The sequence below is a fragment of the Peromyscus californicus genome, unplaced genomic scaffold (assembly GCF_007827085.1).
Source record: "Peromyscus californicus insignis strain IS unplaced genomic scaffold, ASM782708v3 Scaffold_20__1_contigs__length_68692818, whole genome shotgun sequence".
Taxonomy (NCBI): Eukaryota; Metazoa; Chordata; class Mammalia; order Rodentia; family Cricetidae; genus Peromyscus; species Peromyscus californicus.
Window position 1 is genome coordinate 41,030,944 of NW_026294503.1, and position 121,896 is coordinate 41,152,839.

General features: G+C 53.0%; 3 protein-coding genes and 1 non-coding gene across 6 annotated transcripts; 1 reads left to right on the forward strand and 3 right to left on the reverse strand.

The window, feature by feature from the left end:
- Window positions 1-36,684: 36,684 nt before the first annotated feature.
- Window positions 36,685-72,962, reverse strand: Plec (plectin). Its single transcript, XM_052748090.1, is given in 35 exon segments — window positions 36,685-44,087; window positions 44,235-47,615; window positions 48,624-48,722; window positions 48,817-48,921; window positions 49,111-49,194; window positions 49,266-49,622; window positions 49,710-49,848; window positions 51,168-51,346; window positions 51,467-51,624; window positions 51,714-51,897; window positions 52,001-52,127; window positions 52,223-52,377; window positions 52,477-52,629; window positions 53,475-53,600; window positions 53,804-53,899; window positions 54,000-54,104; window positions 54,311-54,472; window positions 54,559-54,636; window positions 54,718-55,036; window positions 55,117-55,271; window positions 55,936-56,029; window positions 56,321-56,448; window positions 56,702-56,797; window positions 56,871-56,894; window positions 56,896-56,991; window positions 57,081-57,187; window positions 57,264-57,379; window positions 58,061-58,227; window positions 59,197-59,289; window positions 59,392-59,469; window positions 59,995-60,030; window positions 60,337-60,426; window positions 60,547-60,561; window positions 60,738-60,799; window positions 72,180-72,962. Coding segments are annotated over 35 exon segments (14,124 nt in total). The 5' UTR covers window positions 72,721-72,962; the 3' UTR covers window positions 36,685-37,868.
- Window positions 72,963-80,836: 7,874 nt separating this feature from the next.
- LOC128117288 (U6 spliceosomal RNA) lies at window positions 80,837-80,940 on the reverse strand. Its single transcript, XR_008220770.1, has one exon. It is a non-coding gene; the product is annotated as a U6 spliceosomal RNA (small nuclear RNA).
- An 18,813-nt stretch (window positions 80,941-99,753) lies between these two features.
- On the reverse strand, window positions 99,754-109,549 carry Parp10 (poly(ADP-ribose) polymerase family member 10). 3 transcript variants are annotated; one of them, XM_052748092.1, is made up of 12 exons: window positions 109,418-109,549; window positions 108,894-108,944; window positions 108,615-108,793; window positions 108,281-108,535; window positions 107,961-108,197; window positions 107,135-107,874; window positions 106,808-107,029; window positions 106,631-106,703; window positions 105,770-106,414; window positions 105,538-105,671; window positions 100,431-100,605; window positions 99,754-100,345 (listed from the first exon to the last, which is right to left on the reverse strand). In XM_052748092.1, the coding sequence occupies exons 3-12, from the start codon at window positions 108,784-108,786 to the stop codon at window positions 100,041-100,043; spliced, it is 2,958 nt and encodes a 985-aa protein (XP_052604052.1). In that variant the 5' UTR covers window positions 108,787-108,793; window positions 108,894-108,944; window positions 109,418-109,549; the 3' UTR covers window positions 99,754-100,040. The 3 variants fall into 3 exon arrangements, with proteins under 3 accessions (XP_052604052.1, XP_052604053.1, XP_052604051.1); XM_052748093.1 differs by lacking the exon at window positions 109,418-109,549 and having other exon boundaries at window positions 108,894-109,036; XM_052748091.1 differs by lacking the exons at window positions 108,894-108,944; window positions 109,418-109,549 and having other exon boundaries at window positions 108,615-108,886.
- A 3,099-nt stretch (window positions 109,550-112,648) lies between these two features.
- Window positions 112,649-115,816, forward strand: Grina (glutamate ionotropic receptor NMDA type subunit associated protein 1). The gene is made up of 7 exons (XM_052747455.1): window positions 112,649-112,784; window positions 113,745-114,080; window positions 114,165-114,274; window positions 114,356-114,556; window positions 114,683-114,811; window positions 114,891-115,034; window positions 115,120-115,816. Exons 2-7 carry the CDS (start codon window positions 113,768-113,770, stop codon window positions 115,267-115,269), a joined length of 1,047 nt encoding a protein of 348 aa, XP_052603415.1. The 5' UTR covers window positions 112,649-112,784; window positions 113,745-113,767; the 3' UTR covers window positions 115,270-115,816.
- The last annotated feature ends 6,080 nt before the right edge of the window (window positions 115,817-121,896 follow it).

Here is a 121,896-nt window from a genome sequence, read left to right on the forward strand (position 1 = left end):
GCCATGCATATGTTTTATATTAGAAAAGCGTGGGGAACTGAGTCCCAGGGGGTTACATCCAGCCTGGGCAGCAGAGGCTCCTTAGCTCTTCAAGTTGGGGGACAAATGGCTGGCTGCATGGTAAGTCTTAAGTGTTGTGGTCTCATGAGGGGTTGGCAGAACATAGGCTTTGACAGGTCATAGAAACAAACAAGGCCGGGCGGTGGTGGCACATCCCTTTAATCCCAGCACTCAGGAGGCAGAGCCAGGAGGATCTTTGTGAGTTCGAGGCCAGCCTGGGCTACAGAGCGAGATCCAGGAAAGGCGCAAAGCTACACAGAGAAACCCTGTCTCAAAAAAAAAAAAAGAAAGAAACAAACAAACAAGGCTAAAAGACAAAGGCAGATGGATAGACAGACAGATAGATAAAAATAAAAGAAAGAGAAAAGAAAAAGGCAGCTTAGAATGTCCAGTCCTAAGGGAAAGGGAGGCATGAGTACCCAGGGGCCTTGAGTTAGCCTCCAGTCTGGTGAGCTAGAAACAGAGTGATCCCCAGGACCAGGAGACCAAGATACAGGATACCCATCAACCTTTTACCCAGAAGTTCTAGAAAAATCTCATGGTCTCCCGGTAGCTTTGGCTGGGGCACCTGCTGTCACAAGCTGAACTCTGTCCTAAAAGCTATCTATGTTCAACTCCCAATCCTGGGAGTCTGACCTTATTTGGAAATGGAGTTTTTGCATTTGTCATCAAGCTGAGGTCATTAGAATGGGCTGCCATCCAATATGAATGTGACCTTGTGAGAGAATGCTGTGTGACTATGAGACACACGGGTAAGAAATGACTCCACGAGGAAGCAGAGATGGAAGGACCTGCAGCCTCCAGCAAGGTGCCTCAGGCTTGGAAGTGACCACCGGAGGAAAGAGTTCACCCTGAAGTTCAGGGGGAATCACACACTAACCCCCAGAACTGAGGGAAAAGAGCTTTGCTGTTTGCTTTGAGCCCCCATCTTGTGGTCCTTGGTTATGGTGGCCTCAAGACAACCTGACTGCATAGCTGTGAGCCAGTCTTGATGACCAGGCAGGTGGCATCCCGTTGACTTAGTCCAAGGCAGGCTCTCTCTGGGGCTGCTGTGGCACCACTCCACCTCATCCAGCTCATCTCCAGATAGAAGGGAGAGGTCTCCAGAAGAGTCCAAGCAAAAACAGTACCCAGGGACACAGACACCTGGCAGGTCAGGGCTCAAGACTCCAAACCAGGCTCCAGGATCAGCACACAAACTTCCGACAATGAAGTGTTAGAACATAGAAGGTGAGTGTGTTATCAATGCCTGGACCATCTGCAGCTCTGTGGCTGTAGCATGTCTCAGCAGCCCCATTTCCACCCCATCCCCCTGACACCCCCATGCTTACAAGTCTATTTTACTTGTCTAGAAATCACAGTAGCCACAGTTCTGAAGAATCAGTGACCCGTAGGTAGATCTGAGCATACTGCATAAACTCCTGCAAATATTGCCAAGACACCACTTCAGTCCGTCCCCCCGCCCCCGGGGACCTTGGTGCACACTGTCTCCTGGTACACCTGCCCCCATAACACCCTCAGGCCCTGGAGATTTGTTTGGCAGGTGAACACAGATGTAACAAAGTGTGCATAAATTTAAGTCCCTGAGGGAGGACGGAGCTTAATGGCCGAGTGCTTTCCAAACAAGTACAAGGTCTTGAGTTCAATCCCAGCACCCTCCTTCTCTCCTACCCTTACAGTCCTGAAAACAAAATTTAAGTAAAAAAAAAATCCAGCACTGGGGAGGCAGAGGCAGAAGGATCCTGGGTCTCTTGATGGCCAGTCAATCTAGATGAACTGATGAGCTTCAGGTTTAATAAAAGATCTTGTCTCAAAAACTAAGGTAGAGCTGGGTGGTGATGGTGCACGTCTTTTTTTTTTTTTTTTTTTGAGACAGGGTTTTTCTGTGGTGTTTTGGTGCCTGTCCTGGATCTCGCTCTGTAGACCAGGTTGGCCTCTAACTCACAGAGATCCGCCTGGCTCTGTCTCCCAAGTGCTGGGATTAAAGGCATGCACCACCACCGCCTGGCAATGGCGCACGTCTTTAATCCCACCACTCAGGAGGCAGAGGTAGGCAGATCACTGTGAATTAGAGGCCAGCCTGGTCTACGGAGAAACTTCCAGGACAGCCAGAGCTGCACAGAGAAACCCTGTCTCAATAATAATAATAATATAAATAAATAATTTAAAAAATTTTAAATTAAAAAGAAAAAAGATGGTGTGGTGGCATGCACCTTCAATCCCAGTACTGGAAAGCAGAGGTAGGTGGATCTCTATAAGTTTGAGGGCAGCCTGGTCTATGTAGGGAGTTCCAAGTCAGTCAGGGCTACGTAGTGAGACTCTGTTTCAAAATAATAATAATAATAATAATAATAATAATAATAATAATTGGGGCTGGAGAAAAAGAACACTGGTGGCTCTTTCAGAGGCCCTGGGTTCGATTCTCAGCACCTACATGGTGGCTCACAACCATCTATAACTTCAGTTCCAAGAGATCTTCTGGCCTCTGCGGGCACCAGGCATGCACATGGTACACAGACATCCATGCAGGCAAAAACACTGACACATAAAATCATAAAGATAGTGATTAAACATTTAAAATTATTTAATTAATTTTTTTTAAAAAAAGGAAGTCCCCTGGGGCAGTTGGCGAAGAGCTGATGAGCGTGAGGTTTACCAGCCCCGCCCGGCCCTGGACGGAGGCTGATTCAACCAACAGGTGCTTCAAGCTGCCCTCCCTGCACCTCCCTGCCCTTGCCCCCACCCTGACACTGCTTTTCTGGTTTCACTTCCTAAGAGCTTTCACTGAGATCCAGACCTTCCCGTCACCTCCACTCTGGAGGCGGCGGCACCAGATGCTCAGGAGCTGCTTGCTTTGGGGGAGGCGCCTTTACCTCAATTGTCCAGCACTTTGGCTAAAACCAGTCTCCCCACTCCAGGGGCTCCGTTGAGACAGAGACATCTAGGTGTATTGACACAGACCTGTAATCCCAACTACTCAAGAGGCAGAGGCAGGTAGATTGCCAAGTTCAAGGCCAGCCTGGACAATTTATGGAGAGCCTAACTCAAAACAAAAAGTTTTTTTTTTCTCTCTCTCTCTTTCAGGCCTGGGGCTGTAGCTCAATGGTAGAACACTTGTCAAGCATTCACCGGCCCTAGGTTCGGTCCTTAGCACAGCAAAAGAAGGGAAAGAGACCTTGAGCTAATTGTAGGGGTGCATGCTTGTAACCCCAATAACTGGGAGACTAAGGCAGGAAGAAAGCATCCTGGGTGACATAGGAAGTTCCAGACTGGCTTGGACGCTATCTCAAAACAAACAAACTACCAAGATTCAGGCTTTGGAGAGGTTCCCATCACAGCTTCAGCTTCCTGTCTGTTGAGGTGTGGGTTCAGCCTTTCTGGGGATACCCACTAGACATGGGGTTCCTGCACCGCCCCCACCTATCCCACAGCAGGACCAAGTCCCACATACCTGGTGAGCCTCCCCGCCAAGGTGAGGCTGCTGAGCCCAAAGGCAGGGAGAATCTCCCCCAGGACAAGGCTCCAAGATGCCCCTGGGCTCCGAGAGTCTTCATGGGCCTCAGAACAGCACTAGAGATCTAGAGAAGGCTGGAGCTGCTGTGGACCATGCCAGACAGGTCCACAGAGGGAGAGAACGGCACATCTCCAAACCCTCGGCTAGAGCTGACACAGGGAGCTGAGAAAAATCACCAGACAGACAAACCCAGTAGTGAGCTAGATCTTGTGAGCAGTGACGGTCATCTTAACTCCAGTCAGCAAATGCCCAGAGAGCAGGGGACATGCTTCCTCTGCCATTCCTGTGTCCTTCTCAGACCAGCAAGCCATGAGGAGAGCTGAGCTGCCCAGAAGGCCAAGGATTTTCTTGCTTTTTCTTCTGTTCCCCTAGATGCCCCCTGAGGACCAGAGCCCAAGTCAGGTAGGGAGCCTGATGCCCTTCCACACCCAAAGAACTGCTCCATTTTCAGGTGAATCTGAGGAGACTCGGGTTGCTTGAGAAGTAAGATTCAAGGGCCTGAACAAGCAAGGCCCAGCTTTGGGTCTATTCACCTGATTCTACCAGAATGAGACCAGGAACTTGGAATTCTGGACTAGGGTTTGCAGTCAATGGCAGAAATCTAGTCAGTATAGGTCAGGCTGTAGCCTCCTGTAGACCCACCTCAGCCCCAACGCTGCCCCAGATACAGATCATGGGGTGAGGGCTGAGGAGTCATCAGGGCTCCTGAGGCTTCCAAAGTCAATACAGCAGACAGGCAGTACTTGGGCTTAGAGCCTCTGAAACAGCAGCCTCCCTGCAGGCCTCCACCCTGCATGTCACGGGAGGGTGCTACTTGGTCCTGATAGGGTGCTGTATGGGGCAGGTTTTCAGTTTCTGCCAGGGCACTCAGAAGCGGGCTCAATCAGACTCCATGACAGCTCCCTGGGTTTATGCACAAACAGGGCCTGGATCCTCACCACCACAGCTACCTGTTTCATGACCTCAGAAGCAACCCCTGGGTGACATCCTGTCATGGAAAGATGTCCCCAGCTCCTTGGAAGCCCCTCAGCATAGGGACCTTCTTCATACCTGTATCCACCAAAGTGTTCGCTATCACAAGCCTCTTGCTCTCCCAATCCCTGCATACTTGTCCAGTCCTCTCTGTTCTCTAACCTGAGCACAGGCTGCTGCCCATGGTGGACATCCAGACACACTGCTTCAAATGCTGCTGGCTGCTTGGGTGAATGTGCCTGGTGGCCTCTGTTGGGATAATGGGGGACATCCTTCCAGCTGGGGGTAATGTGTTAGGATTAGGCATCTTGAATTGCCATCTCCATCACCTGGGAGGTGTGTCTATGCCCTGAGACTCCAGAGAGGAGTCAGAACGGACAGTAAAAGCATTGTACAAGGAGGTGGCCACTACTCATCTAAACGGGCAAGCTCCCTGGGACCTGCTGGCGCCTGCAGTGCTGATTTCTCTATATACTGGAGTTCTGGTGCCTGTCCCCACCCAACTTTATAAACCCAACATGGTATGACAGGTGGCTTGAGAGGCCTGGCCTAGCTGCCCAGCTGTCTAGCTCATCTCTACTGAGACCCAGGAGCAGGAAAAGGATGTGCTAGGCTCCTACCTGAAACATGATAGGGACGCCACACATACCCTTTTTTACAGGACACCTGAGCACTGTAAGAGCTGTTCATCTGGACTTTGCTCAGAGGCCTCAGCCTGAGAGCCCTTACGGGATAGTGATACCTCTGAAGACACTCCCCATGCATGACTGAAGGGCTCCGTAGAAGGTTTATTCCCTACCTTTAGATGAACGCGGCGGGGGAGGGGGGCATAGCTTATGAGTTTCCCCTGTCTGTGTTCCTCATCTCCCATTCTTAGTTCAGCTTCAATCCTATAGGTCAAAAGAAGGCTCCTGAGGATTACTTGTCATGTCTACACGCCAGACAGGAAGAAAAAGAAACCTCCCTCCAGCTGTGTGGGGTAAGGGAACCCCCCAGTGTATAACTTGGCAGGGCTGATGAAAAGTCAGTGAGTTCAGAGGTCAGTATTCAGATGGAACTGGTCCTGGGGATCCCCAGACCACTACATTGCTAGCAAAGGTCCTGCATGGCTTATCAGGGCAGCCTGGCTGGTAAAGGAGACCGGAAACAACCCACACAGACACCAGCAGGACCTGTTAGAAGCCATGCTTCTCCAGGCAGTGGTTGGCACACACCTTTATTCCCAGCGTTTGGGAAGTAGAAGCAGGCGGATCTCTGAGTTCGAGGCCAGCCTGGTCTATAGAGTGAGTTCCAGGACAGCCAGGGCCACACAGAGAAACCCTGTCTCAAAAAAAGGAGGAGGAGGAGGAGGAAGAGGAAGGAAGGAGGAGGAGGAGGAAGAGGAAGAGGAAGAAGAAGAAGAGGAAGAGGAAGAGGAAGAGGAAGAGGAAGAGGAAGAGGAAGAGGAAGAGGAAGAGGAAGAGGAAGAGGAAGAGGAAGAGGAAGAGGAAGAGGAAGAGGAAGAGGAAGAGGAAGAGGAAGAGGAAGAGGAGGAAGAGCAGCGGCCACGGTTCATCCACATAGCCAAACTCTAGGCAGCTGCCGAGGGAGAAAGGGCTTTTAAAAACAGCTTAAGAAGGGTGGCCAGGTTCTGGAACCTTAAAGAAAAAGAGGACAGAACTGTCATGGTGTACTACATTTATGGGGAAGGAAATGTACTGTGGATGCTAAAAAGCCATAATCTTGGTGCCTAAAATAACAGAAATACATTCCTTCATGGCTCTGGAAGTCAGAAGCTCAAAATCAAGATGTCCTTGTCTATATTCCCTTCAAATCTCTGAGTGGGGGACAGTTCTTTGCCTTTTTCTGGCTCCTAGTGGATTCAAAAGTTCCTCGGCTATGGGATCCCTCCAGTCCCTGCTCCACATCCTCAGGACAATTCTCTTCCACCAGTGTCCTTGAGTAAGCCATGGTTTTCCACACGGTATCTAATTACTGCTGAACCTGCACCACTTAGGCATTGACCGGATCGGGTATGGGGAATGAAGAGAGGACAGACAGACACACATACAGAAAAGCTGGGATCAGGTGGGCTGGGAGGCTCTGATAGAGATGTGCCAGCCAACTCAGTGTATTGATTATAGACAGCGTCAACAAGGAGGAGCTGGGTTAGCTCACCGCAGTAGGGGGTCTGTGTAGGGGTGCGGTCTCAGGATGCTGTTCTCTAGGAGGAGGAAGCTGCAGTTAGTTGATAGTTCCTGTGCACACTGTCAACATTCACAGTCAGACCAGCGGAAGGCCTTGTTCCCATGGGTCTGAGGTACTGGGGTCCTCAACATGGCTTCAGTCATGTCAATAACACACATTCACTCAGGACTTCATCTGCTCCCTGGAGTCAACATTCAGACCACTGCAAAGAGGAAATACAGACAAGTGTTCATTTAAAAAGTTCCAGAAGGTATATATGTGTCATTTTCATTTGGACTCAACACTCAGGGTTGCTGAAGACGAGGTAACTGAATGTTGATTGTTCAGTGAAGTCACTGGGCTCAGCTGCAGTACCCTGGCCCAGCTGCAGTGCCCTGGCCCAGCTGCAGTGCCCTGGCACAGCTGCAGTGCCCTGGCACAGCTGCAGTGCCCTGGCACAGCTGCAGTGTGCTGGCTCACTTACAGTGCCCTGGTTGACCAGCTGCAGTGCCCTGGTCCAGCCCCAGTGTCTGGGATCACCTCCAGTGCCCTGGCCTAGCTGCAGTGCCCTGGTCCAGCCCCAGTGTCTGGGATCACCTCCAGTGCCCTGGCCCAGCTGCAGTGCCCTGGTCCAGCCCCAGTGTCTGGGATCACCTCCACTGCCCTGGCCCAGCTGCAGTGCCTAGGCTCATTGTCAGTGCCTGGGTTTCACCTGCAGTGCCCTGGCTCACCTGTAATGCTCCTGGTTAGACCTCCGACAGTCTCTGATCACTCTCCACAACTACTGTGCCTCTGCCACACTGCGTTGGTAAAGACGGTTGTCACAGCTCAGGTCAATAGTATGGCACGGACATTATACCCATGCTGAGACCAGAGACATAGCCCAGTTTGGCTCATAACCCCCCCAGGGCCACTAAAGGTGGGGGATCTGAACTAAACTCCATTTGTCACCTGTTGGTGATAAACGGGTTAGATTTAGAAACCACCACCCCCCAAAGATATGCAGTCCCTAACTTTCAGGCACCTCAGAATGTGACCTTATTTGGAAACAGGGTCATTGTAACGAGCTGAAATGAGGTCACGGTCATGAAGGACATGTCACTGATCCAACATGACCAGTGTCCTTATAAAAATACTGCTGTGTGCAGGTGATGACCCAGAGGTGAAGGCATCATGTGACAGCATCCCAAGCCAAAGGCTGCCCAGGATCACAGCACCACCAGAAGCTGGAGAGGCTGGGGACAGATTCCCTCTCAGCCTCACCATGGCCAGGCACGCCTGACCTCCATTTAGATGCGGTTCAGGTGTGTGAGATCATGTTTCCGCTGTGTGAAGCCTCCTAGCTTTGGGTGTTGGAGGCATCTCCCGGCTCTACTGTACCACCAGCTCCAGCCCCTGACAGGTGCCTATGCCATGTGATCAGCCGAGGAGTTTGGGTGGGACTCTCCAGAGTGCCCCGGGAAGATGAACAAAAGAAACATTGGAGGACCTGTGTGGCACCTCCTCCTCTTAACACAGAGCCGGGACTGTGTCTGACACAGTCTGAGTATGTGACCCATGTCTAGCAAGTCCTCAGCTCTTATAGAAATTCCCTCAGGCCCCCAGGGATGCTCATTTGTTTTGGCTGTTGGACCCATAGCTAATGAGCTGTGCTGACCACAGGTACCCATGGGTCCCGATGCCCCTAACAGCCCCATCCTCTCCTGGTGGTCACTGCTGTCATTCAAGTCTGTAACATCCAGGCTGGTGGGCGGAGCCTCCCACCGAGATCCCTCAGTAAAGATGGCTGTGCACCTGACCCTGTAGAGTTTCCGCTGCCTGGTGTTGTGCTCTCGACTCCCTCCACTTTGTCCCCAGGCCATCCACTCCGCAAAGCCCGAGGAAGCCGTCAGTGTTTCCAGATGTGGCACCAAGTCGCCCCCGGAGCACTTATCCTGAGCACCTCATCCTCCATCACACACCTGAGCCCACGTGACCACCCACCAATGCAACCACCAAGCAACTCTAGCAGCCAGAGGGGCCTGTGGATCCAGGGACCCCCTAATGGGACCCAGGGAAGTAGTGTCGGGGAGGTAAGTGGTTAAGGAGATGAGCAGCTCGAAAAGCCTTCGCCTCTGTGCTCACCGTCCCCTTGTCTGGCCTGAGGACTGTCCTTGAGGCATGTTGCTGCCACGGTCTGCGGTGACTTTGAAGAAGATCATGACCATAGAACACTCATGTGGGTGCCCAACTGTGACAACAGGCATGGAATGACTGTCCACCCCAGCCCCTACCCTCTAAATTCCAGGGCACCCCTTTATTTCTGTCTGAGTATGCCCACAAGGGATCTAGGAGCCCTGATTGTCTGTGCTCACCTCTTTGACCCAGGCACCCTCAGGCCATGCGTGGCCAGCAGTGTTCCCTGCTCTGCCACACACAGGGCAGAGAGGTCCCACAGAGAGAAAGGAACTTGCTACTGTGAGCAACACAGACCTAACGCCAAGGCACCGGCACAGACAGACAACTTCAAAGAACAGAACATGGGAGAAAGAACTGATGCATGAGATGTAGAGAGGCCGGGCACAAGGGCCTCGGGGACCTAGTGAGCCTGGAGATCAGACCAGACAGAAGAGACAAAGCAGAGAACAGCCAGAGCCATCGAGACGGCCCAGCAGGTAAAAGCATTTGTCCTGCAAGCCTGACAATGCAAATTCCATTCCTGGAGCCAACTTGTGCTATAGGACACGTGTGCACACGCATGCGTGTGCGTGTGCACACACACACACACACACACACACACACACACACACCAGCAACAACAATAACACAAAATTTAAAAAAGATAGATATAAGTTTTTAAAAAGAAGAGCAGAGTAAGAAGCCCAAGTCCAGGAGAGAGGAGTCTCAGAGGCGAGGATACATCGCCCCAGGGAGTAGCGGAGGATGGAATCCTGCTTCCCAGCCCTGTAGGAAGGAGAGATCACAGGACAAGGTTTGGGGGGGGGGTGCGGGTCAGGGAAGATGGAGCTGCACCCTGAGCCCATGGTGAAGCTGAAAAGCATCGGAGACAAGAGGGAAATTGTATGGGCACTGACGGCGAAGGCAGAAAGCCGGGTCGGGCTCCATGGAGGTTTCACAGCAGCGGTATCGAGCGTGGGAGACAATAGAGCGCTGTTCTGAGGCACAGACAGGAAAGAACTCCAGCCTTGGCCGGCTACACACAGCCATTCAGACATCATTCAATGCAAGGTCAGGATAATGACAATACCCCCAGACTCCAAGCCCTCCCAGGGTGCGAGCATTGTGGGGGTGACAGGAGGAGAAAAAGGCAGGCATGGGGGACTCTGGGGGTGGGTCCCCGTGAGACTGGAGGGAAAAGAGACAGGGGGACTGAACAGCAGAGAAGAGTGTTCACACAGACGAGCCTCGGAGGAGCCCTGGGTTTGGCGGCCATCTTCCTCTCTAGGGGAACATGAGATGTTAACACCGGTGAACAGGGAAGGTGGAGAACTAGACAGGAACATGCGTGAGCCTTAGGGGCAGCCAAGCTACAAACAGAAGGCTAGCCATTGCTAAATGAGCAAGAGAAAATACGATAAATCCACGGGGAAGGAAAGGGCGGGGAAGTAAGATCGCACAGTGAGGTTGCAGAGTCGAGTCACAGAGCAGACACTCAGGGCATTAGACTGAAGTCACCCAAGGAAAATGACTTATCGTATCCACCAACATGTCGCCTACTTCTTTTTATTTGTTTATTTTGAGACAATGTCACTTGTAGCCCAGACTGGCTTCAAGGATGACCTTAATACCTTAATTTTTATTCTCCATCCTCTGCTTCCCAAGTGCTGGTTTAGTGTGTGTGTGTGTGTGTGTGTGTGTGTGTGTGTGTGTGTGTGTGTGTAAAAGATGTGCAGGTATGTGCCTGTGACAGTCCACATGTGGAGGTTTTGTCCTCACCTTCTACCTTATCTGACACAGGGTCCTTTGCTGTTTTGGTGCTGCGCACACCTGGCTAGCGGGTACCAAACTTCCCCCTGGCACTGCTTCCCATCTTGCTGGAGGACCACTGGGGCTCTAGAGACCCTCCAGCAGCCTGCTTGGTGTTGGTTCCGGGGATGTGAACTCAGGTGTGTGTGGCAAGAGCTTTACACTTGTACCACCTCCCTAACCGCATGCGTGCATGATGTGGTGCTGGGAATCCAGCTCAGGCCTGTGTGTAGTAAGCAAGTGCTCTTCCAACTGAGCTGCATCTCCATCCCCAAGAACACTTTCAAATGAAAAATAAAAAGGCATATGAACAGAAAGGAATGGTCTTACTTCTTTTTTAATGTATTTTTAAAGATTTATTTATTTATTTATTTAGTCTTCGAGACAAGGTTTCACTTGGCTGTCCTGGTACTTGCTCTGTAGACCAGGCTGGCCTCGAACTCACAGAGATCTGCCTGCCTCTGCCTCCCAAGTGCTGGGATTAAAGGTGTGCGCCACTGCCACCCGGCGATTTATTTATTTTGTATGTATGAGTATTTTGCTCACATGTATGTATGTGTACCATGTGCATGCCTAGTACTCATGGAGGTCAGAAGAGAGCCCCAGACCCCTTGAGCTGGAGTTACAAATAATTGTGAACCACCATGTGGGTGCTGGGAACTGAACCCAGGTCCTCTGGAAGAGCAACAAGTGCTCTTAACTGCTGAGCCATCTCTCCAGCCCCCTTGGTTAATTTTGATCAATTAGATTAGAGAGTTGTTGGAATCAAACTTAAAAAATGGTCATGGTGGTTCACACATTTAACCACAGCTCTCAAGAGGCAGAAGCAGAGGGATCTCTGTAAGTTCTGGGCCAGCCTAGACCATATAATGAGTTCTAGTGAGACCCTGACTCGAAATAAATAAAAAGGTAAACAAAGAAAAATAACAGGGTTGGAGAGATGGCTCACTCAACAAACTCCCTGCAGTGTAAGCAAGAGTTTTGATCCTCAGCTCCCACAGAGAAAGCCAGGGGTGGGAGTATGCAGCCATAAGTCCGGCTCTGGGAGGCAGGGACAGAGGATCCCAGGATGGGAGAAGGGCTTGCTGGGCAGAGAGAGAGAGAGAGAGAGAGACAGACAGAGACAGACAGACAGACAGACAGAGAGACAGAGACACAGAGAGAGAGACAGAGAGACAGAGAGAGACAGAGACAGAGAGAGACAGAGAGAGACACAGAGAGAGAGACAGACAGAGAGACAGAGACAGAGAGAGAGAGAGAGAGAGAGAGAGAGAGAGAGAGAACAGCTATCCAAAGTTGACCTCTGGCCTTCAAGGGTACATATACAGGTCTGTTCACCCACACACATGCATGTACCTACACATGCATAAGAGAGAGGTGGGGGGAATCCACAAGACCAAGAGAGGAGGCTCACACTTTTGGCCGCTGACAAGACAATCACAGATTCTGAGTCCTGAGGCATCTGTGCTCTGCTGAGAACTACTACACAAATTGAAAACATGAGAAATTCCAGCCCGGCGGCTCCCTGGAGACAGCTCCCGGCAACAGGCTGCCGGTGAGGAGTGGCCACGGGGTCCTGCAATGGACTAAGGAGCTTTGTTTCAAAGCTGTGACTTTAAACGCGTCTCCTTGCCCCAGCCTCCTTCTATACTCTGCGATCCGTCATGGGGCTCATCCTGGATGTGCAGGTACTGCCCTCCAACTACCCTCCTTTTCTCCAGAGACTCTGCTACGTAGTTGATGCAGGGGTCTAAAAGGGAAGGAGAGGTGTCACGCTGCTGACAAAGAGCAGTTCTCCCAGCCCTGCCCTCCTCTCCTTCCCGGTCTCCCAGGAAAAGCGAACAGCACACAACCCAGGATGTAAAAGCAGAGCTATGCTGAGCACCTGAGCTTTGGGGAAGTCATGTGATTTCCCAGATGCTGATGGACCAACGAGACACGCCACATGCTGCTGCCTCTGCGCATTTATCAGGCCACAAGGACATTTCAGTCACAATAGGTCAATATCAACTGGGGGGGGGGCAGGGGGACGACATACATCTAATCCTAGCACTTAGACAGATTTCTGTGAGTTTGAGGCCAGCCTGCTTTACACAGTGAGTTCCAGGCCAGCCAGAACTGCACGGTGAGGCCCTCACACACACACACACACACACACACACACACACACACACACACACACACCCCATTGACTGACCTCTGTCAAAAAGGCAATTAATATTAGTATTTTAATAACCTCTCACAAGGAAACCTGTAGAGCAATGGCTGTAACTTGCATCCACATCTCCCTCTTCCCCCATTAGCAGGAATGCCAGCCTGAGTGTGTGGGCACACACTTCCCATGGTAAGCTGGAGAAACACAACTAGGTGTGAGTCAGAGTGGTTTACCACCCACCACCTCAGACTCCTTCTCACCAGCCCATTAGTTAAGACTCTAGCCCAACAGTGGCCAACGCTTTGACTGTGGCAGGAGGAAAGCAGCTCAGTGAGGGAGGGCGACAGAACTGAGGCCTGGTTTTGAGGCACTCCAGGGGCAGCCCCACTTCCCTGCACACCTCTGTTGGAGGCGTCGTGACAGAGGAGTAGACGTTCTTCTTTTTAAGCTCCTACACTCAGGGGTCTCTTTGTAGCGTCAGTCCAGCCCAGCCCCCACTTGACATATCACACACTAGACACCATCAGAGTGGTGGCATACACCTTTAATCCCACCATTCCGGAGGCAGGCAGATGAATCTCTGTGAGTTCAAGGACAGCCTGGTCTATACATCAAGTTCCGGGTCAGCCAGGGCTACACAGCGAAACCCTGTCTAAAAAATAAAAAATAAATAAAATAATAAAATAAACGTTTTTATGGTGTGAGTGTGGGAGAGAAAGGCAGAGAGACAGGGACAGAGACACAGAGAGACAAAGACAGACAGACAGACAGACAGACAGAGCCTGTTACAAAAAACAAGGTAAAGTGAAGAAGGCAGTGAAAGTTGACTTCCTCAGACACCCACACACATCCACCAACACATTCGCACACCTGTCTCTCTGCCTCTCTCTGCTAAGCTACCCCTAACCCCCCAGCCAGAAGTTTAACACAGTCGAGATTCCTGCAAGGTCACATGTCTAATAAGCTTTACAATAAATAGGATGTAGAACCCAGAGATGATGGACCGGAGGGATGGGTCAGAGGTTAAAAGCACATACAGCCAGCCCTTGGGGGTGGGGGAGAAACCTGAGTTTTTCTACATGGGCAACTCACAACCACTTGTAGCTCTAGATCCAGGGGAACTGATACCTCTGGTCTCTGCAGGTACCTGCCATCATGTGCACATACCCATAAGCAGATATACAGATATATGTAATTAAAAATAAAATAAATCTTAAAACATGAAGGTGCCTGGAGGGATGGATCAGAGGTTAAGAGCACTGGCTGCTCTTGCAAAGGACCTGGGTTCGATTCCCAACACCCACATGGTGGCTATTAACTGTCTGTCACTCCAGTCCCAGAGGACCCAACACCCCCTTCTGGCTTCTATGGGCACCATGAACACAAGTGGTACCCAGACACACATGCAGACAGAATACTCATACACATAAACTTAGCACACAGAGGAGAATCCATGCATGGTTTTTACTGAGAAAAGGACAAACACATCTAGACCTAGATGGCATGTAAGACTATACCCTCCTGACTGCACAGAAAAGAGAGGAAGGGCCGTGTGCTCAGGGCTTATAGGGATGGCTCTCTGCTCAACCAGCAAACCTGCCCTTCTAGGCTGGTGCCTGGCTTTGCAAGCCTAGAAGACAGACGGCCTCAGTTTCACTTCTTTGGGTCTTCAGTGCTTTTACAAAGTGAGAACTGTTTATTATTGGGGATAAGTCATGACCTAGACAAGACAGGTCTGAGATTTCAACCTGTTATTCAGAATACCGTACAATTTAAAACCTATGAGATTTTCATTTCTGGAATTTCCCACTAAATATTTTCGGTCTACAGTAGAATATAAGCGACAGAAACCCCCAATCATGAAGCTGCTGGCCAGGGAGAATTCTGTATTCATTTCTTAAATTCTCACTTATTTATTTCTATTTTCCCTTATTTATTTCTATTTTATTTGTATGAATGCTTTGCCTGCATGTATGTGCACCACATAGACGCAGTGTTCAGGCGGAAACCCTGGAACTGGAGTTACAGATGATTGTGAGCGAGTCCTGGGAACTGAACTCCAGTCCTCTGGGGGAGCAGCCAGTGCTCTTAACTGCTGAGCCGTCTCTCCAGCCCCGACGGTCTTTGCTTCTGTCGGTGTTTCAGTTTTCCACTAGAAAACCTCCAAAGAAATAACAAAATACTTGGCTTCTTATCCATCTGTTCCAATAGAGCTCAGTGTGCCAAGAGCCATGCCTCAGCTCTTTTTGAGAGAGAATTTACAGATTTGGTCTTAGCACAGTCACGGCTCTTTTTCTTGACTTAATCCTAAGTACTTCAGTCACTTGGAGACCTTTGGTCTCCTTTGCTTGAACCATTTTGGTTCTTGGAAGGATTAACCAGGTGCCTCCCTAATCCACCAGAGAAAGCCTGCGGAGACTTAGGCATGGGTGTGCTGCCCGCTCTGGCTTGATCTTCATTTAGGGCTAGGACACAACAGGCTGCTGTCACTCAACACATTCGTGCCTGGGAATGAGACGCGGTTGTCTCTTCCAAGTTTATGCCACTGACGTTAAGTACCGGCTCCCTTCCTGTGTCAGCATCCAACCAGCCCATTCTCGCCTGAGGGCCCTCAGGCTTTCTCTTTTTCCCTCCCCCGCTCTCCATATATCATGCAATTCACCCTTTTAAAGTGCACTGCTCCATGGTTTTCTGTACAATCACAAGGTTGTGCAACCACCACCACTATCTAATTTCAAAACATTTCCATTGCCCCAAAAAGAAACCCTATACCTTTGTTTTTTGAAATGGATCTTGCTAAGCTGCCCAGGCTGGCCTCAACTGAGCCTCCCATCTCAGCCACCAGAGACTATCAGTGGGGCCACTGTGACCAGCACCACTATACCTTTTAACAATAATCCTCTACCCCTGAAAAGCAGAGATCTATGTCCGGTTCCCACAGCTCTGCCTTCTCTGAGCATTCCATATTAATGGCATCATATAACACAGGCCATTTATGTTTGGTTTCTTGTTTGTTTGGTTGGTTGGTTGGGTGGTTGGGTGGGTGGGCAGGGGTTAGTTTTTTGAGACAGGGTCTCATGTAGCCCAGGCTGACCTCAAGCTCATTATATATCCAAGAATAACCCTGGACTCTTGACCTTCTTGCCTCTACCTCCAAGTGTTTGGATTACAGGCATGTGCTACCAAGCTTAGTGTGTGCATGTACATGCCTCTCTCTCTCTCTCTCTCTCTCTCTCTCTCTCTCTCTCTCTCTCTCTCTCTCTCTCTCTCTGTGTGTGTGTGTGTGTGTGTGTGTGTGTGTGTGTGTGTGTGTGTGTGGTCTGGAGGATGGGTCCCAGGGCTTTGCATGGTCTCGGCAAGAGCTCTAACATCAAGCTACAGCCCAGCCCTCCTTTTTTAATAGTTATTTTCTTATTAGTTGCCATGGGATTTACAATTAGCATCTTAACTGATAACAGTTTACTTCAGATTATTAGTTGAACCAACTGTACTTAAATAATAAACAAAACTTTCACTCATATGCAGCTCCATTTCTACCTCTTCTGTGTTAGTATCGTCACAAATCCTACGCACGTTGTATTACCAGCAACATAGTTTTATAATTACTGTTTATGCAATTGTCTTTTCAATCAAATAGGCAGTAGACACCTTGACCTCAGCTAGGTAAGCATCATGATTATGCAAAGATATGATACTGTAGATAAAGTGTCAAAGCATGGTGGCTCATTCCTGTAATCCCAGCACTCAGAGGGTAGGGGCAGGACAAACAGAAATTCAAGACAATCTGGGCTACAATACCAGTTTGTGTCCAGCCTAGGAGACATAGGAGTTCATTTTAGAATAACAACAGGGTTGAGGAGATGGTTCAGCAGGTAAAGGCATTTACCACAAAAGTCTGAGGACCTGAATTCAGTCCCCAGAACTCACAAAGCCGTCCTCTGACCCCCACACACATGGAATGGCTCATGTGGACCTCCCCACAATAATAATTAACATTTTTGGTTTTTGTTTGTTTGTTTGAGATAGTTTGTTTGTTTCTGTGGTGATTTTTGTGTACCCTAATAAACTTGCATTAGAATCAGAGGACAGAGCCAGCCACTAGATTAGATATAGAGGTCAGGCAGTGGTGGCACACACCTTTAATCCCAGCACTTGAAATCTCATGCCTTTACTTGGGAAGCACACACGGCCTTTAATCCCAGGAAGTAATATGGCAGGGCAGAGGAAGGTATATAAGGCATGAGGAAACGGGAACTCACTCTCTGGAGGCTGAGGATTTTGTAGAGGTAAGAACTAGTGGCTGGCTGCTCTGCTTCTCTGATCTTTCGGCTTTCACCCTGATATCTGGCTCTGGGGTTTTGTTTTTTGTTCTTTGTTTTTTATTAAAAGACCATCTAAGATTTGAACAACAGGTTTCTCTGTGTAGCTTTGGCAATCCTTGAACTTGCTCTGTAGGTCAGGCTGTCCTTAAATTCAGAGATCTGCTTGTCTCTGCTTCCTGAGTGCTGGGGTTAAAGGCGTGCAACACGACCACCACCCAGCTATAATTAACATTTTTAAATAGCAAAAGCAAACAAAAAAGGATGAGCTATTTTATTTTATTTTATTTCTGTTTGTTTGTTTGTTTACTTTGTGTTTAAGTCAGGGTCTCACTATGTTACTCAGGCTGACCTGACCTGGATGGAACTCACTATGTAGAGCAGGCTGGCCTGGAACTCACAAATGAGCTCTGCTTACCTCTGTCTCCCCAGTACCAGGATTAAAGATGTGTGCCACATGTCCAACCTATTTTCTTAAATCAAGTAGGGAAAGGGGAGGTTATAAGAAAAAAGAAAAAAACTCACACTTTTTAGTGTTTTTAAGATTTATTTTTATTTGTGTGTGTATGTGCATGTGTATGTGTGTGCACACACCCATGCATGTCTGTGAATGCCACATGTGTGTGGGTGCCTTCGGAAGCCAGAAGAGTGCACAGCAGATGTTGGATTCCTTGGAGCTGGAGTTACAAATGGTTGTGAGACACCAGACATGGACGCTGGGAACCAAACTCAGGTCCTCTGGTAGAGCAGCAGGTACTCTTAGCCATCAGTCATCTCTCTAGTCCCGCTGTCTGATATTCACTTATATACTTTACTGGGAAGTATGTAAGTCAACATAAAAGGCAACTCTCTATTTCCTCATGTGCATTTGAATTGTTTTCTAATATTCTTCTACTCAGTCTGAAAGATTCCTTTTAGCATTTCTTATAGGTCAGAAGCAAATCCTAAAGTGCTGTCCTAGCTAGGGTTATTACCTGCTGTGATGAAACCACAACCAAAACCAAGCTGGGGAGGAAAGGTATTTGGCTCACACTTCCAGATCATAGTCCGTCATCAAAGGAAGTCAGGGCAGGAACTCAAGTAGGGCAGAAACCTGGAGGCAGGAGCTCATACAGAGGCCATGGAGGGGAGCTGCTTCTGGCTCGTCCCCCATGGCTTGCTCAGCCTGCTTTCTTTTAGAAACCAGGACCACCAGCTCAGGGATGGCACCACCACACTGGGCTGGGCCCTCTCCCATCAATCACTCAACCTGTGGGTCAAGACTCCCTTGAGGGCCAAACAACCCTTTCACAGGGGTCGCTAAAGACCATCAGAAAACACAGATATTCACATTACGATTCATAACAGTGACAAAATTACAGTTATGAAGTAGCAATGAAAATAATTGCATGGTTGGGGGTCACCACAATGTAAGGAACTCTATTAAAGTGTCACAGCATTAGGAAGGTTGAGAACCACTGATAGATACAGAGGTATTTTTTCTCAACTGATGTTCCCTCCTCTCAGATGACTCTAACTTGTGTCAAGTTGACATAAAACTAGCCTGCACACATATTTTTATCAAGAAACTCTTCATTTTCACTATCTAAGAATAACTGAATTTTTTCTTTGTTTTTTTTGGAAGATAATTTTTGCTGCATACAGAATTCTTGGCTGCCTATTTTTCCCCCCTTTCCATATTTTAAGAATGTTACCTCATGCTGCCTCTGGCCAATTTGGTGTATGAGGGGAAACCAGCTGCTAACCTCATTGATGACTCCTTGCATTGGAGTAGCTTCTAGTTGACTGCCTTTAAGACAGAATCTAGCCTTCATCTGTGTGATTAAGATGTATTTACTGATGATTATCTTCATTGCAACCATCTTTGAATTTATCCTATTTGGAGCTGAGTTTCTTGGATGTGTGGATTAACGCAGTATATCAAATTTGAGATTTTTCTGTCTATTACCTCATCCAGTACCTTTCCTATCCTTGTCTTTCTTCTTCTATGACACCCACTATGAACACATTGTACTTACAGGTGCATCACAGGTTTTCGAGGCTCTGTTCACTTAAATTTTTCTTTTCCTCATATTGAACATTTCAGTATTTTTCTTGCCAATACTGGGTGTGGGATTTTCCCAAAAGGTGCAAGAGGTGGTCCCCAAATCAAGCTAAAATGGGGCCAAGCGGGATTCAAAGCGATGAGTCCAAGCATATACTGGAAGCGCTCGCACAGTTCAGCAGCTTTCCCTTGTAATGATGGACACAAGGGTAAAGATCTCCTACCAGGTACGTGCCCAGCGAGAGATGGGGCAGGGATGGCATTTATAGAAAGGCTTAAGAACCTGACTCGGGACAGAGCTGGTTCTTTCAGTGCCCTGGGCAATGGCTTAGATAATTTTGTTAGTGCCTAGAAATGTTCAAGGCCCGGGCTCAGCCCCAAACCTGCTAAGAAAAGCCTGCAGCTGCCCATTCACAGAAGGCTCAAGGCACTGTGATTTTCAGTCAGGTCACAGAGAGCTGGAGGGTGGGGAACAGGGAGAAGGGGAAGGGTTTATTTCGCTTACACTTGCACAGCACAGTCCATCATCAAAGGAAGTCAGGGCATGAATTTAAGCATTCCGAGAATCTGGAGGCAGGAACTGATGCAGAGGCCATGGAGGAGTGCTGCTTACTGGCTTGCCCCTCATGACTTGCTCAGTCTGCTTCCTTATAACACCCAGGACCATCAGCCAATTGGTGACACTACCCACAGAGAGCTGGACCCTTCTACATCAATCATCAATCAAGAAAATGCCCTCCAGGCTTACCTACAAGCCAATTCTATGGAGGCATTTTTCTCAATTAAGGGTCTTTCTACCCCTATGATCCTAGCTTAAGTCAAGTTGACATAAAAACTGAGCAGCATGCTAGGTAATCACATAGTAAGACCCTGTCCCAAAAAACAATAAAGGAAACCTAGGTATTTTTTATGTGTATGTTTGTGGTATGCATGTATGTGTGTATGCCTGTATGTGTGTATATATGTGTGTACGTGTGCTCCCATGCATGTGGGTACATGTGTACGTGTGGAGGCCAGACAATGATGGTGGGTATCTTCCTGATGCTCTTCCTTATATATCTTATACACTTACATCTCTCACCAGAACTCACAGATATGGCTAGTCAATCCAGCCAGCTTGTTCTGGGGATCCCCACGTCTACCTCCTAAGCAACTGGGATGGCAGGTGAGCTGATACACCATCCTGGTGTTTACACAGGGGCCAGGGTCCCAACGCAAGTCATAATGCAAGTGCTCTGCCCAGTGAGCCGTCTCCCTAGACCCAAACCTAGATATTTCAGATAATAGGCCCGGCGGTGGTGGCGCACGCCTTTAATCCCAGCACTCGGGAGGCAGAGGCAGGCGGATGTCTGTGAGTTCGAGGCCAGCCTGGTCTAAGAGTGAGATCCAGGAAAGGCGCAAAGCTACACAGAGAAACCCTGTCTCAAAAAAGAAAAAAAGAACAAAAAAAGATAATATAACACACTTTAACAATGACACTGCGCTGTCCCGAGGCATGTCCCTGCTGGTACGTCTGCAGCTGAGCACAGCTCTCCCTGAAAGTGCCCAGCAAATAAACACAAACTCTTTTTGTGCCCTCCTTCCTGGGTCACAAGGTCACGAGATATGCAGTCTGCTTCCTTGCTATCTTGCCAAGTGTTTTGCATAACACGAATCCCTTCCTTCTAACCTCTGGAGACAGGTGCCTGGCTGTGAGTCCTGATGCCAAAGTCACGTGGGGCTGCTTGCTGTGGTGCTGCACGTCTGGCACCAATCTCCATCACACTGGGACAGGCTTGACTGCGCCATACTTGCCAACAACCCCAGTATTGTGGTTTCATCTCTGTTGCCATTATAAAATACCCTGACCAAAAAAAAATCACCTTAGGGGAGAGCAGGTTAACTTTTAGCTCCCGGTTCCAGGTCACAAAATCCATGACTGCGGGGAAATCAAGATGGCAGGCGCTCGGAGCAGGTAGTCCCATTACATTCATAGTCGAAAGCAGAGAGAAACGAACACACGCATGCTTGTTAGCGCTTGGGTCACTGTACTTTGTACAGTTCAGGATCCCCTGCCTAAGGAATAGTGCCGCTCGCAGTGGGCTGGGTCTTCCCACACCAACTATGAATCCAGACAATTTTCCACAGGCATGCTCCCAGGCCAACCGGATAGAGACAATCCCCTCATTGAGGCTTTCTTTCCAGGTGATTCTACAATGTGTCAAGTTGACAGGACTAACTAACCATCATGCTCAGCTTCCCAGAGACTGAAGAGTTACACCTTCTCACTCGTGTTGCCTGCAGGGGTTGGCTGAAGCTCAGCTCTGCCATTTTTACTCCAGGACCTAGCCAACCATCTAGGACATCGTGGTTCTTCCTGGCTGAGTGTGGGGTGGGGGAGCTTAGCCTGTCAATGACATTCTGGCACTAAATGCCACTTCCTTTGCACCTCACTAGATAATACTGGTTACACAGCATAGTGGATCACGAGAGGACAAGGCGATGTTTCCCTCTGCCATGGGCCTGGGGATGCAGGGGCATTGGTGAGTAGTCCCAGTGACTGCCCCTCACCTCATGCCAGGTCAAGGGTCAATTATCGGTCTTGTGAGGTGCTCTCTAAGTAGGAAGAATAAGATGTGGTGTGGACAGGGGTTCTGCTTATGTGACATGGTAGCATGTTGTTGAATTGTACTATATTTCTGCCAAGTAAAAAGTACCGCCCCCCCCCCACACACACACCATGACTTTGGTTGTGTGGGTAGTCTTCTGGGTCCCGGATATCCACCCTCTGAAAGCTGATGCAGGCACCAGCCACAGAGCACCTTCAGGAGAGTTTTCCTGAACTGAAACTTCAGGAAATGTGTGCATCTCTCAGTGCATGTCTTAGCAGAATTTCCATAGGGACATTTTATTTCTATATTCCCACAGATCAATAAAATAATTTTAGCCGGGCGGTGGTGGCGCACGCCTTTAATCCCAGCACTCGGGAGGCAGAGCCAGGCGGATCTCTGTGAGTTCGAGGCCAGCCTGGGCTACCAAGTGAGTTCCAGGAAAGGCGCAAAGCTACACAGAGAAACCCTGTCTCGAAAAACCAAAAAAAAAAAATAATAATTTTAATAAGACCACGTGGGACCTTCTGTTTCCTTCAAAAAACAATGAATACACTATCTTAACAGCACGAGGCAGCTTTGCATAGCTAGATGACAAGAAAGAAGTGCTTGGGTGAGCAGGACAGGGACTGAGGCCAGGTGCTCAGAGGCGGCACACGTACAGTTTTACAATTCACAGTCAAGCATTCTTCCCGGCCTCAGTCCCATGAATTCTCTCATTGAAATATTCTCACCAGATGATGGCATACGGCAGCGGTTCTCAACCTGTGGATCGAGACCTCTTTGGGAACTGAACGACCCTTTCACAGGAATCACCTAAGACCATCAGAAAACACAGTGGTTTACATTACAATTCATAAGAGTAACAAAATTACAGTTATGAAGTGACAACAAAATAATTTTTTTTTTGTTTTGTTTTTTGAGACAGGGTTTCTCTGCGTAGTTTTGGTGCCTGTCCTGGATCTCATTCTGTAGACCAGGCTGGCCTCGAACTCACAGAGATCCTCCTGGCTCTGCCTCCCGAGTGCTGGGCAACAAAATAATTTTATGGTTGAGGGTCACCACAACATGAGGAACTGTATTAAAGGGCCGCAAGATTAGGAAGGTTGAGAACCACTGGCCTAGGGAAACATCTGATTCTTAAGAGGCAGCAGTTCCTGGCACTAAGGGGTCAGGCGTGAGAAGGATGCAGAGCAGCAAGGCACCAACCCAGCTTTCGAGTGTGGTCTACACTGCAGGCTGCCATCCTCTCCCTCATGTTTTTCCACTTGCTGTTCAATCTTGCTGTGACGTGCAAATCTGGCCTGCAGGTTCATTGGCCGAGACTTGGCCGAGACCCATTGATGCTGCGGGGGGGTGGGGTGGGGGGGCGGGGATTTTCACTCATCTTCTCTCACCATTTGGTTCCCCACTCCCACCCCACTCCCGTGTCCAAAGAGACTGGAACAAAAACAAAATCCATAATCCTTTCTTCTATATATTACATAAAGTAACCAGGATCTACGTTTTAAAAAATCCTCAGTGTGGGAGCAATGGCTCAGTGGTTAAGAGCACCAGCTGCTCTTCCAGAGGACCCAGGCTTGATTCCTAGCACCCACCTGGAGGCTTACACCATCAGAAACTCCAAGAGGACCCAACAACCCTCCTCTGGCCTCCATGGGCACCGGGTGCACATTGATGCACATACATGCAGGCAAAACACTCACACACAGAAAATGAAAATAAATCTAAAAAATTATTTTAAAAGCGAGTGTCTGTGGCAGCGGGGTGTTGGTGGCGCATGCCTTTGATCCCAGCACTGAAGAGGCAGAGTGAATTGGAGGCCAGTCTGGTCTCCATAGTGAGATCCTGTTTTAAAAAAGGAAAATCTTCAGCTAGAAGAACTCATATTCAATGAGTTTCCTAAAGCTTTCTCTCTGCAGCCCCAGTTTTGGAGATTAGGAATCTCTATTTGAGGGGTGTAAGTTCCAGGATCCACTGTCTGTGTGTTGTCCACAGATAGTGCTATCTCTTCAGAGGCCCTGGTCAGCTGTGTGCTCAAGTGTCAAGGGCACGGGTTGTTTCAGATGATGTCAGGCTGCCCAGGCCTTTGATCCCGCAGCGGGTGAGGTGGCTCCTCTCGGATCCAACACAATACCCCCTTTCTTCCTTCACAACAGGAATGAGCGCCGATTTTTGTCGGAACAAGACCCTCTGCTGCCATCTGCTGGCAGTATCTCCTAGCAGCTCATTACTGCTGCGGAACATAAGGAACAACTGTCTGAGAGAGAAGGCTAAGAGAGAACTCGGTAGCACAGTAGCACCTCTTAGAAGTGGCTCTGCAGCCCAGCGCCCCTTGCTGGAGTGGCTGGCCTCCGAGGCAGAAGAAAATTGGATGGGGGTAAAATTTGAAGAGCTTTGAGCACAGCTCCCGGTCTGCCCCATGCAGCCCTGTCCTCAGGAAGGGCCAGGGAGTGCCTCAGCTGGGGGAAAGTGAGGGTGAAGACACAGGGGTACAGCCAGCAGCCCTGGTCATCTACTGTCTCCCAGTGCCCATGGCCCAGCATCCTCTGATTACGTCTGAAAGAGGAGCCCAGAGAGGGGAAGAAGGGCCTAGGATCCGTAATGACTCCCATCCATTATTCTCTGACCATGCCTGGCTAATGCCCTCTCTGGATGCTGCTCCACCCTCCTGGACATTCTACTGACTCTTGTCATGGTGGGGCGGGGTTCAGACTTTCCCCCCCGACAGCCTTTGGAATGTGTGAGAATCAGGGTTGGTGAATTCAGCAGGCAGGGATCCCATGCGGGCAGGGGTCATCCACTGGATCTGCAGTATATGCCTGACGTTTCCAATCTGTTACCTTCTCACGGACAGAAACGTCTTGTCAGAGCATTTGGGTACCTAGAGGCCCAGTTAGTGGAGGGAAAATGGAGTATGAACCGGGCATGGTGACAAACGCCTATCATCCCAGCCCCTGGAAAGCTGACGCAGGAGGATCAAGTTCAAAGCCAGCCTGGGCTGCACAGTGAGTTCGAGGCCAGCTCATATGTACTAAAACCTTCTCAGAAAGAAAGAAGAGAAGAAAAGGAGGATAAATGATTCACTCTTTCCCTGTTTATCAGCTTGCAGGTTCAGGTTGGCTCCGGAAGATGAGCAGTCATCTCGGTAACTCACTGATGTAAGCGGCTGGGTTGAGGGACCGTTCAAGTCCCATCCTGCAGGAGCATTTCCACACTATAAAGCTTCCATTCTAAAGGAATACGGGAACAAGAAACCCCATCCTCCTGAGGAGATGTCCATGGAAACTAGCCCCCGGCTGGACATGATGCATGCCTTTAATTCTGGCACTCCAGATGCAGAGGCGGGCAGATCTCCATGGGTTCGAAGCCAGCCTGGTCTACATAGTGAGTTCCAGGACAGCCAGCGCTGTATAGTGAGAGAGACCGGGTCTCAAAAAGGAAAAAAAAAAAAAAAGTAGAAATTAGCTATTGATTGACACTCCAATGAGGCTCTAGATATACCTTGAATTGGGGAGCTCCCTGAGTCACACTGGGTCCTTTTCACTCCAGGAGCTGGGGGACCTTCAGGACTCCCTGCTGTGTCAGACCCTGAGACATGTTGAGGCCGAGAGGCTCCATTACCTCAGAACTTTCTCTAGTGGATGGCCTGACATCTCCCAGCCTCACCCTGGCAGGCCAGCTCTTCTTTACTCCGTCCCTCTGTCTGTCTGCTTGCTCTTCTTTACTCCGTCCCTCTGTCTGAGGCCTACAACTGCAGCTGATTGTGGAGAAGCATGGCTCCAGTAAGGCTTCCAGAGCTGTGGGATGGGCAGCCAGGGTCCAACAAGGCACCAGGAGATCAAGGTCACGTCATCCATGTGGAGCCCGAGGAGGGACTGTGAGCTTGCTCGCCTACGTGTGAACAAGCAGAGCTGTAGTGTCGTGTGCTAAGCCAATCCTCCAAGGGCAGGGCTGGTGCTCAGCAGACAAGGAAGCTGCCTCCTACCCACGGTAGACATGAAACGGAATAGGCCTCACACCAGGACAGAAGGGCTCAGTCGCACACCAGAGGACTGTCCCTGAACATGGACCCTTGCCTACCCCGGAGCACGGTATGTCTGTCTGCAACACTGAACATCACCTTCCTCCACAGCCCAGATAGTGCAAAATCCCTGGAGCTGTGACATGAGGAAGACAGCCAAGGGCCTCCAGAACTTCAGCCACCACACGTTCCCAGGTTGGGGCTCGTCGTTCGGGCGATCAAGTTTAAAATATTAAGTTGTCACCTGAGGCCTTTATAGAAGCAGAAAAATAAACAGCAGATAAAACACCCTTGGAAACAGAGAAAAGAGAAGGGTGCCCCACCCTGGCAGGGATGGCATTTCCCACTCCATCTGCCTGATGTAACAATTACAAGTGCTGGCAGGTCTGTCCGCCACCCTCCCCAGAGCTTGCCTTCCCTGCCCACGGCTTTATAATGCTGCCTTTGTTTGAGCTCAGCTAGTTGCCTCCTGGCTTGACGGGCAGAATGTCCCTTCCTTCTTTTAAAGGTTACTTTCATATTTTTCACATGAATGTTTCACAAAGTCCAGAGTCCAACCAGAAACTTTCTGTCCCTGAAAAAAAAAAAAATACACAAGCATCCGTGTCTTCCGCTCAGAGGTTTCCCTCTCCGGTGTCTTGCCTCAGAACTTCGGCCTAGTCCTGTAGGAACAGCTCACCTGCTGGAAACCACCGGGCTGCATCGGTTCTAGCAGTCCATTCCAGCTTTACTCCACCTCCCAGGAATGCGGCAAGTGCAGACACATCTCACGGGTCTCTGTAAGGCTTCTCTGAAGGAGCCACAGCTGTGCAAAAAGCCAGCGCACAGGGTTGTGTTTAAATACGGGCTTGTTGGGGATTTTCTTCAGTAAGTTTTGTCTCTTCACAAAATGTCACTTCAAACAAATAAATCTCAAATGGTATAAGGCATACGTAGCAAAGGTCAAATATACAGTTTCTCGGTATTATCCACAGGAACAAGGACATTTTCAGAAGCATTTCCATCCTACCCACCTTAAAAATAAATCACCCTTTTATGCTCTACAATTTTTAGCACTAGATTCTCAAAATACGTACGTAATCTAATGTAATCCAAGCAATTCAGGGTCTGTGACATCTAAATCAGTATGTATAAATATGTATAAAATTCTCTGTCCCGTTAAACTAAGGTATATTTAATATACAATGATCATGCCATGTGTTTTTTTCCTTTCTCTCTTTCTTTTTAAACTTTTTTATTTATTTTTATTTTCATTGGTTGCTGTCCATTGTTATTATTTTCAAACCAAGTCTCATGTGACCTAGGCTGCTCTCAAACTCCCTATGTAGCCGGGGATGACCTTGAACGTACTTGTTTATTTCTGCTCCCACCTTCCAAGTGGTAGGACTACAGGTATCTTTCACCATGCATGGCTTGTACCTTACTAGGGTCAAACCCGGGGCTTCCTGGATGTTAGGCAAGTCCCCTACCAACTGAGCTACATCTCCAGACCCATGAGTTTTCTTTTTCTTTTTTTTCTGGGGGTGGGAATGGGGGTGTTTCAAGACAGGGTCTCACTATGTACCCCTGGCTGTCCTGGAACTCACTATGTAGACCAAGCTGGCCTCAAACTCAAAGAGACCTGCCAGCCTCACCCTCCCAGGGGCTAGGATTAAAGGTGTGTGCTACCACACATGGCCTCCATGAACTTTCTTTTTTTCTTTTTTTCTTTTTTTTTTTTTTTTTTTTTTTTTTTGGTTTTTTGAGACACGGTTTCTCTGTGTAGCTTTGCGCCTTTTCCTGGATCTTGCTCTGTAGACCAGGCTGGCCTCGAACTCACAAAGATCCACCTGCCTCTGCCTCCCGAGTGCTGGGATTACAGGCGTGCGCCACCACCGCCCGGCTCATGAACTTTCTTAAAAGACAACAAAGCTCTAATATCTTGACAATGTTACAAAAGAGAGATCCATGTCAAGCTACTAGTGACCAAATTCAGCTAATTTACACCTACTTGTTTCACAACAGCAATGTCTGAGCAATAAAGGCAATTCAAGTATATTTGTTTTACTAAAATTAACCTCCAGGGTGATGCCTAAAGAGCTTTACAAATACTTTCTTTCCTGTGCTAGAGATTGAACCAGGGCTTTGTACATGTGAGGTAATTTCTCGACCACTGAACTGCATCCCTAATATTTCTTTCATTTTTTTTTTTTTGAGACAGGATCTTGCTAGGTTGCCCAGGTTGGCCTTGAACTTGAGATCTTGCCTCAGCCTCTCAGTTAGCTGGGATTATAGGCCTGAACCACCATGACTGGGTCAGTTAAATATTTTTTCCTTAATATTTATTTATGAGTGTACATATGGATGAGCACACACAGGCCACATCTACAAATAGATACATATCTATCACCTCAAGTCCAAGTGGATCAAAGCCCTCAACGTAAAACCAGTTACACTGAACCTGATAGAAGAGAAAGTGGGGAACAGCCTTGAACACACTGGCACAGGAGACAACTTCCTGGATAGAACAACACCAGCAGCACAGACACAGATTGACAATTAATAAACGAGACCTCATGAAACTGAAAAGCTTCTGTAAGGCAAAGAGCATGGTCAATAAGACCTACGGAATGAGAAAAGATCTTCACCAATCCCACATCTGATAGAAGGCCAATCTCCAAAATATATAAAGAACTCAAGAAACTAGATATCAAAAAAATCCAATTAAAAAATGGGGAGCAAGCTGGACAGTGGTGGTGCATACCTTTAATCCCAGCACTCAGGAGGCAGAGGCAGGTGGATCTCTGTGAGTTCAAGGCCAGCCTGGTCTACAGAGTGAGTTCTAGGACAACCAGAACTACACAGAGAAACCCTGTCTCAAAAAAAAAAATTGAGGTATAGATTTAAATAGAGAATTTTCAACAGAAGAATCTCAAATGGCCAAGATGCACTTAGAGAAACGTTCAACATCCTTAGCCATCAGGGAAATGCAAATCAAAATGATCCTGAGATTCCATCTTACATCAATCAGAATGGCTAAGATTAAAAAACACAAATGACAGCTTATGTTGGAGAGGATGTGGAGTAAGGGGAACACTCCTCCACCGCTGGCGGGAGTGCAAACTTGTACAGCCATTTTGGAAATCAATATGGTGGTTTCTCAAGAAATTGGAATCAATCTACCTCAAGACCCAGCTATACCACTCTTGGGCATATACCCAAAGGAAGCTGAATCATACTACAAGGACACTTGTTCATAGCAGCATTATTCATAATAGCCAGAACCTGGAAACAACCTTGATGCCTTTCAACCAAAGAATGGATAAAGAAAATGTGATACATTTACACAGTGAAGTATTACTTAGCTGTTAAGAACGACATCATTTGAAGGCAAATGGATGGAACTAGGAAAAAAATCATTCTGAGTGAGGTTACCCAGACCCAGAAAGATAAACATGGTATGTACTCACTCAAAAGTGGATATTAGCTGTAAAGTAAAGGATAACCATGCTACAATCCACAGCCCTGGAGAGACTAGGTAACAATGAAGGCCCAAAGAAGGATGTATGGATTTCCCTGGGTAGGGGAATAGAAGAGATCTCCTGGATATACTAGGGGCAGGTGGGGATGAGAATATGAGGGACTGGGTTGAAGGTAGATAGAGGGAGAGAATAATGAAAGAGATGTTTTGATGGGGGGGGGCACTTCAGGGTCAGGTAGAAACTTGATGCAAGGGAATCTCCCATGAATCTACAAGGATGACCCCAGCTAAGACTCCTAGCAATAGTGGATAGGTAGCCTGAATTGGCCATCTTCTGTAACTACCCCAATTGTCATCGGAGAACCTTTGTCCAGTAACTGATGGAAACAGATGCAGAGATCCACAGCCAAGCACTAGGTGGAGCCCAGGGAATCCTGTTGAGGAAGGATTGTACAAGCCAGGGAGGTCAGAGTCATCACAAAGGAACCCACAGAAGCAACTGGCCTGCTCATGGGAGCTCACAGACTATAGACTGATGGCTAGGGAGCCTGCATGGGACAGGCCTAGGTCCTCTGCATATGTGGTTGTGTGGCTTGGTCTATTTGTGGCACTCCTGGCAGTGGGAGCAGGGCCTTTCCCTAATATTTTGGCTGTTTTTCTGGAACCTGTTCCTAATGTTGGGTTGCTTGCCCAGCCTTAAGACAAGGAAAGGAGCTTAGTCCTACCTCAATATGACAGGCCATGCTTTGTTGGCACCCACGGGATGCCTGCCCCTTTCTGAACAGAGGTGGAAGAGAGGTAGATTGAGAACGGGGGTAGAGGGAAGGTAGGGGGAGGAAACGGGAAAAGAGGGAAGGGGAAGCTGTGGTCGGAGTATAAAATAAATGAAAAAATTTAATTAATAAAAAATAAAATTTAAAAATCTATTTCAAAGCAATTTCTAACATAGTGTTTTGTAACATCTGTTACAGACCACTTGTAAACACATTAAATGTTCATAAAATCATCATCAAAATAACCAAGTGGATTTGAAGTTTCCATTTTGTGTTTTCTGGACTACCCAGTAGGTCCTCAGGTACAGAGCTAAAAGACAGTGCAGGGCAGGCTCTCAGCATCTCTGGGGAACTATGCTCCTAATTGCATAAAGAACTTGAGGTCTCTAAAACACAAGGTGGTTTTTTGTTTGCTTGGTTTCATTTTGTTTTGTTGTTATTTTTTTTGTTTCAGATCTGAAAGTTTCCTTCAATTTCAAAGCCAATTTAAAATTAAGGGATAAATGTATTTTTAAAATTCTGTGAGCGAGCCGGGCGGTGGTGGCGCACGCCTTTAATCCCAGCTCTTGGGAGGCAGAGCTAGGTGGATCTCTGTGAGTTCGAGGCCAGCCTGGGCTACAGAGTGAGTTCCAGGGCAGGCTCCAAAGTTACATAGAGAATCCCTGTCTCAAACAAACAAACAAATTCTGTGAGCGAAGATGGTTAAACTACAGAGCAGTTTCCTAAATGAGAGGTCATCAGGAAGTCTCCAATGAGAAACTAGTAATCCAATAGTATGTGCCTCCAGGAGTAAGGTCACACAGTGGAAGGCGTCATCCCTGGGTACAAGTCCCAACTCCGGAGGTCTCACTTTGTGATCATTTAGAAATCCAAAATGAACGTGGAGTGTGGATTGAAGCTGAGTGAACCCCACTCCCAGTGGTGGCTTTTGCTGTGGTTTTTAAAATAGTTTTTGAGAAGGGGGTGGTCTCACTCTGTAGCCCAGGCTGGCCTCACACCAGCAGAGATAGATCCTTCTACCTTCCCTTCCCAAGGGGTGGGTTACAAGTGTGAGCCTCCGTTCCCACCCCTCTTATTTCTAAGTCTGCAAGAAAGCCTATCGATCAAGAAGAGCATTCTCACAGCAGAAATGCCACCTGCAAGCAGTCGGGGCCCCAGCCAGGTCCCACAGCCACACAGTGTATCACACACCACCCTGCAGATGTTCCCTGAGCACCCGGGCGCCTCACGAGTCTTCCTTCTTCAGAGGATAACCTGTCGTTTCTTTAGGTTCCTCGAAGCATGATGGTGACACATGCTGGATTAACGATTTTGCTCTCAAGATGCAAATTCTTCCAACAGGTCCTTCTTGGTCTCATAGCAGGGCCTTGAGTCATTCATTCTGATAGCGACATTTCACACTCCAACTTGAAGCTTTGTAAGTTCGTCCTCCAAGAGAGCTTTGAAAACTTTAATCCACCGTCTGGCTTTCAGCTTCTCTGTATCCCCCGTGAAGTGAAAGAACTTCGGCTGTCATTCCCTGAGCGTCTGTGCTGTCTCCCCTGGGAAGGATCGCTACGCTCAGGCTACCTGGCACGTTCCTGATAGTGTTGAACTCAGTCCCAAAGCTACAGTCAAATGTTATCTCCCAACGTGTGGCAGGGAGAAGGGACCTGCAGTTCACTGGCTAACTATATCTGTTGGTTTCTTTGTGGGCCTTGGCCACTGCCCCCTCCCAGAGTCAGAAGGAAGCATCTTTGTGACTGGAGAGGTGGTGGTAGCCACAGGGGCCTGCCTAGGGTCCTTAAATATGCTGCCACACACAGAGACCTTAAAGCTATGCTCAATTAATTAATTAATTAACTAACTCTTTGATGTGTCCCTCTATGTGTCCCATCTTCAATAACTACTGACTGGCCCCCTGGACCCAAAGACTTGTTCCCATTCTTCCAAACTCTCAATATAAATGGAACCAGGCAGAAATGATGTTGTTTGTCTGTCTGTGTACATGTGCGTGGATGCATGTTTGTGTCAGTGTGTTTTGGGTTTTGTTTTTTTTTTTTTTTTTTTGCTTTAGATGGGGTCACTCATTGTCCTGGAGCTTGCTGATTGGTCTAGACTGACTGGCCAGTGAGCCTCGGGATGTCTGTCTCCATTTCCCCATGCTGGGATTAGAAGAGTACACTACCATGCCTTTCTTTTTCCATGGGTTCTGGGACTCCGACGCCGGCCCTCATGCTTTCTCAGCAGGTACTTTTCCAATGGAGCCGTCCCTCCATCCATTTTGTTGTTATCTGGCTAGTAGACGGGTAACAGGATGCAGTCTGGGTAGTCCAGCAGTGGCTGTCTCACACTGGAGAGTCCCGGAACCTAACCCAATCTAAATGTGTTGTTTCACTGAATTTTGATTTCTGTAGGCTTCAGCTCCACGTTTTATATCCACTGAAGGACTTAAAAGTGTGTTCCCCAGTCTGTGGCTTGTCTTTTTATTTTCTTTGCATACTTTTTAAAGAGCATTAAGTTTCTAATTTCGATGAAGTGTGATTTAGCAAGATTTTCCCCGTGGACTACACTCTCAATGTTACATCTCAAGAACCGTGGGCTAGCTCAAGAGCAGAGCTCCTTTGTCTTCCTTCATATGCTTTGGATTTAGATTCTGATGGTGATTCAGTCTGAGATCCTCTGTGCACTGCAAAGACTCGTTTTTTTACATATTCATAGCCAGCCACCAGAGCATCATCTGTTGAAATGACCACCGTCTCTCCTTTGTAGCTTTAACAGGAACCAAAGAGAGTGATGCACAGTCTGTCCCTGTCTGCCTTATGTTAGAGCCGGCACCTCTCTGTCCCATCGCTATAGACTTATACCGACTCTTCAGTTCAGACATAAGGCCTCTAATTTTATTTTCTTCTTTAAGGTTGTTCTGGTGTTCTTTTTTTCAAAACAGGGTTTCTCTGTGTAGTTTTGGTGCCTGTCCTGGATCTCACTCTGTAGCCCAGGGTGGCCTCAAACTCGCAGAGATCCACCTGCCTCTGCCTCCCAAGTGCTGGGATTAAAGGCGTGCGCCACCACCACCTGGCTCTGTTTTGGTGTTCTTAATCCATTTCCATGTTAGTTTTTAAAATCAGCTTTAAAATTTTAAATTTAAAATTTATCCACTCCCCTTCCTTTAAAAAAAAAATTTCAAGAATTGCATGGAACTGAAATCTCAATTTGAACAATATGCTTTTTTAAAAAAGATATAAAGATGTAATTGTGTGTGTGCAAGTGGTGTGCATGTGCCGTGGTGTGCATGTGGCAGTCTGCCAATAACCATTAGGGACTGGTTCTCTCCTTCCACCTCGTTTTTGAGACTGTGGCCACTTATTCCAGCTCTTGCTTCATTAATTTTATTATATGATGAAAATTACTCTCTAAGCACTGCCCCAGCCACATCTCTCAACTTTGGTTTGTTTATATATTTTTTTTTGTTTTTTTTTTTTGTTTTTCGAGACAGGGTTTCTCTGTGTAGCTTTGCGCCTTTCCTGGAACTCGCTTTGGAGACCAGGCTGGCCTCGAACTCACAGAGATCCACCTGGCTCTGCCTCCCGAGTGCTGGGATTAAAGGCGTGCGCCACCACCGCCCGGCTGGTTTGTTTATATTTTAATTTGGTGTGAAACACTCTTCAGTTTCTCTTTTGAGTTCTTCTTTGGCCCCGAACCACACAGAAACATGGTAGTTTCTAAATAACTTGAAGATTTCCCAGATATTTTCTATTCATCTCCAAATTTGTTTTATTACTTATTTACTGGTTTGTTGTGTTTTTGTTTGGCTTTTTTGAGACAGGGTCTCACTATGTAGCCTTGGCTGTCCTGGAACTCACTATGTAGACTAAGCTGGCCTCAGAACTCAGAGAGATCTGCCTGCCTCTGCTTAAGCGCTGGGATTAAAGTCGTGCACCATTAACACCTAGCCACTCATTTCTAATTTAATTCCAATGTGTCAGATACCATGTTTTCTTTTTCCATTCATTTCTTTTTCCATGAGTGTGGGGGGGGGTATGGATATTATATATACATGTGTGTAGACACATATGTGTACGGGGGTGCACATGCCCATGTGTGGAGGCTTCACGTTGACATCTGGAACCACCCTCCACTGCTCTCCCACCTTATACATTGAGATAGCATTTCTCAGTCAAAGCTGGAGCTCACCAATATGGCTAGTCTTGCTAGCCAGTTTGCTCTGAGGCTCTTCTGTCTCCAGCTTCCAAGGTTAGAATTATAATGGGCCACTACAACAACCTGGTATTTACCTTTTTTTTTTTTTTTTTTTTTTTTTTTTTTTTTTTGGTTTTTTTTGAGACAGGGTTTCTCTGTGTAGCTTTGCGCCTTTCCTGGTACTCACTTGGTAGCCCAGGCTGGCCTTGAACTCACAGAGATCCGCCTGGCTCTGCCTCCCAAGTGCTGGGATTAAAGGCGTGCGCCACCACCGCCCGGCTGGTATTTACTTTTGTTCTGAGGACCTGAACTCAGGTTCTCAGGCCTGCACTGCAAGCCCTTTAATTACTCAGCAGTCCAGCTCCCTGGCACCACCATGACATATTTTTGTGGCTTGAATCTTTTAAAGTTGTCAAGACTTATTTTATAGCTTAGACTCCGGTCTGGTTTAGGAAGTGTTCTTTGAGCTTTCAAGTCGCATATTCTGCAGTCACTATAAACACAACAAGAATCCACAGCAAGCTGGGTGGTGGTGGCATATACCTGTAATCCCAGCACTTGGGAGGCAGAGGCAGGAGGGTTTCTGTGCATTCCAGGCCAGCCAGAGCTGTTGTTACACAGAAAAACCTTGTCTCAGGGATAAGAGAAAAAAAATCCACAGCAAACATTAAAGACTTTTACATCCCTCCTGGTGTTTTGTTTTTGTTTTAAGATAGGGCTGCCCTATCAGGAACTCTATGTAGACCAGGCTGGCTTCCAACTCAGAGGTCCACTGCCTCTGACTCCTGAGTGCTGGGATTAAAGAGGTGCACGTCTATCGGTTTATCAGTGATTGAAGGGTGGACACCTTCCACTGGGTTGTCTTATCTATTTCCTCTTGCAGTTACATTGCTTTTGGCTTGTCTCTGGCTTCCGGAAGCATTGTTTTAAATGCAAAAAAAAAAAAAAAAAAAAAAAAAAAAAACACCATTTAGTTTATTGGCTGGTTACTGGGCTCCAAGGATCCACCTGTCTCCACTTCTCAATGACAGGGTGGCACACTTAGCCACACCTACGTGGGCACTAGAGGTTTGAACCTGGGTTCTGGGTTCTCTTGTTTTCCTAGGAAGTGCTCTTACCTCTGAGCCATCTTCCCATCTCACCCCTAGCACTTTATATTTGGTTGGTTTTTTTGAGACAGGTTTTCTGCAGTCACTATAAATACAGAACAAGAATCCTGTAGCTCAGGCTAACCTCAGTCTCACTCTGTGGTGGTTTGGTTCTGAGCTCCTGATCTTCCTGCCTCTACTTCCCAGGTACTGTGGTTACAGACGTGTGCTATAGTAGCCGGTGTGCTTATACTTACTGGAACATCTCCATTGTCTGTGTAACGCTAATCCTACCACACCAGGAGCCAGCTGATTCATGGGACGGATGCCAGGGGCAGCAGTAGGCATAGGGGAGGAGAGGGGAAGGACATTAGGGTTGATATCTTGGATACTCCACACCTACCTGGAGAGGAAGCTCGATTCTCCTGAAGCAGTGGACCCAGGGTCCAAGCTGATGGGTGGCTAGGCAGGATTTTATACACACACATATATATCGTGTGTGTGTGTAAATATATCTTGTTGTATATATCTTATTGTGTGTATTAGGGTGCACGAAAATCAGAGGACAACTTTTAGAGTCAGTTCACTCTGCCCACCTTGTCTCAAGGCATGGTCTCTCTTGTGTCTGCAGTTGGGATGTGCATTACCAACTAGCTGGTCCACCAGCTTCTGGCTGATTCATGTCTCCACCTCTGATCCCACTGTAGGAGTGCTGTGATCACAGATGCACATTGGGGCATTAGGATTCTTATGCGTGATGGGAGAGCAGATTCAGGGCATCGGGCTCACACAAGCACTTTTACCAGCAAAGGCATCTCCCCAGGCCCTACTGTGTATTTACTTAATAATCCTGATATCTTAAACCTTTGGGTTCTGGTTCTGCTTTTCCAAATTGTTCTCAATGTGTGCTTTCATGTGTGTGATAATCTTGGGTTGTGGGATTGTACTAGAAAGCCTGGGTTTTATCTGAGGAGCCTGTGGGGCCTTGGCTGGAAGCGAGACCTCCAGATCACATGACGTAGACTTATGATGAGTACGGCACCAGAGCCAGTTCAGGACCGTGTGGATTTAACCTCTCTGAATGGGGTGTTCCAGGCTGTCCCTGGAGTGGGCCAAGTGACAGCTCATCACCCAGATGAGACGGGCTGCTACAGGCGCACCTCAGCGTAGCCTGCTCCCTTCTCCACTATGCCTTCTGTGCGTGGCAGCCTAGCTACCTACCACGTGGGCTTTCCTGGTTGTGATGCCCAGCCTCAGCCTCATGTCTTTACTGTGCCGGGACACATTTGCTGGGCCCCAGAGTCTGGAACCACAGCCCCTACCCTCCCACTCATACGCAGATGATCCAGGGCCGAAGGACAAGGCGAGACCCGAAGGAAGGTTGGAATTGCTTTTATTGAGGGGCGGGCACCGCAGGGCCCCGCCCATGGTCAGGTTAGTGTTCTGCCTGGCATCTCCACCTGCCACCAGCTCAAGGTTAGTGGAACATGCAAAGCTCACTCAGAGGGTGGAGGCAGGGGTAGCAGCCACCAAGGCCAGGGGCTGGCTGGACAGGAAGGGAGGGTGGCACTGGCCAGGTGCTTATGTGAGCACAGATGGGCCAGCCAGTGTCTCTGGGCCATGGAGAGGCCAGGGCTCCCTGGGAGAGAGATGGGCAGCAGCACCCAGAGAGGGTTTCCACAGGCTTGAGGAGTCACCAGGCCTCTGGGGTAGGAGAAGTCTCGGATCTGGAGAACCCTCCAGCCCTGCCCAGCCAGAAAGTCCATCTCCTACCCTGTGTCTGGGTCTTGAGGGCCTGGGTACAAGAAGGACACAGAAGGCACTTACAAGGGGAGCTGAGGCTGGAAGGCTGAAGCAGAGGCTCAGGTCTTGGGGGAGGAAGTCTGGGGTGGTGTGCTACAAAGCACAGCTCCAATGGCAGCTGCAGGAGCCAGGCGGGAGGCTGGGGCCGGGACCAGGCCTTATCTTCCCATGGGGAAGGGGCTTCTCTGGGCAGGCTGGAATAGATGTTTGGCCTGGGACCTTTCCTTTGCCAGCAAGACCCACTGAATAGGCAGGTGATTCAGAGACACGCTGAGGAGAGGCAGCTGGCTCAGGACAGAGGCCACCAGAGGCCCGAGAGCTGTCTGCTCATAGGATCGTCCCCAGCTCCCCCTCAGCAGGTAGGACCAGCAGGCAGATATCCAGTAGGGTTGGCTTAGAGGTCTGGGGACCTTTCCCAGATAGAAACCTCCCAGGAGAGACAGGAGTGGTAGGCCGAGTGCCCAGCTCTGGATTCTCCAAGGCACCTAGCTGTGATGAGTGGCAGGTAGAAAGGATTAGGGAGACCCGAGGAGAGCGAAGTGGTCACTGGGCCTGGGCCAGCCCCATTTCCCAAGACACAGGCTGTCTGGACTTCAGATATATATAGAGAGATATATATTAATGTGTTAGTCTGGTCTTTTTGGTTAAATTTTAGGCACCGCTTGGGAGGAAGACACCTTTACATGTTAAAGACCCCAGCGCCTCCACAGGGAGCCTGGCCACATGCAGAGCGGGAGGGCAGGGTGCAGGCAGGGGGTCAGGCCACCGCAGACTCAGGACCCCCTAGGGAGGCTGAAGGCCCTGAGGCATAGCGGCGGCCGTAACCCGAGGAAGAGTAAGAGGAAGAAGAGAAGGTCATGGAGAAGCCGGAGCCAGTGGCGTCAAAGCTGCCACGGCGGGAGCCGGCCCTGGAGCCGGTGCGTGAACCAGTGCGTGAGCCCGTGGTGGAGCCCGAGCCGCTGACGCTGTAGGGGCTGTAGTAGCCCTTGCTGGACTGCGCCGCGGCTTCCAACAGCCTCAGCCCGGTGCCCTCCTCCACCATGCTGCGGTCCAGAGCATCCTTGTAGGAGATCTTGAGCTTGGTCTTGGGGCACGTGAGGTACTTGGAGTAGGCACTGACATCGCGCAGCTTCTGGGCTGTGCGGGCATCCACGGTGCCACGCTGCAGGGCCTCATCAAGGGGCACGCGGCCGGGGGTGTCGGGCTCAATCAGACCTCCTGTCAGGTACTGCACCTCCAGGAAGCGCTGGCCAGCCTCGTAGTAGAGCCAGCCCTTCTTCAGGGCCTGGGCAGCCGACATCTTGGTCTTGGTGCGTGGGTCCTCAAACCCACAGAAGGCCTTCTGGGCCAGATTGATACGGTCTACCATGATCTTGTCCACCAGGCCCTTGTTGACAGCCTCGGTGACGGGGAAGCGCTCACCGGTGCTGGGGTCAATGATACCCCCAGTGCAGGCCTGCGCCTCCAGCAGCCGCTGACCAGTGATGTTGTCTACCAGGTTGCGGTGCATGGCCTCCGTGATGGACACCTTCTCCAGCGTCTCCGTGTCCAGGATGCCGGCCACTGGGCCGGTCTCCTCAGTAGGATCAGACCAGGAAGCTAACTGAGTCCTAGAGACGGCGGGGCTGATGGGGTAGGAGGAAGAGGAGCCCACAGAGGAGGAGCGGGAGCGGAAGCCGCCAGCATTGCCCGAGAGCATGTCAGCAAACTCCGTGATCGAGAGTGTGCCCGCACGGTACTGGTCCAGTGCCGAGCGGTCAATGAGGTTCTTGGTGATGGCGTCGTCGATGTCATACTGTCGGCCAGAGCGTCGGTCAATGATCATAGATTTGACCACGCCATCTGAGGAGGAGATGGTGATTTCTTCCCACTCGCATTCCTGCTCTGACAACTCCAGGTAGGTCTGGTGGTCAATGAGGCCCTTGCGGTAGGCCTCATACACTGACATCTCCTTGCCTGTCTCAGGGTCCACAATCACCACACGGCGCTTGCGCACCGAGGACTTGGAGGACGTCTTCCGCTCCCGCTTCTTCTCCTTCAGCGGCAGGAGACACAGGCCAGTCTGGGGGTCAGTGATGCAGCGCTCCATCAGCTGCAGGTAAGTGAGGTTCTCCTCTGTGTTGGGGTCAAAGAAACCCTTGGTGTCATCTGAGGGGTCAGTCAGGATCTCATTCATCTCCTCATCAAAGAGGCCGCGCTTATAGGCCACTTCCACAGGTAGGCGGTGGCTCTCCTCCGGGTCGATGATGCCGCCAGTGGCGATCTGAGCCTCTAGCAGACGGATACCATGGTCCTTCAGGATCAGGCCCTTCTTCATGGCCTGGAAGAGGGAGATGAGCTTCCCAGAGTAGGGGTCCTTGTAGCCAGTGACGGCACGCTCAGCGGACAGCAGCTTGTCTTTGAACTCGGGGCCCACAATACCCATACGCACAGCCTCTTCCACAGTCAGCTTGAGTCCCTTGATAGGGTCAATGACATAGCCAGTGGCCGCCTGTGCTTCCAGGAGCTCAAAGGCTGTGCCGGGGCGGATAATGCCCTTCTTCATGGCCTGGTACACCGAGAGCCGCTCCTTGGTGGCATCAACGAAGACTCCGGCAATGCAGCTGGTACCTTCAAGGAACTTCTGCAGGTTCTTAGTGACCTCCTCGATGGAGGTCAGGCCTTCTTGCAGCTGGAGCGCTGTGGCCTCGTCCATGACCTGAGAACGCACCAGCTCCTCCACGGTGATCTGTTTGCGCAGGCCACGGAAGGTCAGTTTGCGGGCATCGGAGAGCGGCAGGAGCATCTGGCCGCTGTTGTCATCACGGCGGCACCGCTTGAGCAGCTGCGTGTAGCTGAGGCGCTCATCCGTGGAGGGATCCACGTAGCTGCGCACCTCACTGGGCTCCGACAGCTGGTCGTGCGTGTCCTTATTGAGGTAGCCACGTTGGTAAGCCACCTCCAGAGGGAGGTGGAAACCCAGGCGAGGGTCCACAATGCCTCCTGTGGCTAGCTGGGCATCCAGCAGCCTCAGCGCCTCCTCGGCAGGAATGAGCTCCTTCTTCATGGCCTGGAAGAGTGAGATGGTCTGTTCTGTATAGGGGTCCCGGTAGCCGGTAACAGCCCGCTCTGCGGAGAGCAGCCGATCATGCAGCTCGGGGCCTACCAGACCCTTCCGCACAGCCTCATCCACAGTCAGCCGCTCACCCTTCACGGGGTCCAGCAGGAAGCCTGTGGCTGCCTGTGCTTCCAGCAATAAGCGGGCCACCTCGGCACTCAGCAACCCCTTCTTAAGGGCCTGGTAGATGGTTAGCGTCTGCCTGGAGCCAGGCAGGTAGACACCGGCCACTGACCCAGTGCCATAAAGGTAACGCCAGGCAGATTCCATCTCTAGAATCTCACGGAGGTTCTTGGTGCCTTCCCGGAAGAGGTTGTAGGTCTCAAGGGAGATGATCCGGGCCTCGTACAGGTCTTCGGCAGTGAGGCGGCGGCGCACATAGTCATAGGAGGCGAGGTTCTGCTGGCGGATGATTTCGGTCTTCTCGATGATTTCAATGATGATGATAATCATACGCTCCTTGGTCACTCGGCCAGCCTGAAAGTCAGCCATGAGCCGGGCTCGCTGGTCCTCCGGGATCATGTCTGACTGCATCACCTCCCACAGGGACATGGAGGAGCCGCCACGGCTGCCACCACCTGGGATGTCAATCTGCGTCTCCTCGAACGCCCTCCTGGTCTCCTCCTCAGTATACACCTGTGTAGTTTCTACCACCTCTGTCTTCTCTGCCCCTTTGAGTGGCAGGAGGCGCAGGCCTGTCTCGGGGTCCTCCACACAGCGCTCCAGCAGCTGCAGGTAGGTGAGGTTCTCATGCGTGTTGGGGTCAAAGAAGCCCTTGGTGTCGTCACTTGGATCTGCCAGCACACGGTTCATCTCCTCGTCAAAGTAGCCACGCTGGTAGGCCACGTCCACGGGCAGGCGGTGGCTGTGCACAGGGTCAATGATGCCACCCGTGGCAATCTGAGCCTCCAGCAGGCGGATGGCATGCTCCCTGAGGACCAAGCCCTTCTTCATAGCCTGGAATAGTGAGATGGTGGTGCCTGAGTAAGGATCCTTATAGCCAGTGACCGCCTTCTCAGCTGACAGGAGCTTCTCATGGAGCTCAGGGCCCACTACTCCCGCCTTGACAGCCTCATGGACGTATAGACGTTGGTTCCGCACAGGGTCCACTAGAAAGCCAGTGGCTGCCTGGGCCTCCAGCAGGAGTGTGGCTGTGCTGGGTCTGAGGAAGCCCCGGCGCATGGCCTCATAGATGGTTACTTTCTCCTTAGAGTCCTCCAGGTAGATGCCAGCTAGGCAGCCACTGCCTTGCAGCAGCGTCCGCACGGAGCCCACCTCTGACAGATCTTTGACTGACGTCTTGCCTTCCTTGAGCTGGTCAAACTGAGCTCTGCTGAGGATCTTGGCAGCCAGGAGCTCACTGGCTGGCACAGGGGCACGGAGGCCACTAAAGGACAGTCGCTCCTGCCGCTGGGTCTCCACCTCCTCCACGATGGTGATAAGGATCTTGATGACCTTCTCTACAGTGACCTTGCCTGTGCGGAACTGCCGGAGGAGCTCCTGCCGCTGCTCCTCGGTGAAGTACTCAGAGCTTATGAGCTCCCACACCGTCACTGTCCTGCCCTTAAAGCTGCCCACGGGAACCTCCACCGTGGCCTTCTCCAGGGTCTCACGGGCCTGGACCTCAGAGTAGACCTCCTCCTGCCGGGCCCGGACGGCCTTCTCGGACAGTGGCAGCAGGCTCAACCCGGTTAGCTGGTCAGACCGGCACCGCTGCTGGAGCTGGCTGTAGGTGACCGGCTCGCGGGTGCCGGGGTCAAGGTAGACTCTGGCATCATCCCTGGGTGACAACAGGGCCCTGTTGGTCTCTTTGTCCAGGTAGCCCCGGGCATAGGCCACATCCAGTGGCACACGGTGGCTCTTGCTGGGGTCTACAATGCCACCAGTGGATAACTGGGCATCCAGAAGGCGCAGGCCCTGTTCCCGGGGGATGAGACCTTTCTTCAGGGCCTGGAACAGTGAGACACTCTGTCCTGAGTAGGGATCCCGATAGCCTGTCACAGCCTTCTCGGCTGACAAGAGCTTCTCATGCAGTTCGGGACCCACGAGGCCAGCGCGCACGGCCTCATCCACAGTCAGCCGGGCACTGGTGGCAGGGTCAATGATATGCCCAGTGCCAGCCTGGGCCTCCAGCAAGGCCACAGCCACATCTGGCTGCAGCAAGTCTTTCTTCAAGGCCTCATAGATGCTCAACTTCTGCCCTGCTTCTTCCAGCCACACCCCGGCAATGACATTGGCACCCCGCAGGGCCCGTCTCACACCATCTGCCTCAGCCACCTCACGCACAGAACGCTCGCCCCGCTGCAGCTGCTGGTAGAGTTCCTGGTTGATGACCCCGCTCTCCAGGAGCTCTGCAGCGGGCACAAGGGCACGGAGACCCTCGAAGCAGAGCTGGCCTTTCCGCTCATGTTCCTCCACCACCGTGATGACAATCTTGATGATCTTCTCCACGGTGATGCGGCCCGTGCGGAACTGCCGTAGCAGATCCCGTCGCTGCTCCGCTGTGAAGTACTCTGAGTTGATGATCTCCCAGATGGTCACAGTCTTGCCCTGGAACTTGCCAAATGGTGCAGACACGGTGGCCTTCTCAAAGACGTCACGGGCCTCTGTGTCGGTGTACACCAGCTCACCACCCTTGGCAGCCTTATCTGTGAGTGGCAGGAGACGCAGGCCTGTCTCGGGGTCCTCCACACAGCGCTCCAGCAGCTGCAGGTAGGTGAGGTTCTCATGCGTGTTGGGGTCGAAGAAGCCCTTGGTGTCGTCACTCGGGTCAGCCAAGATGCGGTTCATCTCCTCATCGAAGTAGCCACGCTGGTAGGCCACGTCCACAGGCACACGATGGCTGTGTACAGGGTCAATGATGCCACCCGTGGCAATCTGAGCCTCCAGCAGGCGGATGCCATGGTCCCTGACGATGAGGTCCTTCTTCATGGCCTGGAAGAGGGAGATCTGCTCCCCCGTGTAGGGGTCCTTGTAGCCAGTGACAGCGCGCTCGGCTGACAGGAGCTTGTGGTGCAGCTCAGGACCCACGACACCCTCCTTCACAGCCTCATTGACAGTCAGCCGCCGGTTCCGCACAGGGTCCAGCAGGAAGCCTGAGGCCGCCTGGGCCTCAAGAAGGATAAGAGCTGTTCCAGGGCTAAGCAGCTGCCTCTGGAGGGCTGTGTAGACACTCAGTTTCTCGTTGGTGGGCTTCAGCAGCAGTCCTGCGATGCTGCTGCGGCCCTTCAGGTACTGGCGCACATCTTCCCGCTGCATGAGCTCAGCCACTGTGGTGTGGCCCTGTGCCAACCGCTGCAGTTCCTCCACGCTCAGGATGCCCGCTTCCTGGAGCTGCTGAGCTGGCACCTTCTGACGTAAGCCCTCGAAGGTGTGCTCAGGTTCCACCTCCACGGATGGGCCATCGAGCGCGTCGCGGCCATTGGGCAGGGTCTTTGCAGCAGCGGCCTGAGTGGTGGCGATCTCCTCAGAGTGTGCCAGCGCAGCCCGGTGCTCTTCCTCCAGGCGCTGCAGCCGCTCACGCAGCCGCTGGTTCTCCTCAGCCAGCAGCTTCTCCTGCTGCTGCCGCTGCTGCTCCAGATGCTGCAGCTCCTCCTGCTTCCGCCGCACACCCTCCTCGGCCTCGCGCTGCCGCCTCCTGGCCTCCTCCATGCTGGCCACCAACTCTTGCTTCTCCTGCTCCATCTGCCGCTGCTGCCGCTGCTGCTCCTCACGCAGCTGCTGCGCCTTGGCCACCTCATCCTGGAAAAGCTGTTCCAGCTTGGCCTTCTCCTGCTCGATGAAGCGTTCCCGTTGCAGCAGGCTGTCCTTCTCAGACAGGAAGCTCTTCTGCAGGGCCTGTGTCTCCTGCAGTATCTGCTCCTGCTGCACAGTCTGCATCTGTTGGGGGATGGGGAAGGGGGTCAGCTCTCAAGAGAGGAGGGAGACCCAAGAAGCACTCACCACCACCAAAGGCAGACCCTCCCTGCCACCCCGCCCGCCCTTCCGCCGCCTGTGAGGAGGGCCTGTGAGGAGGGAGGGTGGTACCTCCTCAGACTTGAGCTGCAGCAGCTTGGCCTCTTGTTTGAGCTTCTCCTTCTCACGCTCCAGCTCAGCAATGGCCTCCCTCAGACGCTCGGCATCATGGTCACTCTGCTGCCGCTGGATCTCCAGCGTCTGCACCAACGTCACCTTCTCCTGCGTAGCAAGCTCAGTGCGGTGCAGCTTCTCGCCAATCTCTTCAGCCTGCTTCCGGAAGCGCTGGGCATCCTCCTCGGCCCGGGCCTGAGCCCGGCTCATCTCTGCCATGCGCAGCTTGAGGCGCTCGGCCTCTGCACTCATCTCCAGCTGCCGCTGCCGCTCGGCCTCTAGAGTCCGCTGGAAACCCTGCGTCTCCTCGACCAGCTGCTGCGCCATCTGCTCCTTGTCCTCTTGCAGCCGCCGGGCCTGCTCCTGGGCAAGCTCCTTCTGCTGCTGTAGCAGCTCCGCCTCAGCCTTCAGCCTCGTGGCTTCCTGTACTGCCTGCATCTTTTCCTTGAGCATCTTCTCTGCCAGGGCCCGCTGCTGAGCCAGGTCCTCCTCTGCCAGCTGCCGCAGCCGTGCAGCCTCCTGGGCCGCCACACTCAACCGCGCGGCCTCCTCGGCCACCTGTTTCATCTTCTCAGCCTCCTCCTCCAGGAAGCGCTGGGTGTTGTCCTTGTCCCGCAGGATGAGTGCCCGGTTTTCGGCTTCGATGCGGGCCTTGAGCTTGCCCAGCTCCTCCATCTGCACGCGGACGGAGAAGAGCTCCTCCTCCACCTGGCTGCGCTGCCGGGCTGCCTCTGTGACCTCCGCCTTCAGCCGCTGCAGCTCCTCATCCAGGATGCTCTTCTGGTGGTCGGTCTCCTCCAGCTGCAGTCTGAGTGTTGTCAGCTCCTGCTCTACCTGGGCCTTCTGCCGCAGCGTCTGCTCTGCAAACTTCTTGTGCTTCTCCATCTCGGCGTCGGCGGCCTGCTTCTGTTTCAATGCTGCTTGCTCGGCCTGGGCCCGACGCGCGGCCTCTTGCTCGGCTTCCTTGCGCAGCTTCTCTGCAGCTGCCTGTGCCTGAGCCCGGGCCTGTGCCTGCTCCTCCGCTGACTGTTTCAGCCGCTCGGCCTCCTCCACTTGTTTCCGGGACTGTGCGGCCTCCCGTTCTGCCTGCTCCCGGGCCTCCTCCGCCTCCTCCGCCGCGCGCCGGGCTGCCTCTGCCTCACTCCGCAGCCGTTCCAGCATGCTCTGCTCTTGCTGAAGTGTCTGCTGCAGCTCCTCTTCTCGCTGCTGCACCACAAAGGCATGCGCCTTCTCCTCCGCCTGCAGTCGTTTCTGGGCCGCCTCCTGGGCCAGCTGCAGCTGCCTGGCGGACTCCTGCTCCGCGCGTTCGCGCAGGCGCCGTGCTTCCTCCACCTTGGCCTTGAGCCGCTCGACTTCCTCCAGCGCAACCTTGCGCTGCCGTGCAGCTTCCTCCTCGGCTGCCAGGCTCTTCTGCACACGCTCCTCGGCTTCCCGGCGCCGCTGCTCCTCCTCGGCGGCCAACTGCCGCTGCCGAGCTGCCTCCAGTTCGGCCTGCTCCTTGCTGCGCATTGTGTCCTCGGCATTGCTGCGGATGCGCCCGAGCTCCAGCTCTAGTTCTGCCTTGCCAGCGGCGGCTTTCTCAAAGCTCGCCTTCAGCGCCATGATCTCCTCCTCCACCTGACGCCGCTGCCGCAGCGTATCCTCCACCAACCCCTTTTGCCGCTCTAGCTCACTCTCTGACGCCTTGCGCAGCTGGGCCAGGCGCTCCTCTATGTCAGCCTTGTGCAGTGCAGCCTGCTCCTCCAGACGCCGCCGCTGGAAGGCCTCATCCTCAGCCAGGCGCCGCAGGCGCTCGTTCTCGGCCTCCTTCTCTTTGAGCGCAATCTCCGCCTCTGTCTTGAGCCTGGTGGCCTCACTGATGGCAGCCAGCTTCTCAGTAAGCACTCGCTCTGCCTCGGCCCGCTGGCGCGCCGCGTCCTCCTCGGCCAGCTGCCGCTGCCGCTTGGCCTCCTCGGCCAGGGCACGCAGCCGGGCAGCCTCCTCAGCCAGCTCTCGAAACCGGTCTGCCTCGGCCTCGAGCCTCTGCTTAGACTTCTCGCTGGTAGAACGAGACTCTTCCTCGGCTCGTGCCTTGCTGGCCAGCAGTACCTCCATCTCTGCCCGCACCTTGGCCAGTTCAGCCTCCAGTTCCTGGCGCTTCTGCGTGGCTGCAGTCGCTTCACGCTGCAGCCGGGCCAGCTCCTCCTCCAGCAGCTGCCGCTGCTGTTCACCCTGCTCTGTCTCAGCCCGCAGGCGGATCAGTTCCTGCTCTGCAGCCAGGCGCTGCTGGGCAGTGCCCTCCGCCAGCTGCCGCTGCTTCTCCAGCTCCTGTTCGGCCAGCTCTCGCTGCCGCACGGCCTGTTCCTCGGCCTTGCCACGCCGCCGTGCCTCGCGCTCCGCCTCTTCCTTCTGCTTCTCGGCATCGGCCTGGGCCAGACTCTTCTGCTGAGCCACCTCTTCTGCTTGCAGCCGCAGCCTCAGCGCCTCGTTGGCCTTTAGCTGCCAGCGCTCCAGCTCCCGCTCAGCCTCCTCACGGGCTCGTTCAGCCTCGGCTTGCTGGTGTGCCCGCCGCTCGGCCTCCTCCCGCAGCTGGGTCACGGTCACGTGCTCCTCCTGCAGCGTGCGCTCCAGCTGTGCCGTCTTCTCCGCAAAGGATGCGCGCTTGCTCTGCAGCTCCACCTCCGCGCTGCGCTGCGCTGTCTCCAGAGCTACCTGCACTTGGCGTGCCCTCTCGGCCTCAGCTTGGCGCAGCCGCCGTTCGGCCTCCTCAGCCTGCAGTCGCAGTTCCTCCAGGGCCTGCAGGGCCCGCTGCTTCTCCCGAGCTGCCTCGGCTTCAGCCTTCACACGCAGGGCCAGCTCTGCCTCTGCCTGCCTTTTGCGCTGGCTCTCATCTTGCACCTGCCTGCGCAAGCGTTCAGCTTCCTCCTGAGCCTGCCGCTTCTGCGCTTCTGCCTCCTCGGCCCGGGCACGCAGAGCCTGTAGCTCGCCCTCCGCCCCTCCACGCTGACGCTCCGTTGTCTCCAGCTGCAGGCGCACTACCCGGATCTCTTCCTCAATGCGCATCCTGCTGCGTTCTGCGGCCTCCACCTGTTGGGCCTTGGCCTGGATCTCCGCCTCTGAGCTCTGCCGAAGATGCTGCAGCTCCTCCTGGATGCTGCGCTTCTGCTGCTGTGCATCCACCGCTGCCTCCTCACGCCGTGCCACCTCCTCCTTCATGCGCCGCTGCAGCTCCTGTGCTTCCAGCTCCGCCTGCGCCTTAGCCTGGGCGTGCGCCTCGGCGAGCTGCCGCTGCTTCTCCAGCGCGGCCTCCACCTCGGCCAGTCGCTCCCGCTCCTCTGCCCGCTGTTGCTCAGCCAGCCTCTGCGCGGGCAGGCGGCCGCAGAGAGAGGAAGAGAACCAGAGATAGCGTGAGCGTAGGCAGGGTGCCGGGCGCTCACGTGACGTGGACGGTACCACCACAGTTCACTTGGACAGCACGATTCGGGGCATCAGGGAGGACAGAGGTCCCAACCCGGTCGAGGAGACAGCGTGCACCCGCCCGGGGTACTTGGGCAGCGAGCATAGCGGCCCCACCATGCTCACCAGCCTGGGGAAGGAGGCCCAGGCGTCCTCCCCTCTTCCCGCAGACAGGCGACGGAGACAGACGGATACGGGGAGAGAGAGAGAGAGCAAAAAGCAGGAGGCTCGCAGGGCCTGCAAGCCATACCCACCATACCACAGCCCTGCCCGAATTCTACCAGACCCCCTCGGGCCTGGTTCCCACCACAAAGACCCTCTCTCCGCACAGGGAGGGGGGGGCTGTCCCCAAAGCCCATTGGGGTGAGGGCATGGTGAGGCAGCCAAAGTAGAGACAGCCGTGCAGACCAGAGCCAGCACAGAAGGCCTCTCAAGCCGGCAAACAGGAGCAAAGAGGAGGTAAGGATAAAGGCAGGCCAACCAGGCCACCTAGGATGTAAGGAGCTAGACAGATGGCACCATGCCCGGCCAAGTTCCTCGGCGACACCACTCTCCAAACCCTACAGTCACATACACCAACTCTTCCTAAGGCAAGAGACCCAGTGACGCCAACCCAGAATCTATCTCCAGGAAGAGCACACAGGAGAACCAGAAGGATGCAACCGAGGAACACCCGCCAACGAGAAAGGGCGCACTAGCCGCCAGGCAGAGAGCAGAGCCGAGCCAGATCGAGGTGGGGGGACCACAAGGAAGGGCAACCTGGGGAGCCGTGCTGGGGTGGGGTGCTGGGCAACACTGGGCACGGGGCATGGAGTGAACTGCAACTAGTGGTCTCAGACAGGTTGCTATGGGCTGCATTTGAAATGAGGAGAAGGGGCTTCCCCCGCCCGGTCCACATGGCCCCAGGCATACCTCTTCCTCCTCCATGCGGCGTAGTGTCTCACTGATGAACTTGATGTACTGACTTGTGAGTGTGGTCAGCTCACTGTAGCGTGTACGCAGATCCACATACTGGGAGGAAGGAGAAGGCCAATCAATGACCAGGAGACCCCTGAGGTCCATCTAGCCCCCTGCTCAGCTGAGGCTTGGCCCGCCTCCATCCTACCTCTTGGATGACACTCTCCGATCCAGACTGAACCTTGGCCTTCTTGGCTGGGGAGGCCACGGGCTCAAGCTGCGCCTTGTAGGTGACCAGCTGGAGCTCATAGTCCTGTAGACACACAATGCAGTCAGCTGCCAGCTCTACACTCTGGTTGCCTGGGCCTGATCCCCAGGCTGCCTCACAGGCTTGCTCGGGCACAGTCCAGCCTTGGGAGGGCCACTCGAGAGTCCAGTGCCCGCTCAACTGGCAAGCGTGCCCCAGTTTTGAGTTTTAGAGCTGGCAGCTGGGAGGCCTCACCTTGATTGCGTTGATGTACTGCTTGGCGAACCTCTGACACTCCTCAACCTTCTCGCCGTGACGCTCGATCTCTTCCAGCAGGGCCTGAGGGAGGAAGGGGTTAGCCTCGAGCTATAGGCTGCGCCCTCTCACATGCCAAGCCTGCCGGGGCCTACCTTCTCCTGGCGCAGCTGTTCCCGTGCAGCCTGGCTGTTGGCTATCGGCACGGCCTGGATCTGTTCTTGCCGCCTCTTGGCATCCTGCAGCCAGGCGCTCAGTGGGTCCGCACTCTCCCGGTAGTAGCGGAGCTGGCGACCCAGCTGCTCGAGCTCACGCTGCCGCACATCGGTCTGGGCCAGTACAGCCTGCCAGCGCTCCAGCAACTGAGTAACACGCTCTCGCCACCGTTCCACTTCCACGTCCCGTTCGCCATGCCGCTGCTGTAGCCGTTCACCAACTTCCTGTGCCCCCCGCAGTTCATCTCTCAGGGTGTCAAATACAGGCTGCTGCGCCTCCGCCTGGGCCCGCAGTTTCTGTTGGGCAAGGCAGGGTTGGTGCCTGTTCAACACGGACTCCTACTGACCCTGTTCCCCGGTGAAGCACGGGTTCCCAGACGGTACCTTTAGTGAGGCCTTGGTAGCTTCAAGCTCTTGGAGGGTGGCAGGCACAGCCTGGGCCTCCTTAAGCTGCTCCTCATGGGCTTTAAGCACCTCCTCAGCCCCCTGGGTACTGCGAATCACCAAGCTGATGGTCTTGAGTCTAGGTAGGAGATAGCAAGACTCAGAGCCAGGAGATACATGGGCTCAAGCCACACACCCTAGATGAAGGAACTGGGGCCCCTAGGTGCCTCCTGCTATGCCCAGACTCTACCTGGCCAGAGCAGTGGTCACTTAAGCTGGAAGACCCAGAGGGAGGATGCTCCAGCTAGGAGCAGCAGATTCTAAAGTCCTGGGGCAGGTGACAGTACCTGTAGTGTAGTCCTCAAGACTACACTCAAGACTGGCTGAGCAAACAGGAAGTAGGAAGGGGACAATGTGTCCGACAGACGGTCCTCTCTAACACTGTATTTGTTAACAAAGGGTGGATGCAGGGGCTGGAGAGATGGCTCAGTGGTTAAGAGCACTGACTGCTCTTCCAGAGGACCCGGGTTCAATTCCCAGCACCCACATGTCTGTAACTTCAGTTCCAGGGGATCGGATACCCTCACACAGACATGCATGCAGGTAAAACACCAATGCACAATAAATAAAAGTAAATTATTTAAAGTGTGAATGCACTATGTAATCCAGGAAGCAATACATGCTGGAAGTAAATGCTGAGGGCACAAGACAGGCCCTATGAATGTACCTACTGTGCCTCTGAATCAAAATATGCTGAGATAAACAGAAAGAAAGACGTAGAAGCTCTGCAGCTAGGCACAGGAGGATAGGCAGAAGGGGCTGGGCTCTGCAAGAAGGATCCTAAGAGGATGAGGTCAAGAGGCCTGGGGAGCATCTTGCTGCCCTGTGCCTCTGACGTCTCAAGCGTTGCCCCAGCCTGACTCACTCCTCTCAGCTCTCCATTTTTCTCCACCAAGAAGCTCATCCGTCTCTCAAACTCACTGGTCCTTCCTCCTGAACCCACCAGTCTGGCCACACCTCATGGCATCTCTCCCTCCTTCCTTCCCTCCCTCCTTCCTCCTTCCTTCCATCTGTGCTCCCTTCTACTCACAACTTGAAGCAACCTTGCTCCAACCCACCCTCTTCCCTCACTCTTCACTGGGCTGGTTCCTGGTTGGCCCCAAGTCTATGACTTCCCAGTGAGCAGCACCAACGTCCCTTTACCCCACACCTCACATCCCATTATCTAGAAGATTTATGGATATGATCTTCAAAATGCATCGGACTCTGAGGTTCTTACCACCTCAAACTGTACGCAGGTCCAAATCCACGCCCTCCATTCCCTAGCCAGACTGCTCAATGGCCCCACTGCCACTTCACCCCCCACCCTCATCTTTCCTCTGCTCAGAACATGTCTGCAATCACTGCCCTCACTGGAGGAACCCCACTGGGCCCTGAAACCTGCACAGAAACACTCACTTCTCCAGGTAGATGGCAGATAAGCTTCGGACCTGCTCCAGCTTGCCCAGGGTCAGTTCCAACTCCGAGCGCAGAGTGGGAGCAGCAGGAGACGGCTCTGGCAAGGCTAGAACTTTCTCAGCCTCGGCAGAGAGGCGGGCAACTCCCTTGCCTAGCCCCTCCACCTCAGCCTGCGCTTTCTGTGGAGAGACCAGGGAGAGGCACGTTGACCATCAGAGTCTAACAACCAGCTTCCCTGGAAGGTGAGGGAGGTTGGGGGTGGGCAGGAGGAGTGAGACAGGAATGGGGGCTGCGCCTGCCTGTTGCTCGGCGATGCGTTGGGCACACTCCCTAGCAGGTTCTTTGTCCAGAGGCAGCCGCAGACGGTGCACGGTCCGAGTCTCACAGGCCTCCAGCTGCAGCCGGATATCCTTGAGCTCCGAGATGCATCGCTGACAGCGAGACTCCTCTTGCTCGCCTGGGGAAACAACCGGGCTACTGAGACATGGCCTGCATACAGCCTGCCCACGCGCCGGCCACCCCGCAGGGCCTCGCCCCCCGCCATACCCTGCTCCAGGCTTTGCAGCAGCTGCTGGTAGTGGCGGCTGCAAGACCCATACTCGCGCTCGGCCACCAGCCGGTCCTCGGGCCCGAAGCCACCAGCGTCCTGGCTGTCTCGGAGGAAGGCCTGGTAGTGCAGCTCCAGGTTGCGCAGGGCTTGGCGCTGCTCCTCCGGCTTCAGCGTGCGGAACTGGAGGCGGCACACGTCGTTGAGATGGGGTCGGGCCGGACGGTGCCCACGAGACACCATCTTCCCGTCCCTCCCAGGACCCGTGGCCCGTGCGCCGTCCTACCGTGACGAGGGACCAGGACCGGATGAGCTGTATGTCACGGCTGAGGCTCTGCCACGCCAGGAGGCTCTTCATGTCCACGTGCAGCTGGTGCCACAGTGTCACCAGGGCCTGATGCTGGGCCTCCAGCCTAGTAGACAAGGACCGTGTTCGCGTTCAGGGGTGCCCAGAAACCTCCTCAGTGTCCACAAACCCCCTGCAGCTGGGAGCCCTCGGGTGACCCACCTGGCGACCGCTTCCTGGGCCTCCTGGTTGGGCGGTGGCACAAGAAAGCACACCGAAGGCACAGCAGCCTCGCTGCTGGGACCGCTGAGCACCTTCCAGTGGGATGGCTGGGCAGGACCCACGAGCTGGCACTGGTCACCCTTGCGCACAGTCACCTGGGACAGTCAGAGCAGCAGACAGTGGAGCTACGCCTATGCCCTGGCCGGCCCATCGTCGTCCCCTCGGGCTTGGGCACAGCCTAGCTCAGCCCTTACCTCCACCTGCTTGTAGTCACACACGGCCAGCAGGGGCACGTGGCCCCGCACAGGGTAGGCAGGGTTGCGTGGCTTCAACTGCACAATGGCCTTGGCCCGCTTGGCCAGGCCCGAGAGGTGCCCCTTGTACTCATTCAGTTGTTCCTTCTCGTCCTGTGGGGAGGGGAGGTTCAGGGTCGACCCATCTAGCTCCGGGTGCAGAGACACCTGACCCAGAACCCTGTCTGGGGAGGTTTTTTGATGCTAGGAATGAGGGCACTTAAAGGCAGGGACAGCTGCGAGAGGGTATAGGCCTCCGCCAGTTGATTCCACTGGTCTCCTTCCTTCCAACCGAGACTAGGTACCCATCCCTACCCTAGACCATTCCTACGTAAAGAAGGGGTAGGGCCCTGCTTACAAACCTACCTCTGCAATGACCTCACCCCTGCTCCCTCCCCTTCTAGCTGTAGAAGAAGGGCATCCTCCTCCCCTGTCCAACCCCAACGGGAGGGGAGCGAGGAACAAACCTCACCAAGAGCAGCTCAAGGACGGAGTCCATGCTGGAGCGGCTGACCCTCTCCCATCTTCTCAGGTAAGTATTGGAGCCGGTCCAGTCTTTGCAGACTACAGAACCAGGTTCCTCCTCTCCCCTCTGCCTCTAGGACTCCCTATCCAGAGCACTGAGACTACTGTGGGCAACCCCCAGCCATGCCCCAGTGTACATGGGCACCACGTCCAGCTGCCCAGCTGCCATTCACAGCCCTGCGGCTAGGCCTGCCCCCAATCATCAGGCCATGACGTCGATTATTCACCGTAGGGCTGAGGACGCTCCACTCAGGTAGGCTCTAAGGTTGGGGCTCACGCCAGCCCACCTGCTGGTCACCCGCTTTTCTGTTTGCCGTACACCTGTACCCTGCATTGTCTCCTTAGCCCTGCTGGCCTTCCGTCCCATTCAGGTACCCACACAGCCCACGCTCCATCCAGTCTGTTCCTCTGGTCCGTGCTCACGTCCGCCTCACCTGGGCATCCTGCAGCAGGTCCTCAAGCCTGGTGACGGTGATGGAGCGGTCACAGGTGTACTTCCTGCGCAACGTCTCCTGTACTTTCTGCAGCTGTTCCTCGGCCTCCCGAACGTCTGAGAAGAACTAGGAGAAGAGCGGGAGGGGTCACACAGGGCTGACACGGGACAGACACAGGACAAAAGGCCAGACCTGAGGGAAGAGGTGCTGGGACACCCCCCCCACAAAGGGGGACTGGCAGTCAGGGCTACACATATGTCAGGTCCTATGGGGGCTCTTCCAGGGCGGGGCAGCCGGGCCACAGGGGAAAGAGAGGCTCTGGTCCTTACCTGGAAGTAGGCTGTGTTCTCTTTCAAGTGTGCCTCGATGCAGCAACAGAGCTGTAGCATCCAGCTCCACTGTGTCTGCAAGGCAGCCTGGAAGGACTGCAGACAACAGGGTCCTCAGGCCCCACCCCCACGCCATCGGTCCCAGAGCCCCACCCCCACCGAGGCTCCTAAGGTTCCCTGCAGCCCTGCCCCCCACCTCCACTGTGGGCCGGGCAGGGTGGTCTTCCCGCAGCAGCCGGTCCCCGGTGTTCTGGATCTCCTTGATTTTCTTTTCCTTCATTTCCAGTTCCCGCATCAGGGCCTGACAGGGAGGGAAAGGGTCTCAGGGACAATTTCGGGAAGGCTGTAAACGCAATGCAAGTTCCACGCCCATCTTCACAGAGCCTTGAAGCCAAACTCAGGGGCTCCCAACGGTGGGTGACAATACGGATGTGAGTGGGAAGGGAGGGGGTGGACAGGGGGCGGGGGGGTGGATGGTAGGGTACTGTGGAGAAAAAGCCGCCTCACCGAGTAACTCTCCTTCTTGGCAGCCATGTTGGTGTTGCGGTCACTCCAATCAAAGCCCACTTCCTCCTCTTCCTTCTCATTCAGCCACATCAGCTCCTTGGTAGCTGCCGCCACAAACCCGTGCAAGCTCTCCAGGGACCGGAGGCGGGCCTTGGAGGAGTTCTTTAAGTAGGAGAGAATGAGTCAGCTGACTGACCTGGGCTGCCTACCCCTCCCAGCCACCAGCAGTCCCAGTCCCCCCAACTCACCAGCAGCTTTGCATACTGCAGGTCGAGGCGGCCCAGGCATTCACGGTAGGCACCCCGGGTGGCAGGGGAGAGCTGGCTCTGCAAAAGATGGGAGCGGTAAGGTCTGCAGTGGCCGGGACACGGCCCACAACCATAGCTCACCCCAAGGGTACTGCCTACCTCATCATTCCGTGCCCGCTCAATCTTGGCCCGAAACTCCTCGATAGACTGATGCATGCCCCGGTGGCTGCCCAGCTGTGCCTCAACGCTGGGCAAGTCCACGCCCCACTCGGCGCCGTCCATTCGACGCTGGTTCTCCTCTACCCATGCCAGCAGGTCTTGCAGGTAGCGTAGCGTCGAGTCCTCTAGCTCTGGGCGCCTCTGTGTACTCTGCAGGGTCACTTGGGTCACTTGGGTCACCGGGGCAGCCACGCCGGCCTTCAGTCGGAGGTTGTACTCGGTGCGGATGGCCACTAGGCGCTCGTGTAGACGATAGACCCTGAGAGGGCACACGAGTGGGGAAGAGGGTCAGATGGGTCCCAGGCCTCCTAACCCACCCTTCCTAGGTATGGCACATACCTCCGGTACATCTGTTCACCCTGTGGGTGCCGCCCATCTTTAAGGGTCTGCACGTCATTGAACAACAGCCGGATCATGCCATCGGCCTTGTCCAGGTCTCGCTCCACTTCCCCGGCCCGCTGAGCCACCTTGCCTGAGGCCAGCAGCCGAATATCCTGCAAGATGGTCCTGTGTGACTTGGTCTGGCTGACTCTCCTACTCACTGCCTACGGTTCTCAACCAAGGACTCCCCTTCACCCACTTCCGCAGCCTAAGATCAAGGTCCTGTCTTTCCTTTCTCTTCGGGCAATCCCACAAATCTTCCTAGCATGCTTCTAGAGAAATCTGTATCTGTTCTCTGGGGAATCAGGATCCGCCTGAAAGATTCCCACTGGGTCCAAGGACAGAGACCTGAACGGCTTTGTCCACAGAGTCTCTCTGCCTCACCCTCCATCATGTACCACACAACTTCTCCCACCCAGGCCCACAGCGCTGTGCCTTCTGGGCCCCATGGCACTTAGCCAGCAATGAGGCTGGGGTCTCCCCACTCCCCAATTCCTGGAGAGGGAGGGCCACTCTGGAATGAGGCAGGGAGGCAGAGAGTCCAGCCTGGTGGCCAGAGGCCAGTTCTGCTCTCCAAAGGAGGTCAGAGTTGGCGGCAAACCAGAAGGGCCTGGTTTTCCCCGCCCTGGTGCCACACCCTGTGCCTGTAGCCCAGCAGCCACAGCCCTGGCTGCAGAGTAAGCAGCTCAGTGCTCCTCCCTCGGGCCTGGACGGGTGCCCGCTCCACCCTTACCCTGCCACCCCGCCCCTCGGCCCCGCCTCTCCTCTCCCCCTCACCGACTGCAGCAGGGAGTCGGCCTGGTTCAGCTGCTCCTCACACAGCCCAGCTTCCATCTGCAGTTTGCTCACGATGCGCTGAAGACACTCCAGCCTAGGAACCAGATCACCCCAGAACCCCCGAGTGAGTCACTGGGCTCACCACACTCCAGGGCCAGAGAGCAGCAGCTCCCCTCTGCTCTGGCCTCACTGCCTGCCTGGGGCGTACTGTCCCGCTGGCCCTAAAGCACTGGAGCTTGGTTGGGTTCCCCAGCCTGGTGTCGGGGGGGGGGGGGGGGGGGTTCCTCCTCAGGCAATGACTCACCCTGGGGTGGCTCTCCTGCCACCGCAGGGCCCCACCCGCCTGCTGCCTCCCACACTGCCTGCCACCCTCCACACGGCCCACCTCTCAAACTCGCTCCGGAGTTGCTTCTCCCGCTCCAGGATGGCCACGTGCAGCTTGCCCCATTCTTTTTCCACATCTAGCGGGTGGTAGCCAGGGGGAATCTTGAGCTGGCCCGCTTGTACTGCCCCCTGTGAACAGGGGCACGCTCAGGGCTGAACTGGACACAGGGACTCCTGGATACTCATCTCCTCCACAACCTGGTACAACTTTAGTCCCTAAGCACCAGGCGAGGGCAAGCCATGCTTGAGAGGCACTGAGTCCTGGCCCTCATGGAGGCCTCAAGTTATCCACCCAGGGAATACCCCGACTCTCACACCCCTGGGTAGCCCCAAAAAAACAGGAGACATCCCACTCACTTCCCTTAAGAGCGTCTCACTTTACCTCCAAAGACTGATAGATGCCTTTGGACCGGTTCTTGTCTGCCTCCTTGGCAGGAAGCTCCGTCTCCTTGAACTTCAAAAACTGGCACCACAGGATCTAGGGAGACAAGGGGGTGTCAGCAGCTACACCAAGACAACCCAAGGACACCAGCCCAGGTCGGCAGGCCCACCTCAATCTCTTCGAAGCTGGAAGGGGAACTTGCGCTCCTCAAAGGCCGCGGTGTGGTGCCGGATCCACTGCAGAAGCAGCAACACCAGCTCCCGGTACTCCTGCCAGCGGAGCTGCAGCTCCTGTGAGCACAGGAGTGAGCGAGTGGCCATCAGGGTCTCGGGTTCCCGGCTGAGGCCCACCTTCCACCCATCGTGGGCTACCCACTCACATTGGCCCTCACCCCATCCTGTGCGCCGGGCACACGGGGCATGGCGTCGTACAGGGATGAAACGTAGGTGATGATGGACTTCTCGTCAGGCTGAGGGACATCCACGTCTGCAAGGGAAGGCTGGTTCAGTGGGGGACCACGCACAAGGGGTGAAGATGGGGAGAGCCAGTGGGTGGTTCATACCTTCTGGGTCCAGGAGCCTTGTGACTCCCAGGTCCCGCTCTGCCACGGAGAAGGCCTGGTCTAGGTTCTCCAGGTTGGTCTGACGATACACTTTATTCATATCAATGAGCATGGGCCTGTGGACGAGTGAGGATGGGGCAGAGACACCCACTGAGCAGGGCTACACAGACACATTCCTTCAAACATCTTAGCAAACAGAGTCCGGCCCCATACCCTCTTAAAACACACTACCTAGTTCACTAACATCTCCAACCCTGGCACGGGGGACGTTGATTTTTGTTTGGGGTTGGAGGGTTGTTGTTGTTTTGAGGCAGGGTCTCACTGTGTAACCCTGCTGCCTGACTGGCCTCTAACTCCCATGTAGACCAGATTCACAGAACCACCTGCCTCTGTGTCTGCCTCCAGAGTGCTGGGATTAAAGGCATGCACCACCACACCCAGCAACGGGGCCCAAGGAGCCTATGGTGGTCACCAGCACAGTACACTGGCTAGATATCATCAACTGGGCTCCTACAGCCTCCCTGCCCATCAGGTTCCTTCTGAGGGTCCACGTGGACCTGACCAGCCGGGAAGAACAGAGGTGCTTCTCAAGGATCCTGGAGGAGACAGCAGGGCCCTGCCCCAGGCACCTCCAGAGGAAGCAGCAGGAATTCAATACACCCTGCAGGCACCACGTTCCAACAGCGGAAGATAACACATGCCTCCTGCCGCCTCTCTGCCCTGACTTGTTTTGAAGTCACAGGGTGAAGCGCGCCCTCCCAACCTCCAGCCTTCTTCTGTCCCAGGGAAACACATACTTGTGCCGGTGGATGATAGCATTGAAGAGACGGCCATCACGCCAACTGGTGGTAAAGTTGTCACAGCGCAGGCCTTGGTAACCTTCCACCATACGCTGGGACCACAGCAGCAGCTTTTCCTTAGCAGTCATGTCCTCTGACTGCCCGCTCACCTGAATGTCTGAGATCTGCCACACACACAGCAGACAGGGGCAGGGGCTCAGTCCTGGCCACCTGGCCTGCCTGACCGACCACCCACACCACCACATGCCCTGACCACCTGCACGAAAGCAGGGCAGCTCAGCATGCGACTGTAATACCCAGGGCCCCCAGGCCACACTGGGGTTCTTGGGGCTAAAGGCCACCACATTTATCTCAAGACCAGGCTACTCCAGGCGGCAGCTCCACAGAAGACTACAGGGGCCCTAACTTCCGCTGTCAAATGATGGGTACTCTGGGCTCCCCTTAGCTGGGGGAGGCTGGAGTATACCCCGAGCCCCCAGAGGCTGGCACGCAACACAGATGATGGGCAATGGGCACAGAAGGGCAACCCTCAAAGTAGGTCCAGCTGTTGGGGGTGAGGGGGCAGGTCAAGGCCCCTCTCCAGCTGCAGGCTCAGGTGGAGGGAGTAGTCGCTGGGAACTGGACATGACGTGTGGGGGCTGGCATCCTGACCCTAAGCCCAATGGCCGGCCTGGGTCTACCAGCCAATAGGCGTGGCAGCCTGTCCCCTAACGATCTATCTGTTGGCCAGCCCATGTGACTCAGCTACCATGCCAGTCTGGCTTTTAGGCCCAAGATCTTAGATTTGTGCTTCCTGTGAGGCTAACACAGGCAATGGATGAGTCACCCAGGGCATCCCTGCAGCTCCAGAAACTTCTCTAGGCAGCCAGCAGAAAATGCATTCCTCTATAAGGAGGTTCCACCAGCCCTATCTAGCCAGGGCCCGAGGGCACAGGATAGGCAGGTCTTGGTCTTGGAGAGAGGATTACGCCCTGGAGCCACAGAGCTAGCTAGCATATGTTGAGACTGGCAGGAAGGCTCGAAGGCACCACCTCCCGGGGCCCACACCCTAGCCAGAAATAGGGCCAGCCAACTAGCCATGGAACCCACTGAAACCCTAGGGGAAGGTGGATGGTAGGGGGGTGGCTACCGACCTGGAAGTGCAGGATGATGGTCCAGATCAGGCCAAGGGTCAGCTTGGGGTTCCCGTCGGCAATGTCATCGTTTCTGATGTTCACTAACTTCACCTGAGAACAAATGGCCCGGTCAGGATCCAGAGAGCAGAGGGAGGCGGCCAGGTTTGGGGTTTATGACCTAGAGCCTGGGGCCAGGTAGACAGCCTTACTTACCTGGCGATGTCGGAGATAGTCCAGGGCGATCTGCACGTTCTGCAGTTTGTGGAAACGCATCCTTCCCTTCTCTCGGGGCTGAGAGGAGGCAAGACCCGTTTAGAGTTCACAGGGCGGCAGCCCCTTCAGGGCCCCCCACCCCTCCGTCACCCCCGAAGCAGCAGCAGCAGCAGCAGCAGCAACTAAACCAATGGTCTCCCCCACTGCCCAACAGCCCCTCCAGGACCCCAGGTTCACCCTCCTCAGCTGGGTGACCGACCACCAGCCCACCAGGGGCGGGCTTGGAAAGCCGGCAACCCCAGCTGTGGGAAGGAAGGAAGGGGGTGGGGAGGAGACAATGGCCAGGAAGCCACAGGCGGAGGGCAGTGGCATTGAAGGGGGGGTCCTCAGTGGTGCCCACTGCAGCTTCTGGTGAGTCTCTGGCCCAGCCCCAGGCAGGCAGCAGGGAGGACAGCAGGTAGCTTGTCACACAGCCATCAGCCCGCCCGGGAGCCAGATGTGGGCCAGGCTGGATCGGCTGCCATCCATCCCCAGGTGAGTTGGGTGGGCTCCACAGTCTTGGGAAGCCCAGGTGCCGCCAGGCCAGCAGGCACAACCACTCACCAGGCGCACACTCCTGATTACGTCCCGCTCCCTCGGCTGCCCAGCCAGAGCAGGACAGAGGGTAAAGGGCAGAGGTCAAGATTCAGAGTCCAAGCAGCAGAGAAACCAAAGCAGAGCAGAGCATGAGGTTACTGTGTTAGGGCTCAAATGCAGAGAACAGCGCGGAGGGGCCGTGGCCATTCGTAGGCCTGGCCTTGGGCTGTAATGCCAACACCCTGGCCAGGGGGGGAGCAGTTGGGGTTGGAGGAGGCTGGAGAAGGTGAGAGACCAAGCTGGACACCGAGTGGGTAGTGGGAAAGGCCCCAAGGGAGAAGGCAGGCAGGCAGGCAGGGGCACACATACCAGGCTGTCCCCTGAGAGGACTTCCAGTAGGGAGATGAGGTTGTGGCCGTCCCGGAGGTCTTCATACAGGTCACTGATGTGCCTCTGAGCCTGTGGAAACAGCAGGGACCAAGAGGGCCACAGATGAGAATCCCCACAGGCACAGGGCACTGCCCAGGGTGTGAAGAAGCCAGAGCCTGGAGCACACCCCTGCCCCATGCAGGCACCTACCTCTGCCCTCCAGTGCTACAGCAGAGACCAGGAGAGACCAGAAGGGAGAGGAAGAAAGAGACAGGGGTAAGTGTGGGAGGAAAGGGCAGAAAATAACAGGTTTCAGAGATGAAAGGGCAGCGGAGGAAGTGTGAGAACCCCCTGGGGGGGGGCTGGGGAACCCTCCCAGCGCACAAGCCGGCACCACTCACCTTGATAAGGTGCTTGTTGACCCACTTGGTGAAAGTTTTCTTCTGCACACGGTCCCGTTCATCTAGAGGAGACAAGACCAGTTTACCTGGAGCCTGGGAGAAGCCTAGAAAGGCCCCCAGAGGTGAGCACCACGCAGACACACAGAGGCCGGCTGGGCCACACCTTGCCTGACAAGGTTCCACCAGGGCCACCCCAGGCCTTGCCCAGATCAGAAAGTCCCAGGTCTCCCTAGAAGCCTCCCCACACAGACACCAGAGACCAAGGAACCCAGGTCTAGCCTGCCCTAGTCCTCCGACAGGACCAGTCCCCGCAGGGTGTTGCTGTTCAAAACTTCCTTTGTTTCTACAAGAGAGGTGGTTTAGAGCCACTGTGCCCAGAGCCCACAGCACACAAGTCCCAGCCTGCCCCACCCCACATGCTGGCTCCCAGGCTGAGCAAGAACATGGCAGCCCTGGGACCAGCCGGGCTTTTGGAGGGAAAGTCAAGTCTCCCTGAGGACAGCAGGCCTTCCCAGAGACACAGAGAGCCCTAGACACCCTGGCCCCTGGCTTAAAGGTCAAGGGCCAATCGGTGATGGGCATGGATTACTGGCCCCCATCTTGGAGCCGGTCCCCGAAATCCATACCCTTGTAACAGGGCCCCACCCCCGACTCTGTGCCAAGGCTTCCTGATACAGGAAGAACCCTTCCTGTCACCAGGCCCTGCTCAGAAGGAATGCCAGCTACCTTTCTTGCCCTCCGAGGCCCTGAGTACAGCCAGGTAGAGGTTGTCTTCTGAGCTGGTTCTCTTGCCACCCAGGCCCTCAGGCTCGGGCACACGGAGCCGGTGCTGAGACATGGTACTGCCCCCGCCCCTTCGTCACCCTGTCCCTCGGCTCTCAGGTGCTAGGCTCCCTCTAGGCAGCCTCCTGTGTGGTACACCTGAAGGCTGCCGCCGCCGCCGCCACCACCGCCACCGGCTGCTCTGGACACTAACTCAACAGAGACTCAGCTCAGACTGGAGTCCTTGTGACCACTCCCTTGCCTGCCCGTACTCCTAGCAAGGCCGTCCCGCCCCAGGAGCCTTACCCCGCCTTGCCCGCCCCCCAGAGGGGAGTGTCCCTGCGGGAAAGGAGGAAGGCGGCCCCTCCCCCATGGCCACACCCTCAGCCCACCAGAAACAGGAAACCCCGGGTTTCCTCACCCACCCTACCCACAGCCGTAGGACCTGGGTACAGAGATGGGGGAGGGAGGGCTGGCCCCGGGATCACAAGGGAACACCTACTATCCCCGCGGCCATCAGGAAGGATCCTGTAGCACAGGCAGTGAGCCGAGGCTCCCGACCACACAGGGGTATTAATGTGTGGATAATAACCAGCCTATCTCCCTGCAGAATGACTGTAGAAGAAACTCCTGGAGGTGGAGAGCAGCTGCCTGTCTACTTCTTGAAGTTCCCCTAAACCACACCTCCTGGAGCCTGCACTGAGCAGGGACTAGGCCCTATCCAGTAGCCCCCACAACGGCCAGGTTTTCAGGCCCTCCTAAAGGACTTCCTGGCTTCCGCAGAGTCTCCCACAGGATCCCCTACAGTCCAGCCCGAGCCAGCCCGGCCAGGCAAAGCACACCTCAGGCAAGAAGGGCTCATAGCTCAGCGGTGACTCATCCCAGCAGAGCAGACCAGCCCAAGCTGCAGGGACACCTCCCCTGTCGGGGTGGGAGAAAGGGTTGCTGGGGCAGCAGGCGGGCGCACCAAGGGGGCACAGCCAGTGAGTCAGACCTGGGGAGGGGGCCTGGGGGCCGTGACTCACCAGAGAGGAAGCTGTACCTTGGGGCAGGATGGGGCTGTTTGCGGCAGGGTAGGGCCGGCAGATAGCAGCTGTTACAGGTTGTAAAGGTACAAGACCTGGGCAAAGGGCACAAGGGCCCGTGACTAGACCTGGCTACTTGTAACCTCTGGCTCCCTTGGGTCAGAAGATGGAGCCACCTATGGCCAGCATCTGGAACTGCCCAACCTACCCGACCCACTCTAGGAAAAAATGTACCACCCAGACCACAAGAATTTTCCAGCCCAGGCATCAGCCTTGATGTGATCCAGCTGTGGACTGCTGAGGAACAGCCCCCCTCCCAGTGTCTAAGGCCTCTCCGTTCCGGGAAAAGTCTGCCCTCCGCTGCCCTTACTGCCGCCCTTATGGCCACAAGGGGGCACCAAAACTCTGTAGGGCGGAGTAGGAGCGAGTGCCTGAGTGAGGTCTGACATTCACAATGCTCTGCTGAGTGGCATGCACTGCCCCTCACTTGAGGGTTCTCCTCAGACTCCAACACAAGACCATCTACCTCTTTCCCCTCTAGTCCAACAACCACCACAACCCACCAGAGATGACTCCTCCCACTCCAAGGCCTTCTGAACCTCAAATCTGACTCTACACTGGTCAGTGTTCTGAGAGCTTCTCAGAGACCAGGCCAGCAATCTCCCAGTCAAAAAGCAAACCCTGGGGCTGGAGAGATGGCTCAGCGGTTAAGAGCACTGGCTGCTCTTCCAGAGGTCCTGAGTTCAATTCCCAGCACCCACATGGCGGCTCACGACCATCTACAATGGGATCAGATGCCCTCCTCTCCTCTCTGAGGCTCTCTTCTCTCATGCAGGCACTACACCAAGTAGAATACTCATATACATGAATAAATAAATCTTTTTTAAAATTAGTGGAGGTCTGCAACACTGCTGAGGTGAGTTGTCACAGGCTCCTGGAAATGGGCAAGCAGTTGAGCACAGGAACCCAAGAAACCACTAGAATGTGGGGGAGACAGGACCTGGCATCCAAGATATACACTGACCCTAACCCAGACTGCTTTTCCAGCCTCTTCCTCTTTGCCGCTATGATGTTCTAAGGATGCTGCCTGGAAAGTGGGTACAGCTCCAGGTAGGGGTTTCCACCTCACCAGGGGACCTCTGAGCACCCCTTTCCCTGAACACCAGTCTGTCTCTAGGGGCCTCCTTCCTTAAAAGTCTTTCAGGGTCTCAGAGTTTATGCTTGCTCTCACCTCTCCCAACTCTGCCTCGCCCCATGCCCCTCGCCCCTCGCCCGTGGCTGGAGATGTCCCCTCTCCTGCTCATCCTACTCACTCTCAATCTCACAGGTTCCCAAGCTGCCCAGCCCCCACCTGGCCAGAGCCCAGCCAGGCCCTCAAATGCTGCTGTACATCTCATGGGGCTCTCCCACCTGTCCAGTCAGCCCCAGGAACACTCCCACGTCAATACTGTGTTGCCCATCTGTAGAACGTGGCTGACTCTCAAGTCAGTCTCCCTAGGAAGGGAGGTCATTATGTTCCCACAAGGAATGTCTTTTTCTGCTTCCAGTGAAGTGGGAACAAGCTAGCCAAAGCAAAGAATCCCTCCCCACCTCAGACACAGACAGAGACACAGACAGACAGACACACACACACACGCACGCACACTGGAAGAGAACTTGAAGGCCAATGGTAGCATAAGGAGGAGGACCCAGAGCCCCACTCTCAATGTCTGCTCCGCTCCGGGATCATCCCCCACAGCTAAAGCACAGAGCCGGGAAAACCCCCTGGCCCGCCCACTTACCATCCCCCTCCTCCAGAGGAAAACCTATCCCAGCGCCAGACAAGGCTGCCTTCCTCCCCAGGTGTTTCCGGAGCTTGGAGGCGGGGCTGTACCTGGGCCAAGTACCACCCCCATCACACATTCAAGGTCTGCCCACCAACCTGAGCGGCCGCACCCACCTACGCAACACAGTTGCCCGTAGAGGTAGCCCCGGCGGACCTGCTCGCAGCCCCCATCCAGCCAGCAGGGCCGCTCCAGCAGGACCTCCCTCTGCGAAGTGAAGACGCCCTTCATCGCCCACGTCCCCGCCATGGCCAGGAACCCCGGGTGCCCCGGGTTGCTCTCAGAAGACACGGGAGCCGTGCTCCCGCTTGTGTTCAAGGCTGAAGGCCCTGGCTTGGCTTTGCACGTTCGCCCCCGCCCACCGGACGCAATGCCCAGACCCGGAGAACCTGCCCCTGCTGCCAGCGCCCCGCCCCACCCAGTGTGGGCCAGGAAGCCGCGCCCCAACCCATAGGGAGCAGACCAGCTCGCGCGAAGTCGAGGGGACAGGGGTGCAGGTGCCCTCTAGTCAAAAGGGTCTGGGGACTCTCCAGTGTGGGCAGTGTGGGAGGCAGCAGGCGGGTGGGGTTTCCCCCCACGCCCATGGTAACTCTCAAGACGCCTGGCCTGGCGACTGCGGGAGGGCCACTCCCAGCAGGATGTCCAAGTGTCACCCGCTCCAAGAGGCCGGATCAGCTGAGGCGATGGGCAGAGTACAGAACTGCGGGCGACCACGCCCACACCTTGCACTGCAAGGCGTCTAGTGAACCAAGAGAGGACACAGGGAGCCCCTTCCCTCGTGTGGTGACCAGAAACAAAACTGCACTCAGGGAGGAGGGGCCAGCGTCTGGTCCCAAAGGGGGGGAAAAAATCTCCGAGGGGAAGGAGCCCTTGGCCCTGTGCATTCTGTTGGATGCCACTGTTTACAGCTGACTCACCGGCTTCTGGGAACCCTAGAGCCACGCCAGGAAAACCCGTTCTAAGGCCCACGTCCTGGCGATCTTCCACTGGACGCTGAGACCCACAGGCCCGCTAGGGGGCACAAAGCCACAAACACACTCCCATCGGTCCAGGCCTGAGGTGCATCTCATGAGGGCAGTCCCTCTGGACAGAAGCCCTGGTGCAGAACTGCCAATCCCCAGGGCCTGTCCCGGGCTCCATTCACTTCAGCCCCACCCCATTCTGCGGTGAGCATGGCCACCTCGGACTATAGCCCAAGAGCTGGTGACTTTGAGGAGAGGGCAGAACTTAGACTAACGCCTTGCCCCACAGCTGGTTCTGGGTCCTATGTCATGTTGGAGGACACTCAGACAAACTGCCTTTGTGCACCTCAGCCTACACTCTTGTGGGCAGGAAGGCCACTAGGCAGGCTTTGTGCCCTGCCCAGATCAGCCTGTGAACCTGCCACTCTGGTTTCTCACTGCTGTGGCAAGGGAGAGGGGCCTTTCTTTAGAAGGCAGGCATCCCCACGGGCCTGTGCCTTGAATCCAGAGTTCGCCCCAGCCTCTCTCCGTTCACCTCCCCAGGACCTGCTGCTGCAGGCTAGACAGCCGCAAAGCTCTACCCCAGCACACCCTAGGAAGCGGAAGGGTCCTCAATGCAGAGTGGGCACGGGGTAGACGTTCACAAACTCCAGTGTTTCACCGGGGAACAGGAAGAGGAGGGCTCAGGAGAAGACAAGGGGCGGGAGGAAGGCGGACCCTCCACCCCCTGCCCCGCCCCAGTCTCCTGGCAGGGGTGGCGGCCCAGGACAGTGGCAGAGGCGAGGGTGCTTACCTTGCTCATCCTGTGCCTGCCGATGCCCTCTGCGCCAGTGCCATACGGCAGCCAGAGTGACAACATGACCCACGACTACCAGGGAGGGAAACAGGCTGCCCGACGGCTCCATGGCTGCCACTCTGAATGGGCAGAGCCGTCCTCACCGGGGACCAGCTGCTGCCAAGTCAGACAGCCCCTCCGTGCGTGGAGGGTGAGCCAGCGAAGGGGTCCCCCCCCCCCCGGGGAGCCAGAGCCCACCCTGTCTGCTGCTGTCCCGCCCTCAGAGGCAGCCCTACTGTACCATCTGCACTCAGCCGGGGGACAATGTACAGTCCCCTCGGCACCAACTGCGCTCTGACCCAGCCTCCTCCCAGCCTCCTCCCTCCCGCGGCTCTTGGCCGCTCCCCACCCGCGCTCCCCACAGGGCCCAGCTCAGCTGTCTCTGCGCAGAGCCATCGACGCTCAAGGTTAACTGGAGCCTTAACCCTTGCCTACCCACAGCCACACCCGCCAGGAGGAGGGGCCTGCAGCTCTCCTCCGCAGGCCTCAGCCCCCCAGCCTAGCCTGGGCACACTCAACACAGATCCTCCCTCCCAAGCCAAGCCTAACCAGCACTCCTTGTCCCCATCAGGAGGAGAACCCAAACTCTCAGTCTACTTCCAAGGGTGCCCTCCGGGAACAGCCACCAAGCACAGAGGGTGAACGGATGCCAGTGTCCAGTCCCTCTCACTGCCCTTCCCCAGGCCTACAAAGGACCCCACCGCGGTGAAAGACGGGTGGGCTCCTCATAAGCCCCAAGCTCCCATGTGGAGGTCTTGGACAGGGTCTGAGGGACAGGCCAGTGAGGTTAGGCAGCCGGGTGTATACAGAGGAAGACAGGGGCCATGGCCTCCAGCCTAGCTGGGTTCCCAAAAGACTCTGAAGGGTTGCCCCACCTACCGGGCACGATCTTCATTGGGGACAGCGACGGGAGCCCACGGGGCGAACAGGGAGCGGGCAAGGGGCGTGGGGAGGGTCACAGGCCCCTCTGAGGCAGCAAGCCTGCAGCGGCAGTGATGAGGCCGGAGGAGGGCACAGCTTTCCAGCCCTGTCAGCAGGAGTTGGGGGAGGGGAGGGGAGCAGTGGGCAGGGGGCCCAGGGGGATATAAATATCCAAGGAGGGTAAGCAAGGCCCGTCACTTGTCCAGACTTAGTACATGACGTATGGAGCCCAGGCTCACTGCAGTCCCATCTGGCTGGGCGGCCCCACAACTCTCAGCCCCCCAGTGCAGCGCCCTCCCCTCCCCAGCTCCCATGGTTGATACTATAATAAGGAGGTGCCTGGCATCGGGACCTACCGTGGATGGAGGCAGAAGTGGACTTAGGCTCATGTTCCCTTGGGAGAGGGTGCTGCCCATGCCCTGCCCAACTTCTAGGGCGCTCTTGGGAAATGCCACATGGGCCGAAGAGGCGCCAGTTCCTTCTCTCCCAGAGAGCTCTGTGCAAGTCACTCAACACAACACCTGGCCCCAGGGCAGACAGGACTGCTTCTCCAAGGTCACACTACCATCCAGAGACCCAGGCAGCCCAAAGCTGGGGCCTAAGGCACATGAACATTCACTCACCTGCCCCCATCAGGCTACACCGCCCAGCCCAGGCCTCTCTCCCTGGTATCCCAGGAATTACAGAATGGGGAAGCCTTCCCCCAGACTCCCCAGCATTCCTGGTCTGTGGAGGCACAGTGTTCCCACAGGTCAGCAAGCAGGCCCAGAAATACATCCGCCATATGCAATACTGACCTGGACCCCAGTGCTTCCTGAGAAACAAGCTGCGTGTGTGCATGCATCTGTGTGGAGGGGAGACACCATCCCATCTCTTTCCTCCCAGGAGCCTGAGCATACTGGGCCAGGTCCTTGGGTCCTGACTGACAAATGGCTGAGGAACTAGAGTCTGTCCTCCATCCTGCAACACTTCCTGTGTCGAGCACCGCTCTATTATAATCTTGAGGACATCCTATAAAGTCTTGGGCTGTGAGCGCTATTTGGATGAGAAAACGAAGGCACGGTAACAGTGATGAGCCTGAGGTTCCACAAGGTCAAGGGACCCTAACATATATGACCTCAACTGACTGTCAACACAGCATAGCCAACCAGCCTTGGACCCTGACTGCTGAGGTGGGGCCCCCTGCTCACACTGGGTGGATAAGTGCTTGAGAAGGCTGGGCCTACCACAGCCTCCCACTCTCCTATATTGCATTTTAGAAACCTATTTCTGAAGAAAACTACCCTGTGGTGGTCAGCTCTGGACAGCCAGGGATTGGACTGACTGGGGTGGGGTGAGGACCACAGAAGTCCCAAGGGCAGGCCAAAGAGAACCCTGCTGGCCAGCAGTGGGCAGGGACAGAGACAGGCAGGCAGCGTTCTGCAGGGGCTCGGAAGCCTCAGCAGAGCCTGTGTCTCCACAGCCTCAGTGATGGCCCCCAAAGCGGAGTGCCCTGGCTCTGGGCAGACCCTCTACCACTTATCTTGCCCTGGGCCCCCATCCCACGTTCCACACACTCTGAGCTAACTGTGAGGAGTCATGCCGCCCATAAATCCTGGTACCTGAGGTCATGAGAACTACCAGGAGGGAACACCCAGTCCATCCCCTCCCCCCGACATACACCTAGGGACCTGCCCTCTGCCATAGAGGGCCCAACCTCGGCTGCAACTTTGGTCCCTCCTTACTTTCTATCCTCTACCTAAAGCCTCCACTACTTCTGTGCCCTACCTTGGCCCAGCTGGATCAGCTCCTCCATGCTGTACCTATCCATAGCTGCTGGCCAGGATAGGCTGCTCCCAGCGCCAGCAGAGAGGAAGGGAAAGCAGGAAGGAGGGAAGGGGTGGGAAGCAAAGGGAGGGCTTGCTCATGCCCCGGCCCCCACACCCAGCAGCAGCTCCTCCTCATGACTGACTAAAGGGTCCTCATAGTCAGCCAGACCAACAGAGCCCAAGCCTGCGGACCGGTATCAGTGGGTGGCCTAGGCAGACCAAGCTAGGGGTACAGAAGAAAGACCTGCCTTAGTCCCTAAACTTCGGGTCCCAGTCCACTGGTCTCCCTGTCGACTTTGCCAGACACAGCTCAATTCACTCCACAGCCTCTAATCTCCTCCATATCCCCTCCCTCCGACAGTTGAGCCCACCCACTCACATTTCAAACATGTGTACACTGGAGCACATTCCATGGAGACATAATGGATACAGAGCCCTGCACACTCGTGCACATACACACACACACACACACACACACACACACACACACACACACACACACCATTTTGATGGTATTAGCGGTCAAACTCAGTCCTTGGCCACTCTGGGCAAGCTGAGTTTCTCCCCTCAACTTTTTTTCCTTCTAGTTACATTTATATATTTATTTATTTACTCACTTATTTAGTGTGTGTGTGTGTGTGTGTGTGTGTGTGTGTGTGTGTGTGTGCCAGCCACAGCATGAATGTAGAGATCAGAGGACAACTATGAGAAGTGAGTTCCTCCCTTCCACCTTGTAGGTCCAGGGATCATATCCAGGCCATCGGACTTACCAGCAAGCATCTTTATTTGCTAAGCCATCTTGCTGGCCCCTCCCTACTCCTCCTTGACATTCACATTCCCTCAGACCCCACATCTGGCCCCTTCCCTTGCCCAAGTCCCCCACAACTAGCTCAGTCCTCTAGTCTGAGCAAATAGGATATCTCCAAACGATCCACATTTCCTTCTACCCAGCTGTAGATAACCTGGGAAATGCAAACCTGATTCGTCTACAACCTGGGTAAAAAAGCCTCCCAGAGTTCTTCAGATTCCTTCCTGCATCCTGGTACCAACTAGCACCTGCCAAGAGTCACAGCCCACACGAACAGGGGCTGTGTAGCCGTGAGGAGGGCAGGGCAGCATCCTCTATGCATGCCACACACCGTGGAGGCTCATGGGGAATGGCAGGGTGCATTAGCCACGTGTGGGCACGAAAAGAGGGGAAGTGATTCACATGTGGATTGTTACGTGGCATCTCTTTGAGAGCCTCAAAGTGCTCAGACTGCTTTTCTCCAAACACTCGTGGTTCGATTCTGAATTCTGAGCCAGGCAAAACACTATCTTTTGGAGTCAAAATGAATGCACAAAGCAAACCAGCAACTTATACCACAAGGAAATCTCTGGCTGCCTCCCTCCTCACAGCAACTCTCTTCACTGACCAGCCCCTCCTCACCTGTCAGGGTTAGCTCTCTGATTGCTCCTCAAGTCACCTCCTACCACATTCTCCTCACCTAGTATGGGGTGGGGGGGGGAGGGGGGGCGCTGGGGAGCCATGGGCTTCATCTAAAACTGCAAGATAGTGATACCCTCCACATAAATGTGCTGATTAGAGATGGGGGCACTCCCAATTCACCCTGCCTCTGGCTCCCTGGCCAGGGGTATATGGACAGAGGTGGCCCATCTAACTGAGGCCATGCTGGTGACCAGCACTGCTGTCCCATAGACTTCATATCTAACCCACTGGAGGGACCGTGCTATGGAAAGTGACAGTCCTTGTGGCCCACTGCTTGCTCATTTTTAACCCTAAGAAGCCAACAGTTGTAGGTGGCATCGGATCTGCCCCAGCCTGTATGTGGAACTATAATGCCTCTGCCACCAGCCACACCCAGCACCTAAGGCCCCAAGCTCAGTCCTGAGGGTGTGGGGGAGAATCCGCCTGGGGCCCTGACTCAGTCTGAAGCTGGAGCTGATTTCCTGTTGGAAACTCTGAATTGCCACAAGCGGTTGTGGCTGGGAAGACTGAGTCACCTCCATCAGAGACAGGGGAGGGAGGGTTGCCCCCCTCTTTGCCCACTACAGCCACACCCAAAACCCCTTCCTAGTCTGCTGCCAACTGCTGGCCCCGTCCACACAAGGACAAGGAAGCAAGGCATGAAAAGCAGGGGAGGGCTCCCCTCCCACTCACCACACCCAAAAGGAAAGGACTGAGACATAGTCATGGTTACAGGGAAGCTGGAGAGGCTACCAACTTGCCTAAGGCCATGGAGAGCGCCCAGAGGCCATTTCTCCACTTTCTCAGAGGCCACCCTTCCAGGTACGCTCCTTCCCAACAAGCCATAGAAGTCCAACCCAGAAAGGCCTGAACTGAGGCGTCTGCTCAGGCAGCTGTGCCCAATGTAAGCTCGACCCTTCACTCTAGATTCCCTTCCTGACTCCTGGAAAACAAGCCCCTCCCCACACACGAAGAAACGAAGAGGGAGGTGGACACCAGGCCCTTCTGGTGCCTGCCTACATCATTACACGGATGATCCTGGGGGGTCCTGGGATGCCCTCCGCGGGCACAAAGGACAATGTGTCTCAGGAGAGCCTGCACAAGCCTCACGCATAGAACACATAGGTCTATCCATGTCCTGATGGTATAAGGGCTTAAGGACAGAGGGAGTGGTTTCTGGTAGGCCCTGGGCTAATGGGGTCTTGTCCCATCCTCTAAGATCTGGGAAAAACAACTCACCTAGACCACAGACTGAGCCATGCCCTGGCCTCTGCCCTCCTAGGCAATGCTGCTGTCTGGCCTCTGCCCTTCTTCCCATCCCACCTAGAACCACTCCACCTCCAGATCATGGCCAGCTCCTAGCAGGCCAGGCACCCAGTCATGGGGGCCCTCTGTGTTATTCCAGACCCAAGCCTCAATGGACAAGTGCTTTGCCTGGGCCAGTTCCATGCCAGCAGCTCTTCTATACACGCCCACTTCTGAAAAGAGGGACCTCCAACGGCCACCGGGGCGGGGAGAGGAAGAGGTGGGGGTGAGGGCAAGGACAGTGCCTGAGAGGGGTACAAACAGGACTATGCCAACAGCTGGTCCTGCCAATCTTTGGGCCTGCAGGCCCCGCCCCCACCAGGATTTGCCTGGAGGGTACAAGCCACGTGGGTCCATTGGCTAGAACACCCAGCACCCTCGGGCGGAAAGGGCGCCACCTGCTGAAACATGAACAGAACCCATACGCACACCTTGTGCTGCCCACCAGAAGCCCACCAGACTTAAGCCCGGGCACCAGAAACACCCACGGTCCCTTCCCACCCCTCTCGGCCTAGAGCCGGAATGCAGCTGACCTGTGGCTGGGGCAGGCTCCGGGCCTGGCCTGGCCAGGGTCCCCACGGTGGTGGCGGACACCATAGGGGTTTCAGGCGCCCCCTCCTCAGGCTCCTTCCTGCGGTAGACCTTCCGCTCCTCACGGACAGGGTCCTCAGCTGGCAGAGGACCCCGCTTTGGTGGGCAGCTCAGGGGACCTTGCATGGTCTGCACGTGGGGGGAGCGACGTCGCGCCGGCATCACCATGGCGACGGGGCGGCGCACCCGCTGCAGAGAGGCAGGCACGATCTCTGGCGGCAGGTGTAGGTACTGGCGCAGGTGGTCAATGCCCTCGTTGGTCAGGTACCAGTAGAAGTGGCGCCAGGCAAAGGTCTCCCGCACCAGGCCCCGGGCTCGCAGTGAGGCCATGGCACGCATGACCTGTAGATTGGTGACGCCGGGCACATGGGGGTGCAGGCTGCGGGGCCGCCGGTCCTTCTTGGCCACCATAACCCCCTCACGAAAGAGCACCTCATAGATGGCCCGCAGTTGGTCCAACGGCATGAGCATGCCTGCCACCATGGCTGCTGGAAGCCTGCCGGTCAGCACAGTGTGAAGGCAGCAGGTGGGACACAGCCAGGAGGCTGATGAGGCACCTTTGGCACAGGACGTGGCAGGGGCCACTGGCAAGTAGGCAAGCAGGCTCCGGTTCTAAGCACACGGGGCGGGCGCAGGCTCAGGGGCAGTGTGGCTCCAGTGCCTGGCTCTGTGAATTCCTGTCGGCAAGCCTGCCTGTCTGAGCCTCCCGCCTGCCCGCCCTCCAGGACGCCTAGGCCGGCCCCCTCTGACTCAGCAGCAGGGCCGGCCCCTCCCACCCACAACTGGCAGGGCCCCTCCAAGAGTGAGGGGCACCAATAAGCTGCCCCTCCCCTCACGGGTCACATATAGCTCCCATGTCGGAGATGACATCAGTTTCTAAAGCACTTCTTCAAGCTTCCCAAGACTGTGAAGGGCAGGGTGGGGTCTAACATGGACCAAGAATCATCCCCCAAAGATGACAGAATGGGCAGGAAAAGGGGAGCAGAGAGAGCAGGGGGGTCCCTCATGGCAAGGACACCCCCCCAAGATTGTGATCTCTGGGGGTCATTGGTTCACAGCTATCTGAAAGGACGGATGGCCTGAACTGGAAAACCGGAAGAGTCCAAGGGGAGAGGAACCTGGGGTGTGGGGGGGGGGGGGGGAAGGGGGGCAGAGACCTGAAGAAGAGCAGGAGCAGCAGCCGGAACACGCAGACAGCTGGCTGCAGGCACCACCCCTGCTGTCATCAGAAAAAGAAAGGGACAGTGCTCCGATCTCCAAACGACCACAGAATTTAACACTCCCATGCCAGGACAGAAACAAAGCCACTTTCCAGCCCAGGACCTCTGAAGAGAGCTCAGGGTGGAGCGCTCTGGGTGAGGCCTCCATCCACCCACACCTCCAGCACAGCTGTTAAAGGCCAGGGACTCCCAGCTGCCACAGGAAATCAAAGTCACCAAGTCCCGGACACCCCAGGCTTGGTGGCCTTGTCATCTAAAAATTCCCTACCCCCAGGCAGCCTGAGTGTCCACTTGTGGCCGGAGGGGCAGGTGCTGGGGAGAGGACACGAGGACACCATCAGGGACGAAGTGAAAGGAAGAGGAACTCTCTCACATGTCTTAAGGGCTGCCAACTGAGGGTACAGCACAGATAGGGTCTGTGCCGGGTGCCACCCAATACCCCAGCTCTCCAGGTTGTGCCCCACCAAACCCCCATCCACTAAGGCTCTCCCTCAGCGGACACACCCATTCCCACCAAGCCCTGCAAACTCAGGAACTGATTATAAATAGGGCGGGGGTGGGGGATCCTGCGGTGGGAGGCGCTGGCCAGCGGCAGGCAGGCAGCCAACAAAGCAGTACGTGGGACGGGCGGGTTTATGGGCTGTCACCATGGCGCCCCGGCAGACTCCAAACATACAGACGCAGGGCCGGTGGCGGGTGGAAACTCTGAAGGCTTGGCCAACAGTTCCCAAAGCCCTCCCCGAGGGCCAGCTCAGCCAGCTCCCTGCCGCAGGGCTCTCCCAGTACCACGCCCCTAGCCAGGCCAAGGCAGGAAGGGGGCCAGGCCCTCGGAGCCCAGCCCTGGGAGGGCGGGGCAGCCCTAAATCAGGTCTGCATGACCGAGAGTGTATAGCCACCACACACCGCCATCCCTGCAGCACCTCGGGACTCTTGACACCAGTGTTTTAGTTTTCGGACCAGTGCCAACCCAGCTCTACGTCCAGACAAGTTCCTAGTCACTTGGCTTGTCCCTCAGACACCTCTCCCCAGTACCCTATACTTACTTACCCCCATCCCCACTCAACACTGCCCCCCATCTTCCTGACATGATTCCCCAATTCCATCAAATCCCCAACCTCACGCCCACCAAGCCAATATATAGCCCACCACCGTCCCCCAAATGATCTCCAGCCAGATCTAAAGTCCTCTGGGCCCTTGGACCTGAAGTCTCTTCGGTCCAGGACCACGTGGGTGCCCTTACAGTAACTCACTCAACCCAGCCACCAACCCCCATCCCACCCCTAGGCAGGAGAGGGCAGTAGCTCCCAGCACCAGAGTGAGGGGTTAGGGAATGTCTCCTCCCTCCCGCCCAGCCAGAGCACCTGCAGGCGTGAGACCGCAGGGAGGAGCCTAGAACAACATGTCCTCCCACATCTGCTCCCACGTGCGCAGGCATACACACAACCCTGGGCCGGGTCTGCTTGTCTTCAGGGTCCCTGGGCTTAGGAGGACGCCCTGTGCCCTACCCTATCTTGCAGAAACACTGTGAGAAGTTGCTGATTCAGCACTGAAAGAGCCCAGCCACGCTCCCTGGCTGGCCCCTTTAGGTTTCCAGAGCAACCAGACAGCGCCCTTGGGCAGTCCCTAGCCCCCCAACCCCGGACAAAGAGCCACAGTGTGGCCTTTCCCAGGGCCAGCCCGTCTGGCGCCTAATGCCTTGGGCATGAAGGTCCCCACAGGCCTCCACTGCCCGCTCAAACCCCAATCTGTGAGGCATCTGGCCAAGGCGGGGAGCCCAGGCTGACTGCTTGCTCTCTCCCACTGGTACTGCCGCTGCAGTCAGCACTGCCCAACCCAGTACTCGCTGCAGGGCTGCAGGGCTGCAGGGCTGCAGGGCTGCTGCTGCAGGAGCTCCTCTCACCCAGCCCTAGGAGGAAACCCGGAAGGGCACGAGCCTAGGGTCCTCCATCTCCAGCGCCACACCTTTCGGTGTTACCAGCTGACCCTGACCCGTGGGGATGTTGCGCCCGGCAGAGGTCACTGAGTGTCTGGGAGCCAGGCTCCTCCAGACGGTACCTTTGAGGGAGCTGATCTCATGCTGGATGGCTCTCGAGGGGTCCATGTCTTCACTTAGGGGCTGAGGACGGTGTGCTGCAGCCACTGTGTCCAGGACCACACCGCACCGCACTGCTCAAGGCCAGCACTGCAGCCTGAAGGAGGAGCTGGGAGGTGCGGGGCAGGGCTTGCTAGCCGGAGGCGGGGCTTCTGCTAATCAATGTTCAGGACACTACTACTGCCCAAAGCGCATGCTCCAGGCCATGCACCACACTGCCCCTGCCCCTCCCCTTCTACACAGCCAGCATGAGCTTCCTAACCAAGAAAGTCCAGCCCGACTACCCAGACAACAGACAGCAGCCAAGTATGTATGCACGGCCAGCGCCACCGTCCAGGGCCTCTGCTACCTGAGAATCCTATGACTGGCCTGAAGGTCGCACCTGCACAGGGCCGGTCCCTCACATTGGGGCCTCAGCCACCTATCTGCTCCCTGCGGGGGACACACAGTCTAGACCTCCAGCTTTGCCCCACAGATGGAACTGGAGGGCAACCAGCAGTGTGCCCCTTCCCTAGGTCCTGTCCCATCCAATCTCTTCAAGTGTGATACTTGGTCACTCCACCATCCTAGGCTCAAGATGCTTCTATGTCGCAGCCTTTGACTGTTTTGTCATGCCCTGTCTGCCCAGCTCTATGGAATCCCACCCCCCCCCACCTGCCCTGTGGCTCAGGACACAACTTTGGGGTCACTATCCCTCATAGTCAGCTCCACCAAGTCTTCTGACTCTGCCCTTCAGTATGCCCACTTGCTGTCACTTCCGCTGCCACAGGGTCGGGTCCAGTCCTCTCTGCTCCTGCACTGCTACCATCACCAAGAAGCAGGCAACAGCTGATCTGGTCCAACCACCACAGAGGTCAGCAATACACTGTTGCTAACAGGCTGCATCCTGGACAGGATGCCAGGCCGGCAGGAAATCAGTTCTACCTCTTTCCATGTCCCACAGGAAGTACCAAGAGAACAGGTGGACCCTAGGTCTTCTGTGCTGGGTAAACAATGAGGGTCAGAGGTGACCTCCACAGGATGTTTCCAGCCTCCCTCAGTCTCCTGTCCCACTCAAGTCTACCCTCTTCTTTGGTCCTCTCCCAAGACCCTCTGCTGGCCTCTCAGGTTCAGAGTACCCATCTTTCTGCAGACAGGCCTACTACTATGGGTCAAGTCAGAGCCAGGGAGGCCATGAAAATGGCACAGGGGCGATGGTGGCCACAGACACAGGTATCAGTCCCATTTGGCTCTTGAACCCCTCAGCCCCCATTCCTGCCCTCTTTGGGACTCAGCCAGTCTACTAGTTTCTAAACGTGGGGAAAATAGTAAAGAATTAAAACACGATTTTCACCGTACATGGTAGTGTATGCCTTTAATCCCAGCACTCAGGAGGCAGAGGAAGGTGGATCTCTGAGTTTGAGGCCAGCCTGGTCTACAAAGGGAGTTCCAGGACAGTCAGAGCTACACAGAGAAACTCTGTCTGAAGGGAAAAAAAAATTTTTAAATACTCCCACCTAAATTTCTACTTTTTACTAAGTTGTACTTGGACAAGCAGAGATTCAGTCTACATGTAAACAATTCATGTGTGTGTGTGTGTGTGTGTGTGTGTGTGTGTGTGTGTGTGTGTCTGTGTCTGTGTCTTGTGTCTGTGCATGTGGAGTGTATGCAGACTTACAGGCAAACTCAGGTGTTTTTCAGAAGCTGTCCACCTTGTTTTGAAGCCGGGTCTTCTGCTCTTAACAGCTGAGCCACCCCTCCAGCCCCGAGAACCCGCAGATCTCCAGGCTGGGGAAGCAGACCGGCCTGGGGGCAGGAGAGATGGCCTTGGGGAGGAAGCCTGGTGGCAGCACAAAAGCAGGATGCCTGTTTCTCCATCTTTGTTTGATGAGGAGCATCATCTGGGCCCTCGCCACAGTGCTCAGCTTTTTCCCTGCCTCACTGCCCAGATTCCCTGGCAATCAACCGTGGATTACAGACAAGTTTTACTGACAAAGCAATAGGGTTTGTAAAGCAACAGGACACTGACTGCGGCTGGGCTCTTCAGCATGGGGCACGGCAGGAAACCCACGACCTCCACCTTGTTCTGGCTATCTTCAGAGGAGAGGCAGTCTGGCCATACGCCACTCCCGTGGTGACTAAGGGCCCCATCCATCATGTCATCCGGCCTAGGGACACACAAAGCCAAGTCCTCTTGAGGTTCTCTGACAATACTGAGAAAGGAATGAACACCCTGAGGACCCAGGATCCAGCTCAAGCCAGATCCTCTGCTCCGCACATAGAGCAACCCTTCCTCCAACATGCCCTGTGACCCTAGCAAGCTTTGCTGCGTGCCCAATCCAAGGGGGAATCCCTGGTCCAATCCTGCCTCCACCCATCCTGCACAACGCCCTGAGGCCTTGGGCCTTCCCCTTTGGTTCTGAAACAGGCTGGTTTCAACCTCAGGCTGGCGCTCCCCTCAAGGTGCCCATCGTCAACCCTGTCTGTCCGCAATGGCAGCCTTCCTGTTGGGGCTCACGGGTTGTGGACTATGTTGGTGGGGAGTAGCCCAGTGGATCCTGTGCAGGGTGATCGATGACAGCTGTCAATCATGTCAGTGGATACCTTCCACCCCAGGATACCAGACTCAGTAAAACACCATCTCCAGGCCTCTGCAGAAAGGCCTTCCTGTGTGTTTCATGGCACCTGACCCCTCTTCTGTTCACCCCCTTAAGGTGTCACCAAGCAAACATGGGCCTAATGAAGAAGTGGACGTTTCGAGTCCAGGGAAGATTTATTTATTTTTTTAAAGATTTATTTATTTAGAAGAGGGCATCAGATCTCATTACAGATGGTTGTGAGCCACCATATGGGTGCTGGGAATTGAACTCAGGACCTCTGAAAGAGCAGCCAGTGTTCTTAACCTCTGAGCCATCTCTCCAGCCCCAGGGAAGATAGATTTCCAAGGACCTCCACCACTTACTGCTTACTTTACCACTGAACTGAGGAAAATAATCTGGGGGAGGGCTTGGCTCAGTGGGTAAGAGCATTTCCTGCTCTTACAAAGACCTGGATTTGCTTCCCAGCACCCACGGGGCAGCTCACAGCCATCTGTAACTCCAGTTCCAAGAGATCCATTGCCTTTTCTGGCTTCCACAGGTACTGTATGCACATGGTGTACATACATACACGTAAAATAAAATAAAATTTTTTTTAAACAAAAGAATGGGGCTGGAGAGATAGCTCATCAATTAAGAGCATTGGTTGCTCTTCCAGAGGAACCAAGTTGGATTCCCAGTACCACGAAGCTGCTCCTAACCATCTGTAAACCCCATTTCCAGAAGATCTGGCACCTTTTCTGGCCTCTTCAGGCATCAGGCACACAGTGCAGAGACATACATGCAGGCCAAACACTCATACACACAAAATAAAACAATTTAGTTTTGTTTTGTTTTTGTTTTTGTTTTTTTTGAGAAAGGGTTTCTCTGTGGAGCTGTATCCCTGGCTGTCCTGGAACTCACTCTGTAGCCCAGGCTGGCCTCGAACTCAGAGATTCCACTGCCTCTATCTCCTGAGTGGCGGGATTAAAAGCATGGGCCACCACATGCTTTATGCCCGGCTAAAATAAAATAAATGTTTAAAAAATTTAAAAACCCGCAGACAGTCTCTAAAGCACAGTCAGCTCATTTGTTTCTTGGCTTGCTTTCCTTGTGAGTTTGATGTGCTGGAGACAGACACCAGGGCCTCACACACGCCGGCCAAGGGCTCTACCGCCAGCTACGAACCTCTCCTCTAACAACTCATTTGATTAAAAAATTATCTTTTTTTTTCAGGCCAGGTGGTGGCACACGCCTTTAATCCCAGCACTAGAGAGGCAGGTGGATCTCCAAGTTCAAGGCCAGCCTGGTCTACAGAGCAAGTTCCAGGACAGTGAGGACTACACAGAGAAGCCCAATCTTGAAAAAACAAGCAAACAAACAAACAACAACAACAACAACAAAAAACCTATCATTTTCTAAAGGGCCGGAGATGGGGGTTAGTGGGTAAATGCAGGAATGAGGACCTCAGTTCAGATCCCTAGGTCCCAGATGAGCCAGGCACTACGGCCCATCTACAATCCCAGCACTGGGTGGGTGGAGAAAGGAATATACCGTGGACTCACCGGCCAGCCAGACTAGTCTAAAAGGCAAGCTCCTGATAAGTAAGAGACCCTGTCTCAAGAATAAGGTAGAGTGAAATCAACAGAGGAAGACACTGCAAACTGAACTCTGGCCAACACACACACACACACTCACTCACATACAAGTACATACCACCACTACCACCACCACAATACACGGTCCAGTACACTAGGCATGGTAACCCAAATCTGCAATCCCAGCACCCAAAGGTTGAGGCAAGAGGATTGTGAGTTTGAGTCCAGCCTGGCTGCCATCTTGAGATTTAAAAAGGGACCAGTAAACTAGGAAAGATGTATGTTATTAATATGAGGATAATGTCCCTTTGAAATCACAAAGGCAGTCCCAGATGTTTCCCCACTGGCAATGACTATGGGAGGTTATGGGAGGTTGTGGGAAAGAGGGTGTGAGAGAGCAAAGGGAGAGAGACAAGTATGGCTGTTACCCTAGCATCAGGACCCAGCAAAGCCCTCTGTACCCTCTATTGCTCCTCTTAGCACACAAACAAACTCAACCCATCCCTGCCGAAAATAAGTCAGAGTTCACTGGACTGTGGGCTGCAAATACATTTTCAAAAGCCCCAAGAGTCTGGTGCAGTGACTCATGCCTATATAATCCTGATAATCAGGAGGTCAGAATTTAAGGTCATGCGCAGCTACATAAACGAGTTTGAGGCAGCCTCGGTTATGTGAGATTCTGTCTCAAAAAATGAAAAAAAAAAAAACAAAGACCCAAGACGTGCCAGTGTCTCACTGTGTATCTTTGGCTGGCCAGGAACTCACAGAAATCCACCTGCCTCTGCCTCTAGAGGGCTGGTATTAAAAAAGGCATGCACCACCACACCCAACTAAGTGTGAGTCAACAAACCCCATTCAGAATGCAGCTGTCCAACTTCCCAGATACTATGCTCAGTAAGCTGCCTAGGAACAAACACTAACTATGGTTCTGGTGGACCCACTTGCTGGTTCAGGGAGACTCTGTTAATATTTACCTCACCTGTTCACTTATGTAATGGTAAGGATACATATATCTTTGAAACTGTTAACACTGGATGTTGGAGAGGTAGAAATCCACTCTCTCTGGTACTCCTAGGGAGAATCAATTGCAATACCAGCAAACATCTTAGAAATTATTTTAAAATGTGCTTATTGTTTAATATGGAACACTTCCTGAATTTGAGCATCATACTTTGTGCAGGGGTCATGTTAATATGCTCTGTGTCATTCCAAATTCAGCATATGTGCTGCCTGAGCAAGTGGCCGAAACTTAGTTGGACAGAGGGTTGGGAATGCAGCTCAGTGGCGGAGCATCTGCCCAGCACACACAGACCCCAGCCGGATTCGATCCTCAGCAACAGGGGTTGGTGGGGGAGGAGGGTTTTTAAAAAAACATGTTGATCAAGGTCATCCCCAGCTACATGGAGAGTTTGAGTCCAGCCCGGGCTAGAGTCGCTGTCTCAGGGGGAAAAAAGGGGGGAGGGGGTCACATAAATATTCAAAGTAGAGAATTAAAGGCCTCCTCCCATCCAGTCCCTTCATGAACCCAAACACAGTGTAAATACAACCACTTCCTGCTCATTCCTACAGTTTCCTTATGGAAATAATCAAGTAAGCCCTAACACAATCTTCATTCTCTGCCTTCTAATGTAAAAGGGTGACATCTGATGTACATGCTTCAACCCTGGCCCTTCCATCAGCCCCACACATCCATAGGTAAAAGGCATCCACCTGCTCCCTCAGTGGGCACACAGGAGGGTGGCTCTTCTCTCCTGCTCGTATACATATTGCTTCTGACTGACACTTCCACTCAGCTATTTGCTGTCTCCTCATCAACAAGTCTCAGAAGTCCAGACTTTCGGACTTTTACCAACATGATCATTGCAGTTCGGTGTAAATAAACCCTACATTTTGAAAATGAGAAAATTAAACTATTTGTCTGTCTGTCTGTTGTGTGCATGTGGCAGTGCAGTGGAGGTCAGAGGACAACCTGTAGAAGTCCGTTCTCTCCTTCCACCATGTGGGTCCTGGGGACAAATTCGGGTCATCAGACTTGGGAATAAGTACCTTTACCATGTCAACCATCCAACCTATAGCAGTTTATAATTAAAAAAAAAACTAATCATAACCTCAATGTTCTAGGAGAAGGAAATGGTTTAATCAGATGTGTTCACCGCTATGGTTTGGATGTGGTTTGTCCCCACCAAAACTCACGCTGAGGCTTAACTCCTCAAGGTAAACGGATGGGAGCAGCAAACCCTAAGAGAAATAACCAGCTGTTTAAGAAGGATTACTGTTGCCTCACAGGGGTGCTGTCTCTCAAGGGACAAGATTAGTGCTTGCCAGAGCGGATTGTTCTCAATGAGCCTGGACCTTCCCAGGATCTCTCTTCCACAGTCATTAGCTCTCCCACATGATGCCACTTACTCTAGTGCAGCCCAAAGTCCCTCCCTCCTCACAAGAGGCCAACCGGATGCCGTCATCTGGTTGTAGACTTTCAATCTCCAACACCTCAAGCTAAATAAGCTTCTTTACTAAAATATCCAGTCTCGCCAGGCGTTGGGAGGCAAAAGCAGGCAGATCCCTGAGTTCAAGGCCAGCCTGGTCTACAGAGCGAGTTCCAGGATAGTCAGGGCTACACAGAGAACCCAGTCTTGAAAAATCCAAAAATAAGTTAATAATAAGCCACTCTCAATTACTTCTAAGATCATGTGTAAAATACTCATTTGCATGCATTTTGTTAGCAATGTAAAACAAACCTAGGACATTACCATATTTTATTATTAATAATTAATAAACATAGGAGTATGACAATGTAATTAATGTCACAGAAAGCTATTCATATTCTATCATTAAAAAGTTACAAAGGTCAGTCAGGTGTACATCAGCTAGGTGTAGTAGTCCATGTCTTTAATCCCAGCATTCGGGAGGAAGAGGCAGGCAGATCTCTGTGAGTTCGAGGCCAGCCTGGTCTACACAGTGAGTTCCAGGACAGTCAGGGCTGTTATGCAGAAAAACCCTGTCTCAAACATTTACAAAGGTCAGTGCTGGAGAGATGGCTCAGCAGTTGAGAATACTTGTTGTTCTTGCATTGGACCCAAGTTCAGTTCCCAAAACCCTCGTGGTTACTCACAACCATCTGTAACTCCAATTCCAGGGGGTACCCATACATACAAACACTCATACACATAAAATAATCTGGGGGTGGGGGAGGATCTATTTTTAAAAAAAGAAAAGCCAGGAGGCAGGGGCAGGCAGACCTCTGAGTTTGAGGCTAGCTTGGTCTTCAGAGTTCCAGAACAGCCAGGGATACATGGAGAAATCCTGTCTCAAAACATAATGAATGAATGAATGAATGAATGAATGAATGAATGAATGAGCTGCTACAGTTCACTGGGTACCTTCTTTAGAGAAACCCAGCCTTAGTTGGCTGGGTTACAAAGAAGGCTCAGTGGTTAAGCACATTCACTGATCTTCCAGAGAACCCATGTTCTATTCCCAGAACCCACATGATAGCTCCCAACCATCTGTAACCCCAGTTCAAGAGGAACTGGCACCTTCTTCTAGCCTCCAAGGGCACCAGGCATGCAAGTGATGCACAGACAGACATACACACATTCGGGCAAAACACTTATACATGTAAAACAAACAAACAAACAAACAAACAAACAAAAAACCTAGTTGCTAAAAAATCATTACAAAGGTCTAAAATACTTCATAACACTACAGTATAAAGTCAGTATAAAGCACAATAAAAAACATGGGGCCGGCATGGTTTAAAAAAAAAACACAAAGAAAACATGCCTAAGTTTTACATCAATCAAACACTAGAGGACAATTTGAAGAGGGAATAAAATGGCAGACCCCCAACACATACATCTATGTCCCTGAAATTCGTAAATGTGAACTTACTTGGAGACAGATCTAATTAAGACCCCAAAATGAGGTCGTCCTGGATTATTTAGGTGGTCCCAGGTCTAAGGACCAGTGTCCTTAGGAGACACAGAAGAGGGAAAACACAGAGGCAGAGACTTAGAAGGATACAGTCAGAGCCAAGGGCGGGCAGGGCTTTCCCAAGCGCCTCCAGAGGAAGCGCCCACAGTGCTTGGGTGCTGGGCTTCTGGCCTGCTGTGGTCTAAAATGATCAAGGAAATAAACGCAGATATTATTACAAGGTATGGGGTGATGTGTCACAGATATCTGAAAATGTGGAAATGGAGGCCAGGCATGGTGGTGCACATCTTTAATCCCAGCATTTAGGAAGCAGAGGCAGGCGGATCTCTGAGTTTGAGGCCAGCCTGGTCCACATAGCCAGTTCCAGGTCAGCAAGGGCTACATAGAGAGACCCCGTCTCAACAAAACAACATCAAAATGTGGAAATGGCTTTAAAATTAGGTAACAGACAGAAACTGGAGAATTTTGAGGCATATGAGCGAAAAAGTCTAGGACTGCCTTACCTAGTCGCTGTTAGGAACATGGAGGATGAAAGAGGGTGTCGTGTCACATGGTAGGGCCCCATCCCAGCTACTTTGAAGGCCAAGATAGGACGATTGCTTGAGCCAAGGAGTTTCAAGCTATCCCAGGCAGTACAGTGAGACCAACATTTAAGAGAAGGAGGAGAAGGAGGAATAGCAAGAAGCTTAAAGATGTTACTGGTGGGATCATGTGAGTGAGTTGGAAGGGTGCTTGCCTAGCATGCACGAAACCCAGGGTTTGATCCCCAACATCTCATAAACTAGGCACAGTGGCAGTGGTGACACATGGCTGCAATCCAGCACCAGGGAATTGAAGGCAGGAGTATCAAAAGTACAAAGTCATCTCTGGCTACATGGTGAGCTGAAGTTAAGTCTGGGATACATGAGACCCCTCTTCAAAAAAAAGGAAAGAGAGGTGTGGAGGGTTGAATGAGAATGGCCCATATAGGCTCACATGCTTGGATATTTGCTCCCCAGTTAGTGGAACTGTTTGGGAAGGATTAGGGGGTGTGGCCTTATTGGAGGAGGTGTGTCACTGGGGTGGGCATTGAGGTTTCTAAAGGCCACAACAAGCCTAATCTCTTTCTCTCTTTCTTCAGATCAGGATGTAAGCTCTTAGCTACTGATCCAGTGACATGCCTGCCTGTTGCCATGGTACCTGCCATGATGGTCATGGACTCTAACCCTCTGAAACTGTAAGCCCTAAGTTGCCTTGTTGTGGTGTCTATTCACAGCAATAGAACAGTAACTAAGACAGGAAGGGAGGGAGGGAGGGAGGGAGGGAGGGAGGGAGGGAGGGAGGGAGGGAGGGGGAGGTCTTTAATCCCAGCACATCAAAGGCAGAGGCAGATCAATTTCTAATTTCTATGAGTTCAAGGCCATGGTGATCTATATAGTGAGTTCCAGGCCTGCTAGGAATACATAGTAAGATCCTGTAAAGAAGGAGAAAGAGGCAGGTAGATCTTTGAGTTCAAGGCTAGCCTGTTCTATAGGGCCAGTTCCAGGACAGCCAGGGCTACACAGAGAAACCCTGTCCTGAGAGAGGAGAGACAGAGAGACAGAGAGAGACAGAGAGAGACAGAGACAGAGAGACAGAGATACAGGAAGAAATAAATGAAGAAAACATATTTTCAGATACTAGAAGCGAGGTTATCCTTGTCTTGAAGCGGCCAAAGTCGACTGGACTGTGTTCCACTGTTGGGTGCAGAATTTGTAGGCAACAAACATGGATTTTTAGCTGAAACAGTTTCCAAGCAGTTATAGCTCAGCTGCTTCTTGTGGCTCATCTTAAAAGTCAGGAAGAAAAAGAAATTGAGGAAGGAGCTGTTAAGCAAAAAGGAACCAGCATTGGTGATTTGGGAAATTCACAGGCTACTCAGTTTGCAAAAAGATGCCGACATTGGAAATGTCACTGTCTGGACAGGATGCTCTGGAAAGAAAGCCACATGTGTGACTAGATAGCCTTTTGCCTATGTGTGACTCATGAGTCCATTCAACTACCTCTGCAGAGTCAGGAGGAAAGAGATTATCTAGAAAAGCCCTGTGGCAGGCACTCTTGGTTAGCAGCCTGGCTCTCTGTGACACAGAAGGAAGACACAGATTTATGAAAATGCTGTGCCATAGCAACCCTGCCAGTCTGGACTAAAGGGACAAAGATGGAAGGACACAGAAGTGCTAGACTTCCAAGATGCTAGAAGCAGGAACAGGGTGGTAAACCCAGTCAAAGCAAGGATGCCTCCCCTCAGAGAAAGGCAATAGCCAGGCAGTGGTGGCGCATGCCTTTAATTCCAGCTCTCGGGAGGCGGAGGCAGGTGAATCTCCGAGTTTGAGGCTAGCCTGGTCTACAGAGTGAGTTCCAGGGCAGCCAGAGATACACAGAGAAACCCTGTCTTGGGGGGAAGAAAAGAAAAAGAAGGAAGGAAGGAAGGTAGGAAGGGAGGGAGGGAGAGAGAGAGAGAGAGAGAGAGAGAGAGAGAGAGAGAGAAAGAAAGAAAGAAAGAAAGAAAGAAAGAAAGAAAGAAAGAAAGAAAGAAAGAAAGAACAGACAACAGCTAACTCCAACTTAGAGGATGCTTCCATAACTAAACCAGGGCCCAAGCCCCACAGAGAGGTCAGGAATGAAGAACCATAAAGGCCTGTATCCCAAGCCACACGGGGAGCACTGTCATCTTCCACCAGCTTCCACTCCCAACAGTCTCCCACACATCCCTTAGTGCCTGGAATCTGACTGTACCCCTAAAGAATCTGGCAGAGGTCCCTGTGGCTCCTCATCCGTTGCTCCCAGGCACTCTTTCTGATTCTGCTTCCTCTTAGGACTTGGTGCTCAAAGTGGATGTGGTGGCGCCGGCTTTTAATTCAAGCACTAGGCAGGCAAAGACAGGCAGGCAAGCCTAGTCTACATAAAGGATTTCCAGGCTACACAGAGACCCTGTATCAAAAAGAACAAAACACACACACACACACACACACACACACACACACACACACACACACACACACCCCTCATGCCCAGATAGCCCTCTCCTCCTTGCCTAGTGTTCTGCATATGCCCAGTCCCTTGACTTGGAGGGTCTTAGGAAACAGGTCTGTTCTCAGTCAAGCCCAATACAGTATTTCTCAGCATCTTGGCTCTCTATACACATCCTTATCTTAGGGTCAGCTGTACACACCCAATGCCAACCTACCATTCTACTTTCCCTAACGCGGACGTGCTACCTCCACCCACCTGCTCTCTATCTCCACTGCCACCTCAGCAGCTTCTTAGAAGAACTAAGGAGTCACTCCGGAAGGTGGGGTGCTGTGGGCTCCAGCTCAGAGTCCACCTGCCATGCCCAGCAACCGGGGGGTGGGGGGGCTTGGCTCAGGGATGCAGAGATGCAGCAAGCCATGGACCCTGCTCTCAGGAAGCTGAGTTTGATGGGAGAAAAGATGTTTAAAATATTCTTTGTTGCCTGTGAACACACACCCAGACCCTGAAGCCTCTTACATATTTCAGCATCCCCCAAAATTCCAAACAAGTTAAAGGTAGAAAATAAACAGATGTATGTGGTATTATTTTTGTTTCTATTTTATTCCTGTGTATGTGTGTGTGTCACTGTGTGTATGCAACACATGTGTGCAGGTGCCAGAAGAGGATGTTGCGTTTTCCTGGAGCTGGAGCTACAGGCTATTATTGTGAGTCTCAAGATGTGGGTGCTGCAAACCAAAGTCGGCTCCTCTAGAAAAGCAGCAAGGACTCTCGACCAGTGAGCCATGTCTCCAGCCCACAGTTTTGTTTTTTAACAAAAGAAAGCCATTCAAACCACAGCATAAAATCCAAAGGTCACAGAATGAAAACTGGCAAATTTGCAAGACGATTCTGGGCAGGAACTGTGGTACACACAGTTTCAGCTGAGGCGGATCGTTTGAGCACAGGAGTTTGAGACCAGAATGGGAGACATAGTCAGACCCCATCTCAAGTAATAATAATCATAACTATCTTTTTTTTTTTTGAGACAAGGTTTCTTGTGTAGCCCCGGCTGTCCTGGAACTGGCTGGCCTTGAACTAAGAGATCCACCTGCCTCTGCCTCCCAAGTGCTGGGATTAAAGGCATGTGCCACCACTCCAGGCTTCAATAATAATTATTTTTATTATTAAATTAAATAGTTAAAACTAATTTGCCCAAAGTTGCTATCAACAGACTCAAATAAAGACAGACTGACAGCTGGGAAGCAGAGGCAGGTGGATCTCTGAGTTTGAGGCCAGCCTGGTCTACAGAGTGAGTTCCAGGATGGCCAGGGCTACACAGAAAAGAAACCCTGTTTTCAAAAAACCAAAAAATAAAAAAGACAGATTGATGATGTTAGATTCAGCAACTGGAAATTGTGAAAATTGTTCTCTGGCTTCAACAAGCACTCCTGACACATATATGCACACTCACATGTGTGTAAGCATACACACACACTAATAAAAATAAAAAATATTGCATTTCTATAGTGTTCTCCAGTGTAGGTGAATCCTTCAGATGTGACACAGAACTCTACAGTCTTGCTGAGAAAATTCTAATTTGAGCTGCACAGTGGCGGTGGTGATCACAAGGCAACCTTGAAATGGAAGCCGTATGTGTAGAATTTGTACATTTTTTTCTATAGAAAGGCTATACTAAAATAAACCTTCACTTGCTTTCAAAATAACCAGAAAATATGAAAATTACATAATGTATAAAGATATAAATATTTAAAGAGCGCTCACAGATGAAAAAGAAGTTTTCTTTTTTAAAAAAATGGAGTGCTCGACGGCGGTGGTGCAGGCCTTTAATACCAGCACTCGGGAGGCAGAGCCAGGTGGATCTCTGTGAGTTCAAGGCCAGCCTGGTCTACAGAGTGAGATCCAGGACAGGCACCAAAACTACACAGAGAAACCCTGTCTTGAAACACCAAAAAAAAAAAAAAAAAAAAAAAAAAAAAAAAGCAGCACTAGCTCAGTCAGTAAAACAGTTGCCACACAGGCATGAGGAACTGAGTTAGAATCCTAGCAACCATGTTAAAAGCCAGGGGTGGGGCTGGAGAGATGGCTCAGCCATCAAGAACACCTGCTATTCTTCCAGAGGTCCTGGGTTCAATTCCCAACACCGTCATGAGGCTTACAATTGTTTGTAACTCTAGTTCCTGGGGATCTCTTTTCTTGCCTCTGCAGGCACACACGTGGAGCACAGACGTGTGCAGGCAAACACTCTTACACATACAGGTGTGGAAGCACATGTTTATAATCCAGAGCTGGGGAAGCAGAGGTAGGCATATCCATGGGGCTCCCTGGCCTGCCAGCCTCTCCTACTTGTTCCAGGCCAGTGAGAGACCCTGACCCTGTCTCCAAACAGCAACAATAAAGGACAGCAACCAGGAATAACAACAGAGAGATTGTTCACCGACATCCGCATACATGCGCACATAGGTGTACTCACACACACCTTAACACACACACACACACACACACACACACACACACACACACACACACAGGAAAAATTCATGTCAAAATTAACAACACTTTTAAACAGGCAACTCAAAAAAAGAGAGAGAGAGAAAAGAAAGAAAGAGCGAGCTAAGGACAGTGAGTCGGCTCAGCAGGTAAAGGCACCAATCCTGACGACCTGAGTTCAATCCCCAGGGCCCACATGGTGGAAGCAGAGAAACAACACCCGAAAGCGGTCCCCTGACCTCCACACACACACTGTAACACATCTATAATATCTAACTCTCTCTCCCCTTCCCCCCTCACAACACACGTATGCACAAAATACATTTTAAAAAATTAGAAATGTGAATGGTTACTAACTCCGTGAAATGATGCTGGGCCTTCACTAATAATCAAATAATACAGAGTAAATCAAATAATCAAATAATACAGAGTAAATCAAATCAGAGATAATCCAAGACAGGGCTTCTCTATGTAGTCCTGGCTGTCCCGGGACTCTCTCTGTAGACCAGGCTGGCCTCGAACTCAGAGATCCACCTGCCTCTGCCTCCTGAGTGCTGGGATTAAAGGCATGGGCCGCCACTGTACAGCTCAAATTAGAATTTTCTCAGCAAGACTGTAGAGTTCTGTGTCACATCTGAAGGATTCACCTACACTGGAGAACACTATAGAAATGCAATATTTTTTATTTTTATTAGTGTGTGTGTATGCTTACACACATGTGAGTGTGCATATATGTGTCAGGAGTGCTTGTTGAAGCCAGAGAACAATTTTCAGAATTTGTTCTCCCTTTCCTCCATGGGCTCTGGGGATGGAACACGGTTGTTAGACTCACACAGCAGGTGCTTTCTGCACACTGAGCCAGCTCACTGGCCCTAGAAATACAATCTTCTTATTTGTTTCTTTTATTTTTTAAGATTTTACTGCCAGGCATGGTGGCGCACACCTTTTTTAAAAAAAAAAAAAAGATTTATTTATTTATTATGTATACAGCATGTATGACTGCAGGTCAAAAGAGGGCACCAGATTTCATTACAGATGGTTGTGAGCCACCATGTGGTTGCTGGGAATTGAACTCAGGACCTCTGGAAGAGCAGTCAGTGCTCTTAACCTCTGAGCCATCTCTCCAGCCCCAGGTGGTGCACACCTTTAATCCCAGTACTCAGGAGGCAGAGGGATCTCTGTGACTTTGAGGCCAGCCTGGTCTACAGAGCAAGTTCCAGGACAGCCAGGGCCACATAGAGAAACCCTGTCTTGAAAAACAAAACAAACAAAAAAGATGTTATGTTTATGACTTTTTTATTTATATGTATGGGTATATGTCTGTGTGTGTGTGTGCCACATGAGTGCAGGTGCCTGGGGAAGCCAGAAGATGTTGGGCCCCCTGGAGCTGAAATAATAGAAATAAGGCAACCAGAGTGGGTTCTGGGACTAGAACTCAGGTCTTCTGGAAGAGGAATAAGTGCACTTAGCTGCCAAGTTGCCTCTCCAGCCCCAATAACCTTTTAAAATAAGTTCAATGTCCATCTGAAAGGATCAATTAAATAAACAGTGATGCTTCCAAGTAACAGGGCATTTTGTAATCATTTAAAAACATGAGACTGTTAATAGCATTCAGTGGGGAAAGAATCTTTGCAATAAACCATGCTGGGTCAACTAGATATTCACATGCTAACGTGGATATCGACTTCATGTCATGCACAAAATGAACTCAAAACAGACCAAAGACCTCAACAGAAGAGCTAGGTATAGGGGTGAGAGATACAGCTCAGCTGTGAAGAATACTGGCCCCTCCTTCAGATGATGCAGGTTTGGTTCCCAGCATCTAGGAGGCAGCTCTCAAGCATCTGTAACTCTAGTCCTGGGGGGGAATCTGATGCCCTCTTCTGGCCTCTACAGGCACTGCACACACATGGTGTACATACAAGTAGGCATTACACCCAGAAACTCAAAGTAAAATTAAAACAACAAAAAAAGTGAGCTAAATATATATGACTAGAAGTGTAGCTCGGTAGTCATCACTCACCTTTCAGGTATGAAGCCCAGGGTTCAACCCCAGCACCACAAAAAGAAGAAGAAGAAGAAGAAGAAGAAGAAGAAGAAGAAGAAGAAGAAGAAGAAGAAGAAGAAGAAACATAAGCACAAATCTTTGTAGCTTTGGTTTAAGCAATGGTTTTCTTAGATATGACATAAAAACAAAAAACACACAAACAAACAAATAAATAAGATATATAATAATGAAAATTTAATATACTTTGTGAGCTGGGAAAATGACTCGCAGGTAAAGGCACTTACCACCAAGGCTGGGGACCTGAGCTCAATCCCTGATACCCAGCTGGAAGGAAAGACATGAATTGCCACACATTGTCCTTTAATTTCCAAGTGCTCACCACGGCTCATGCTTCCCCCACCCAATAAATACATTAGTGTAAATTTTTTTAATTAAAAGTATTTTTCCAAAACGTAAGCATTTCAAAAGATACTTCAAAAATTAGGAAGGTAGCTAGCCTGCTGAAGGCCCTGGGATCCATCCTCCACTCCACAAAAGGAAAAAAATAAAGAAGAAGATTTACAGATGGAGAAGGGAGAGAAAGGGGGATAAAAGGAGTGAAGAAACTGGAAACTTCACAGGGAGATATTGGGAAAGTAGACTACTTCAGCCACTGTGGAAAACCATCTGGCAGTTCCTCAAATGGTTAAATATAGAATTACCACATGACCCAGCAATTCCACCCCTAGTCATCTACCCAAGAGAAAGACACAAGTCCACACACAAACGTGGATGCAAATGTTAACAGTCCCATTAGTCATAGCAACTCAAACATTCACCAACTAATAAATATACAAACAAACGTTGCTATATCCATAAAAATGACATTTTCTACCATGGTGGGGTATGTCTGTAAACTCAACACTCAGGGCATGAAGGCAAGAGAATTGCGAGTTCAAGACCAGTCTGGGCTATACTGTATGATCCTGTCATTTAAAAAAAAAAAAAAAAAAAGAGGGTGGGAACAAAAGGGAGGTGGATAAAATACTGGTAACATATAAAAGAAGGCAGACTCAGATTGTTGGAGTTCATTTAGATGAACTACCCAATCCAGAATCCATAAGGGCTGAAAGCAGATCAGTAACAGTGGGGACTAAGGGACAAAAATGTTCTGGAACTGACTGTGATGGATGTACAACTCCATCGATACTCTTAAAAAAAATTTAAATTGTACTTTTTTTTTTTTTTTTTGGTTTTTCAACACAAGGATTCTCTGTGTAGCCCTGGAACTCGATCTGTAGACCAGGTTGGCCTTGAACTCGGAGATCTGCCTGCCTCTGCCTCCCGAGTGCTGGGATTAAAGGTGTGCACCGCCACCGCCGCCACCACCTGGCAAATTATACACTTTAAACAAGTGAATTGTATTATGGTATGTGAAGTACATCCAAACAATAATAAGCATGAGGTCAACGGAATAAGGGCTGACAAGAAAAGCCAGTGGCTCCAGAGGTCATCAGCTCCAGAGGTCATCATAGTCTGAGAGTGAGTGAGTACAAGGAAGCTCTATCTCCCCTCCTCCTCTCCTTCCCCCGCTCCCCCACACACATAGAGACCACTTTTTCCTCCTTTTCTTTAAGGTAGTTCCACTGTGCTAGGTTTTTTCTTAAAGCATGTTTTACTTTCCACAGTAAAGAAACCATAAGTCTTCTCCAAAGAGCCCCCAAAAACTGCCCAGCCTTCACCCCTGCCAGCTGAGCTCTACTCCAGAGGATCCCTGGACGGTCACCATCCATCCATGCAAACACCCTGCAAATGCTAGCTAGGGGTGCGGGGTGCGGGGTGGGGGACTGTGTGTGCGTGTGCGCTGGTGCCAGGGACAGATAACAGATAACAGAGCTCAGAGTCCAGTGTGGAAAAGGACAGGAACGCAGGACAGGGTATGATCCACAATACCAGGTACCAGGTAGGCCACAGCCTTCAAAGGAGTTTGAGGCCCCGGACAGGTCCTGCTGTGGACATGCTGGCATGTGTATATAACTCCCAACCTTTTTCCAGGCCATGTGTGAGTCTCCCAGGCAGACGCTTCGCGCAGATTCCCAAGCCCCAGTCATTACCCACTCACCAAGAGTACTCACTCCTGCCCTGCTTCTTATCCCTTTCGCCCAGATGACCTAGCAGTCCGATCAGCACTCCCAAGCCCCACCCCGCCATCCATGCTACCGATTGCTATTTGGTTCCCATGAAGGCTCTGTTCTTGTCCTGCACCATAAACTGTGGCCCTGACTCATGCTTGCGGGGGGGGGGGGGGGGGGGGGGGGGGTTGGGCTTTCTTCTTCTTTACCAAACATCTCCATCTCCGTATACCTAAACCACCCCGCCCCTCTTAAAACTTTCCCTGCCCTCCTCGGGGTCACAAGCTCCTGTGGCACAGCAGCATCATGGCACAGCTCTACAAGGGGACCAGGGGGTCAGTTCGCCTCTCACAGGTGGACCAGTTGGCCGGAAGTTCACCAGCCCATAGCACCACAGCAAGGGTGGTTCCCTCCCTCTGGTTAGGCACCCAGAGCTCTCCAGCCACAAGCCCCAGCAGTTTTCAACTCTGCAGGAATCTCCATGGATAGAAGGAAGGATAGATCAGGAAGACAGAGGAGGCTCAAGTAGACCGGAAATTTAGATAGTTTTTGGGAAAAGCATTGCCCTGTGGGGAAGGTTGGGGATTTCCAATGAAGAGCAGCCAGAAATGGTTCCAGGGAAGAGGCCTGGGAGGGAAGACGCCTGGGAGGTTGTAAATAGGAGTGAAGGTCACTGGGATGAGTCAAAACCAGAAGGTAGCATCTCTTTAAAGGCTAGTGCCCTTCCTCAGTTCAGACTTGTGAGGTGGAACTTCCGTAGAGAGTTTCCCTGCATTCCACAGAAAAGGCCAATGGTGAGCCAGGCCTAGAAGAGAGGCATCATCACCTTAAAGGCCCTCGCTGGCTAATGTTAGGGGCCAGGTCCTCTCGCCTTCCTTGCTGGGGACATGTCCTTGCAATCCAGAATCCTCAGCAGCCCAATGGGAATACCAGGGTCAGGTCTCAATGAGATCACTAGGGTCAGGCCTCAAAAGGAAGCAGGATAAAGCGGGTACCTCTGGCCTCGCTTAGACGATTCCTTGCTTGGGCCGATAGCCCCCAGCCCTCAACTATCCCCTGTATGGAGTCAGAGTCAAGGAGACTCTGGTGCCTTGGCGGGCCTCAGAAGCATTCTTGCTCCTCAGTCACCGCTCCCGGAGCCCCCAGCACCTGCTATCCTGCTTAGCAACTCGGCTACTTTGAGGCTGGTGAGACACACATGCATGGGCAGCTGCATTGTCACATGATAATTCCACTTCAGGCAGCGCTCCTGTGCCCACCGCCCTCACCAGCCTCCAGTGCCCAGCCAGAAGACAGACAAGGGTCAAGACGGCCCGGAGGGCCCAACGTGAACCTCTGCCGCCAGTGGAACCAGGCTAGGGAAGGACACGGAGCTGGGTCCCAGGAACCTCTGGGGACCTGTCAGTACACTCCCGGATGAGCAGGAAACCCCCACCTCAGGAAGAAGAGGCCAGGGTGGCTTTAGCATGATGCTTTACACAGGGCTCTGGCACTGGACCCTATATCCCAGCAACCCAACCAGAGGTTTGAGAAGGTGCCACGCTACATAGTACTGCCCTGGGGGCTGCCAGGAGGATTCTGACCCAGATAGATGGCTATGTCCTTGTCCTGCATCCTTCTAGGTAGACCCTCTAGGGCTGAACATCAGGCCAGCCTTCTCAATGGTTCTCTAGGGGTACAGTGGCCAGGCTCAAGAGCCTCCTGTCCCAGGAGCGTTACCACCTGATCCACATGAGCAAGACTGGCCGGCCACAGAACTAGCAGATTCCCACCCAGCACACCCACCGTGCCCACGGCACTGTGAAACCTACCCTTCCTGGGTGAGGTGTGGGGTGGGGTGGTACCACAGGCTCCAGGCAGAGCAGCGGCAGGACTTCTCTCCCTGAGCTGCCCTTGGGGGCAGAGCCAGCAAAACCAGCCATGTGGAGCTGGAACCTGCTGTGTTGGGCTCTGCCTGGGGCCTCCACATGAACCTTTCCAGCGGCACAGACCCAGACCTCTGAGTCTTTGAGAGCTGGGAGGTACAGATGGACCCAGAACTTACAGACCCCAACCCTGAGCCAAACATGTGGGCCTTGAGTGGCTGACAGCCTCAGGGCAGGTCCAGGGCTCCAGGAGGGCACGGAGCAGATAAGAAGGATTGCCAAAGCCACAGGCTGAGCTGGTAGGACGCTGTGAGGTTCCTCTAGACAAGAAGAAGGGGCTATTTCCAGAGGATAAAGTCAGGGTGCAGTGGAGTTCCCCCGCCAAGGGAGGGTGTGGCCCAGTCCTGGCCAGTTTGGGGAGGTGAGGAGAGGCCACAGCTATGCCATTCACCGCCAGGCCACAGCAGCCACCCCCACCCCACATAGGCAGTTGCCTCAGAGGAGAGGCAGGGGATGGCTTAGCCTTGACCCACGTGTCTGCTGGGCAAAGACACCGGACACTGGTTTAGACTGCCGGACCCTGACAAGCCCTGCTTCATACACACACACAAACCCGCCCCCACCAGGGCCCACCCCACCCACCCGTGCCTCGAGATGTCCTATTAAGGTCATAGACGCGGGGGCTCGGTGGAGCGCATCCATCCCTTCCCTGGGCCCCAAAAGTCGCGACAGGGAGCGAACGAGGCTGGTGAAACTTGCGGCGACGGACTGGACTCTGTTGGGACAACGGTCGGTCGGTCGGGGACAGCAGCTGGCGACACGACCGGCTGTCAGGCTGGCTAACCTGGAGGGGCCCCCCGCGCGCTCGGAGGGCGGGCCAGGGGCCAGAGGCTCCGTACCTTTGTACTTCTCCCGCACCTCCTCATAGGCCTGGATGAAGTCCTGTTCGTCGGGTGGCGGGCCAGATGTCAGCAGGCCGGCCATGCCGGCGGGAGCAGAACGCAACGGGCCGCGCTGCGCAAGGCCAGCCCTGGCGGCCGCTCTGCCCCCGCCGCCTCCGCGCGCACGGCTTAAAGAGGCCTCCCCCGCCCCGGCCCGCCCCGCACCCAGGATGCCCCACGGGCGGGGCGGGGCCCGGCCGGCCAGCCGGGGACCTGCCCGGTAGCAGTACCCGCTGCCTGGCGCCCCTTCGCGGGAATCCGAGCCTTGATCTCACCCAGATCCAGCTGCAAACACTTCCCTGCTCACTCGGGAACCAGATGCGGCGGACTGACAGGCTAGCCCCTCCTCACCCAGAACTCAGCCCGAGGTGGCCATTTCCCTAGGCCAGCCGCGACTTCTCCAACTCCTTAGCCCCTAGCAACTTCACCTGGCCACCTGGGTGAGGCCCTTCCTGCCTGGCTCCGTCCTTCCTTTTGCTGTTACTTACAACTCTCCTCCGTCGTAACGGTGGAGATATAGGTGGCATCTCCGAAATGTAAGAAGCCCTTAGGACACAGAAAAAGTCTCCCATAAGAGAAACGGAGTACACGATTTACAAAAGAAAATACCTAAGTAATTATATTTTTTTTAAAAAAAAGTTCCTTTCTATCCATCCGTCTGACACAGACCTGTCTCCCTGCATTGACACACCCTCCTTTTCCTACCAACACTGCACTGTTCCTGGAAACCTTAAACACTGCACACACCAGGAGCAGAAGAGGCTCTGCTTCAGAAATCAGTCCTTAGAAAATTGCCAGAGAACAGAAAGACAATGGCGGGCTGCCACATGAAGGGCCATGAACACAGAAACCACCCACCCAGCATAAGGGGCTACTGAGGTACCCCATCTCTACCCACACCCCTGTCTCTAAAGGTCTGAAGTGGTGAAGGGTATTCATGAATCCAGGTGGGAAAATAACCCCCTTTTATGAAATCTTTACGGCATGGTGTGTGTGTGTGTGTGTGTGTGTGTGTGTGTGTGTGTGTGTGTGTAGATCATGAATAGTCCTCGAGGCAGTGTGGGGAGCACATCCGTTATCTGTTCCTTTCCATCTCCGCAGCCGCTGCTGTGCTCCCACCAACAAAGTTCCTGGGTGTTGTACCACCTCCGTGCTCAGCACCTAGCCATTCCACTGACACTTCCTACCTCCTACAAGGCCCCATCCTGCATTTCAAACGCCTCATCATCCCCTGGGGGGCCCTGCTGGTGAAATGGGTTCAGTGCTCCCTTTCCCAGGACATCCCACCCAATGGCCTCCAGCCTTAGGTGACCCATTTCCCAAAGGAGCAGGCTGACTTCCAGCTAGCTGCCCTCCAACTGCCTGCTGCCTCCCACGGTGCCTGCCTTTCACCTGGGTCTTTCCCATCCTCAGACTGGCAGCTCTGGGAAGGCACAGCTGGAACGTGGCTCTTGAAGGTTCGAGGGCTCTCACAGATCTCTGTTTTTCCATGGCAATGTGTTCCCAACCCTCAGATGGTAGCCAAGACTAGGAGAAGCCATTTGACCTCAAGAGCCCAAGAAATTATTCCCCTTGGAGATGGGCATCTGGACCCTTTTCCCTGAGACCACTGATGAGCAGCGGCAGCAGGAAGCCAGACCTCAAGACCTCCAACCTTCTGCAGCTACCAAGGTAGAGCCAGCAGGTGGAGCTGTGCTGCCTGTCCGCACCCGGACAGGATAAGCCTTTCCCTCACAGCCGAGGTCTCTGGCCTCTCACCCAGTCCAGCATCTGCACGCAGCACATACAAAGAGTTCAACACCTGAGCTAATGAGGCGAGCAGACAGGCCCCTTCCCCATTACCTGCAATGCGGATGACTGCCCGCTCTGCGGGATCCAAGACGCTCCCATTGCCCACAGAACCACCTCCGCTTCGCCGGCTACGCTGTGTTTTCCCGAGGTTCCAGGGCAGTGTGTCCCCGGGGCTGGGTGAGCCACTGCTTCCATTGGAACTACCTTCAGTCACTGCCACTGGCCGTACCTCGGCGTCCTCCCCTGACATGGCCTCCTGGAGGGAGAGTAAGAGGGATTCACAGTCTCACCTGTGGGGGAAGTGGATACAATACATTGACCCACCACCTCCTTAACTTAAAACGTTGATACCGAACTCCTCCTAGGCCCTATGTTGCCCACACACTGACCGTCTGGTGCTCAGCCCAGACTTAACCACCTCTCCCCAGTTCCCATCTATCCTCACCTCCTCCAGCACGCACACACACTGACCATCATTCCTGTCTCCTAGTTACCCAAACGCTGACTATACCACCACCCGTTCCCAACACAGGAAACTGACTCCACCCTCCACCTGTCAAACCGGAGGGGAAGAGGGTACTGCCTTCGAGTACACATTGATAAGACTCTGTCACCGGGACAGCTAGAGCTCCCACCCCCTGCATTTCAATCTTGGATTCCCTCTCCTCTGATCGTTCAATAGGCTGGCAATGAAGCCATCAACAAACACTGCCTGTGCCCCTATTGTTGTTGTCCCCTCTTCAGAAGAGGACCCCCAACCCCAGTCCGTGGTCACTGCATTCTACCTCCAACCTCAGTCTTTAGGATCCCCCATCACTCTCCCCCACCTCCAGCCCACACAGTCCCACCTCTATCTCTGTGATCTCTGCAGCAAAGGCCTATAAATAGCTGGAGCCGCAGCGGCGTGGGTTGCGGGAACTCGGATGCGGCAAGGCCCGGGGGGAGCCCAGCAGTCAGCCGCTCTAGCAACCCACCAGCTTACTGCATGCAGGAGCAGCCAAAGCGCACGCATACCCACGCGTGCATACGCCCCAGCTCCTTGCCCCAAGAGCACTGGCGTGCAAAGAGGTGAATGGGGCTCTGTCTCAGCGGGGGTGGCGTAGCGTGGGGGCACAATGTGGGCTCTGTGCCTCCGCCCTCAGGCCAAGGGCTGGGAAAGAGTCAGCGGTCCTCGAGCTGGTGCCGCTCCCGACCCTGCTCCACCCCAGGGCCCCTCGGTGGGCTGTCTCTGCTCCAGCCCCTAGCCGAGCTCGCTTGCCTTCACCGCAGCCTTCTCTACCCACACTCAAGCACCTCCCGTCCAGTTCCGCAATTTCCTGATCCCTGGGAGGTGTTGTTCTCTGCATAGAGCAAGAGGGGCTACGAGGCAGCACCTAGTTCCGGGTGGTCTGAGGCCATCCCACCTGCCCCCACCCCCATCCCCCCAAACTCCCGGACATCTGGAGCCTCTCCATACCCTCCCAGTTCTCCGCTCCTGGTGGTTCCGCTTGCCTCCACTCAGCCGCTGCAGCCAGACTCCTGCGGCCAAGAGAACCGCGGAGGCAGCGCAGGCGGGGCGAACCAGAGCCCCGCCCCGGTCCCACCGAGAGCTGCGCTGCCTGGGCACCTCCAAGAGCTCGCAAAGGATTTACGCGTGACCCGGCTACGTGCCAGGAGTCCTGGCCCCGGGGGGGTGGCAGAACCGGAGCCCACGATAATGACTAGATCAGTCGGCACCCACCGAGTGCGCACCCCTTGCCGACTGTGAGATGCTGCTGGCGAGCGTGAGGTCGTAGGAGTGCAACGCGTCCAGACGCTTGGGTCCAGGGCCCACCGCCGCCCCCTCCCCTCCGTGAACAGCTGACCCGGCCCCTAGGCACGTGGGTGGCCCCCACTCCCCAAACAGAAGTCGGATTCGGAGTTAAAGCCAGTCTTTCTATCTTACTGGTTTCAAGTACAGGTTTATTCAAAGACAGAGCCGCGCTAGGGCGCGGTCCCACCAAGACGGGCGTGACTGGCTGTGCACCCTCCTGCCGTGTTCTGCTGACCCCTGGCGGTCGAGCCGGCCAAGGAACCGGTTAGGTCTGGCCCTCCCTAGTCCACTGTTACCCTGGCTTTCCAGCCAGAGGCAGGAGCGCCCCCAGGGGAAGCTCTGCCGCTTAGGCAGGGAACTAGAAGCTGACCTCTTAGGTCAAATGTCCAGGAAAGAGATTCAAGAGACCAAGGGAGTCTTCAGGGGGTACGCCGGAATATGTTCTTGCAGGTGATTAGATGAGTGGGCAGAGCTTGGGTGTCGTGAAAGATGACAAAGATTTTGGGCTGGTGGAGGCAGTCCACGGCGCTGTCGTAGCGAAGGACCTGACCGGAGGCCCTCAGAGGAGGCGCCTTCAGACCGCGGAAGCCCTGTCCATAGTCACCGGTCAGCACCCGGGCCACAAACACTGCCTTGTGGCCTTCTGTGTTGGGAGGCGAGTAGCGATCCAGTACCGACAGGGAGGCGCGCTTGGCGAAGTACACGCCCTGTCCGTAGAGTGTGCCTACAGGAGAGGATAGGTGAGCCACCAAAGGTGAGGGTCATCAGGGTCAACATGGTCCCATGTCCCTGCCCTTCACTGGCCTTACCGTTTCGGCCACAGAAGCTGCGGTTGAAGCCGTGTGCGCAGATGTCCGGTACTGCAGACTCTGATGTGCCGTGGTAGAGGACCTGCTCCACGGGGCGTTGCTGGCAACATTGCATCAGGCGCTCCCGATGCAGCTGGTACTGTTGCTGCAGCAGCGGGTGTGACACACGTTCCACCTGCCAAGTGCATGGTAGTTGGGGCGAAGTTACTTGGAATCGATCCCTACACTGGCCAGAAAAGAGCTGAACTCAGCAATCACCAGCTCTCCAGTGGAAGGAAGAATTTAGGATTTGAATGAAGACTTGAAGCCCCCAGTCATACTCTTGTCCAGAGGAATACACTAACCACCTCTATGGGACAAGTGGTGTTGGAGAGCTGGCTTCCAGGAAAGCCCCTCCAGGGGTATCTGACTCCTCCAGGGAGCCCTGCAGGTGGATAGACCCCACCCACTCACCCAAACTTAGAACCAGCAATCAGGTTCAGCAGTCAAAATCCCAGCCAGGAGCCTATATTGCCTCTCAGTGCTGTTAAGATTCAGACAGTAGAGGAGGCCTCGGCCAATCAACTCAACTTCGGTCCCAAAGGAACAAACGCAGGGTTTCAAACAGAGCTTTTAAAGAAATTCTAATTAGCCTTTGGGAGAAGGTTGCAGACGAATACAACATCCGTGACACAAAACTAGCTGCCCTTGGAAAGGAGTCTAAACATCAGAAACAGGACATTTAGGATGAGATCGCAAGGCTGGAGATGCAGAGTGCTTGCTGAGCCAGTGGGTTGGATCCCTGGGATAAAAAGAGAAAGGGAGGGGGAAGGAGGGAGGAATGGAAAAGGGAAGAGGAGAAAAAGAAGAGGAGGAGGAGGAAAGGGCTGCAGCGCCAATTCTGTGAGTGGGCTAGATAATGAAATGGTTAAAGCTAAAAATTCAGCTACAGGGTACTCTAGATGGATTCAAGGAACGGGTGCTGAGACCAGAGCTAGAAGAGAGGAGAAAGGAACCATCAGAGGACAGGCGAGGGCACGAAGCAGCAGGTCTAAGCTCTGCTGCGAAAGAACTCCGTAAGCCAAGCTGGGGCCACAGTGCAAGATGTTCCCCTGAGCTGGAGGCCATGTCACCAGGTAGAACCATGAAGTGCCAAGGACACCGGGAAAGACATGCGCCTGGCACCGAACAGAAAACCATAGCGTTTAAAGTGTAGAAAGCTTTGCAAGTATATACATACACACCAAGGTCAGGATACAAATACACATGGGGTGAAAACCCCATTCTGGGTCTCTCAGCACTGATAGTAATCAACAGTAATCATCAAGCATGGGGCTGGAGAGATAGCTCAGCAGTTAAGAGTGCATCCTGCCCTTACAGAGGACCCAAGTTTGATTCCCAGCACCCAGGTCAGATGGCTCACAACAGAACGTAGCTCCAGCTCCAGAGAGATCAAAGGTCTCCATAGTCACCTGCATTCATGTACCCATAGCCCCTGACCCCCAACACACAACACAGTTTTTTTAAATCTTTCAAAAACAAAAAATCGGGTTCAGAATTAGCTCAGTAGTTAAGAGCACATGGCTGCTCTTCCAGACATCTTGAGTTCAATTCCCAGGAACTACATGGTGACTCACAATCATCTATAATAGGATATGATGCCCTCTTCTGGCATGCAGGTATACATGCAGAGCACTCATACATAAAATATAAATAAATAAAAATAAAAATAAAGTGATCTTACTAACTTTCCCAGAGGGTGGGGGGGCTGTAAGATGACCCAGCATGTATAAAGACCCTTGCTGTGTGAGTCTAGAACCTGAATGCAGGCCCCAGAACCCATCCGCTAAAGATAGAAGGAGAGCAATAACTTCAAATATCTGAGAAAAAAAATATATTCTGAATCTAAACACTATATGCCAGCCAAGATAATAATGACGACAAATAAGGACACATTAACAAATGGAAGACCATGCAAAGTTTACATCGATATCAAATTAGAGCCAGGTGTGGTGGCTCATGCCTTTAATTCAAATACTTGGTTTTTCAAGACAGGATTTCTCTTTGTAGCCTTGGCTTTTGGCTGTCCTAAAGCTTGCTCTGTAGACCCAGTTGGCCTCAAACTCAGAGATCCTCCTGCCTCTGCCTCCCAAGTGCTGGGATTAAAAGGGTGCACCACCACCGCCCAGCTAAGATTTTTTTTAAATTTTTGTATATGTGTGTGTACATTCACTCAGAGGCCAAAAGGTCTCCTGGTCTCCTGGAGTTAGAGTGACAGGCAGTTGTGAGTACCTAACATGGGTACTGGGACTCAAACTACAGTACTCTGAAAGTGCACCAAGCACTCTTAATCACTGAGTCATGCTCCAGCCTCCGCACTGATTTATTTGATTTTTTACTTAAAAAAAAAATAGACTATTTTTAGGGGCTGGAGAGATGGCTCTGTAGTTAAAAGCACTGACTGACTGGTCTTCTAAAGAATATTGGTTCACTCAGGAGGCAGAGGCAGGCAGATCTCTGTGAGTTCAAGGCCAGCCTGGGCTACAGAGTGAGTTCCAGGAAAGACGCAAAGCTACACAGAGAAACCCTGACTCAAAAAACCAAAACCAAATCAAACCAAACCAAAACAACAACAACAACAACAACAAAAACCAACATTGGTTCAATTCCCAGCACCCACATGATGCTCTCTTTTGGCATCCTTGGGTACCAGGCACGCACATGATGCAGACATACATGCAGGCAAAACACTCGTATACATAAAATAAATAAAAATTGAAAAAATGTGCTAAAAATAGATTGTGTTAATAATGCGTGTGAGTGTTTTGCCTGCATGTATGCCTGGGCACCACGTACATGCTTGGTGCCAACAGAGTTCAGAGGCGTCAGGTTCCCTGGAACTTGAGGTACTGATGGTTGTGAGCCACCATGTGGTCGCCAAGAACTGAACCCAGGTCCTCTGCAAGAGGAACAAGTGCTCAGCCTCTGAGCCATCTCTTTAGCTCCTGTAGATTTGATTGTTTGCTTTGTTTTCTTTGTTTTTTTGAGACAGGGTTTCTCTGTGTAGCCCTGGCTGTCCTGGAACTCACTCTGTAGCCCAGGCTGGCCTCGAACTCACAGAGATCCGTCTGCCTCTGCCTCCCAAGTGCTGGGGTTAAAGGCATGTGCCACCACGGCCCAGCTAGCTCCCATAGTCTTAACAAATCTGGTTGCATTTACCTGGTTGTGATGCAAAGGTAGGGTTTTTTTTTTTTTCATTAAAAACATTGGGCCAAAGCGTGCAGACTACAATATGAAGTTTGTTTATGCACCTTAACAATAGAGCACAAACACTGTAAATGACCAAATCATGAGATGGGGCGAAGAAGAGGTAGCAGAAAAAGAAAGAAAACCCATTCTACTCTTCTTTGTATAGCTAGACAACCAAAAAAAAAAAGTCTCTAATAACAGGGAAAAAAAACAAAAAAGTTATAAATACTTGAGAATCAAGTACATGAATAAAACCAGCAGGTTGTGAACGAAGTACTTTTGGATGGCAGTCGCTGTGGTGGTGATGGTGGTGGTAGGTGATAACCATTGTTGGGGCCCGGTGGTGACCTTGGTAACCTCTGGGGAAGACCTGAAATTCTGCATTTCCAGCCATCTTTGTGTGAAGATTGAGGCTGCTAGCCCCACCCACAACTTTTAGCATCAAGAATGGAGAGCACCTTGCCCAGTCTTACCACACAGTGACCACTCTCCTGTCCTCTCTACTGGTTTATGACCATCCCTCTTTGGCCTCATCTATGAGTACGTTCAGTCTTCCGGGCAAGAAAGCTGTTGTTCATTGTACACTGTCTTCCGGCTTACTTTCCATTTCCTTAGCATATTTCCAGGGTGGTCTCTCCTGTGACTCCCTGCATACCCTTTGCTCCCTCATCACATGTCTCAGACTAGCCTGACAGTCCCTCACTCGCAGTCCTTCATCTATTTATTTATTTTTGTTTTTGAGACAGAGTCTCTCTGTATAACTCTGACTGGACTGGAACTCGCTTCGTAGACCAGCATGGCCTCAAACTCGCAGAGATCCCCCTGCCTCTGCTCTTCTTTTCTCACCTGCTTAGACAGTCCCTGGTCCTGGGGCTTCATCCTGGCTCCCTACTACTTGGTACTGGCTTGTTTCCTGTCCATGCTCGTAGTTGCCAAATTTAGCAAGACTACAGGAGGAGCAGCCACTATTTATAAATGTATACGACGCATAGATGTATGCATATTTTTCTCCCACTAACCTATATCCCCAGCTCCACACAAAAAAAATGTATATTCTTTTATTTACACATACAGAAGGTGGGACTAGTTCTTTGTCAGAACAGGTCTTTGTCAGAGACAGAAGAAACCCGCCCGCGCCCCCAGAACAGGAAGAGTGATCCTCACATTGGCCACCAGATGGTATCATCACTCCATGCTCTAGACAAACTGACAGCCATCTAGTTCCCCCATCTAGTTCCTGGTAGAGAGCCTCATTCAGATAGGCCTGTCAGATCCCTAATCCCTGTGCCCTCTGTCTATCTTCCTCAGACTCTCAATGTTTTCTGGGCAAAGAAGGGGTACTTTATCTATTGTATGGAGCAGAGAAACCCTGAGTGAATTAAGTCCCAAGTGAATGCATATTGGCGACATGAGCCAGCCATGTCAAGGACCCCAGAACCTTGACAAAGCCTTCTTCTGGTCCAAATGTGAATGTTGATGGTGTGTGCAGAAAATGTCCGTCATAGCTTTTTCCCCTGGGATATTTACTGCCTGAAGACTGCTCCCGACAGACTGCCCCTGGTCCAGCTGTATGTAGTAACTTAATTCCACCTTCCTGTCAACTCCGTAAAATAAAGACGTTCGGCTTCTGCAGTGCTGAAGTTTCTCCATCTAAGAGCCCAGACCCCATCCCAGCTTTCTATGTATCTGTGTGTCTGTCTTTTCTTCATTCCCTCAATGCCCCCAGTCAAGTCCAAGTCCCTGGAGCCATGCATGGATGCAGCAATCCATTCTATCAGCTTTCGGCACATCCACTTTGAGCCGATTTTGGTCAATTGACCCTAATACACAGAGAAGTGTACACAGGCCATAAGGCCAGAAACACAGGACATGAACTCACTCGAACAATGCAGATCCTGGTGTGGGCAGCATCCAAGGTGTCATAAAAGGCCTGCACCACGTCCTGGAACTCCTTGGAATTCTCTTCCAGGGCCTCCAGCCTACCCAAAGGTTCTTTCAGTCCGGGCTCTGACACTGACACACAGAAAGAATGGGCATCAGGGCCATATCTCAAGCACTAGCCCCCAAAGCTAACCCATTCCACCCTCCCCAAGTCCAAGGTACAGACTCACAGTTGTTGTTTGAAGCTTCCAAAGGAAAGGTCGAACTCTGGTCCCAGGGGCCAGCAAGCAGAGCAGCTAAGTGGCGAGCTGCACGGGCAGGCTGGACTCCAAAGCCACGGAGGATGATGTGGTCACCGTGCAGGGTGACACTCACATCATGGCACCTCTCTAGGCGAGCCCCAAGCTCTAAGGGCAGCTTACGGCCTTGGAGATTCACTGTCTCCTCCCGAAGATGTCCCTCCAAGGCAGCCGATAATGCCCGGTCCAATTCATCCACATCCTGCTCAAAGGATGTGTGCACCGCCAGCTGTGTCCTGCCCCCAGGGTCCTCACCCAGGGGCTCTTCTGATTCTAACAGGGAGAGGGCCAGGGCTTGCCTTAGGGCAGTAGCCTCCTGCTGCTCCGCCACCTGGCCTTGAGACTCCAAGGATCGGTGGATAGCCAGCTGCAGTGTGGCCTCTTCTTCTAACCGTGCGGGTTTCTCAGTGCCGAGGGCCACAGTCTCCTCCCTAGCCTCAAGTGTGGGGGTTTCCTCCTCCTGCTCAAGGGTGGGCTCCTCTGGCTGCTCTCCAGGGCTCTCCATCCCCATCTCCAGAGGTAGCCAGTCCTCCCCATGCAGGCCCTCCAGGGTAGCCAGGAGCTCTTGGACTTCCTCTAAGGGCAGAAAGAGGCCACTGGGTCAGGAGCCAGGTCCAGCCAGGGGGCTGATGATAAACAACAGGATGAGTTGGCATGCCTAAAAGATGGAGATTGTATCTGTGGGTACAGAACAGACCACAAAAGGATCACTAAACAAGTGATAGGGCAGAGCATGAAGAGGATGGTCAAGAAAAGACCGCAGGACATACTAGGGCCCCTGGGAAGCCCTACCCAGTCTCATGTTCTCCTGATCGCTGCCTGCACTGTGGCCATGGAGGACTTGGAGGGCCTCAGTGGGATCCGCCTGTGGGAAGAGGATGTCAGAGTCACAGCAGAGGAGGTATCTAGGCCTAAAAACAAAAAACAAACAAACAAACAAAAAAGGACAAAGGCAGAACTCCATCTTACCCTTTCAGGATCTATGTCCAGGGTGACGCTGGCCAGATGTTCTGTCCCAAAGACACACTGGAACTGAGCCTCCAGTCCGTGAAGAAGGTGCTGCCCCTCCACACTCAGCAGGAACCTGGCACTGCCCGGGTGCTTTATGTTCAGCATGTGGCAGCTAATGCTGCCCAGCAGACTCTGCAGCAACTCCTGGGCTGCCTGGCACGGGGCCCTAGGTCCACAAAGCTGTGAGACCAGAAGGGGCACAGTTTACAGGTTCAGAGTACAGGGAAGGTACCTGGACCCCAGTAAAAGAAGAGGCAAAGTGAGGAGATTCTGAGGGTCACTCACCCGAAAGCCAGTAACGTCTACTTCTTCCAGTGGGAAAAGGGCAACGTCTCCCAGGCTGGCAAGAAGGTCCTCGTGATAAAGCTGCAGGAAGCGCATGGCCCCTGGATCCATTGACATTACTGTCTCCACTGGGTCCTCTTGCCTCTGCAGCTCCCCATACCCAGGGCTCTCTAGCTCTGTCTCTGGAGAGTCTGTGGCAATCCCCACTAGACCCACCAGCCCCTCCTGCCCTGGTGAGCCTGTGGCAACTTCTCCCAGGCCCTCCTGCCTCTCAGCTCCCATAGAGTATGAGGTCATAGATCCTACTTGCCCTGAGGGCCCTGTAAAGCTTTCTACTGGACCTACTGGGCTTGAAGACCCCGTAATCCCCTCCCTCATGACACCAGCCTGCTCTGGAGATCCTGTAATTCCCGGGTTTATAGGCTCCTCTTTCCCCAGAGATCTCACAGGCCCTGAATCAACTGGCATGGCTTGTCCTGGAGCCCCCACAGGACCTGTCCTTAGACAGGCTCCTAATTGTCCTAGTGCCTCCCCAGAGCCCACAGTCATAGTCAAGGCCCCTGCCAGCCCTCCAGTATCTAGGAGAGCATGCTCAATGACTCCAGATTCCTGCATGGTTGGGTGATCCTCTCCACTGGTGCCCTCAGCAAGCTCCTCTGGCTCCAATACATCATAGTGGGGGACAAGGATCAACTCAGAGCCCTGTAGCCAGTGTTTCTGCTTCAGCACCCGTTCAGCCACTGGCAGAAGAGAGAAGACAGAAAGCCCGTTAGGTTTGTAGAATAGAGAAAGTGTCCTATTGGCTTAGTCTCATCATCCCACTCACCCTGCCATTCCTGAAAGTTGATAACAGTGCCCAGTTGCCTGGGCAGGCTGCGCAGGCCCTCCAAGGGCCCCCCACCACTTCGACGTTCATTCTCCAGGTAGAGTTCCAGCAGCAACAGGTCCACCGGGGCAGCGCTGTCCACCACACGTACGGCTCGGGTCTGGGGCACCCAGGCCAAGGACACTGTGACTCCATTCAGAGGCAGATTCCGGGCCTGCTCCTCCAGGGTACAGACCTCTGTGGGCAGTACGGAAGTCAGCTCAGGCACCTTCCTTAACTAGAAGCTAGTGCCCCGACCCTGCCTCTCACCTGCCTCTTACCTGCCTCAGAAAGGGGCATGGATAACTGGACCAGGGCACAGTCCTGCCGAGGACTGGCCAAGGCATGGCAAGCCTGCACTGGGTGTCCCACGGCACCCAGCAGGGCCTGAACATGTTGCTCCAGGCTCAGAGGGGAAGTGTCCGGCGGCAGTCGTTGGAGAAGCACACGTTCCGGGGCACGTGGTGGAGCTGGTCTCAGGCTCAGTCGTGCACCAGGGAGTTGGTGTTCTGCCCGGCTTAAGACCCTCTTTGCATCTGTGAGCAGAGGCAAGGTGTCAAAAAGAGACATCCAAGTTCAGAGCACCAAGGCAGCCCCTGGAGTCAGCCTCCTCACCGGCAGGATCTTGAAAGGTGAGGATACCCCCACGGCCGAGTCTCTGCCAGCTCAACAGAGGCCCTCCCCCAGAGCGGCGGTGGTTCTCAAAGTAGAGGGTGAGCAGCTCATCTGGCACTTCAGGGGGCAGCCCCCCGAGTTCCACGGCTGCCCCTGCCTCCTCCTCTGCCATCAGAATCCTGGGATGCAACACACGGGAAGGGGAAAAGCCCATGCCGCCAGCTCAGTCCTCTCTCCCATGTCCCTAGCTGTTCCCCAACACCCCATGTTTACACTCACCCTGCCGGCTCAGCCAGTCATACAGGCCTGATGTCCTTCCAGGAAGAAGGCCTGAGATAGGAAACCAAAAGTGAAACTGACCCCGAGAAAAGAAAGGGGGAGGAGCTAAACCTGTGGCTGTAGCTAAGATGCTTCCTCTTCTAGTGAAGCCTTAACCCTCAGTCCACACATAACTTCTAAGGGCCCTTCTGTCAGCATGCCCACTAACCTCAGACTGGCAGAGGGGATCATATGTCTCCTAGACTTTCTCTACTCTCTTGGCTTCCCTTTGTGACTATTCACCCTCCCTACGGGATGCTTGAGTTGCTGTCTGCCCCTCATGGTACCCCCCATCCCCAAGAGTCTCCAGGCTTCTGTTCTCTGGATCCTCCACGTGAGCAGCACTGATTCTGTAGGCGGCCCCTGGTTGAGGCTGGCTGTGAGAAACCTTCCCAAACAGGTCCTTTCACACCCCGAGGGTAACCAGCCTGCTTCTAAGTGCTGAAGGTGAGCAATTCCACCCTTGGCTCCCTAAAGGCTCATACCCTGAGGCAAGTAAAAGACCTTGCTGCCAAGCCTGTCAAACTGAGTCCTGATCGATGGGTCTCACAAGACGGAGGGAGAGGGCTGATTCTTGCAAGTTGTCTGACTTCTGCATGTATGCCTTATCATGGCACACACTCACACACGTGCAAAAAAAAAAAAAGATAGCAAATAAAAAATTATATTTTTAAAACGTAAAGCTCTCATCACAATTCAGCTCTCATCACAACTTCCTGTGCCCTTCAGCCCACACCTGCCCAGTCCCTCCATCTCTATCACCTTGGCCATCACTGTTGCTCCAGATGTAGGCGCTATTCCGACATGCCTTTCAGCCACGAATCCTTACCACAGAAGGGGAACTGGATGGAGGTGCAGACGGGATCCAGAGGGCCAGGCCTCCCACCTAAGATATGCCTTCATTATTTATTTTTGAAGCAGGTTATCACTTTGTAGCCCAGACTGCCTGAAACTCACTATGCAGGGCAGCTTGGTCTTGAACTGGAAGTGATTCTCCTGTCTCATTCTCCTGAAAGCTGGAGCTGTAGGTATCGTACAACCATGCCCAGATTTGGGGGCTGTGCCTTTATACTTCACTCTCCTACCCACCACCAAGCCTGCCCAGCACCATAGCCTGTTTGCTTCTGTTGTCTCCAAGGCTGTAACTTCTGTTGCTCTCTACCCCACCTTCCAGTCATACCAGCTGCCAGCTCTACCTCCGCTGTTCTTCCAGAGGATCGTGGTTTTTGCCCAGTCTATACATCTAACCCTGTAGTCCTTGAGTCTCCACTCCCTTCCTCTCCCCACAGCTTAGAGCCTCCAGAAATGTCTCAAAGGGCCATGCTACCCTCTCTTCTTCTCTGCCACTCCTAGCCGCTCCCCACTGTGGATCCTCCCTGGAGCTGGCAGGGTACCACTGTCTGCTACAAACCCCAGGGCCAGTGACAGTAAAAACTGAAGTCTGATTGGCCCCAGGTCCCATCCCTCTAATCCCTTTCCATACCTGGACCCCCCTGATGCTTAGTCGGCTCCAACCTCCCTGTCTTCAGCTCTTACCTAAACCAGTACCCCTGGACCAGCTTTACTCTCCATGACCCAGCCTTCCCCAAAGAGCCACGTGGCCATCCCTTCCCCATGATTTCCCTTACCCAGCCCTTAGTGGCAGATATAACATTGGAGCTAAAAACTTAAAGGGCCTCTGAGCTGTCCAGGCTCCTTCTGAGTCCCTAGAGTCAACTTGGTGTTTGTCATTTTATTATCCTCAAAGGTCCCGTGAGTCATATGAGATTGTGTTTCTATAAAAGCCTGCTTTCTTCTTAGGGCACTTAACCACCAACTAGCACACTGTACTTTCCTTAGATAAATGCCTGCTACAGAGGGCCGGTCAGAGGCAGGGGTGCGCTAAAACAGCTCACGCTACCGTAAATCTTCAGGAATTTCTGTGAACTGGATGTTAAACCGATCATGCCTCGAGTGCTGGTTAGTTTTCACTGTCCACTTGACCCAACCTAGAATGATCTAGAAAGAAAGTCTTAGAGTGGAATGATCTAGAACGGGTTGGGCCTGTGGGCACGTCGGTGAGGGATTTTCTTGTTAACTGAGTGTGGAGCAACCACCATTTCTCTGAACTGTATAAGAAAACTAACCGAGAGCAGCCGAGCAAGTAGCATGCACGGCTTTCTGCTCTTGGCTGTGCACTTGAAGTGACTAGCAGCTTGAGTTCCTGCTTTGACTTGGCCGAAATGATGGACTGTGACCTGGAATTGTGAGCCTAATGAGCCATTCCTCCCCCGTGCTGCCTTTTGTCAGGGTGTTGATCACAGCAACAGCATGCAACGAGAATTTGTTTGGGTTTTTTTTTTTTTTTTTTTTTTTTTTTGTGAGACAGGGTTTCTCTGCATAATCCTGGCTGTCCTGGAACTCACTATGTAGACCAGGCTGGCCTAAAACTTGCAGAGATCCGCCTGCCTCTCTGCCTCCTGAGTGCTGAGACTAAAGGTGTGTGCCACCCCTGCCTGGTGCAACTAGAATTTGTAATCCACAATGGTGAACGTGTTTATATCAGGAGGATCCACAAAAGCAGAAGGCATGTCCTCACTCGATCCAGCTGTCAGCGCTTTGTGGACACAGGAGAGAACCAGTTCCCAACCTTACTGTAAACTCAGAAAGGCTAGACATCAAGAACCGAAGAAGCATAGAATGTCCTAAGCCACAGAGGACCAGGAGGCCACCCAGCGGAATGTTTCTCCAGGAAATCCCCCACCAGAGTTGAGTCAGGGAGTTGGCGCCACCTCAGCCTCCTGACAAGTTTATTATTTTTGGTTTTTCAAGACAGGGTTTTTCTGTGTAGCCCTGGCTATCCTGTAACTTGCTCTATAGACTAGGCTGGCCTCAAACTCACAGAGATCCACCTGCCTCTGTCTCCAGAGTGCTGGGTCTAAAGGCGTGTGCCACCACCGCCTGGCCTGACAAGTTTATTTTGAGGATATGAGACAAGTGACAAGAGGCTGAGTATGAAGAGAATGGAACAATTAAATGATTAGGTTTCTTGGTCTTGCCAGGCAGTGGTGATGCATGCCTTTAATCCCAGCACTCCGGAGGCAGAACCAGGCAGATCTCTTGTGAATTCGAGGCCAGCCTGATCTACAGAGCGAGATCCAGGACAGGCTCCAAAAACTACATAGAGAAACCCAGTCTTGAAAAACAAAACAAAACAACAACAACAACAACAAAAACCTTCTTGTTTTAAAGCAAATAATGGTCTGGGTATAGCGGATCATGCCTGTAATCTCAGTAGTTGGAAGGCTGAGGCAGGAGGATTGCCACAAGTTTGAGGCCAGCCTGGGTTACATAGTGAGTTCCAAGCCAGCTGTGGTTACAGAGACCTTGTCTCAAAACAGCAAAGTCAAGAAGGGATGGAGTCCTTGGAGGCTTCAGTAAATCCTGGGTTTAGGAATGAACTCCCTGAATATAGAGAGCCACATAAGCCAAAACAGAACCATGCCTCCAGAAGTCGTTTGCCCCCACGCCAGACTCCAACCCTGGTCAGAAAGCGCAGGGTGCAGGACTGTGACCTAGACCGCCTACAGATGACAATAAACTGCCTAGCCAGGCTGGGCCGAGCAGGTCGGCCAAAAGCACCCTGACCGGTCACCACGTCCGTCCTATCACAAGGCCCCGCCCCGCCCCGCCCCGCCCCGCCTCGTCACAAGGCCCCGCCCAGTCACAAGGCTCCTCTGCGTCTCCCCAGCCGCAGGCGCAGGCCCAAGCAATCCGGCCGCCCAGCGGGTGCAGGTGCGGACGCACCGGCCATCACCGCGCGCGACTGCGCAGCGGGCACCGTAAGCACTGGCTTCTGGCTCCCCGGGAGCGGTGAGTCCCCCAACCAAACCCAAGAGCGTGTCACCGCCGCAGCCCCCTGCTAGTCGGCCATCCCCTCCGGGCGTTGTTACTGAGTACGGCCGCCTCGGGTCAGTTGGTTCGGCCAGGACTCGCTGCCCGCTCGCCCAGACTGGTGGCATCATTGGGGGTGGGGAGCTCCGGTGGCTCTGAGCAGGAGGGAGGGGGTGGTACGCTGCAGCGGCCCAGACTCGAGGCCCAGCGACCCCCCAACCCGGCGGGAGGTCCCATCGGCCCTCCGGACACGTTCTGTGGCCACCGCCCCCCTCCCCCGTCGTCCCCATCCCCGCTTTGTTCCCTTGAACGCCCTCTGGTCGCTTCCATCCCCCACACACCCCCGCACCCCGCTGTTCCTGGCGTACCCTACTAGCAGACACCTTAGCAGCCAACACAGGCCTGCACTCAGCACCCGGAGCTAGGGACGTTCGGCCCTGTGCTTAGGAGGAGGGTCAGGGTTCCCGCTAGTCACAGATGGCCTGGGGATTTCCTGGGATAGAAATAGCCGCTAGCGCTGGCCCCTTCAAGCTGCTTAATAGGCGGGATAGGAGAGGGAGGGCCAGGGCACACCCCCACGCCTCTCTAGCCACCGCGCCGCTCCCCCAGACCCTTAGATGGTGAGCTCTAACCCGAAAGACCCGCAGCGGTGAGAAGGCATCTCCCAAGCTCCAAGCCCAGGCTGACAGCCATCACTCCTTCTCCCATCCCCCACCCCTAGATCGGTCTAGAGCAGCCCCTTCCAAGGGTCCCCAGCGGTCCCCCTCAAGCCCCACCCAACGCCCGCTGCCTCCTTGTTCTCAGGCTCCCTACAACCCCGTACAAAGGTCATGGTCCAGCTTTTTTTTTTTTTTTTCTTTCCCTTCCTGGGTTGCGAGTAGGTGGGGCTGTCACTGGTTCCAGTCTCTCCCCAGTAACTGTTCCCTTTTTCTCCTCTAGGGGCAGCCACAGAACCCGAGGCCATGTCCCATGAAAAGAGTTTCTTGGTATCTGGGGACACCTATCCTCCCCCAAACCCTGGATATCCTGTGGGGCCTCAAGCCCCTATGCCTCCCTATGTTCAGCCTCCCTACCCTGGAGCCCCATACCCACAGCCTCCTTTCCAGCCCTCCGCCTATGGTCAACCAGGGTATCCCCATGGGCCCAGCCCCTACCCACAAGGTGGCTACCCTCAGGGACCCTACCCTCAAGGAGGCTACCCACAGGGGCCATACCCACAGAGCCCCTTCCCCCCCAACCCTTATGGACAGCCACCACCCTTCCAGGACCCTGGCTGTAAGTGTAGGGAGAGGTGGGGCAGGGGCAGGGGCAGGGATTCAGCTGCCCTCATGGGGCACTGACCCAGCCTCTGTGCCCCAGCCCCGCAACATGGGAACTACCAGGAAGAAGGACCTCCATCTTACTATGACAACCAGGATTTCCCCTCCGTCAGCTGGGACAAGAATATCCGGCAGGCCTTCATCAGAAAGGTTGGTCACGGCAAGAGTGTGGGGCTGGGAGGGGTCACAGGGAGGCCGCCGAGATGGGCCTCTGATTTGCTCCCTCCCCAGGTGTTTCTGGTGCTGACCCTGCAGCTGTCGGTGACCCTGTCGACTGTGGCCGTCTTCACTTTTGTTGGGGAGGTGAAGGGCTTTGTCCGGGAGAACGTCTGGACTTACTATGTCTCCTACGCCATCTTCTTCATCTCCCTCATTGTCCTCAGCTGTTGTGGGGACTTCCGGCGAAAGCACCCCTGGAACCTTGTTGCTCTGGTAACTCCCAAACCCTAAGCCCAGGACCCCTAGGCCCGTGGAACAGGAAAGGGGGGATGCACGGGGGGTTGGACCAGGAGCATCTCCACACACACACCCCCGGCCCTCTGTGCTCCTCTTCCGCAGTCAATCCTGACCGTCAGCTTGTCCTACATGGTGGGCATGATAGCCAGCTTTTACAACACAGAGGCGGTCATCATGGCGGTGGGCATCACCACGGCTGTGTGCTTCACGGTGGTCATCTTCTCCATGCAGGTAAGGGGGACCTGAGACAGGGCCGTGGCCGCGGGGCCCTCAACACCCACAGTCCCTCATCTCCTTCCCTTCCTTCTAGACCCGCTATGACTTCACCTCGTGCATGGGTGTGCTCCTGGTGAGTGTGGTGGTGCTCTTCATCTTCGCCATACTCTGCATCTTCATCCGGAACCGCATCCTGGAGATTGTGTATGCCTCGCTGGGCGCTCTGCTCTTCACCTGCGTGAGTAGGGGTGCTGGGCGGCCTTTACGGGGAGACTGAGTAAGTGACTAAGCTGTCCAATACCAACCACGCCTTTACCCCCTAGTTCCTGGCAGTGGACACCCAGCTGCTCCTGGGGAACAAGCAGCTCTCCCTGAGTCCGGAGGAGTATGTGTTTGCCGCTCTGAACCTGTACACGGACATCATCAACATCTTCCTATATATTCTCACCATCATTGGCCGCGCCAAGGAGTAGTGCAAGCCCCAGCTCAGGTGGCATGGTTGGCTCGGACCCATGCCCCTGGCATGACAACGTCATCTGTGCTTCCCTTTCTCTGACTCCCCAGACACAGCCTGGAGCAGAGGGGGCCCCCCTCACCCTCGTGTATGTACACTGCAGATACTTAACGTTTGGACCCTCTGTGGCCACAGCATGGCCCTTGTTAGCCCTCTCGCCCTTGCCAAGGGATGATGGGGCTGCATTTCTGTGCCACCTTCTGTCCACTCACTGTTGCATGAGCCCTGTCTGCCGGCCCATCCCAGGGTCTGGGATCAACACCAGGTCCCAGGGGAGAAGGATCGCTCCAAGAGGGGAGGGTGCACGTCTTCCCTCCTGTCCCAGCTCCCCTGGCATAGAGTACCCCCGTCCCCTCCCCTCCCTGCCTTCTGAGGGACATGCAGGGTGGGGTTTCATTCTTGTGCTGCGCCCTGAGAGCAGAAAGGGTGGCATGTTTCAGGGGAGGAGCCCTTCTCTTATGCTGCCATCATGAAAATTCCAATAAAGGGTACCTTCTGTCTGCTTCTCCTCGTCTCTCTCCTCACTGCCACCTTCCTCCATGCTGTAGGAGGGGCTTCAGCACCGCCCCGCCCTAGCTGGTGATATGTCTGGGACGGGCACTGACAACTGAGGTCAGTGACGGTAGCTAACCCTCTAGACTTCCACTCTTCCTTCCTTGCCGTCTTGCCAGCTGCATTTGAAGGTGCGTTCTGGGCTCTGAGCTGAGGACGGGGTTCCTGAGGCGTACAGGCATAGTGCCAGGCCACACAATTTGGAGAACACTGGCTGTGTGTTACCACTCTGCTCTCTGAGAACGGCACAGTGCAACAGAGGGTTCTGTGAGCGCCTTACGTCTCTCGGCCCAGGGCCGGCAGCATAGGTCACTGGCACAACCCTAAGAGAACAGGCTCCTTGGCCTCTGGTACCCTGGTACTGCCTTTCGGTGCCGGTTCCTCAGACCTACCTGTTCTTCCTCCTCCCTTGCTCCTCCCACCTCATCTCTGGAGCCCTCATCCACCTATCCAAGTTCCTGGAACCTGGCTGTGCACAAGCAGAGTGAGCCCTCCCCCTCCCCGAAGAAGGCTCCTTGATACTAGATCTCCACTCAGTTCAAGCTCCTAGCCTACTGAAACCCCAAGGTCAGGGCAGCCTTGATCCTCGTAGGTTTCTTCCCTAGGACTCTGCATCCTGATTGGCATGAGAGCCTTCCCTGCCGTGTGTGGGTGTGTCTAATTAACTGGCATGAATTCCTCATGCGCAGGTAGGGACTCGTACTCCACAAAGCACCCAGTGTCCACAGGTACCTCGGCCGTGGCCTATGCCAAGCCACAAACACCCTCCCCCCAAACATGAGGCTTCTGCATTATCTCCCCAGGCCAGAAGTGGCTGTCCTCTCCATTGTCTCCTCCTTCCCCGACCCAGCCTCCTCAGCTTCATTTTGACCTTATGTCTGCAAACCAGACTGCTAGATAGGAGCCACGGGTCCCACAGCCCACCTTCCTAAGACCCCCCTACCTGGTTCCCTCAGGGTGAAGCCAGTACCCCTCATCCTGGTATCCAGGCTCTGCCAACTGCCACTGGCTGTTCCGGATGTCGTCCTACTCTTTTTTAAAAATTATTTTTATTTTATGCATATTAGTGTATGTATGTCTGTGTGAGGGTGTTGGGTACCCTAGAACTGGAGTTACAGACAGTTGTGAGCTGCCATGCAGGTGCTGGGAATTGAACCCAGGTCCCTTGGAAGAGCAGTCAGTACTCTTAACCGCTGAGCCATCTCTCTAGCCCACCCTCCTACTCTTATCCCTAGCCCTGACCTCAGACAAACTGAACCGAGAGTTTCTTCTTGATGGGCAATTCTTGTAGCCCTTCCGTCGGGAGTGGAGTTGTTGCTGCTAAGAACCCCTTCCTGAAGTCTGACTTACTTTAACAGCTAACCGTAGTCGATTGGTAAACACCAAAGTGACAAAACACTTCCCCCACCACCTCTTCGGTCATTCCTTTGAGCAGATCCAGTTCCTCATCTAGAGTACTGAGGCAAGTTCTGTAAACATGTTCACTAGGGGGAATCAACCGAAAGCTTTGGGGTTATTGCTCAATGCCTGAGAACTTGTCCAATAAGAACTTGCTTAGCACATGCAAGGATTTGGATCTCCAGCACCCCAAAAACAAAGCCCCACTCCTGATACTAGCTCACAGATCCAGAGAAAAGAGACCATTCCTAGTGTTAAAACAGCCAGCAAGATGGGAGGAGTGGCCCGGGGATCGTCACAACGCAAAGTGAGCCAGGGCGGTGTTTCCTCAGAAAATCCCAGGAAAACTTAGTTGGGGAAGGGACTTTCTGGGAACAGCTAGGTCCGGGAGGTAAAGGCCAAACACAGGGGCTTGAAAATGTCCTAAAGATGAGAGATGCTTGGCTGGGCAGTGATGACGAATGCCTTTAATCCCAGCACTTATGAGGTGTGACTTTGAGACCAGCCTGGTCTACAAAGCGAGTTCCAGGACAGCCAGGGCTACACAGAGAAAGTCTGTCTAGAAACCATTGCCGAGAGAGAGAGAGAGAGAGAGAGAGAGAGAGAGAGAGAGAGAGAGAGAGAGAGACAGAGACAGAGACAGAGACAGAGACAGAGAGACAGACAGAAAGAGACAGACAGAGACAGAGACAGAGAGAGGGAGGAGAGGGAGACAGAGACAAGAGACTCAGCAAGAGCTACTAGGTTTGTAGAAAGCAAGGGAGCTGTTGAGATGTGTTGGACACTATAAACAAATAGTGCCTTGAACTCATGAGGTGGCGTGTAAGGGCCAGGAGAGCAGAGGTTTCGACCCACTGAGAAATGAAAATAAAACAGAGCCCAAGCTCCTGATGCTAACCTATGCATTGGAGTAGGGAGAAGTGTTCATACTGGTCTGTGAAGATGGCTCAGTGGGGAAAATGCTTGCTCGGCATCATCCATACCCCCCAGGACCCGAGCAAAGTTGGGCGTGGCAGCATGCATCTGTAATTCTAGTGCCCGTACGTTGAGATAGGGGACAGAGACGAGAGCATCTGCAGAAGCTTGTGGGCCAGTTAACCTGGGGTATGAAGCAGTTAGCAGCAAAGATACCCTATCTCAAAGTGGAAGGTGAGAGCTGACACCCAAGTTTGTCCTCTGACCTACATACACAGCATGGCATGTACATGCCTGCACATAAACACACATTGCACATGAGGATATTTTTTAAAAAGCTCTCAAGTTGATGCATGGAGTTAAATGGGATGGTAACTGTGAGATCACCATGGGGATGTTCAAGCGAGAAAGAAAAGCATTTTCCAACACCTGGGATCTGGCCTGTCCTATCTGCAAGGTTTCAGTGCAGCTAGAACTGGTCTGGCACTCCCAGATAGACACTGGGGTTGCTAGGAGCTGGTCTGGCCCTCACAGATATAGGCCTTGATGTCCTGTTTAAACAATTTCATGAAACATTGACAGCAGACCAGGCCACTCTGTTACCATAATGGGTCAAGAAAAACCAAGACCCCTTTTATCTGAACACAGAAAAAACAAAGGCATTGTTCAAGCTATAGAGAAGGACTGAGCTGTGTTCTGTGTCTATGCTTCAAGAATTGCCCTCCATAGGTAGTAATCCAACTTGGTCAACCCATAGATGTGCTCAAGTGGATTACACGGGAGAGCACAGACAGGGCTAACTATACTAAGGCCACAGGAGGAGACTGACTTTCAATCAAAAATACTTAGTTTCATAAATAATAATTAAGTCTTGTTTTCAAGATGAAACAACACCAGCATTTACGGGAAAAAAAAATGTCCACCTCTTCATCATATCTCCGACCCTCAGAGCAAAACACAGTGTGTGTGTGGGGGGGGGGGGTTAGTTCTAGATTCCAGCTCCTTGTGGCCAGCTCAGACCCCCCACGCACTGCCTCTGGCTCACCAGGGCTACTGTTCAGCATCTCTAGGTTGGGAGCACCTTCAGAGCAAGGGACCGTGATCTGAATTTTACCCATAGCCCAGCACCCAGTACAGAGCCTGGCACACCACAGTGTCAAACATGGATTGAATGAATAACACAGCATGAGCCACACAAGCACCACCCGGCTCGGGACAAGTGACCATGTGCTCTTTGGCTGACCATCAGCATCAGTGGGTAGTGTCCCAGGAGTGAGGAGAGTAAAACTAAAGACCATGGGGAGTTGCACAGAGTCACATGCGTGGAAAGCACCTGGAGGAAAAGCGAGAGGATGCATGGGAGAGGGATGGATTGAGCAAGGGAGTCAAAGCTGAGGGTAGCCTACCGTAGACCGGAAGCTCAAACATCTGAAGTTTATTGTGCAGGCAGCAATGGCTCTGAAATGCTTTGAGCAGAGGCAGGAAAACTGGTGAGGACCGGGTGGTGATGCAGGCACGGAGGACTTGCACTCAGAGACATGAGGAGGTTAGATGTAAAGAGACTTGATGGAGATCTGGCATCAGCCCTGTAGGCTCCCAAATTGGCCCCTTCTCTAGTGGGGTCCAGACGCTACTTCCCAGGCCCCAGGTGCCTGTTCAGGCACCCAATCACTCCACGGGTGCTATAGGCTTTGCAGGACATTGGAGACCTTTCAGAATGGCCAAAATGCACACAACCCTTCCCCCAACTCCAACTTCTCAACTCCCATCTCTTCAAAAACAGAATGGCACTTCTCCTTGAAGGCATCCTACCCTCTGGATCCACTTCAACAGCCACATCTCCGCCATCACTGCCACTTCTAACCTTAAGGCTCTTGTACATCTATTCTCTTTCATCCGCTCTGGCTAGCTTTTCACTCTCATCCAGCAACTTCCTGGTCCCAGGATAACTCTAGGATCAGGCTCAAACCCGCTTCTTGATCCCAGATGTCATCAGGACTTCGGGGCAATTAAGTTCTATCTTTTGAATGTGTCTCTGAGCTAGCCCTTCTCTCACATCATGTGATTGTCACCCCAGCAGCCTTCCGTCAATCCTGAACGCAGCTGACAAATCTTTCTGAAGAATGGCCAGATGGTCATTACCCCTTTAGTGTCTTCACAAAGACGGAGAAATGACCTGACTTGATGAGCCCAACCCCCAGTCCAAACGCTGTAAACCATGTAAACACACACAACGGAGAGCAGGAATGCACAAAACACATGCGAAGAGAGACCCCCTGCACTGTGAAGGAAGAGTTGCAGCTGTGTGACTGACAGCTGTGCGCCCTGAGCTGACCAGAATTCACGCTTGGGACTCTCAGGGGAAGAAAGCCCTGGTAAGATCGTAGGCTCTGGAGGGTTCCAATTAGAAGTAGGTGTGAGGCAGCCAAAACCACAACCCAGGCTCCACCCATCTCTGATCCAATGGTTATTGGAAATCAGTCCACTCCCTGTGTCTGGCAATGCATAAAGTGAATTCCTTCTAAAAGAAGATAGTATCCCCTAGAACACAATATCCATCATTTCATTAAAGTTACTAAGTATTTCAAAATATAGGATCGTCTGGCTAACAACCAAGAGAGAAAGTCCAATGACAGAAACAGACCTAGAGGCGATTCAAAAATGGAGAGAAAAAACAAGTTCTTTAGTACAAACATGGTTATTAAGGAAGAATACAAGTGGAAGTGGTAGAATGTAGAAGAAATATAAAAAATTCCACCAAGAATTAAATTCTACAACAGCAATCAGCTAGGCATGGTGGTGCACGCCTTTAATCCCAGCACTTGGGAGGCAGAGGGATCTCTGTGAGTTCAAGGCCAGCCTGAGCTACAAAGTTGAGTTCCAGGACAGTTAGGGCAACACAGAGGAACCCCTTCTCGGAAAAAAAAATTACAAAACAAAACAAAAAAAACAATAACAAGAATCAAATTGAGCTTTAAATTTTTTCTTTTTAAGGTAAAGTCTCAGGGAGCTGGAACCACGGGCTCAGAGTTTAAGAGTATTTGTTGCTCTTGCAGAGGACCGGTGTTCAGTTCCCAGCACCCACGTGACCGCTCACAAACATTAGTAACTCCAGTTCCAGGAGAGCCAACGCCCTCTTCTGATATCCACAAGCATCAGGTATTCACGTGATACATATGGATACAGGCAGACAAAACACTCATACACATAAAATAACCTAAAATATTCTTTAAAGAAACCAGAAAGGACTTGGAGTACAGGTCAATAGTAAAAATCTTGCCTAGTGTGTTTCAGGCCCTGGGTTTGAAACCCAACTACACAAAAAAATAAATAAATAAAAGCAATAAGAAAACAGAAACTAACAGAAGTGGAGAAACTGGAGTCCTTGGGCACAGACTGTAGAACATAAAGTGGTACATACAGTGCTGGGGAAAACAGGATAGTAGTTCCTAGAATAACTAAAAATAGAAGGACCATATGACCTAGTTACAGAATATAATAACAAAAGTTTCAAGCGGTAAGAACCAAATAAAAATGGAAGTCATTTTATATGTGTTAAATGGTAACGAAGCACATAAATAGTACTAAATTTATAACATTTACCATGAAAAAGACCTAAAGTTTGCTTGTGGGAGTGGGCTTTTGTAAAGTGAGTTACCTGAAATCAGGTGAAAAGATCACACCAGGTGTGGAACCGTCAGCAAACTGAGGCATCTGGTCC

Coding starts and splice junctions, on each gene's coding strand:
- Parp10 (XM_052748091.1), bottom strand. CDS start 108,828: ATGGGCTTTTCCCCTTCCCGTGTGTTGCATCCCAGGATTCTGATGGCA. Junction 106,704..106,807: donor TGGACATAGATCCTGAAAGG/GTAAGATGGAGT, acceptor CTCTTCCCACAG/GCGGATCCCACTGAGGCCCT. Junction 100,606..105,537: donor CCAGGATCTGCATTGTTCGA/GTGAGTTCATGT, acceptor TGCACTTGGCAG/GTGGAACGTGTGTCACACCC.
- Grina (XM_052747455.1), top strand. CDS start 113,768: ATGTCCCATGAAAAGAGTTTCTTGGTATCTGGGGACACCTATCCTCCC. Junction 114,081..114,164: donor ACCCTTCCAGGACCCTGGCT/GTAAGTGTAGGG, acceptor TCTGTGCCCCAG/CCCCGCAACATGGGAACTAC. Junction 114,812..114,890: donor TGGTCATCTTCTCCATGCAG/GTAAGGGGGACC, acceptor CCTTCCTTCTAG/ACCCGCTATGACTTCACCTC.